The following is a 144,179-nucleotide window of genomic DNA, read 5'->3' as shown; positions in this document are numbered from 1 at the left end:
GCCATTCAGAACAAATAACCCAAGTCAACAACTACGGGCAGAAAGTAGGGCAGCCTGGAAAGAAGCACTATGCCACAGCAGGCAGCAATTCCTAGTTTATTACGCTGCCAGAATCCTTCTATAATAAGCTGTGCAGGCAGTTTAGAGGACATGGGTAAATCCAGGTTTACATGCTCCATGTCATGTCTTTTTTGTATGTCGTGCTTCAGACAGCTGTCAGTTACAGGGTTTCTCTGACCACTGCAGCTTGGAATGGCTATCTCCCCAGTTAGGAGTGTCAGCAATTATTCCTCAAACTGCCGCAGGCTACAGTATATTGGGCAAATTTCACTTCCTGTGTGCCTCATGCTCCTGCTGCTCAGCAGCTCTCTGCTGTTGGTTTTCTTTCTTTCAAATATGAGACCGACATGCTCCAGATGTGTGATGTTTTGCATTATTAAGGCCATGAAGTGTTTTATTTGTGTTAGCGCAAAGATGTTTGCAGTTCTGGCGCCTGTCCAAATGTGGGGAATTATTCTTGTTTGTTTGCTCTCTTGGTTAAAGCAGCATTGTAACTGTTTAACTGCAAATGGGCAGCTTTTCCTTCAAGTGAGTGAGTTAGAAGTGTTGGCCGTTTTACAGCTTGTGCACACATGTGGCACACAGACGTGCTGAACACCAGCTCACTGGGGCGTTTCTGTCTGGCTACAAGCTTCATTTTATAGAGCTACTGAAATGATCAAAGGTTAGGCCTGTGCAAGATGCTTTTACATGCAGTGCATTTTTATTTATTTCCATTTGCAAGAGTTTAGTCTACCTGTTCATTAACTGTCATTCATACTCCTGGATAAAATCTGGATATATATGTGCTGTATTTATCATTAAATATCCTTATTCTACTTATATTTGTCATTATTTTCCATGTTCCTATGTAAATTTCTGACATCCTTGGCTAGATTTTGCCAGATTTGCAGTATTTTTTCTACTGGATCTGTCTTTATGTTGCAGTTTTTGAAGGAATGGTTAGAAGAAAAAAAACATGAAGGGATGCAGGGCATTCAGAGGCAGAAATTGGCACACGAGGTGCACAGATGAAGAAATTGAAAGCAAAATGTTGTATTTAAAGAACTTCTTACAACTTTATTAAAAAATGTAAGCAGAAATGTAAAGTTTTCAATGAAGACAACAAGGTGCAAGCACTGAATAATTCTGCTCATTTGCACGCACACAATCACATTCACATTTTCCACCAGTATATCAGCGCATATACAGTCATGCATACAATACATACACACACTGACACAGGCATGTACACATGAGCACAGTCTGTTTTGCTTGTTCTGTTGTAATCGTCCAATTTAATCGAATGTAAATCAATTTAAGCGAACCGGGACTACAGCTCGCAAATTGGTTTACACATAAATTGCAACATCTGTTGTATTTCCTTTTCCTGTTTAGCCTTGTTTAGCAGCGCTCACAAATAAATAAAATATTATAAGCAAGTCAAGTTGTCTTTACGAAATTTCTCATATAGGGTCCCATGGGTTTTACAGCGTAAGCATGCTTCATGTGACTGCACACATAGAAACTGCCCATATCATCCGTAAATAATTCTATTAGGGCGGAGACTGTTTGGTGTCCAGACGGAAGCTCAATCATTAACATAATTCCAGACTGTGAGGCACACTTCAGTCTGTGGTGAGGCTGCATGGTTCCCCCCTTGCCCCTCCAGTGGTCCATCTCAGGGAACCGTTTTGGCCCCTGTAGCATTTTTCGTGAGTAATCGAGGGGCTTTGGAACTCTCAGTTCCCCATTTACATGTCAAAACCTCCCCAGGCTCTGGATGTAAAAGACCCAATTTAGAATGACAAAGCTCAGCCAGAGACAGCTGATCCACAATGGAAACCTGGTTAAGTTCTTCCTCCCAGTCACCAGCTGCTCCACTGACCCATAGTACTTCTATTCAGCAAAAAGACAGGGGAAGGCTGCCACGCGCACTCACATTTATCTATTGAGAAACTGAGAATGGCGCTTTATTGAATGTCACCAAATACTGCAAATCCTAGTAACATCCCAGTATTCATTAGAAAAAATGCATACCTATCCTATTTGTAGAACAATCTTTATTCTTTTCTGCATTTATACCTTGAACCTAAATCTTTCACACCTTAAAATCTACTTTGTATTTTAACATGCTCTTCTTTTTGCCCCAAGACATGCATTTGTTGCAAAAACAGGTCACACAAATAAATCCTTCAGTGATTGTGTCTTTGGGGTGTTGATGACATTGCTGTTTACTGACGGATTCCAGCACATGCAGACTTTTTGTTTCAGCCACATTATTTATTTGTTTCACTTATTTATTTTTCAGAGAAACAAAGTGAAAAACATTAGGTGAACTGAAATGTCATTGATTTTTTTAAACACCGCCCTGTGTGTGCAGCATCTGTCACATGGAGCGACACTCTATTTGTGTGTGCATCTGACACAAAGTGGCTTAGGGATTTGTCACCTCCCTCCCTGAATTGTGTACTGGAATGACAGGATACTTGCTGGAACTTCTAGGTCACACCCAGCATGTTTTTCTTAGAATGGTGCTCGTCATCCAAATTGGAAACATTACTCCCACTTTCCACCTCATGCACCTGACCTCCAAAAAACTAGAGGAGAAAAAACAGAGGCGTGAGTTGGTGAAGCAGTGATGACAGGAGAAGGCATCTGCAAGATCAGGCCCAGATGGTAAGGTATGGCCAGCTCCTCTTGATGCATGGAGGAGATTACATAAGTCGATTTAAACCAGCGGAAAGAGGGACATGTTTCATTAGCATCACTTGTGCCAGATCTATATTTGGAGCATGAGCCCACAGAAACAGACGTGCAGGGATGAAAATAGCCGTTAATAGCCCAGTTTGGGAGCTTTATTCCATTCCCCTCTCCTGCCACAAGGATAGCGACAGACGGAGCACACTCTGCTGAGAGCAGCTCGGTTCACCCAATCACAGCGCTCCCTCAGGCAGGAAGGGAAGGAGGAGAGTGTGGGAAAAAGGAGAGGGGTGGGGGAATGGGCGATGGAGGTAGACAAGATGTGGAGACAAGAATGAGCTTGGAGCTGTGTGTATTGTTTGAGAGCCATTTAGGAAATACTACAAAAGATCTGAGTACCTCTACAGTCGAGTGCTTTTCCTTCATACCAAACACAAGAGGATGATACTGCTGCAAAAGAAAAACATTTTTGAAATTCAACATAAGTCATCTCTTTTATCAAAGTCTTTCCCAGCTTCCTTTACAACAACAAAAAATGCAACTAATACATTCTTCAGTATATTATTTATTGCAAAGTTCTCTATGTGCTTTATTTGAAATGGCGCAGTCCTTGGCTACATGTACATGCCCAGACTTGAGTGCAACAACAATTTTCTTTTATGTCATGAGAGTTCCAGAAGTGGCCTCAAGAAAGGAAGGATAGACAGTCACAGTCAATGCTGCTACAGATGTGTGGGGGGCAGGGATGGAGTTGGTGGTAGAAACCCAATCTCCTCATATTGGGTACCCATCGTCCCCAGAGAGAAAGCAAGAAACAAGAGGCCCAGCTGTCCTTAACAATGGACCTGCCCCTCACCAGCCAAGACTCAAAAGGCTTCATTCAGTCCACAGGCTCTCCAAAGGCTGCTTCCAGGGAGACGAGCCAGGACATGCTTACATTCACTGCAGACACGTCTGTCTCTGTTTTGGACACTTTTGACTGTTTACGGCATGAATGTACATGTTATTAGTCATATTTTGTTGAATGGTGATGTGTTTTATTCAGACAGTCAGAGGGTGCTTAAGATTGAGGTTTTCAGAGTTGTATACAGTACGCTTCTACAGTCTGATACTCAAAAGATTGATTCACTCAAGTGGAGTCACTTTATAAGCTTCCTCAATTGATGCCACTGACAAATTTAGATTTAAAAGCCTTCATAGTGATTGGGGTTGCAAATTAGCTTCAGGCAGACTCTCTAAATCCCTAATCCAATGTGTTGCTTTGCTTCTTTCATTGTATGGTCCCTGTTAAATAAACAAATAAATGCATATTTTTTTTTCTAGTGTAGCGACTTTTCTTTAACCTGCCTCATCTACACTGACCCAGATATGATTAGTATTATATAATATTTCCCAGAATGTGTTTCTCCTGAGACTGTACCTGGAATCCCAGTTTGGAGTCACATCATATTTCAAATGAGTTGAATAGGGTTCTGTTCTCAAGTACAGTTACACAAATACAAATGTTTTTTAGCAATCTAACATGTTAAACTACACAAATTAACAAATTATAGATACAAAAACAAAAAAATCCAAAGATTCCCTTTGTGCAAGCTCTAGTGATAGTGGAAAGAAAAAGACTCCCTTTTAACAAGAGAAACTCTCAAGTCATATCAGGCCTAGGGAGGGTGGCCGTCTGCCTCAACCATTATGAAAAATGTTTTCAATACTATTGTTATCGAACAAATTTGAAATGATTTGGCTTTGCAATCTGCAACTTCCAATTATGTCAGTGATTAGATTGCTGCTTTTGAAATCTGCATTACAGAAACAAACACTTTTCATGCATACAGTTCTTCTGACTCCATCTATCTCTTCTTTTGTCAATTGCAATTCTTCCCCTAGACTATGGAAACGTTTCTTGGACACTTCCAAAGTGTTTTCTCCATTATACTTTTGGTATCTGTAGCTTACTCCGTCTGTCACCTCTTCAGCTCTGGTAAACCATTGCTGGTTTACATAAAACGTAAAGCAATTGGTGCACCAGCTTGGAAAAGTCACCGCAGAGTCTAGATTTAAAACTCCAGTATATTGCAAAATACAGAGAAATTCACCTGCCGCTGATAGGCTTAATCAGCATTTTTGTTCATGACGGGCTTGTTGTGTGTAACAGAGGTTCATATGTATGTAACAGCCCAGCATTACCTCCAGCTTTTAGCATCACTTCTGAGGCTGTTGTGATTGGTGAGCACACTACGAGTAAAACCAACTTCAATACAACTGCATTCATTCAGACTTGTTTCATGTTCACAGTGATATGGGAATGTTACTGGGTACAACCTAGTAAGACCGCCGTTTTTGATGTGCATTGAAAACTGATACGGGTGATTATTCAAACATGGCTCCAGCATGCCTATTGCCTTCAGATTAATTGAAATGGGCGAGACGTGTAAAAAGGCATATATTCATAGCACACAATACCCCACAAAATCCACAACTTGTCATTTTTACGCCTGTGCTCATCAAATTCTAATTAAAAAGCATATTTTCTAAAATGTGGAACTATTCATGAAGAATTAATAGTCTTCCTGTCCTTGTACATGCATGCCTGTTAAAGAAATACAGTGTTTGCTTAACTAAATATATCTTCAAACACATTCCCCAGAGTGTGTGATGCTATCAGATCATGATACATATGATACGTATCTGCATTATCGCAAGTGACCTGCTTTGCATTAACCCTTATTTCATGTCTTTTTATCATACGGGGACTGCCGAACCTTGTTTGAGGAAATTATAAATACCATTTAAATTACCTCCAGTGCAGTATAAATTTCAATTCTTCTGATCCCTGAAGACTTCATCCTTTTTATGAAATGGAGGAGAGAATATGACCTAACCATCCCGATCCAGAAATCAGTTTTATACGTTTCCTCTCGAGTCACACATGCATCTGTTTGTACCAAAGCATTGTGATCTTTATTCCATCTAAAAGTGTCTGAAGGTCGATCCAGTGACACATATTTCTGTCACTTTAACTGACACCGTTTTCATTGTGACAATATCTAAACCCTACTTCAAGCTTGTTGTGGGAAGTTATTATAGATCACATCTGCTCTCACCCCATGTCACTTTATAGCTAGCTGCTGATTGTTGATGTGAACGATGTGTCAGGGAGAAGTGTGTGCATGAGTGCATGGAGTTTGGGCAAATACGTTTGGGAGACAGACACATGGGTGAGACAAAGAGAGGGCAGCTATGTGTGTGATGGTGTTCTGTGTTAGGTGACGGTCCCATGGGTTTTCACAGAGGGCGACTTCTTTATTCCATGCTGCACAAACACAGCCAACGCTCCGCAGGGGAAAGCTCCAGTCAGTCAGTTGCAGGGCTCAACAGAGGAGGCTTCCCCTCCCCCATCACTAAGATGATCCTCACACACACACACACACACACACACACACACACACACACACACACACACAGACCATGCATGCGAGCTACACATATGCTCAAAGGCATATAGGAGAATGCTTCCATACACACACATGCAGAGTTGGCCTCTTTCTCCTTCACACAGTCAGTTGTCCTCACTGCCCTCCCTCTGTTTATTCATGGCGACCCCAGTGCTGATACCATCTCATTCTATCTCAATTACATCAGCCAACTCCCTATCCTCCTCAGTCAGAACTGTTTTTCTTCTTCCTTTACGCTTGCACTTGTACCCTCTCTTAGCTTTTTCAGCCTCCTTCAGCATGTATTTGAAGTAATGTATTAGTAAGCATCATACCCAAGTAAATTAAAAAAAATAATGAATAAAAATTAATACTGTTCTTGGCACCAGTGTCAGGAGGCTTAGGGTATGAGTTTGAAAGTTTACAACTTAAACAGCGACATTAAAAAAACAATATAGATTAAGGCGAATAAAACGGTGCTACAAAAATGCGCTCCATGGAAAATGATTGAGCTGTTGCATTCAGTTGCATCACCACTGTTGGTTACTCCAAAATAATAAGCTGCACTGGTCACACATTATAAAGTCAAAGATTTGCAAAGCACAGCATGATGTAATTTGTCAAACAGACAAAATGCAATTAAATTACTTGCGAAAAATGATTTATCTTTGTTGCTCCTGTTTTAATGGTTAAGTGCACTTGTAATTACATTTCCCCTTTCTTAGTTTCAGAAATCCTTTCTAAAGCCTGACAAAAATCCCAGTCATTTCTTACCTGCTGAGTTATACCTTCCTCTGTGACAGGAGAGTCATAAAGTGATGGATGAGGGTCTCAATGTGTCACGGATCAATTTTACAGGTTTAATTTTTAAGTCCCCATAGCAGCCATGTTTTTAAGTTAAAGGTGTCATTTTCAGTCACATTTACACGTCACAGGTGTCTTTCTGCAACAAACAGCATTGTAGCATCATCCAAACTGTTCTATTGCTCACCCTTTTTAGTAGTATTTCATCACAATTCCAGGGTAAAGCATCAGACAATTAGCTTGATAATCCAGATAGTTCATATCTCTGCTGTCTTTTATCATATCTCCTTTGTTATTTTCCATGCTCACTGCTCAGGTCCTCCTTTTGTATTTCCTGTATAGCATTATACTTATTCACTGTTTGGGGAAAAAAAAAACACTGACAGAACTTTTGTAAATGTATTATAGTAAAATTAAATGTGAAAATTAAAGCTGCTGTGCTCTGGAGTGTATAATGTTTTTGCTGCACAAATGATTAACCTATTGCTTACTAAGAGTGGTATTTTGGCACATTGCCCCCCCCCCTTCCTGAATGTGTTGGATAATTTGTGCCTATCTGTTACAAATCATGAACACAAACAGATGAAAACTGAAAGTTTGCTATTGAACTTTTGCAATGTAGTGGCCATCCACTTCCTGTGACAGACAATAACAGGAAGTGGTTAACAAGGTCCCAGACAGCCATGATCGGTAATGAAAACGAACACCGTCCCTTCAATAACAAGTGCCAGAGAGCCTACAGGATACCTCTGCAAAATTTACTGAAAAAAGCAGGAAACTGGACAAACTGGAAACAGCAGGAAACGGTGATGTCTTTCGTTTGGCGAAGCTATCCATGTGGCCAACCCCTGTACAACCACACAAATAATTTAGTTCGCTATATAGGTTTTTTTTCTGATCACACAATTGTTAATTAGCACTAAATGCACAGTAAATCTGACCCTCATGGGACTATCATTATTTTTGCAGGCCGTGATCATAAACCTTGACTGGTTGGAAAGAGGAAGAAGAGATCATAAATATTGGGCAAATGAAACGTTGGAGGTGATGGTGACACTACATGGAAAATCAATGAAGTTACTGAGATTCATCATCTCAGTCACTGAATGTTTACAATAATGTCTTTGTACTAATCCCTATGGTATAATTTGAGATATTTTACAGAGTAAATAAAAAACTCTGACGAGGTAGTGAATGTGCAAGAAAAGTCAGTGGATCACCAAAATGAGTAGTATTAATTCTCTGGGAACTATGATTGTCTGTGCAAACCTTTATGGCAATCTGTTTAGTACTTGATAAAATATTTCAGTTAGGAATAAGGTTATGGAGAGACTGAGATAGGCATCATACAGTATGACTGAGATGTCAACAATATGACTGTCAGTTGTACTAGTCATTACATTTATACAAAAACATATTGTGACAGTTACATTTTTGGGTGCCACGTACAAGTCACATGGAGCCAGTTGGTGTTGGTTCACCACGTTTCTCTTACATTATTCCTTGAGTGCCAAAACATCAGTATATTTATCATGTTTTTTTGTTTGTTTGTTTTGCTGTTAGCAGATACTGTATTGCAAGTGCAGATGTCAAGTGAAAAGCTAAATATACTGCTGATATTTATATTTCTTTCCTATAATCCACAGCTGAATGCAACAGATAAGAATATTTTTCGTCACGACGCATTCTAGTAAACAAGGAATTCTTCACCTGGGGTGGAAGCAGATGAAGAAAACTAAAACCTTATCTGTCACCTTACATATGTAGCATTGGTTGTTATGCATTGTAAAAACACACTCACACACACATCTTTATTCTGAACTGCCTATGATAAGTGAACTTTCATACTTATTAAGATTATTTAAGCCATCTGAATCCTATGCGTGATGTAAAATGGTGCAGGAGCAAGTATATTATCCACCATCCTTAATAAGCATTCATATGTACTACTACCAGCTAAGTGAAGCTTCTTCTTTCTCTCTCTCAGTTTGTAATTAATGTTCTTCAGGGGATGTGTAAATATAGTTGCTCAGTCTTTTAGCCAATTACGCAGAACAAAGACGGTGGATGTCAGCAGAATCCTCAGCGCTCTGGGAGCTCCCAGCACACCCAGGACTGACCTTCAGGCTTTCGCTTCTTTGGTGCTCCTTATCAGCACGCATTACTTTGTTATTGTCATCCAGGCTCACAGCAGTCTTCCAAGGACAGTTTGGGATGTGAAACATGCTGGAAAGAGGCTTAATTCTTAAAGTTTTTCCAGCAAACTTACCTCACAAAATAAAGTCTATGAAATATCACATCAACTCATTTTTGTGTCTTCCTGCTTTAGTGTGCATTTGATGGTCATGGTCAGAGATGATGATCATCACGTTACTACCAAGTCAAGCGTACAGCTTTACATCACACACTATAAATTTGCCTTCGAGGGCTTTAAGCTCTGCACAGCATACAACATTATTTAGCCTTTGATCCTTTGGATAGATTATAGAGGATTTCAACTAATAGCTAACTAATACAATTACACTGAATTACATCAAGTAATTACCAGATAAAAGTGGAATTTGTTTCTGTTTCTCTCACCTCATCCTTTAGTCTCTCGCACTCCGCTGAATTTTTTTCATGAATTCAGATGTTGAAAAGTTAGAATAATTGAATATATTTATATTTCCAAAAGCAATAGGTCACCAAAGCAAGGAAGAATCTCTGCTGCATCCAACCCTGGTTGAGAGGAGGATTAAGAAGAAGGGCTCACTAATGCTAGTGGACCCATACGTGTAGACTTACATATAGTTACTGTGTCTGAATAGGGTACAAGTTGTATTTTGTGTGTCTCCTCCAGCTTACTTGTGGTGTGTACAATGCCAAATGAAATGAGCCGAGTCAGTGCATGGGAATATTCATAGTGACAATATAGAGAGGCGTGTCTCCAGCTGATTCTGTGTTCATACTTAGTTTGCCCCTTCTTGGACACCAATTCCAAGCCCCATTGCTTTTATTCAGTGTCTTGGAAGTGAGCATGCTGGGATAGGATGGCTTGAGTTTCTTTTAGAGATGACAATAAATAGCCATTCTCCATCATTTTCAGCTTTTGTATGAATACTGTGACGCTCTCGCAGTAAAAATACCACCGCTGCCACTTAAGCAGGACATATGCTCTGTTTGAACTGCGTGATGGATGGGCAGAAAGTGTCGGAAACCCCCTTCCCCCACCCATTTCATCATCTCATAGGGGGTGAACATTTGCTGTTACTTTCCGTAAACAAGAATACGACATTCACACCTAATTCACGCTGTGATTGACCAGCTGTGCGGAGGTGAAAGAGGAGCGAGACAAGGTACTTATCATCCTAGCTTTATTGTATCATTTGTTACATAACTATTTGTGGCACCTTTCATGCGTACAATCCAGTACAACTCTATCAAGATGTCCCTCAAGAGATTGTTTAATATTGTGGTGCCCATTTTCAAACAAAAATGTGTCTCCCACTTCTCCATGACAGCCAGCTCTTCACTCCTTCTTCTAAAGTGGCCATTTGAAATGACTATGAATATAATAGTTCGGAGAGACAAAGACCTGGCACTTAGGTCAAGCGGCTGAGCAAGAAAAGCGAGTTGCTCTCTTGTTTATTTGCACAAAGTGCCTCTCCTTGCTTAATGCTATTGTTCTGCTGCTTTCAGCTCAGCAGTGTGCAAAGGAGGAAGCCACTTCTTCACTGTCCATCTGGATATGTCTTAAATATCTGCTAAATTTGCTGTTGTAAACTGTGTTATCACTGTGCATTTTTTGCAGAATTGTATATTGCCTTGACTCATGCTACACATTTTCTACATGGAGAGAACCTACAATTTCTGCGTTTACACTCGGAAAATCAACCGACCAGCCATGACATGGGCTCTCACACTGGATGCTGACAAAGAAAATTTCTATTAGTATTGTCCACTGACGTTTCAAATAAAATATATTCATACAAGATGGCCCTCTACTAGACAATGTTGACGAAAAGAGAAAGGCAGCACTATATATTTCTGCAATGAATGGAAAATAAGTAGTAAGACAAAAAGAAAAATCCTGGAGGTGTAGATTTGTTGTAAGATGTAGACTATATCTATTCTGTCTGCTCTGCAGTGCACTTGATACCATATGTTGTGACAGTAACCTGCAAGAAAACAAAACAACATTTCTGTCATGACAACAATACAATTACCATTAGTTCCTCATAGTGGGATCCAAAAGTCTTTGATTAAAGCTTGTGAAGATACTTTTGCTTTGCATGTCATTTTTTTTTTCATTATAACTCATATCAGTTTAACAATTTCAGTAAATAGCTTCATCTCTTAAAAATGTTGAATTTCAGAATATCTTTCTATTTGGTTTTCACTTTTGCTTTAATGACAGTGCACTGAAGCTGCACTTACTCTACAACTTTTTGCAAAACCTTTTGGCAACATACCAAAGCTTCTTGTGATGATGCCAGGAATCTTTGGCTTTCTCAGTCTACAAATGCTCTCTAACATGTTCAGTAAAGCTGGCCTCAGATGACTGTGGAGGATAATCAATGGCAGCCAGCATTCATTGGTATTCTTTTGTTTTGAAATAGTCCTTGCAAAGCTCTGAGGATCATTATCTTGCTGCACTCCTTCTCCACAAAGATGCAAAACAAAAGGTGTAGCAAGTCTCTATGGAACGGAGTGATACTTCTCATTGATCAGGGTGGAGTCAATTTGATGCACATGTCCAAGTCCATGGGGCAAAACAGACCCCCAGACTTCACGATCTCCAGCATTGTGTCTGATTGTGGGTTTTTAGACACTATGGTATTATTCTCCATTGTTGGTATCCATATATACACCATCTGTTACTTCCACAAATCTCAAACTTGGATTTAGCAGTAAAATGGACTTTAGTTTTTTCATTTGTTGTGAAATATTGGCACTTCTTAGCCCAGTCCAAGACTTTCCCTTAGTGAAAACTTGTTAAGAAATCACCACTTTGTCTTTACGATTCACTATCCAATAGCTTTCTTTGACAGAAGTTGATTTTCTCTCAGTGAAGAAAACATGATGCACTGACAGCATGACCCCACTTTTTATATAATAGTGTTACACACTGCCCCTATAGAAACCTTCAGTTTGGCCATGATATGATGCTAAGAAAGTCCTTGTTGCTTATAACAACTTAACTTCTGAAACTTTCACTTTGTTCTTATTCTCTGTTTCTCACTATCACAGTACTGCTTATGAAGAAATGTCCTGCTAGAATCTTGGAGCACAGACATGTTCCACCTGAGTGTCGTTTGAATGTGTGCTTCAATGAAAGGAAACAAATCAACAGAATTTGACCTCATTTGACCTCGAGAGTATGCAGATAGGCTAGTAACAACAATTTTTATATTCTGTTGTAGCATTTCTTCCTGTTGCATCTTTCTTTATGCAAGTCTGTTCTCTATTGGGATGTATTTTGGTATTTGTATTAACATTTCTAGTTTTGAACGTATTTTTCTCTATGCTCATCATAGTCCTTTTGGGCTAGCATAGCATTTGGTGGTGAGGCTAAACCACTTACTGTCACCTAACTGCAACATCTGTGTGCATTTAATTTGGTGTGACATGTTGTTCCCATGTAATTTGCATTATTTATATGGCGTAATTGATTTAATTTGCTTAGTAAGGACAGCTCTACCATTCTTGGACATTTGTTATGGATACCAGTTAGTCTTATGTTCTACTGTGACATACTCCATGTATTATCTGACAATTTAGAATACCTGAGCCACACTGAAAGCACACTCATCAGTTCCAACAATGGTTTCCATAAGAGAAGGACATTGTATTGAAAAGGAAAAGGACATGGGAACCCTCTCTTCTCCCTGTCACTGCTTTACTCTGCATTGATCCATTTCCAATTTATCTTCATGACTAAAGATGATCCTTCCACAATGACAAAGAGTCAATGAGCAGTGGAACAGCTCCACAGGACCCATAAAAAGTGCTGTGGCCTCTGATGAAAAATCAGACAAGGCAGTTGGAGGTGTGGCTCATTGCCTACAGGATGTCTGAAAAATGGGTCACACGTGTGGGAGGACTAATCCTCGTGTCTGAGTTAAAGAAAATAAAAAAAAAAAAGTCATCCTTGCTCCAATATACACAGAGACTGCGACTCACTTACTGCTGATGGGATAGCGATGGGGGCAGGGAGTTCTGGTGGCCTTGTTTAATTAGATTTAGTCTTGGTTGCATCTAACATAAGGGGGGATGAATGGGCTGTGCAAACAAAGTGGACATTCATCAGTGTTGCCAATCACACCGGATGTGATTAAGTTACACACCCTGTGGCCACAGCGCTGGGGCTAGCGTTACACCAGTCGCCAAGGCAAACATAAGCACGCTGCACTCGCAGGCTCAAAGGTCAGGGGGTGTTTTTACATGAATACCCAAAGAGGTCACATTAACATCTAAGTATTACACTCAGGGTAAATTATCATGACCAAGTGTCATGACTAAGTCTATGTTAAGTGGTGAAACCAATAGAGAGAAAACACACAATAGTGAAAAATGTGTTACAGCAGAGTTTCTACTCAGCCTGCTTTGTCCAGCTTAGCAGCAAAAGAGGACAACAAATTGATTCTTTTAAACTGAAATGGAACTGTCGTCATTCAGATAACTAACAAAATAAATGTTCTGTTTGTATAGACACTTAGAATGAACACACACTGAATTAAATAATTAAAATCACATGTTGAAGATTTATGAGAAATTAAATATTCTCTTCAAGAAATGCATTTCCATAAAATGTGATCTTATGTCTACTTTGGATGTGATGATGAAAGCTAATGCGGAATTATAGTCAAATAGAACTTGACTGATCTTACAATTCACTGAAACATAAAAGCTTAATGACTAAAATTGCTACAACTTGCTTAGTAATCAAGAATTCATGTGAGAGAGAAGTGGAAGTGATAAGACTTCACTTCACTGTATTTGTATTATGCTGGTTTCTTGTGGTGTATGTCTTGAGGAAATTTGAGGAGCCAAACCCAAACCAAATAGTCTCCTCTTCTCTTCGTTGTATCAAGAGTAAACAGGAAGCGTGTGGCATGTTGTCTGAGGGGGAAGGGAGGCAGAAGCTTGGAAGGAAAGAAAGAAAGAAAGAAAGAAAGAAAGAAAGAAAGAAAGAAAGAAAGAAAGAAAGAAAGAAAGAAAGAAAGAAAGAAAGAGTACTTTAGCATTACGTTCCATTTGATAGTGTACACTACAAACAACAATAGAGAATAAGGTGGGAAGGATGACAGGAATCAAAATACAATGTCCACAGAGCATTTTCTGACAGAGAGCATGTAGCATCCCTGTGTAATTTCAAAATAATGTTTCAAAGGGGAAAAGAAAAACAATATTTTGTTGTTGATTGCTGTGACACATGACACAGCAGCTCACTTTGAGTTGTGTTCCCAAAACATCAGCAACCCATTGAAGATCAATAGTGAATATAATTGAAAAGATGCATTAAGTAAACTCTGTATGTTTCTTCTGTCAGTATTAGTTGTTGTGTCACAGACCTGTCTGACTTGCCTGATATCTGCATACAACTTGTTGGCAGGCACTTAAATGATCAACAGCACACATTATGCACAAATCCTAAAGAACCCAAGCTGCCAGCCTCTCATCATTTGGCAAAGGCACACCATGCAAATTTCATGACCGCAGCATGTTACTGCTGCCAATTCTTTGCTTTGAGTCGGATTCACTACTACACCCACAAAAGCCTAGGGCATTCATCTTTTAAAGTGCTGGTTTTTGTCTCTATTTGACGTACTCAATAAAAGATTTAGGGAGATGTTTAATCCGATGGGTCTAGTCAGGTAGCTACACACTGCTGCTGCTGCTGTGGTGATGAGACCAGCAGTAGAGGGATGGAGGGAGGCAGGGTGCAGACTGACAGGCAGACAGACAACCACGGCTGCTAATATAGCAGAGAGGGAGGTGCTGATGGCCTGTTGCCAAGGTGACACGGGGCAGCCGGGTTCTGTCTCATTTGCAGATGCAAACGAGACCTTGCAGCTCCTACAGATGCATGCTAAGCCTCCTCTGGAGGCACAAAATGAACCCTCTCCTCCCCGGAGAACAGCTCCTGCCTGCACCTGAGCTGAGCAGAGAGGGGATGCGCAACTATTTATTTGCTTTTCACGTTTGCTTGTGATGTGCCTCCTTTGTGTCTTGTCTGTCTTGGCTCCTTTGGGAAAGAAGGATTGCTTATAGTTTCTAAGTGTCCAACAACCCCCATATTGACATCTTCTTCCCTTGTCTCCTCTCCCATTCCATTGATTCTCTGTGTTGAATTGGCCTTTTCAGTGAGGGGGATGGATAGCAGCATGCACTGTTGAATAACAGCCCTCAGCCGACGCAGCACTCCACCCCAGCGACAACAAAAAGGCAGACTCCTTTGTTTGGCTGGAGGTAAACAGCTGGGAACAGATGATGCTGGCCGAGCTGGTTTACGTGGCCACAGCAACAGTGGTGAAAAGGTTTTGTTGTGATAGGGACAAACAGATGAGAAAGGAGGGAAGGAGGGAGAAGTGAAATGCACAGAGAGACAGAGCAGGAGAAGTCAAAAAGAAAAAAACAAAAACAACACATATTTGGAGACCAGTTAGGGCATTTGTTCATGGGAGCACACCTGAGACACACAAAGAGCCTAATCCAGTGGTATCAGTGTGACGTCACATAGGTTTAAGTACAGACATCCAAGCTGCAGCAGATTACAAGAAAAACAGGAGCAAACAATTAACAAGACAGAAAACACACACAGTCCCTTTTCAACTAGTCATTTTTTTTTCTCTTGGATTACAATAACCAACAATCGGTCAGCAGAACAGAATTATTGTGTGCTGTGATAATTTGAGAGTGCAGCATATAAAACAACTGTAATGAAACTGCCATTAACAAGTGTGGTTGAAACACACTTATGAGAAACACCACATATGCCACGCAGACCGAATCCTGAATGGTTAAATGGTCATGAATAATTAGGGCATTCTCTCACTGAGCAGATGTCTCTTTCTGCCGAGCGCTTCTTCTCACAAGAAAGAACGGCAGGGCAAGATAAGCCTGGTGCAAAAACAGAGCGGGGGTCTCATTGGATGGAAGAGCAGAAGGGAGGAAGATTGGATGCTGTGGCCTGTAATATAATATAACATGTGCACAATCACACACACCTGCATATGCGATGCCAAGTCTCACAATATGTGCTATATAAGCGCTGATCAATGCTTGGAGCCGCCCTGACCCTCCCCCAAAACACACAAGCACACTGAACTAACATTATTTACGAGCATTCCCTCTTGAAGCCCTTAAATCTGGAGAGACTACACCAGCAAGGCTTCCCTCTGCTACATAGTGAGCGTGTCACTGAACCCGTAAATGACTCGCCTTACCCTTCAAATATTGATAGGGTAATCACCATGTCTTCGGAGATATATTTTTTCACTTTATTGTTAGGTACAAAACAAGATTTTATAGGAGATTGCACCTTTCTGTGTAATACTTGTTCTCAAGTACAAAGACGCCTTAGACGACTCATTGGCTCTGTTCGTTTCTCACATGTTAAGGTTGTCGCATCACACTGGTAAAAGTTGTGTGGCCATCTCTCTAAAAGATGGAAAAAAATGTATAATGGACTGAGAGGTAATAACAAACAGGCTGAGGAAAAGTTCAGTCAGTTTTAGTCGTGGCATTCTTATGTTTGCTTTTTTCCCCTCTCATAATCATATTTTATTTTTTGGGACCTCTGTTAACCAGCTGTCGTTCCACTCTAATCTGCTGTCAGTTGTCATTTTATTGCTCATCTAATTCTCCTTCCCTCCATCCCTATCTCCTGTTCATTGGAGTTAGCCCAGGGTGTGATCCATGTCAAATTCTGACCCAAATGACATTCAGTCACCTCTCTAGGTAAACAACACTCACTCAAATTTAGGGAAACATGTTTATTATTTTTTTATTTACGAAAGTGAGATGAGAAAAAAGAAGCCATTAGTGGATAAAGAACATGTGCAAATTAGCAAACTTTACTAATGCTAGATGGCTTTTTTTTTTTTTTTTTTTTTTTACCAGTTTTAATGCTAAGCTAAGCTAAGTGGCTTTATAACCCTATTAATTATGGAGTCTAATCACTAAGGACACATGTATCTAATCAGCTTATATATACTGCATAGTATACAATATTTCATCGTGTATTATACATTATGTATTACACATTGTCCAACCCTCTCTTTCAATTAGTCTTTCAACAGCACTGAAATGAACAACAGTTGCGGAATGCTCATCTGCATTTTTGCAGTCATGGACCAGTGGTTTTATCATGTATAAATGCATTAACTGGATCTAAAGGTCATGCCAAACAGAGGGGAGTGTATTCATTGGTTTGGCACACAGACTTGACTGCTTATGCACAGTTATATCTGTCAACAGCCAGAAACATGACTGCGATGGCCAGTAATGGTGTTTCACGTCTGTTTACAACAAGGTATTTTGCAATCATTCTCTTCTTACACTTCATGCCTACTGATCCATATGTTACCGTCTACTGTTATGTACTAAAACACCAAGTCAAATCTCCTGTATGTAAAACCCTACTAGGCAATAAAATCTCAATTCTTTTTCTGATTCTGATTGTACACAGTTATTGTGTCTATTCAACCTCACACCTGTAAAGGTCTGCTAAGGAAAACAAGTGAGTCATCAATAAATAGATTTGTGTCTTTGGAATCAAATCAAGACTGAGGAGACGCAAACTCTGGGATTTAAAGCAGGGAAACAATAACTGGTTCTTATTAGGCAGATTGAATTACAGAGATGTAGATTCTACACGATCAATTGCTAGAAAACAATTTAGCACTTGAAGCTTATTGATTTCCACAGCTTCCCATATACGCTGCAGGGATTTCAGAAAGCCTTGACGGGTCTAGGTATGGCTGTATTATGACAGGGAACAAAGAAATGAATTAAAAAGGGAACTGACAAAGACTCTCCTATGCTGTGAGGATTTTTTTTCTCCTAAAAGAGCTGCTGCCTCATTGCTGCGAAACCTCTTATAGAAACTGAATCATCTGCCTGTTTTGGAGATGAAATATTTGACAGTGAAACAGCTTAATGTCAAAGGCATTCCTGTTTGTCACACTAGAGCTGTTGTGACTAGATAAAGGATAATTTTTTGCTGTTACAGAGTTTCTGTCAAATGCCGTATGCTACCATCTCAATTGAGTATAACTGTCACTTTATCAGTTACATGAAGCTTGATGTTTAAACAAGAGAATAACTCACAAGCTCCCTCAGTGCTACTGCCAAATAACTTACAGGTAGCTGTAAATCTAGACAGCTATGGGCAGGAGCTGCCATTGTCATGTTCATGACTCATAGATATAACAAGTCAAACATTCATGTGGTCATGACTTGATAACTGGTGGCTGGGGAGTCATGTTTGTTAGCCTGGCTGAAGCAAAACATAATGCAGCAGAGCCCATCAAAAAGGCATGTGTGCACGTGTTGTGTGTGAGGAAGTGTGTTTTTTGTGCATTTTTGGTCACCACAGTGCCAGGAAATCCCAACAGGAGGCAGCTTGTGGCACCTCATCCCACTTCAGTGATAATGCCAATCATTTGGTAAGCGATGGAAATTAGCTGTGCTCTAATGTTTGGCTTGCTGCCATAGTCAAATAAGAATGTCAATTTCCACCCCGGATCACCAAACCTATTGTTGATTTTTTTTTTCTTCATTTTTAATCATGTATGTGTGATGGTTTTTGCTTGGCAGCCTATTTCTGATCTATTAAAAGAGAACAGCAGCAATGCAGTTGAATTTTTCTCACAGCTCAAAACTGCAAACCATTTCAAAACTGTTTTTGAAATTGATCCAACAGTGTTCTTTGGTTAGTGTAGGTGTTTCAGTTCCTCATGGCAAAATGACACATCACAACAGGGAGATCAGTTTCTTTACAAGGAAGCAGAGTTATTGAAGCTGGCTTGGGAACGGATTCTACTTGTAGTCTTCCCCTCGGCAGAAATGGCAAATTCACCTCATCTCAACATTCTTGGAAAAACTTCACATTTCACAAAATGCACGTTAAGGTGTGAAGTTATTTAATCTCCTTCCTCTTTTTTTGTTGCTGAGGCAGCTGGAAGAAAAAAATCAACAGGAACTTTTATGCTTTTACTTTTTAGTTTCTTTTACTTTTTCACTTTCTATTATGTCTGTGTAACTGAAAGTGAGGGATTTTTTTTAAATGAGGAAAAAATGTTCTTCTTCATTTATATTTGTATAGATTTATACTTCAAAACCTGTTTACCAGAATATCTTGCAAAATACAGTACCTCGTCATATTTGACAGTTGGAGAAAGCCTTCAAAGCCTGAGTTGGTTTGGGCAGAAGACCATGGGTTTGAAAGTAGGAAAAACCTGTTGGAGACAAAGAAAGTGGACATACTAGTCCTTATGTCTGCTTGAGACTGGATGCTCAAGTCAACGATTTGATGATAAATCAAGCTGCATTGTGGGTAATATATGTAGGTGCCAGCTTTTGACCAGGGAGAACAATGTGTGGAATAAAGGAGACAATATCTTTGTTCTAGTTGGATCAACTCAAACATTTTCAAACTGCCTATTGTGGGCCCAGTAGTGTTGTAGGGTTGCAATGTTAAATCATCAGAGCACTCTTTAAAGGTGTCAGTGTCATGTAACTGATGTGATCTTCAGACGGTTAAACGCAATTTAAAACAACAACAACCAACAAGCACACCTATTTCTCACACCAGTCAGTTGTGCATAGTTAAGAAAAGAAATTATAAGCTTCTCTTTTAAGTTCTTAGTTTTTGTGCTTTTGTTCCTTTACAAAACTATTTCAGTCACTTTTTAGGAATATAATGTCAATACCCCAGAATATATATAAAAGATGGACATAACCATTGTGTTGTCCACCGCTGGCTTGTGGTGAGTGTTCGTTATTTCAGATCAGACATTTGTACAAGTGCAGTGAATACATTCTCATTCTTTGTCCAGTGCTAACATGGCTAATAGCATCTAATGTTATGAATCCAAAAGGATTTTAACCAGTTTTCTTCTGTTAAACTCAGACATTTAGGTTGGATTCAAAGTAATCAGGTTGGTAAATGGTATCATTACCCAGAGGAAACTTTTGCAAGTTTTTTGTCTCATCGTTCATACATTACCTTCTACACTGAAATTACTCAGTTTTTACATGTTTCTCCTCAGTGTACAATTAATCAAGGAATAAAAGAATAAATCAATCTAAGACAAATTATAGTGTCCAGTTTGAGGGTAATAGAAAAAAAGCATGAGGAAAGCAGGTGCTCTTTTGTTGTACTCCAATGCCTTTCCGAATTTTCCTCTTCACAATGTTATGGAGCAACGAATAGACGAAAATAGAAAAAATCTCATCTGAGAGTAGACAAGAGATTGCAAGCCCATAACTGGGCAAACACGGAGACAAACAATCATTCACACTCACACATACAGACGATATAGAATTACCAACCATACATGTCACACAGGGAGAACATGCAAACTCAACGCCAAAATTCCCTGGATAAATATCAAACTCAGAACCTTCTTGCTGTAAGGCAACAGTGCTAACCACCACACCCCTGTGCTATCCACGAAGTCATCATAATCCCCCAGATCTTTAGTATAGATTCAAAGGGATATGAAAAAAATCCATCCAAACAGACAAGCACTGAAAAGCAAAATATAAAGCATGTGCTGAAGATAGCATCAGTGTTTCTTCTACATTTAGTCAGCTGTGATGCACCATTACATTTAAAACATCTCCATCACAGCAACATAGAAAGCACAAAGTTAGACAGGAAATTAGCAAAAGTAGTGCATTCCTGTGTGACTGTCACTGATATGTTAACATCAGCAAAGGTAGTTGTCACAGTCAGTGATTATACTCTGAAAAAAAGGCCTTAAAAATGGCTGCTGCTCTTTCAAATTACTTGGAAAGAATTCAACACTACAGCTCCTTGGGACCCCGGCAATATGCAGTAAGTGAAGAAGAGAGACTGACACAAATATTGCTTAATTTATTCATGAGATGAGAAACTGAAGCTCATATGTAGATGATCGAAGTGAGACAGTTCTGAGAACTGATAAAATACACAGTTGGGACTTGAGTTTCATCACTGAACCAAATTTTTGATATTGAGCACACTCATTTAAAATCAGATTGTCTCTCAGATCTTACTGTTAGCTCAAGAGCTGATTATTTCAGATAAATAAAGACCAGTGCAGTGAGAGATTATAAGGTTTTAAATTGGGAGAGGACTGAGATGACATGAGTATATATATATATATATATATATATATATATATATATATATATTAGTATAGTAACAAACCAATGAGTGATTGATATGAGTGAGAAAATCCTTAACCCTTTGATCCACAACATGGGTCAAAAAAGATCCATATATATGTATATATATACAAACCAAAGAATAATAGAAGACCATATGATTGACTAAATGCATTATACAGAAGAAGCACTGCTTACAAAACTGAGCTATTATGTAATGTGCTCTTTTTGAACAAATACAAAATGAAAGCTTTATGGACTTTATTTTTCTATGAGAGGAGAGCATTGGAGAATGTTTTCAACAGTGTTCACTTGTGCTTGTTCCAGTCCCATGCTGTTTTCTCCTTTGCCTAACACCATGCAGCAGGGTGGAGGTCAAGACAGAGGCGGCAGATAAGAGGGACAGTGGAGAGGAGGGAGAATGGAGGAGGGAGAGGACGGTGTACTCCCTGACCGCAGAGCACAATGTCTTATCTTGTCCTCTGTCCTCCCTGTCGTTATCTCCTGCACATGGGCGTAGAGACTATACACAGCTGACAGCAGAAATGGAAAGAAGAATGCAATGTTTTATGTGAAGAAAAGTGTTACATCAGTTATACTCACACAGTCTGCAAAATAAATAAATCACATAATCACATTTGTTGAGTGTGCTGCTGCTTGTAAGTGAAAATCAGATGCTTCCAAATATTCCCTCGTACCCTAAAAGTGCAAAATATGTGATCTGGATTTTTTTTTTCCTTCTAAAAGACTGAGCAAATCAAACTTCACAATCTTGTTTGACCAAATGAATCGAGTTTCTCCTGCCAAAATGGGTGAATTTTGTGTAACATAAACACTTTTAAGAAAAGCAAACACTTGTAGCTTCGGTGATACAGTGACTAGACATGCTTTCAGTGGCCAACTGAGCAGTAAGTCAACATAGTTGGAAAGTTGACCATTTGCTAAACCCTGCATAACTTGACCTCACATGTTGAATGACATGCAGCATTCCTCTTTGGAAAAACACTTTGCTGCTGCTGTTAGTGGTTAGAGCAGTGCGTGCTAATGTTTGCAGTTTATGTTAGAGCAGATAAACACTCAGATAAACATGTTTCTTACATTTTCATTTCTGTGTTATTGTTCTTTAAAATGATAATAAAAAAGTCACCACACCTCCAAACATTTTAGATATGGAGCACTGCTGTGGTTAGACCCAGTGCTCATTGGTGCAGCATGCGCAGAAGTCCAAAGACTGACAGCTTCTGCTTGACCTTGTTAGGGTTTAATCGAAGGCGGGATTTAGCAAATGGTCAGTTCAACAAAATGTGTTTGTTCCACCCATTTAAGTGATTGTCAGCCCTACTCTGTATATCTGAGTTTAAACTCAGATATACAGAGTAGGGTTGTACAGTCTTTGCCAATGCTACCATGGTAGTATCCATGATTTTTGTTTCATTCACTTAAAGGTCAGAACTGTCAAGAGGACTTGGCAAGCAGCCAAAATTCAGATTCACCAAAGATAAACTCAGAAGTGCTGTGTGTATTTTAAAAAGCATTGGTCTCAATGGTTCATTAAAATTAAGTTATCTGTTTGTTATTTTTTTCTGCTTCTGACATCCAACATCAATTCTATGTATTAATCGTATTCAATTTAGAACTGCCCTATGTTTACTATAATACTCGTATTAGCAAAATATTTGCCTTGCAGTGGATGGATGTTGTTATGAATATATGACAGCAGTATTTTGGTTTATATTCTTTATCTTCTGTTCTCGATTCATGGCTTCAAACAGCAATATCCAGGGATGAGCCTAGAGTGGATCTTGGATAAGCCTCTAGCCCTTGGCTTAGGTCCCCACCCCCATCTCACTAGTGCTTACTCTCCTTTTTTCCTCTCTCTCTTTCTCTTTCTCCCTCTTTCTCTCTCTATCTCAAACACACACATACAGGGACTCCAAATGCACTACAGATACACTTTGCCAATTTAATAAAGAGAGACTTTGTCATGCGTATCTCTCCCACAGCTTCCTGGCCAGAGTGACAACAGTGTGGGTGAGTGGAAAAACAGGAAGAAGGCAGGCGGACTATAGGCTTTAGTGGGCAGTGGATTGGCCTGTGTGTGTACGTGTTTATGTCTGTGCTGAAGCCTTGTGTGCATGTGTATAAACAGCATATGTGTTAACGCGCTAGGACATGTGCTCACCAGGACATTGCTCAACATTTAGAGGCAATGGTGGTGTAACACAGATAGGCTTCTCGGTCAGGAAAGAGAACTTGTTGTTTCCTGACAGGGACGTCTAGCTGTCAGCGCCTGTGTAGGAGTGGGATATGGCTCTACCATTAACAAACCTCATGATGGGAAGACCAATGGACAAAGGCCACAGGGGAAACTTCATCCAAGCTCATAGCTTTTGGGGGAACTCAATAATGCATGATTTGTGTTTTCTTGTTGGTACAGTATTATTTCTGAATGTGCCTCGGGAGGATGAGCGTCTCTGAAAATGTACAGATCTCTCAGCTATTGTCAAATACACTCTTAGAGGAACAACACTGTGCGTTTTAGAAAGTGGTTGTACTTTTACCACCACCCCAGAGAGCAAGACTAGTCTATTTCACTTTGTTTTTAGCATTTCAAACAATCCACCACTGTAATTCTGCAATATGTTTCCTGTTCACTTTCCCTCTTAATTATTTTTGCTGCTGTCAGAGATGTTGTAACCAACTGCTTGAATACTAACTGTGTCCAAACAGATTTCTGCTGTGATTGAGTCATTTGGTAAATATAGGGAATGACAAGCAGTGACTTTCAATTTGGGCTCAGCTGTTTAGCAGTCTAGTTGGAACACACAAACACAGGAATACGATGACAGGCGCACACACTCACACACACACACACACACAGCTGTCAGTGGTTTCAGAGAAGACATTTGAATTCTGCAGTGCGTCCATGCAGGAGATGAAACTGCAGTGGGCAACCATGGTGTGACATGAAACCTTGGCTTGAAAATAGGTCATTTCGAAGGTTGTACAGTGTTTGGATTGCCTCAAGTGTTATTGCACCAATGTATCAGTAGATGAGACCAGCTTTAGCCTGACAGACAGAGAGGCTGCCCAGATGGTAAAGAGAAAAATGAAATTACGCCCAGAACAGTCCAGATTCTTAGCGTCCACAAAAGGCTGTTAGTTCCTGGTATTTTTGTGAGGCTGAGCTACACTCAAAACCGCCTTAGAGCTTACGGTCATATTTATACCTTGAGATTTATTTTGGAGAAATGAGCAAAACCCACCACCATTTCCCCTGACTGACTGGAGACATATCTGTTTACCGAGGAGGTGTGTGCGAAAGAAACAGATGGTAAGGCCACAGGTATCTGCGCATGCAAGGGTGCATGCATGTGCACAACGTTTCCTTGTGTGCATCTTTGTTCTGGGGAGTTCTGTTTGTTTGTGGAGAGGAAAAGTGTCAATGGGTGCTTTAGCCCCGCCACAGACCCGACTCCTCCTGGCATCTGTGAGTCAATTAGCTGACTGAAGAGAAAACATCCCTGCCCCCTCTCTCCCAAACCCTCCTTCCCTTCCATGCATCCCTTCCTCCACCAAACAACGCCAACCAACCAACCAGCCAGCCAGCTAGGTACCAAAGCAGCTCCTGTCTGCCCTGGCTGGTGTGAGGCACTGGGGGAGGGGTGCTAGTCAGGGCTGGGGGTGGGAGGGTAGTGGGGGTGATGAGGTTGGATGTCAAGAATGTGGCTCATGGTCTGCTCTTTTGTGTGCTTTGTGCAAGATGAATAGGCCCATGGCAGGCTGGGGTGCTAGCTGGCCACAGTTCCCCGTTGACTTGTGTGTTAGAAAACCCTGAAGGCCCTGGCCTGCCCCTCTTGAAATGAGACAGACGGATAATGAAGGCTGCTGGATGAACATCTTAGACGCCCACTATATATAGACATAACTATTTCAATGTGTTACTTCCTAGATGGCTCATTCTTGTCTCAATATTGCATGTAGCTTCATGATCTCTCTCCTCCTCTGTCTAACTCTGTCCCTCTGTCCATGCCTCGCAGAACCCCCTATCAGGATAGTTATTGTTTGCTAAGCTGGTGTGGGGGCTGTTCTTTTTGGTGCCTTGTGCATCCCATATTCCCTTCCTCACTCGTCCCCAATGCCCTCCACGTCCTCAGGCTACTGCTATGGAAATATGCTTCAGTCGCATTGCTAATTATTTAAGAGTCGTCACCTCATTAACAGTGCTGGAAGATAATGAATGATTAATAGGTCATTCTTCACATCATCACTGTGTTCTCTGTCTCCCTCCGTGAAAAACAGAGCTTGTTTGACAGGTTGTGCTGGTTCTTGTTGTCCATTTAGTCTGTGCATCCCCCCCACACTCCTGCACTGTGTGTGCATGTTCTTAAAGGTAACTGGAAGCGTCATCAGTGGCTGTAAGGCAGGAAGTACGGTGAAGGGGACATGATTAGTGTTTGCATCAACAGTGATCCCTCAGGCTAGTAAATGTTGAGGAATGGTGTTGCCTGGAAAAGCAGGCTGTGGGCTTGTGGAGCTGACTGTAAATGAGTGACATAACTTGGTAATGAGCCAAGACTGGATACATGAAACCAGAGAGTTCTCCAGCTATATTTACATTGCTTGCATTAAGACATTACTGAAAAGTGTGATCACCTGCAGGCACTAATACTACAGATAATGTCAGAGTTATCATGATTGGTAGGCTGGGAATTCTCAGCTATAACACACAAGTTCTTTCAGTGGTACTTTACGCATTCTTTCCTATTCTCAACTTATTTGACTTGAAACTTTGACAACTCCTGGTTTTATACCTTGAAACCTCTGTATGTTTCAGCAAAGTCATACAACATGCTGTCTGACCACATCTAAGGGCAAAACTGTTGGTATCTGTTTTGAATAACTAAACTTGGATTTTTAAGTGAAAAGTCTGCTGTTTCAGAGAGAGGTGGGGGTTGGAGAATGGAGAATAATGACAAATGGGAAAAGAACATGTATATCCTTGGACAGATGTAGTGTTGGTTTAGAGCATGTGTAAGTAGTTGAGTGAGGAATGATAAAAGAGGGCTTGAGATTGATGTTCAAACCACATCTTAGTTTCACTCTTCCATGTGCCTGGACATGTGCTATGTCAGTGTGGCATGATTTACCCCTTCCCCCATACCTTTCTGGCATCCCAGTTTAGGCAGGTTACTTCTAACGAAAAATACCAACCTAAACAAGCATCTTTGCTTATTATCTCATAGTCCTTTTCAAGGCTATGGGATACTAACATTAATGGCTTCATCTAATCGTTAAAATGACAACATTCTGTTATTTAGATATTAGTTACTTTCATGTTAATGCTCTTCACAGCTTAATTCAAACATAACTACAAAACTACAACAGTGACAGAGAAGGCACAGCACGGATGGGATATTTGCCATATGCCTAAGATTGGACAGTACATCAAGTGATGCATAATGCATTAAGCATAAACGCATTGTCACCCACCACATGCAGCACACTGCTATATCCTAATCTTTCTCTCCTATCCATTAATGTGACTGCATTCATTTCAGACTTGTGCCATCTTGACTGTGATATGTGTTCTTAGATTGGACCTATTAAAATTGCATCATAGCTGATATAGAAAAGTGACTTGGGTCCATTTCTGGGATAAAACTAATGTGAAATAACAGGCCAATAAGGTGTTACTATCAAAGTGTGACACAGCAAACTTTGTTGAAAGGAAGTCCTCACTGTTCTAAAGGAGGAAACATGTTCATTTCACATGGAGCAAAAACAAAAGTCGTTGGAAAGCTCCTTTAATGTGGTGCATTCTGACCAGCTCCCATTCAGCCAAATCACTACTTTCACCCGAGCCTCACCCCCCACTTGTGGCCTCAGGTTTGTGAATGGCAATCACCAGGTTTCTCCCACTCTCTCCCTTACAAAGCCCCATACCCACTTCTTCTCTACGTTATGTTTGAGTCAGACCCTCCCCCACTCCCTCACCCTTAGCCTTGACTCAGGCTTATTGCCCTCTCTCAGCTGCTCAGCTGAACAGTGACTGTTGATTGGTGGTTGAGACAGAAGGAAGCCTTGGGAGTATTTATAGAGACTCTCTCATTTACCAGAACAATAACAACCCTCCCCCACACCAAGTGAAAGACAAAGAATTGCAAACTGACTTTTGGTTTCACATCTCAAGAGAAATATACATACTGAGACACGATTTGTCCGGATGAATGAGGTCACTGTCCATTTATGTTAGTACTACGGCAAGTGTAACAGTATAGACTGAAATTTACCAAAACTGGCTAGTAGATTATACACCTCATTGATCATTCATGTCTTGAACTTAGCTCTAGAGAGCAAACTTCTAATGTGTTTTGAAGAGTGTGTTATCATTTATGTTTTATGTTTCAAGCATTTATGCCACCCCATATGACTCCAGTGGGTGCAACAACTGAAAAGGCTTGAATTCACCGATCACCACAGTTATAAGCATAAAAAATAAATAGCTCGAAATATTTATATTCCATTAAATGCCTATATGTACTTAAATACTTGCTCAGTTAATTATTAGGTGTAAAAAACAAAGTAAGTGTTCATTTTATCTGAGATGAGCCAAACACATTACTTATTATTAGCAATGGCTGACAAATAATTTTAAAAAAATCCACTGAAACAAGTGAGGCCAATTTATTTCAAAAATGTGGTAGTGCTTCCTGTCACACAGCTTCATCTATGGAAACCCACATATGTGTACCAGACATAAGGCTCTGCAGTGCTAAGATTGCCAGTCATTACGGAAAGAGACACTGCAAGGAAGATTAGTCGGTTTGGCAGGATTGAGTCAGCTGGTCTTAGATCAGTGGCTATTAGTTGATGGTGACAGAGATTAAAGATGACTTGGGCGATTGGTTCAGTCTTCACTGACAGATGATTACAGTAGCTCAGTGTGAATGGTAGCTGCCATCATTCTGCTCATCCAATCTTCATTTTGGAACTGTATTGTGAGTTAGTCATTCCAGATGGCAATACATAGAAAGTGGCATCACTATGCAGAGTAAATATACCCAGTCAACAGCATGCATTTGAATTTCGTATTAATTGGATAGACACACGGTATGTAAGGATAGTAATTAAATAAAGCAATATTATAATTATTATGTACAATTTCTGTGATTAACTTATTCAAATAAGTTCCAAATTAAGATTCTGTGAGGAGGGACATCATATCTTTGGTTTTCCAATCAATCAGACAATATTTCATTTCTGTTGTTTTAACTAACCCCAGTCCTAGCTGCAGGTCATTGGTAGTGGCCCATCTCACTGGCAACACCTATTTTAGAGACTATGTAGCCTACCAAAAGAGCTTACTTACTGCCGAAAGGAACATCTTGTTGCATCTTTCCCTTGTTCTTTGCTTTCTAAGTGCTACGCTTCCCTTTCCCCATTAAACATTCAGAATCTTGGATGTAGTTGGTCGTCAATGAATCACTTAGCAGGCAATTCCTCAGTGTGACTCTTCGTGTCACTGCGCTCCAGTGGATGCCTTTGCTTCAAAAGTGCCAGAGCAAAGACACCTATGGAGGTGAGGGAGCAATGAACACACAGTCTGTAGGTTTCCTTGATGTCGCAGCAGGAAGCCATAGAAGCGACATTTTCTGTCATCTTATTTGCCAGCTTCATTGCAGCTACACAGTTGTAAGGTTGCTGGAAGTGGTGCAGTTACCTTAGACATTAGGAATTACTTGCAGATTGCTGAAGCAGATGGTGCCCCAGAATTGGCAGAGCGGAGCCCTTTTGGACATGAAATACGTAACGTTGTCAGCTCTCTCAAGGCATTTAAGTGACAGTTTTTTCCTATTCAGAAATGTTTGACTTTTACATGAATGCTCTTTACAGCTTCATTCAGACATGGCAGCATATTTACAGAAAGAGCTGTGCGCTGGCAAAATACTTTGCACATGATATACAAGAAGAAGCTGGGAGCAGAAAGTTGAAAAGAGAGAAAGAGCAATGAAGTTAAGAAAAATGCGATGATAAGGAATGAGGAGGGTTTTTGTTATTTCTCACTCTTCATAATGGGTGAAATTTGACACCATCAGCATCAAGTGTCTCATTTGAATAAACCTGAATCTCCCGACTTTGTCCAGAATTTCCCTTTCAAACATGTAACACAAAAGTGACTTTCCATGTTAGATATGTTTCCCCTCTGGAAATACTTTTGCATCTGCCATTACTAACAGACGTTTCTAAATCTCATTGTCTCCAAGAATTTTGCTGCCACCTTTGTGTACATGACCCCTCTTCTTCACCTCTTGGGTGTTTTTCCAGTTTCAAACCAGCCACATGGCTAAAGGGTCATCAGCCATTCCTCACACATTGGCTCAATCGAACATTAAACCACCGTTGTACTAGAGAGCTAGCTTAGTCTAGTTAATGTCCGGTCCACTTCAGACATTTGAGTTCTCACATACAATTTCTAAACCAAATCAGGACTGCAGTGCCTAGCGAAAAAGCAGTAAAATCCATTGATACATGTTGACATCCTTTTCATCATTTCATAATTTGCTAGTGAAGCCTGTTTTATAATGTAAGACTATGCTCAAGCATTGCATAAGAGTATGCTAAATTGAGATTTTTGTATAATTCCTACTTACTCAAACACTGAAAGGTGTTTTTCTGGATATTCACTTAATTCATTCAAGCATTTGAAACACATTCAAAGAATATTAAGGTCAGCTGTTTTTTTTAAAACCTTCTATTGCTGAGCTGTTTATGTCAATCCACTTGCATTTAACGCATATTTTTTTTCCATTTGCAAGCAATGCAAACATGTCATTAGGTCTCAGCTGGTAAAGCTGTGATCATACTCAAAGAGGGATGCAAACAACACACAGACTTGCATATATTTCTATACACACAACAATCAGGCACACAAGAAAACCTCCTGACAGCAAGAAAATGAGCTTCTTTGTTTGCTGTGTGTGGCTGAACATTAAAAAGTGTAGAAAAAAAATCAACTTAGCAAGAATAGTGCAGAGGATGTGGAATATAGCACATTTAACTTGCATACAGTTCTTTGTGAACTGTACCAAGCATCTAGCAAGAATGCACACTTGGCCTGTGGATTGTCCATGCAGTCTCACTTAATAATGGAAAGGCATGCATGTCTGAAAGGGGCTTGGGTTGACTGTTACAACAAAACTTGGGTATGTAAGGTAGAGTTGTGCACAGTCTTCTGACAAAGAAATTAGTGCTTATGTTGTTGTCTGTTGGCAGATTCAATGAGGAACGGTAAGGCCTTTTGTTGGTCAGTTTATCACATGTTGAATAACACACTGCTTTGCTGAGAAGATGTGAACAAAAACACGTGAAGCACTGTGACTAATTCCTTAACCTGTTTAAGAGTGAAACCTGTGTGGAATCAAGTCATCCTGCAACCGCAGCATTTTTATTGCATGTTTTACAATGTGACACCAGGGTGTGTCTAGGCTGTGTCTAAGCACTTACTGCCTATCGCTCTTATAAACACAGTCACATGAACACTCTGGCTTGCTCTTTCTAGCTGAAATTCAGTTACACATGCACACTCACATATAAGCATAGAAATCAATATATGGCTTAAGGCAAGGTGTGTGTGGAGACTCCTCCCCAAAACCACAGCCAGAGATGTATACAGAAATACAGAAAACAACAGTGTAAGCACTGCAGTGGTTCCTCCATCTAATTAAAACAACGTAAGCTGCAATTGATACATAATTACAATGCATATCTTCCACCAGAATCACTGTGATTGGGGTTTCATGCAAATATCTTGGGTTTTAAACAGATGCAGCTATGTGATTGCTTCAGAAGATTTGGACACATTGTCTGTGCTCTTCAATGCAAATTAAGAGCGTTTAGGCCTTGGATGAAAAGGAAGGCTATTTTATTGAATTTCAAAATGCTTGTTTGTTTCATTGTTACATGCTACATTGCACACACTTGCTCCACTAAAAGAATATCTATGACAGCAGAACAGATACTTATGTTGAGTCTGTGTTTTGTTTAGCCTGACTGGCTGGGTGAGTTTCACAGAAAGGACCCACACCTGGGAGTGGCTTATTGCCATTAGCTGAAAGTTGCCGGACAATGTCAAACAATGACAAACGCCTGCAAGTGATTGCCCATTTATAGACAAATTCCTCGCACAACAGATTAACTTGCTCTCCTTAAGTGGCTCCATTCATTTGCAATTGCAAGCAAGAGGTCACTGAAGCGAGCGATCGAGGGACATATGCAGACACTCACGCAGAAACACAAATGCATGCATGTAAACAAATGAAGGAGGTGAACACGACGCGCAACATATCCGTGCACAACACACTGCTGCTGCAGCCCGAGTGGCCTAGAATAGCACACATTCCTCTGCCCTCCCTCCACTGCCTCGCTGAGGCCAACACACAGCAGACTGCTGGGTCACATGGACCAGCAGTGAGCTGAGTGATCTTGGAGATGAAGTGTACATACACATACCAGGGCAACAATCTCACTACACATATGTGGGAGCAAAAGATATAAGTAGGTGCAGACAAGTTGGGAACATACATTTTCTACATTAATGCTGTGCTGTCTGGCACGTTGGCAGATGGCAACAAGACGGTAGTCTTATATACATGTATGAATAGAATCAAACAATTATATAATCTATCTATCTATCTATCTATCTGTCGATCTATCTATCTATCTTATATTGTTCTTTGCACAAACACAACAGCAGCATTTACTTATGAAGACAAACAAGATGTCTAAATAATCTTTTATAAAGGAACAGTGTGGAGGAGGAGGAGGGTATTTAAATTGGCTACTGTGTCACAACTCTCCAACAGCCCCTTTTTTCTACGCCCATGCACAATTATATTAAGTAGGGCCAATAGGAACAAAGAAGAGGCAGGACCGAGGCTCCACCTCTCCCCGACCGCCTTCCTCTGAGCTTTTTAGATGTACATAATCCCTGAGTTGACCCAGAAAATAGGCAGTCGTTTCAAGATCTGATGCGGCAGTCTTTGTGCACACCGTCCCTCGCTTGAGCATGAAGCGTAACCCTGTGGAATACATACTGTAATTCAGAGGAGCTTTTCGCCTTGCGGAGGGAAATTGTTTCTAAAGACGGAAGCTTAAGCAAAGTCGCGCAACTTTGAGAAAACGTAGCGGATACGGGTAAGTGATGTTTTTTTTGTTTTTTTTTAAAATCGGATTTATTTGTTGGGAGAAATTTTGGTCTTGTGCTTGGTCTCAGGGGCTGCTGCTGCTGCTGCTCCATTGTTTGCATTCCCTTGTTTCAAAATCGAAATTAACCAAACGGATATTATTAGGCTACAGCGTGCGGGGGAAATGATCGATTATAAACATTTAGACAAACCAATCGCTGCATTTGGAGGAAACGTGAAGCCCGTGTTTCATTTTTCTGCCTTGTTAGAATTGTGGTGATTCAGCTGTTGGGGAGATGTTGCATGATGTCAGTGTTCTTTGTTGCAACCTTACGTGCGTAAAATGTAACAGATTTTTCTGCCCCAGCTGTCATGCAACCTAGATGGGATTGAAGCAGTGCATTACGTGATGGATGCATTTTTCTTCTGTTTTGTCGATGCCATCGTACATGAATTATCCAGCTGTAAAAAAAAAAGGGGACCTAAACAATGTATGTTAACCTGTAATTTCAACCTGGGCGTTCATTCCTTGGCACAAAGAAGGGGAGGTTTTAGGAACACTAAACACACCAGTAAGGTTTTTCGCCAAGAGGTAAAACAACCTTGCAGCTGTTTTTTTTTTCCTCCGGAAGCGATTTCGGTGTTTTTGTTTTTTTTTTCTGTCGTCACTTGAGGTGGAATTGTATCATAACAAGGAAACTTGTATCTTTGTTTGCATGCCATATCAGCTCCTCCTGCTGCACCTCCTCCTAAATGCTTCTCCAAACACCTCGTGTGGCCCTTCTATTGTCCTAACAGTGTCTCCTCTCTGCCCATAGACAGGAGGCATGGCAGATCATCTGATGATGCCCATGAATCACAGCTCAGCGGGTGCCAGTCTCCACGGTTATAGGATGGGCATGAATGGCGGCCTGCAGGCAGGTCACCAGCAGCATGCCAACCAGCAGGGAATGCGGGCGCTGCCCAATGGCCAGATGATGCACTATGGAGGTGCCCAGGCCAACATGGAGAGCGCCATGAGGCAGCGGCAGGGCATGGTGGGCGGGCCCATGAACGGACAGCTGAATGGAGCCCAGATGGGTCACCACCAGATGACCTCTGGTAACATGATGTATAATGGGCAGCCTCAGCAGCAACAGCATCACCCTCAGCAGCAGCATCACATGCACCCACAACAGCACCAGCAACAAGCGCAGCACCCACAGCAGCAGCAACAGTTCATGAACGGAGGGTTAACATCCCAGCAGCTCATGGCCAGCATGCAGCTGCAGAAACTCAACACCCAGTACCACGGACACCCGCTGGGTCCAATGGGTGGGAACCACATGGGGCCCACGACCCAGTATCGTATGAACCCAGCTCAGTTGGCTAACATGCAGCACATGGCCGGGCCGGCGCTGGCCTTGAACGGCATGGATGCAGATATGATCGACGAGGACGTCTTGACCTCGCTGGTCATGGAACTGGGCTTGGACCGTGTCCAGGAGCTGCCAGAACTCTTCCTGGGCCAGAATGAGTTTGACTTCATCTCAGACTTTGTGAGCAAACAGCAGCCCAGCACTGTTAGTTGCTGAGAGGACGTAACTTGAAATGGGGCACAAATGGAGACAGAAGAGCGAGAATTGTCCAGGATGGACAAGGGGGGGCGCATTTCTTCACTTTCTATTTTGTGAGCACCTCCCTGTACAACTAAACCAGTTGTAGTGCAGGGTGCACACAAGAGAACTCTGGATATCCACAGTGGACGCACAGTGCTTGAGTTTCACATGTGCTAGTGGCCAGAGGGTGGCTGGCTTCAAGGCCTAGGTCAACTTCTTCTCTTTCCTGGACATGAATGTAATAAAGAAATGCTGAAAATTTTAAAAAAAAAAAGCCACTCTGAACAATGCTATGACACTATGTAGCCTCTAAGTCTGGACTCCTTGACAGTTTACCAGTAAAAAAGGTGTATTTATTTATTCCTATCTGAGAAAACTGATATAAAGAACAACCACTTTCTGTGGTTTATGATTTTTTTTGAGAGTAGGTTGGGGGAGGAAAATTGAATTTAAGTTATCTGCTTAAGATTTTTCCCCATTCTATCTGGCGTAGTATTAAAATAAGCTCAGATGACAACTTCATCCAAATAAGCCTGGATTTTCTGTCACAAAAGTACAATGTTGTCTCATTTGAGCAGGAGTGTCATCCAGACTTTAAAAATGGTTCACTTTTGGTAAAGTGTTGCCTTTTTAGATGTGATGTTCTCAAAAATCTACTGCTTGTACTGTATGAAGCTGTATAACTCCAACATGTCCACACTGTTGTGTTCTATTGGAGATGTAGAACCGCCTTAATCGCGCAGATTCTTATTTATTGGTTGTTTATATTGTCCCCTTTTTTGTGGTCAAGATAGGGGGATGGTCTTTGTGAAAGGGGTTTTGAGGATCAATAAAAATGGCCTGGATAGAAGTGTGGCCTGCTTTTCCATTCATTGCATAGCTCTTCCTTCAGGCAGGGGATGGCTAGCTAAGTGGTTAGGTTAACCTGTGGGTGACAGGAAACCTCAGTTTTCTTTCAAGCTTGAGATAGAAATATTAAAACAGATGGAATATTTATGCTTTTTGAGAAGGATATATACTCCAGATCTCCTGGGCCTCCAGTTTTCTTCAGCATACAATTTTCATTGTCAAAAACTCGTAATAAAACCATGATTGACATATGATAATTATTATGTTTCTCTGTTGGTTAGCAAAAGAGGAGCTGTGTTATATGTCACTCAACATTGGATCTGCCATCTCCGGTAGTGGTATCCAAATTGAATTTAGTGTGTAACACTCTTTTCTTGGTGATTATCAAAACAAATGGCCAACAAATGACATTACAAGTGTCAAAAATGTTCATCAGTATGGCAAAATAATCCATCACAGATTTGGGTGTGGACAAAAGCAGCGTAAGACTAACCTTGGTTTCTCTATAGCATGTCGAAAAGTTGTCTAATCGCTGTGTGTAAAGAGTAGTTTGGCTGGGGGAGGTGAAAATGACCCAGGAATGCTTTCCTTGATGGGGTTTTAACTGACTCTCTGCTTGTAAACCCTGATTCAAAGACAGTGCTGCCTTTTCCTGCTCATTCAGAGAATTGTCAAGAAATTGACTGCTGGCTATAAGCAGTAACTGAACAAAATGAGTTACAGAACTTTAAAACAATCCCTGACTAGTCTGAGCTGCAGTCAATTAGAGCAGTAAAACAATTTTCCTAATATAACTGCATTCATTATGAAATGAGGGTAAAGTGATTCACTGCAGTGACTGAGTTTGTTGAATTGTTTTGTGCCTCCAGGCAATGAAAATGTTTGATTGAGGTCATGTTGGGAATGTCATCTGCACAGTTAGCTTTTCACATTGTCAACAAAGGCATCTTTAGCAGCAATGTGAGTAGCAAGGGGGAAATGGGAGCACTGTTGTAAAAATAGTGTTGGCTGATTGCTCAATTTTGAAGTCAGCTCGGCTCTTAAAGCAGCCTCCTCCTTTTCATTTGTCCAATTGTGTTTCAGGCTGATGTGTTAAATTCGAAACACGGCATCATGGATGATCCGAACTGAAATACCTCGGCCTGAATGCAGGGCTTGGTTCGAATAACAAAGACTTGCATAAGTGTGCAAGCGTGTATGTGTAGATTTTCTTGGCTTGACACTGGCAAGAGAATGACTCATAAGTAGGCCAACAGCCCTGGCACTTAGTAACGGTTGCAGGTCCTTTGCCTCGTGCCAGTCTGGTGAGATGGTCTTCTGGTGTGTGGCACATGGGGCAAGCTGGCTCACTGTCAGAACTCTGTCTCCTCGTATATCTCATAATTGTATGCTGCACCGTGAGCTCCTTGTTTAGCCCCAATTAAATGGAGAGGTTTTGTTTCTTGATTGTAACTCCATAGACGAATAATTAACTATTCCAAACAGCCCTGTTTGCGCTCCCAATCTCTTGTTATGATTGTCGCCTGCCTCACAGAGGCTAGTCTAGACGCAGGCTAAGCAGGGCGGGACACTCACAGACGTTTACAGTTACTTCTGTTTTTCATGCTCTCTTTTTTTTTTTTTTTGGCCCACCCACAGCAACTGCTCAACACAACACTGTGTCTTCCTGTAGCAACTTGCTGTTTTCTCAATATAAGTCAGAAACCAAAAGCCACATTCTGATAGAGAAGCAGACAGACAAAGTGAAAGACACAAAAGATAAGATGGGGGAGAGAAAATGTAAGGATCTCTTGAATTCTGAATTAGAAATTAGGTGGAGGGATTTTTCTTCAGTACTTGTTGTTGGGGATTTCTTTGCTGGGTTTTCCCAAAGCGCTTTCATGAGTCCATTGAAAAGCCTTCAATAAACATCACACAAGGCATGCTAAATGCAATCCAGTTAGCATTCCTCTTTTCAGTCCTCGATCGGTATATTAACGGCATATCTGCATTGAATACTGTCTCGTGTTCTGTTTCCAGGCTTTGGTCCAGCTGGTGCCAAGCCTGAGCTCATGTTAATCTCTAGCCCTAGCGCCAGTGACGGATAGGTGGTCATTTGCTGTTGTCACGCATGGACACGTTTTCACATGCACACACACGCACAGCGTTCGCACACAACCTGATCAAACAGGCGGGAGGGGATACCTCGATATCAGTGTGGAGCCAGGGAAAGATAAAGGTTTTATGTCTTGTCTCTGATCATTGTGATCCTTCCACCTGCAGAATGTTGGTAGATTATGACGGATCCATTAGTGGTGTAAATGAGAAAAAACGCTGGTGAAAGAACATTTAGAAAGTGTAAATGGCTGTTGTAATTTACGACAAAACAAAGCAGTAACTTTAATTTCAGGTCACATTGTGGAATTTAAATAAGGTCACAGCAGGTGACTGTTTTCCCACCATAGAGCAGATAACTGTCAAGTAAAAAATGAAATGCACAATGAAAGTTAGAAATGAAATGAGAAGCAGTACTTGAGTTTACCAGATGAGAGGATGAGTAATTTATTGTCATCAAGGGGAATGTTTCTGTGTGTGAGAATATTGTGAAGACTGAAGCAGGCACATGTTTGAACTTGTCTGCTTTTAACAAGAGAGTCAGGAGCTTTTTGGCATGCTTTGTGTTAACCATGTGTCTGTGTGTGTGTGTGTGTGTGTATGTGTGTGTCAGCAGGGGGTAAATAAACAGCGGATCCCTCAGGGCAGGGTTCATACAGTGGACATATTGCTCAAGCCGAACTTCCTGATTTTCTAGCTGAACAGTCACCGTGTTTCTCCACCTGACATGCAATCTTTTTGGACATTGTTCTTCCCTCCCCTTCCTTCGTCTCCCCTCATAAAAAAGCCAGCATGTTATAGATATTGCAATACAACAGACCTCTTTTTGGAAAACATCAATTGTTGAAGAGTAATACTCAGCATCGTATAAGCAGCAAAACCCACACTGGGGAAAAGGAATATAATCACATCACGCTTTATTTCCCAGAGCCACATAGTTTAGCAATGTCTCAGTATGTTTTGCTTTTTTTTTTAGTTTTCCATATGAATCCTGCTGAGGAGGTTTTTAAATGTGTACCTTGTGCATGCAGCCTCCAGAGGTAAGCAGCTGATTCTAGCATGTCAGGGCAGGTGACACGGATGTTGCCTAGTGACTAGCAACTCCTCCTCCGACCGCCACCCCTCCCCAAATCTGGGGTTGAATGGTTTGCCAGCTCTTTGAAGTCGAGGGAGGGGGTGTAAATAATTTATTTTCCTGCACACAGCTGACACTTCTCAGTCGAGCCAGCTCAAACACATCAAGGTGTTCCAACAATGTCTAAAGGTGGTAAATATTTAAGGGTTGTGTGATTTACACAGTTGACCTAAACTGAGCGGAGCTACGGACTCACAATGGTGGCAGAAAGTTAACCTTGGTGTCAGCATGTATCCAGCGGAGCTAAATGTGTAGTCTGGCATGTACATCATTGTTTAGTATGTTTTGTTTTTTTTATTCACTGCATAGATTAGAAGATAGATGGTGTTTTACGTCATGCAGTTCGAACAGTTTCCGCCACAGAAAAATGCTAAAATGACCTCAGAAACTCTACCATTTACTGCTATTTAACAGAGAGCTGACAGAGCTAAAAAAAAAAAAAAAATAGCCATGTGATGTTGTACAATCACAAATAAAAGCTGTGCAAAATGTATTTCCACTTTAGTCAAAACTGAAAGGCTCAGCAGTGTATCATGCAGTAAGCTGTAACAACACGAACAGCTTGGTCTCTCTTAACATTTTAAACTTCCCAAATGTACACAGGTTTCTCAGTGGGTTGCATTTACTGTAAGAAAGTTAAGATTGTTGTGTTCATCTCCTGTACATGCAATTTTACCTGACCTGTTTAATGTCAGCTGTGAAATTTTTTCGGCCAGCATGAGAGAGGTGCAGATTCGTTGGTTTGAATAGAGGTAAACTGTTTTAGCACAGCCCATGTTCTGTACACAGTGTCTTCATGAGCAGGGCTTTAAGCCTGTGTGCTAATCTGGGGACAGTGGCAAGCACATGTTAGCAAAGACCAAGTAACTGGCTATAGGCTGGGGGTGGAATTCCTACAACAGAGCAGTTCTTATCAGGCCTGGCAAGTGTTATTCTGCTGGTGAAATCTAATGCACCTTAAGTATGATATTTATAAGAACAAAGCAGAATGTAGATGGTGATAGTTTATGCCAATCAATATCCCACTGCATCAGTATTTCCAGATTTTTCATGATTTGTGCTGTCTTTGCACTCATGACCAACATTTTCCTTGCAGGAAAATCTTGCCTTTAGTTGACCCACACCATCTGTATGCAGGGTGCTGACAGGGTGATTGCACTGGGGTGAGAGCTGTCAAGACAGAGTTCTGAGCAGATATCTCCCAGTCAAACCCTGCTGGAGACTCAAGAGAATCTAATCACAACTTTTTGAAATATCTGTATGCGGAGATGAATGTCAACAGGCATCATTTTTGGTGTAAGAAATGTTTTGGGAATGCTTCCTATGAGGTGTGAACACATTTTCTTTTCCATCCCTCATAAGCTGGTTATATAAATCCTCATAAATTTTCTAAGACTGACCAATCACACACAGAAGTGTCTAATACAGCAGAACACTGTGTGGAACTCAACATCTGAGGAAAAAAAAAAGTCCTTATCAGTGACCTTTAGCTGGGGCTGATTAACCAGATAACTGCACTGTAGAAAATGCATTACAAATCAGGACAATTTCAAAGCATAATGCAAAGATCAATGTAACAAAGAAATTCAAGTAAATTCTTTTAGAACTGAGATCTTGTGGCTGTGAATGCACACCAGGGCCCTTATGAAAAGTACCTTAAATGACAGCCCAAATGCATGCTGGGAATTCCGCTATCAAATAGAAAAGGTTGTGGATCGAGCACCTCATATTTGTAACGTCTCCCTCCAGCTGTGCCCACAGAGAGGGCAATATGCCAGGCTTTTCTGCAGAAAATATGTCATTTCTATGCCATAACGTGACACCTGAAGCAAAGACTTAAGAAAGTCTTTTTTTTTTCTCACAATCATGACTGATCTGCAAGCCACAAAACTTCCTTTCATACATACTGAAACTGTCTCTCTGCTTCATATGGTGTGTGACTGTTGGGGCTATGATAACAGAGAACTGGGGAGCTCTGCACAGCATTACTGGTAAATATCGAGAAATTTCCCAGACACAACTGTATGTCATCACAAATACCCAGCCAGTGACACTGGAAATTCACCATTATACCTAAAGACGTGCCTGCTGCTCTATCAGCAAAGAACGGTACCTGATAATGAAAAATCCCACTCTAGTGTTAGTTAGGAACTAAAAAATAACTTCACAAACACAACATGCTGCACAAGGAGCTGTTGTTTCTATAAATAGCACTGGCTTCATACACAACACATTGGCTACTATTACACATCAACAAGCACAGGCATCAGCCACGAGCTCTGAACTCATCACATGCGCCTGAGCATAACACACAAACACAGCACAGATTGTGTGTGTCATATGCTCACATACACACAGAAACGCATTCATACTCATCCATTTCAAACACTGTAGTGGGTTTGGTCACTGTTTTCAGCCCAATGTGATACGCTTTCCTGTTTTCACAGGGAGGATGTGGTTGACTTCACTGTGTTGAGCTGAGTTGCTTCTAAGTAATGTTGTGCCCAGTCATATACTGAAAGAAACAATGACAGTAACATTTACCAGAAACAGAGTGAACCATCAGCTCACATTATCATACAACAGAGTCCCCTTCAATCAGAAATGTGCTTTGCATGGTGTGACTTCTCTTGAAAGTTGTTCTCTTGTAAATCCCAAACATATTTGAACAAGCAAACACTTGCTCCTCGTTGGAACAGTGCCTCAGGATACAAAGTGACACACAAACAAATGGCACATAAAACTGATATTTTGCAGTCATTTCTGTAAATTACAATAAAAAAAAAAACAGATCAGTCACATTGGAAAATTAAAAACACAGCTGCAATGTGTTTATCACACACTGAAATCCATAAAATGTTAATCAAATTACTTGAAATAAATCAATCCACTGTCAGAAGAAGCATCTAAAAATGGTGTAGATTTCAAAAGACTGGCTGCCCCACCAAATTCAGTCCAAGAGCAGACTGCTATGGTTGTTATGGTTTGGGGTTTCCGCTCTGCCTTAGGGACTGTGCAGCCTGCAGTCATTGATTCAACTTTGAATTCTGCATCGTATCAAAGAGTGCTTGAAGATAATGTGAGGCCATCTGTTTGAAAGTTGAAATAGAAGTGGAACATTCGACAGGATAATGATCCTAAACACACCAGCAAATCCACAAAGGGATGGCCCAAAAAGGAGGAATAAAGGGAAAGGTCAAATCATAGCCCAGTTTTTATACTGGCATTTGAAACAGGTAAGAAAACAAAACAAACAAAAAAAAAAAACCATACAAAACATCTTGAAACTCGATGAACATTACACCAGGGTGGTCAAAAATTTTAGCAAGCTGGTATCAGAATGGTCAACCAGAATTTTTTCTGGTAAAGGAGGCACTTTCTTCCCCATAGAAGAATACTTAATCTATTGAGATATTTGCTTCATACAAAAAAGAAATTTTTCCTTGTAGTGTTCAAGTATAACCACCCTTATCTGGAAGCACTGTTTCAAAGAGGATCAAATGCTTCTAGGAGGGATAGATAGTTGAGAATTAATAGAAAAAGAAGGAATAGCTACACAGCAATATAGTAGAAATACTGACAATGGAGACAATCATATGAAGTCTTTACATAGTATAAAAATATCACTGAGGTGATCGTGTTGGGTGTACAGATGGAAATATGACCACCCTTGGTAGTACATGTCAATGAGTCCCAAGGAGAAATACTATAGCAAGGGGACATGATTTAAAAAGCTAGACAGGTTTGTACTGCCCTCTGTTGGTGAACTTTGGTTCGTGGAAGAACCCTAAGTACATGGAAACAAGCGTGTTTCTCAAAATGAAAAAAATAATGAATTCATATAAATGTAATATCTGTATGTATAGAATTACAAAGATGACAACTTTGTTACCCTGGTAAAATATTTTTTATAGTCTCAGAGTGCCAGATTCATCACACCTACATTTGCATGTGGCATTTAATCTTAACAGTGTTTGTGAAAAGGTCAAGCAAGTAACAAGGAGAAAATACTTTAATTTAAATGTGTGAACAAAACAGATTTGTGTAACGACAGCCTGTTAACACAGAAAAGTGTAAAGACGACGTAACTGCAAGTTGTGCAGAGCAATAAATAGAGGAAAAAGCTGAATTATATATTTATTGAACAATGTTTAGTATGATAGGGCTCTCCACGTAGGAATTCTAATAATATAGTATAAAAAATTAAAAAAGTACAAATAACAAAGACAAGACAAGGCATTGTAAACAACATCCAGAATAAGAGAAACAAACAGATCTCCTCATGGCAGTATTTTCAGAATAAAGTTTTTTTCCTTTCATAAAACATGTTTTTCTAACCATAATTATTAGTGTAGTTGCAAAATCGTGCCTCAAACAGAGACTAATCAAAAGAATTCCCAACTATTGGGATGAATGTAGTGCTTTTCTTTTCATTTCTTAAGGGTTTTCTTTCTTTCAGCATATCTCAACACAAAGCGTTGAAAATGGCAAAAATACAAGTCCATATATTCAGGAAGTAAAAAATATGAAATGTACAGAATAAATGTTACACAATAAAAGCAGGCCAAAAAGCCTATTACAGTTAAAATGGCCACATATGATTCTTCAAGTTATACTGAAATGCAAAACAGATGCCGGACAAGTGGGTGATCCTACGTATCCCATGCTGCCTTAGGGCTGGATTGTGCTACACAAAGTAAGTCTTCCTCATTCGATGAGGTCAGGACAGGAGTATCTATACCCAACGTTACGGTCTGATGTAAGTTGCTACATGTAAGTGGTCAGTATATGTCCTCTGTGAAGTGCATGATATACTGAACCTAGAACAGGGAGGTGGGGCGGGAGTGAAGTCCTTTGGAAGGCTGCAGCTGGTCGGCTAAACTCCTCAAGCCCGTTTTAGCTTGTCGATATGGAAGGTGAGTTTGAGGGCAGGACCCAGCTTCAAGCCCATGTATTTCATCATCATGTCACTCCGCAGCAACAGGAGCGCTTTACCATCAATCTCCTGTAGCAGATTGGGGAAGGGAAAGTTAAGAACTTTAAAACAAGTTAAGCTGCACAATTGTAATAAACAAAAAGTGATGTCTTGCGCATTTATACATCTAAAAATTCCATTTTCAGTCTACATTCTCCAATGTAGAATATAATGATTATTCTGCCAAGGAACGCGGTGGAATTACGTGATGATTGGCGTTGGCTTGTCTGTCTGTCTGTTCGCAGCATTACACAAAAGCGGACAAACGGATTTGGATGAAATTATCAGGGAAGGTCAGAAATGACACAAGGACCAAGTGAATAGATTTTGGCAGTGATGCAGCTTATAGTCTGGATACGCGCATTTGTTAAATATTTCTGTATCATTGCAAGATAGCGGCACAGCATCACTGTAACCATGGCGACAAGTGAACACTATGTCAGCTGCCTGCTAACGATCACATGATTGCGATCCTACTACAAATCAACTGCTGTAGACTTATCCATCAGAAATGACACAAGGAACATCTGATTAAATTGTGGGGTGTTTCTGAGTCCCATCAATTCCCGACACCCGCTACTTATTTAAGTCATGCGATTCAGGATCCGTACAGAACGTACACATGGATAACACACGCCTGTGCTCAGTGTAAAATCATTTTGTTTGTGGATACATCTATATTAAATGGCCACATTCTACGTTGCCGTGATTTCTGATCATCAATAACTAGTAAACAAATGCTGCATTTCTAAAAAAAAAAAAATGCTGCATTTCTGACAATGGTGTGTGGGGGAATGAACAGCCTTTGCGGAGTACTGTGCTCTTTGAGTGGTTTTCTTGTTTTAGGTATTTTATCTACTGATATGACTGAATACATACATGTTTTCTGAAAAGGTCAGCATGTGGGGCCAGCACTGGGTCAATATCTCTGATATACTGCATGACTTCCTCTACTGTCCACAGGTTGGGGTCCTGACCGCTGGGCCTTGGACTCTGCCGGAAACTACCTGAGAGAACAAAAAGCACAAACTCTGGTCCATAAGCACTGTAATTCAATGGGGTTTTCACATGCTTTTACTGTTCTAAATATAAGCATCCAGTAGTTGACCAAACACTGTAACGCCATCAGAAGAACACTACATGATGATTGAATTACAGTGGTTGAACATGTTCTCACGTATGGCCAATTTCTAGCCTGAAAGAGGAGTCAGTGAGTGCGTACGGCACAGATAGGACAGAGCAGTAAAACCTGATTTATCCTATTTAACAAAACTGCCCAATTATGGCCAAAATGATAATCATGATTATTTTGATCAATGTCATACTCTCATTTACTTATCTCAATTATTCATTAAACATAGGGGCACAATTTTTATTGCACATTATATTTTCAAGAGCACTTAAATGTTGTTCACCATTCCAGCTAATGTACAAATCTTCACATAAAAATGAAGTTGATCCTTTATCACACTGCATCTCATAGAAGCAATGTACCAAAACTAAACCAACAGAGCACTGTTCGTACTTTCAGTTTGTGTGATGTGACATGCACTGTACCACATCGCTATTATAGACAGGGACACAATGGTGTCACATTAGAAGCCTTACTCTTCGCAGCCTTCGTGCAGTCAATGTACTGCAGTCTGAGGTGTTCTTTCAGATGGTTCGATGAGTTATTGTTGTTGCATGAAAGCACAGACAGAAGCCGTATGCACTCTTTATATATGATTTGTTCCTGCTTAACATCATTTTCCCTAAATCTAAAGTACTTCAAAACAACGGATGATCTATTTCTTAAGGACTAGCTGCTCACTTTTTGCTCCAGGAATTTGAATTTGGTTTTGCCTGTCATCGGTCTGCTGTATATTACTAGTCTATACTGCACTGAAATCACAACGTCCAAGAAATTTCTGCACAGGCTGCCGCTGCAAGGTGTGAGCCCAGCAGAATGTTGTTTCACCAAAAGTGAAGTCGAAACATCGCTCTGCAGAGGCTGGCTATTAGTTTAGTGAGTGCTTGATATGCAGTGGAGCTTTCTGTGAGCATGGTATAAACAGAGCGTAAATAGAACTGTTCACTGTTTATGTACCATGACTGCCCCTTTATCCACCACATGAAACTGCAGCAGACTGGCAGGTTTTAAAGCTATTAATACATATTATACGTAATATTTAAATTGTATCCATTCGGTAAAAATACAACTTTTGCAGCAAACACAATTGTTTTATATCTACTATAAACAGACACAACATCAAACGTTACCTTCTTATTTATTTGAATAAGGGATTTCTGGTGAAACAGCGGGGTAAAAGAGGTTAGATAGCTGACAACATAGTGGTCACAAAAATGCCGGGTTAGGGTTGTTATCTGGCAAAGTGCCACAATGAACAAATAAATATATATAAGAACACTTCATGATCCCATTACTTTGTAACATAAACTCCATGCAGTATTTCTGCTGTTAACTTCGCAATCTTCTCCATCTTACAACCCGAGGAATTACAATATGACTGCTGTCGTAATAACCTTTCAGAGCAATAAATTAATTAGTATTGTAAACTGCTGTGCAGCACATTAGTATCTGTTTAAATAACAGATTCTGTTATATAAACCAGCCTTCCTGGATGAGATTTCATTATCTCAGTATTATCAGAAGCAATACACCTACAACACAGCTCCTTGCATTTTTTAATTTAATCTGATCATCCATTTAGGAGCATTCCAATCGCTATACTGACATACTGAAATTTGCAAGTCTCAGTGGCTCTTTCTACCTGTAGAGTTGTTACGATGCAGCAGTTTGGACGGAGACCTCAGGCCAGCGGTCAGTCCCATAGCGTTTGGAGAGAGAGGGCCCTTCTTCAAGTGTTCTGGTGCAGCAACACTGTTCTCAATGAAGGACTCACCTGGGGACAAAGCAGAAGACTTACCAGTGAGGTAAAATAATCTCACAGACTTACAACAAAATCCCAAAATAACAAATGGAGCCAGCAGCCAAAAGTCAAACAATAAAAATAAAATCAGTAAAATGCCGAATGTAATAAATTTTATTACAAAAGGATATTACAAAAGGAGCACAACTGACCGACTTATTCCCTTGATATATTTCACTGCGATATGCCTGTAATACCAAGAGATACACCACAGTGAATTAAGTATGTGTTATGGCCTTCTGTAAAATCGAAAGGCCTTTTAAGGCGGATATTACCTTTTTATATAAATCTCTTCAAATATTCCATTAACTTAATTAAAATCTAAGGAAATTGAAAGGTGATTAAATGATTAACTTCCTGCCCCAGAACTTAACACCACTCACTGCCGAGCCAAGAGGTTCTCTGTTTAACTACTTCTCTTTATATGATTATACAACGTGTTACTGGAGATGTCAGAGAAGTCAATTATTAGAATTAAATGTTTGATTCAAATGTGGTGTGGCATTGGAATTGAGCGGGACTGATTATATAAATAAATACTACACATATGAGTGGAAGTCTTGTGTAATCACTGGCTTGATAATGATTTATGAATATTTCCAGTCATTTTTAACAATACACAAAAACATCCCAAAAATGAAATCCAAAGGGCAGATTGCACACATGCATGAGTTTTGCAGTGCGTATAATGTGTACTACAGAATCTGAGCCCTTTGTCACAACACAGCGTAAATGTGGGGGTGGAAAGAAGAAATAAATTCTTACTGATCAATCATTAAAAATTATTAGGAGCATCAGATGCAGGCTGGCCTCTTTCTGCTCTCTCCATGTTACCGTTCTCAAAATCCACTTCACTATCAGTAACAATAACAGCAACCTCCAGGCTAGGAACCTACCGCACCGAAATTTTCAAGTTTTGCAAAGGATGCAAAAAGGAAAATTTACCATTTAGTTTCAATTAATTTTATGTTGACTAATGTATGCTACTGTATACTGCAGGACAGTATGAAATGTAAATAAAAGCTGAACACATTAAAGTGCAAAACATCAACATGGCAAAAATAAAAAGAGGGCTTACTACCTAAGTCTTGAGTGTGACTCTAAAAGAAACTGCAGTTTTATCAAACTCTTTCATTAAGTGAAAATATTTGGTCTGTGTATTAAAGAAAGTGCAGCATGGACATAGTTAATATTTCACAAGCACAGATACACAGACAAACTAAAGGAACTACTTTTCTCCATAGTAGCTTTGAATTTTAGGAAACTCCATAGCTCTTAACTTCTGTGTATCATGATTGTCAGATAATGGATACGGATACAGAAACAGAAAAATACATAAATGAGTAGCATACCATCAGTGGAGTGCCGAGGGATTTTTGCCAGCTTCTGAGACAAGGGACTGTTGAAGTCTTGAAGGAACCGCTTTGTGCTCCGGCCTGGCGTCAGGCTGTCTCCAAAGCTTCTCCTTTCTAAAACCAGCACACATGGAGGAAGGAACAACAGTTGATACAGCTGGAGGCGACAGTGCCACGTGAAGCAAAATGGAAAAAGCTGCATGTGATAAAATCACAAATAAGAGGACTACATAGTGTACCATTTTTTTGATGTCTAACAAACATTTTCAATGCATCATACTGTGTACACATACTGTACAGAGACTTAGGGAAAACATGGTCGACCAACTTTGAATATTCATAAGATCTGATTCAAACTAATATTGGTCTTAATGCCCAAATTCAAATAAATGTACCTAAGCAATCTGACTGCTATTTGGAAGTGTTGTTGCAGCTTCAGTGCACAGATAACAATATCTAACTACCTATATCTATCTAAATATATATATATATATATATATATATATATATATATATATATATATATATTTTATATATATATATATATATATATATATATATGTATATATATATATATACACACTACCGTTCAAAAGTTTGGTGTCACTTAGAAATGTCCTTATTTTTTAAATAAAATGGTCTCTATTTATATAGTGCTTTACTATAGCTGAAACGATACCCAAAGCGCTTTACATTATACATCACATTCACCCATTCACACACACATTCACACACTGATGGCGGAAGCTGCCACTTTGTGGAATGTAGAACCTGACCTGTAGTGTATGTATGACTGTCGTAGTGTAGACCTCCTCTGGCCACAGGCTGGTTGCCAAAAAGAGGATCGCAGTGAAGGTTGTGGCAAAGTTTTTCTAAGAAGCGAAGGACGTAGGTGACGCTGCTGACAGTAGGCAGAGTGAGGGTATGTTGCTGCTGGTCAAAAAAGGCTGAAAAAGACACACACACACAAAGTATGATGAATCCGATACTCCCCAGTCAACTGTACACTTGATTGCTTTCCTAGAATAAAAGCAACATGCTACTGATCTAAGTGAGATTTACACAATGAAATATTGAAACAATACCTAAAATGACAGAATTTACACTTAACTAGGCAAGATCCTTATCTATTGAAAAGTTTTTGACCATAAACACTCTAAATAAATGATTCATGTGGTTTGATATTTATATTTTGCTGCTTCTGTCTGTTTTGGACAAACAATCATTGCCACAATAAAAAGCAATCAGTAAAACAAAGAGGAGATGGATAGAGAGTGAAATCATATTCACTTAAAAACTGGTACACACCTGAAATGACTTCACCTCCCTGTCCAGACTTGAGGCAAGAGAAGACTGTGCCCTGGTTGCGGGCAGAGTCTACACAAGCCTGGACACACTGCTGAAGAACTGAAGAGGCTCGGCCTGGCCCAAAGTGGTCTGGGAGCTTCTGGATACGCTGTTGGTCCAAATGAGGTCCCACTTTGCCGTACTTGTTTAGGTACACACACACTACAGAACAGAAAAACAAGCTGAGGAAGTTGTCTGACTGTAATCAATTAAAATTATTACTTTAATGTATTTAAATCTTGTTTCCATGAATTAATCTTTGGGGGAAAAATCCTTCTCACTTGCCAAGTTTCTCTGCTTCACAAAGACCATTCAGCGGCCGGGACAGTATTGTTTTTGTTCTACTTTGCCACCAATGTCAAGTGAAACCGAGCTTCAAACTTTGCAATTAAAGTGAGACTGTTTTGCAAATGCAGCACAAAGTGAGTGACGACAATGACAACAACTGTGTGGTGTGAACAATGTCCAGGCCTGTGGCTGTTGTGTACCTGTGGGAGCCTGTAGTGCAGAGTTGGGGATGGTGGCATTGTCCAGTGGCACAGTGCTGGTGTCAGGCTCTGGAGTGCTGCTGGTGGGAGACGTGGGGACTGGATTAGGTACCACTCGTGGTTTTCTCTGTATACAAACACACACATTAAGATTTTCCAGCATTTGTCTCTTTTGTGGTTAATTCCCATCAGTACATTTAATATGTTTACAGTAAAACATTAAAGGTGACTCTTACATTTCCAGTTATTTTTGTAATATTTTAGACTAAATAAGACAAATATAATTAAACATAATATAACAATATCAAAAGGAGGGCACATGATGATCAGTGGTTTTCCCAAGTTTACTCTAAGGACAATGTTCGGACTTGATGAGTGCAGCTACTGCATTTGGCGACATACAAACAGGATGCTGCAAACATTTGTTGTGGTCAACCGCTGTGTTTTTGTAACTTATTGTGCCTTTGAAATGGAAAAGAGCTCAATCTGCCTTACATGAAAAAAAGACATGCTGATACTTGATGACTTTACTCTAAGACACAACTAAAATAATGAAACAAATGCCTTTGCTCAATTTGATAGGAATTTAAATGCATTAGTTGCCATGCTCATTCAGGTGCTGGCAAGGTTTAAGTAATCAAGAAAGTAATGAAACCAGAGATGAGAGTGGAGTATGGCAAACAGCAAACTATCAGTTAGTTTCTGTCCAGTGAACTTAATTCAGTTAAGCAGATGAGAACAGTTAGTAATCAATAATATATTATGTGCTTAAAGAACGATACAGGACAGGTACGTTTTTCACATGGTCATCAGTGCTTCCCATGCAACCAGTTGCTATAATGTGACATTTAGTTGTCTAATGATGGCCATGATTTCATGAATGCTCAGGATGGCTACCTTGCTGCCAGGCTTGGGACCTCTTTTCTTTGGGATCTTGATAGGTTCTGCCTGAGTCTGGTCCTGCTGCAAAGCTATCCTCTGCGCCCAGTTGGCAGGCAGTCTGCCTCTGGTTCGCCCTGCGCCTGTCACTGGCCGTCCAGGTCCAGCCATGGCATCTTCCAGCCAGCCAGCTCTCTTTGCCCAGCCCAGCTGCAAACAAAGAAGAAAGAAGACACAGATGCAAATGGAGCTACCGCTTCACTGATAACGCAATCAAGGCTGCCACTGTGAAACAACTTGAGCAATGCTGTTCCAACAAGTCCAAGAAGAAGTCTGATATGTCATATCTGACAACTAAACAATTGTTTTATGTAAGGGCTACCTCACATCTGGTCTTAATGATTTATTGTTAATCGACTAATTGCTGTTCAAAAGTTAACCAATTAAAAATATTTTAAGTGATAAGCAAAAGATGAGACATAGTTTAACTGGCACTGCAGATTTCCTGTAGTGCCTGATTGCACCATCAGGTGGAGTCCTTTACTGTTTGATGTTTTAAAATAATACGTGTTTGTTGACTGGCTGTAAGGGTTGCATAAAACAAGAGTGCCTAACTATGGCAGTTAAAAAACGGAGTCTGCAGGTTGTCTGGTTTGCTATCTACCTGGAGCTCATGCTTTCACTAACCTATAAAATGTCTGTCTGTCAGCAGAGAAAGTGGCGGCAGCTGCTAATGCTGCTAAAGTTAAGGAGTAACAGGACTCCTCAACATTGAAATTTAACTGATGAAGTGCATCCTCAAAATTCTGCTCTAAGCATAAAGGAGTAAATACTGACATATTTCTTGCACTGATACAGTATTTGTGGACATCTGTTCCAGCTGAGCAGCTGTTTGCAGCAGCTGCACTCATGATAACTAGAGTGAACAAGTCACTCCATCACGTAAACCAGGTATGATATAAAACCTCTGTAAAAAGATAATGCAACGTGTTACTTACTGTGGAACTATCCACATAGCTTTGAACCAGATGTAAAAAGGAAAAATGTTTTTTTTGTAAATTAAACTGGCAATTAAGGGCAACTGTCTGTCCTTGATAGTATCTCTAAGCCACTTCATGCTTACCTTACTGCCAGGCTTGGGTCCGCGTTTCTTGGGGATCTTAATGGGCTCCAATTCTTTGCCTGACTGGATGCTCTGTGGTCCCAACGCTGGGCCTTTCTGACTCCAAGGCCCTGTCGCTTTGGTTTTCCGGCGGCCTGGCTTACGTCCTCTCTGACCTGGAGGTCTGCCCACCGTAGGGGTGGGATGCATGGCTGGACTCTCCACACTTCCGTCTGTCAGTGCCCCGAGGCTCTTAGGCAACACTACTGAATGGGCAAAGATGGACAGAAACACAAGGGTAGCTGTGTAAAAATCTGTTGCATGACAATAAAATAAGATATGAATAAATTAAGAATTAGCTACTTGTTGCCTATTTATGCATATATTTCTTCAACAGCATGCATATTGAATCTAAAATCTTGACTACCTTATGCAGTTGTACCATGCGAACGACAGGAGTAACGGATATCTGTCCGTTCAAAATCCTAAATAAACTTCATCACATACCTGCCATGTAATATGTACTTGACATTCCCACAAGGCAGAATGAGTCACGTACTCGACTCCACACATATTTAAGAAGCCTTTGTGCTGTCAGCTGAAATGCCCTTAACTGACTCCAGTTGCAGTCAACCAAGAAGCAAGGTGAGTCATACACAGACATTAGACATTCACTGGATGTGGCATATCAAATATCACCATCGCTTACTTATTCTAGAGATACATTTCTTCGAGGCTGAACAACAAATAATGTACCACATTTGTACAAGTTGTGGTAACATTTTAAGAAATACTTTTCTTTCTGTTTGCTTAGTGTAAAACTAAATCCAGACTGTTCATTACCATGGACAGTATATACAGACATTTTACATTCATAACACCCAAACTTCTCTCTGCGGCAGAGAAGGTCAAACATTTTCAGCAGTGAAAGTGTGCTCCTCCCTTGAACTCTCTCCTCATTCAGGTTTCAGCCTGAGGACATCTCATTGCGTCTCGCAGACTGCGCAAGTGTGGATCAGTGAGAGGGTGAACAGGTAGAAAGAAAAAACTGGGCAATAGGTTACATCAAGATGTGTATGCTCCCAGTTGCCTCTGTAAGACTGCCCAATTAGTGAATTTAAACCTTTCAGTGAAGCCTAAAGGTTTGATTGCCTTTTTTTCTACATAAAAATGAGGTCACAGTACTCAAACTCCTGAAGAAATGGAATGTTATGTGACTTCTCTACATGGTAGTAAAATGTAGAGGAGAAAGTAATGGATGTATCTATTAATTGTGATATGACATCATCACACCAGTGTGTCTTGAGGCCTGGGTGTGTGCACTTTTTTTTGAGGTGCTCAAGCACTGAAAATTGATATTTTAAAAATTCCACAGCCATAAGAATTTCCAGATTTAGTTCCAATTACTCTGGACAATCCGCAAGACTCCACATCTCTTGGGCTTTTTTTTTTGCATACCGTATTTCCAGTGAAAACTGCTCACTGCCAGGTCTGAGGATATTATTAACAGGGATGTTGCTTCTGTGTAATTGAACAAATCCATCCATCCACCTCTCTTTTACTGGAGTGGTGGAGGCAATCTCAGAGATATCTCAAAACCTGAGCAAAAATAGCCAGATAACACTCAAAGTATGAGGGGAAATTGCGGTGGGTACAATGTACAACAGTGCAGTGTTGTATTGTGAAATCAAACAAGCCTGCATGAACTGTGATCCATAACAACCAACAAAAAAGGGGGGAAACAAGGACTGAAAGTTATAAAGCAAGAAAGGTAAAGGAGGAAAAAAAGTTAAAAAAAAAAAAAAAAAACAACTGGTAATTAAAGATCTTTTTTTTTCCTATCTTTGAAACCCTCCTGGCTTGGATATAGAGAAGGAATGTGGGAATGCTCTAAAAGCCTGAGGATTAAACCTTAATAAAGAAACAGGCTGCTGAAAATTGTTTGAGGGACCAAAATTTTACCTCCCAAAAATGCATCAATAAAACACACACCTTTCTTCTGGATAAGGAGTATTTCAGGACATAAACCATAGGAGAAACCAGCACATGGCAACAGTATTGAGAGACAGCCTAAGTTAAACACATAAGAACAACCAAGCAAACCCTGTGCTTTCCATAAGCCGTCACAGCTGGCAAAACCTCAAGAATGTGTGCATGCAATAACAACTGCACAGAATTAAAAAAACACAATATAGTGTGGATATTTCACCTCAAATGCACCTGCAAGCCTACACTCACTCACACACAACACAACTAAAATACACTGGTATTCATCCTGGATCACCCAAGACAGATTTGAGTGGAGCAGCCACGTTCATTAGCAGAGTCTTGGCCCGTGGGGTTGTATTTATTAAACACACTTTCACACGGCACACCAATCAATGCACAGCTCAGTCTGTAGGCTATTGCTGCTTTTCTTAGGGGAGTCACTGTGAAGCTAAGAAAAAAAACAAGATACATGATTGATCCTGAACAGATTGGATGAATCCAAGATAATATGTTTAAAGGTTTAAGGAGCTTGAGGTTACAATCAATCGCAGTGCCTATAAATGCAGCCAAACAAACGCATAACAAGCAAACCCTTGTTTTTTCCCTCTCCCCTGAGCGCGAGGAGTTCACCGAGTTCACAAATCCACCACAGCCAGTTTCACATTACAGCAACATAACTTCTCGAGAGCTTTCAACGTATCACTCTATGACTGCCTTTCTGTAATTTCATTCATTTTACTCACCCTCTTGCTTAAAAGAAAGTCAAAAAGTGTGTGGTTGTCTGCACAGCTGTCCTCAGATTCACCCTCTCCTCCTGCCCTGTCCTCCTCTCCCACTCTTCCTCTGTATTGCTCCTCCTTGCTTTCTTTTTCCTCCCCTCTCTTCTTCTCTCCTCCCACCCTCTGCCGACAATGTAAACAATCCACCTTTCACAGCATACGCCTGTCTTTTCTCTAAGTTTATATCCCGTCTTTTCACTTAATTCTTTCGAAGGTGTCTAATCAGACTCTGGTAACCAGGGTGCCAGCAAGAGGCCTGTGGAGGGGCACCCAGGCTCGTTTCAACCACGTCATGGCCTGACTCTGCCAACTGGGTGAGTGCCAGGCCTTGATAAACCACTAGCAGGCTACAAAGACATGTCCTGCCTCCCCATTTCCCTCCTTCCTTCCACTAGTTCAGATGCCGTGGATTCAACAGATGAGGACAGTTGACCTTGTGACTGATCCTTGTGTCAACTTCTTCCTTTTATGTTTCTTATTGAACAAATTGCTTACTCTCGTTCTCAGCTCCAGTTTTGACTCTTGCTTTTGGTTCTTGTTGGAATAAAGTTAACACGGCTACTACTTCTTCTAACATGCTACAGCTTTGAGACACAAGTCAGTGAAGGATTGTAAGTTGTTTGCAAAATGGAAAAACGAAGAAACAATATATCACGATGAACTGTTAGCTGTCAGATGCATTGTAAACAGTGCTTTCAAAAAAAAGTAAAACCACAGGAACCGCCTCCTGTAGGATTTTACAAACTGGACTGGATGTTTGTGGATATTCAACACTATTTTTGCAAATACCGTTCTAAAAAACATACTATCTGGAGAGAGATTTCAAACTATAAGGAATTACAAATAACATCACAATGACTTCATCAGCTGTTTCTACTTCAGACAGATGATGTACTGACACGACAGTGAACCAAATAACTTCACAAATACCACATAAAGTGTAAAGCTAAAGCGGTACATGTTGATGAAATCAGCTCATTACCGAACATAAGTACATTTTCTGTAACAAGTCCTTGATTTTAAATGCAAAATTAAATTTTAAAAAATACATTAATTAATTAAAAAAGTAATACTAATAAAAACATCTTGTCATGCAGCGGATTCACTCTGTAAGTGGGCGCCAGATCTATTTAGATGTACAAAATGAAAGTAATATTGCTAGACTGTAATGCAATCTAATACATAAATAAATAATGCCTCAATGAAAGTTATAAAGTGTAATTTCTGTTCAGATTTAGTCGTGGATCTTAATTCAAATCTATATATATGTACACTGTGTGTGTCTAAGATACATTTTTTTGAATTTGGTTGAATAAATTAATTTGCATACATAAATAAATCTAACAAAGTAACCATATGCAATGTGTATGTCCAACGTGTTCTACTTATTCTCAAAGACCAAACCTTTGCTAAAGATCAGGCCTCTGTTAAAGATGACTGGAGCTATGATGTGAATGTTATGAAGTCACCACTCTCACACTGTACTACAGCGGAGTCAGGAATTCCTGCAACCTATAGCACCAAATGTGGGCAAAGCAAAACCAAAATAATCTGCAGCTTTAGCTACGATTGAGGGTCAGACAGTGCATGACACCATACCCATGCAAAACTTTCTGCCTACTGTTGAGGTCCAGACCTTTGGTGCCGGGTGGTTGAAGGTTGTCTCCAGTAAGGGCACACCACCCAACGGGGAAGATGTCTCGTGAGTCGTAGCGACAGTAGTAATCAAAGGCTCCCCGCCACCCATCGAAGGTAACCAGCACCTCGACACCACGCAGCGCACCTACTGTGGCTGGGCAGATAAAGTGGGGATTTTTGCGGTCGACCGCCTCCAGCTTCATGCCCACCTGGAAGGAATTTTGCTCTGGGGCAGGAGGCTCCTGCTGGAAAATATGAAGACAAAGGGTCATCTATTGAAGTCGGCATGCTAGAATATCTGTGCATTCATTTGTACTGGGGAAGCACTGTAAAAATCACATAAATGCTGATGAACTTTGGCAAAGTGATCAGTTCATAACTGTACCATACAAAAGTTTCTTGTAAACTGTAGTATAAATGAGTAATAATAACTACTAAATAAACACGCCTATTTTCTGATACAGGATAGCAACTGCTTTTTCAGATTACTTTGAGCTTGTGAGAATTGCACAGGTACCTTGTGAAAGATGCGAGAGGGAGCCATCTCAGCTCCATTTAGTGTTTTCAGAAGGAACATGGGCCAGGAGGACGCATTGAGACGAAAACCTGAAAAAATTGGGAAATTGTTGTCATAATTACACCAGCTTTGAAATGCAAGGATTAAAAGATAGCCACTGTACTAAAGTATCTATCTATCTATCTATCTATCTATCTATCTATCTATCTATCTATCATGTGAAATTTTTTCTGCAAATATCTGATAATTAATTGTTTTTCTGCTGGTATATGGATGTAAACTAATCTTGCAAAACAAGGCATTTTAAGATATCATCTTTGCTCAGCGCAAATAAGAGGACCATGATTTTCACTATTTTGTGATCCTTCATTAACCAAGCAATGAATCATGAGAATAATCAGCAAGTTTATCTATGCTGAACAGACTAATTCATTTGTTGGAACTAAAACAACATTTTGTGGTAATAGTGTAAATAGTCAGATTAAGAGGTGGCTTTCAAAGATGTTTAACTGGTTTATTTATTACCCTTATTACCCTTATACTGTACATTATCGATATGACACCATCAGTGACTGACATCTAGTGGACAAATTAAAACATTTTCTGTATAAAAAGGACAATGTATTATAAAGTCAGTGAACAAGCAAAAGCAATGTTGTTTTTAAAACACAGCATAAGAAACGACAGTGTTTAAGTGTTCCTGTGTTTGTGCATTTACCTAGTGGTGGCTGCAGCATGCCTCCATTCTTTTCACAATTGCCAATAGGCTGGATTTCTGAGGAATCCACCAGACGCCAGAAGTCATTCTTATTGTCAGATCCATCCAAGCGCAGCCGAAGCCGTGAACCTGTCAGGCCTACCACTGTGGCGATGCAGGTGGACGTGGTGTTCCGCGGGTCCTGGGCCTCTAGCTTCATACCCGCTTTGAACTCATTAACTGGTGGTGTGAGGCTCTAGATGGTTATAATAGACAATTATTAATTATTAGTTAGAGTGGCAGCCAAATAACAGCAGCAGGGCAAGAACTTTATGCTTAAGTGAAGATGGGTAAAAAATGATACACCTCACCTGTTTGAAACATGAAGCAGGTGCAGCAACAGCACCCGTCTCTTTCAAGTATTTCTCCCAACTGAAGTGCCCTGCATAAGAGCAAGAGGAGTTAGAAAAACAGAGTTAAGATGTATTAGATGCATATGGTTTGATAAATGTTCTATATGTGATTTAATACATTGTTTAGTCAAAGAAAAGAGGCATTGGCCTAAAATCTGTTACTAACATTTGTAGCAAACTGTATTCCCTTGATCAAAGAAAACACTGAGGGAAATCTTTGAGCACTATTCCTGTTTGAACAACATGTACTTCATAAATCACTAGGTATCCTGACTTATTTACCTTGATACTGTGAGGGCACACGGGAGGGCCTTCCACTCCGGGCATGCTTGATCCTTCGAACATCTTTCCACTCTATAGCTAGAGAGAGGCAAGAAGGACAGAATAAGCTCTCAGCTATGGGTAATTTTCTCATCAGTCAATACCTTGCAATACCTGCCACTATCACTATTCCAAACAGTGGCCGGGATTACAGGACTATTACAAGATAATACATGAATCTGTCTGAGGAGAAAACAGTAAAAGGATCGGTTAGAATGAATATAAACTAAAATCTGTCACATTTCTAGCCGCGCCTACAAACTATTACGAGTATGTGTTAGGAATATTTGGAGAAAATGAAGTTATCAAACTGAGAAATGTTTACCTTTCTGTGGCACAGGTTTCCTCATGCTCCAACAATACAGACCGACTAACAACACAACAGTGGCCTCCACTGCAAAGACAAGAAAACATGCATAAAAGGTAGTTATGTAACGGCTACGCTAAACCTTAGGACTCTTGATTAGGATTATTATTGGCATTTTAGTCATGATGACAAAATTTCAAAGACATTTAACATAGAAGATCACTGATAAGTTTGGAGAAAGTACAACTGACTGATAACTTTAAAGAATACATTTGAAAGGGCACACAGTCTTAAAAGTCACTGATCTGCTGGTGTGTCAGTTACTACAACCTTATTCCTGTACAGCCTAACATTTTTATTTTTTAAACATTATTTAACTTAATTTAAAATTCTAATGGATGTCCTAAGCATTCAAAAATGCCAAATAATTCAGATTTAATTTGGGAGAGATATGTTTACAAAGGCACAAGACAGGTAGTACACTTCCATTTGAATGAATATTACATTCATTAAAATATTCAGTATAGAGAGACACATATGATATTGCAAGATGATGTGAATGTATCAACATAAACTTATTTATGGGCCAAAAGGAAAACCTAATGATTATGAAGTTAACAAAAGGATAGTGAAGAGTGCAAGAGCTTCTATTAACTCAAACTACTCATTGCAAAAAAATAAAAAATACTAATAAATTTCGGTACAATAATTAGGCCATTACATAGAAATTGTACTCCTATGTTTCTAATGAAAAGCAGATGCCTGTGCTTGTTATCTATTGCAGCTTAGTGGCCATCTCACCTGAGGCAAGCATGGGGTCATCATGGGAAGCCGTCAAACCCAAGATCGTGCCAAAAAGGCACAGATTTCACTTACTTTTTCAAAGTTTCAGTATTCATTTTAAGATCAAAATCTACTAAAGCCCCTTGATGTACTGACTGCACATGTGGACAGCTGTTAATCTAATGGAGGTGCCAAAATCAAAAGGACTTCTCACTATTAAACAGCACACACTAAAATTGACTTCTCACAGCATGATTATTACTGTCATTCCACACAACTTTAATCAAATTATTTCATGCACAATTTAGAATACTGCCTCCTGATTACAGAAAAATGAGTATTCCTCATGTTGCTACAGTTACTGCTCAGAATGTTTACAAGATTTTATACCATCAGTCATTAGACAAGGGTTTAGAGAAGAGGCTCAGTGACCCCTACAACCCAAATCCTTGTTCTCCATTACCAAGCAGACTCCACATGCAGGTCATTGGGTCAAACTGATACAAACAAGTGTTTATATCGGTAGCTGTTTCAACAGTTACACAGTCCCCACAGTCCAATTCGATATTTATGAGACAGAATACACCCAACCAATCAGCAGTACAACACAGTGACTGTAAAATAAAAGAAACCATGCCCAGGCTATAAACAAACCCTTTACTATGAGTGCTGTAATAAACTAGCCAAGCCTGCGTTACAACTCTTCTGTATCGGAGCAATGACAAGAGGAGTGTAGCTCTGAGTAGGTAAGGGGGCTGTTCATATAAACACAGCTTACCTTAAAACTTCATAACCGTTAGCTGCGGCGTTCCTCCTCTCCGGATGACTTCCCTTTCAATAGAAGTGCGCCTTTTTCCTCCGCCAAAGGGGATGGCGTCCAAATTAAAGCGACCCCCTCCCTGTTTTCAAGGCTGGGAAAGTGACAAGGGGACTGGCGTTAGAGCGCTCGGCAGGTACGCATTCCCCCTGTTGCTAGCACACTGTTGACTGTTGAAAACTCTCACTTAGCACCACGTGTCTTGACATCTCCACGGGAGGCTATGTGTCTATTTATAAACAAAACGCCGTGGCTCAAATTGCTCGAAATGTGTTGAGCTCCATTCAAACCACAGTGCCAACACACGGGACCATCTTTCCCCGCTCTCTCTGGCGCTCCATTTGCATTAGCGCTGGATGTTCATTTACGTGACAGCGGCGCTAATTGTGTTATTGCACTGGGTTACGGGCAAATGCTACGGTATAAATCTGACAAAAAAAACCCCAATTAGTGAGTTGAAGTAAAAACGTGCACGTAGCCAGTGCAGCCGCGCAGACATCCCATCCAGCACACTATGCTACGCACGGCTACACACAGACATGCCCACTGCCAATGATGCTAACGTTAGCATGCTAGGCGGCTCGCTAGCTCGTTGACCTGACTATAAATATTAGCATTAGCAAAACGGGAGCACACCAGCACAGCGCAGTTAGCTAGCGGTAATCTGGGCTCTACGCTGTAGCCGAGCGTAAAAGCAGACGTTGCTCGGTGTATCCGAGGATGTTTACCTTGCTTTGTAACGTGTGTATTTGTTTCTGATGTGGATTTTATCGCTTGTCCGCCATGTTTTTTTCTACACGATGAGGAGGGGGTGTTTTGCCAACATTTCTTGTTGGCCAGTCAGTCAGGCAGGCGGGCAAGCTCAGCTGAGTGAAGGGAGGGGACAAAACTACGACCACTGGTGGCCAAAAGGAGATATTGTCAGTACGAACCAAAAGAAGCGATATGAAAATGTAAAAATGTGAAGCCATTTATTATTGTTATTTTTGAAAATACTCTGAGGTAAACAATAAAAACATGCAACTATCTATTATTGTTTCTACTCCAGTAACAACATCTATTGTGCTGACACATATGTAACAACATATATTGTTATTGTTTTTCCCTCTGGGGATTAATAAAGTCTGTCTAAGTCTATATATGGTACACTTTGTTCATTATCATGTACTGCAACAACCTGTATGTACTGCACTTTATAAGAAGTCTGTCTGTCTATCTATCTATCTATCTATCTATCTATCTATCTATCTATCTATCTATCTATCTATCTATCTATCTATCTATCTATCTATCTATCTATCTCTTTATTTGATAGGGACAGTGCACATTAATGAACGTCTGTTTAGACAGCAATAGACGTAAATATGCCAGATTATAGCAACAGTAATTTACATCCGCGTTTCCTAGGCAGGTAAAAAAACAAAACAAAACAGTGAAACACAGGACAATAGGTCACAATAAAAACACATTACAAAAACTACACAAAGAAAACATAACAGTGAAACACAGGGCAATAAGTCACAATAAAAGGTCAACAGGTCACAATAAATGTTATCTTACTGGCCTTCACAGAAGGAGCATCTATCTATCTATCTGTCTGTCTGTATGTATATATATATATATATATATATATATGTGTGTGTGTGTGTGTGTGTGTGTGTGTGTGTGTGCGTGTGTGCGTGTGTACACAAAAGGCAATTACACATACTTTTGAACTTGAAAACATCCAATCAACATTTGTTTGAATTATATATAAAATGAGATGTCTAACGTATTCATTCGCCACTTCATTTCACTAAAGTCATTCCCTACTTCAAGCTAAAGGAAAAAGTACGATACAAGTTTAGGAATATTCTCCTTCAAAAACATCAGTTTCAACAAAGGAGTTTTCTTTTTCTAATCATGTGTTAACAAATGTGTCAGGCAGAAAACATCTGCAGTCCAGTGGGCCTGCAGTGAGTATTCATCGTGTATTTCTTGTTAGTTACTCTCCTCGTTTAGACCCTGATAATATCATATTTTAGAATAAGCTTATGACAAATCAACCATTTATGATAATAGTGTGACATTTCCTTCAACATTTTACACACTCCTACATCCTCTTGCAGAAATTGTAACCCTGTAGGCACAGTTTGCTGATAACTATTACACAGACGTGTATATGAAAAATATGCACAGTTTTCCATTTGTTTGAACAAAGACTAAACTATATAGCATCTACTTGTCTGTACGCAGAGTTGACTATACACGTATGTTTGCTTATCATGACCTCTTGAACAATCACAGTAAATGCTGTTGGTAATCTTTGTGTGGATCTTCATTATATGGGTACACTTTCTAATATTTAAATTTTAATTGAGGATCCAGTGTTCTGCCTTTTTCTGATTACTGCTATTGCTCTTTTTTTAACCTATTCTCCATAAAGCAATATCCTTCAAAATGCTCTGCTTTGATTCTGATGTTGCCGCCTCTCTAAATCTGTAGTCACTTGTGGGTTTAAGCAATGTCTCACCCTCAGCATTATCTGATTGGTTATATGTCATGAATAATAGCATAAAATCACAGAAGGACAAATGTCAAATCGTTTCTTAAAATTAAATACATGCAAAACAGAAATAAACACAGGTATTTAAACATGGTTTGTGTTGGAGTTTGTGTAATTATTAATTTTGAGACCCACATTTCCATTTTTACTGCAACTGTATTAGTTCCAAATGTCAGTTTTTAGTCCTGTAATCAGTCAATCTCTAATATACAGCTATTTTTCATACTTAGTGTAAATGACTTTCTTTGATGACTTATGTAGACTTTTAATATCCTTTTGTAAACCATGAGATATTAATGATGAAACAACAAAAATGTGGAAACATTAACATACTGTCAATCCACGCATTAAACAATTTTCCAGCAAGAAGCTATTTGGCAAGCATTGAGACTTAGACTTAAATCAGATATCACACTTTAACAATAAAGTGCATAGCAACATACTACAGTGTTTACAGACTGTGTTACATTCTAACCAACAAGCAACTGAATATGCTGGCACAAATGCTACAGAAATAGAGAATTTTAGTTCTATGTACTTCTTCTGTTTGAAATGAAATAGCTTATTAATAGTAAGCAGTCAGTTTATTGTACATTGTTAATAACCATGATAATTAATTTATCACAAGAATATTACAATAAGACAAATAAGGGGAATTTTAGCATACGTTGATACTGCAGCAGCACAGAGCACTGCTCTAGTTTCATTTAAACTGTGCTCTAGTTTTGGGTGTTTAACTAAAAATGTGGGATATTTGCCTTGAGCATACCATGAATAAAATTTGATTATCAATGCACACAACATTTAACTTATTTACTATTGTTACAGTTAAGATTATTGTAGCATTTTGAACCAGAATCATTGCAATATCATAATCCATCTATCCATTATCTATACCTGCTTTATACTGTAGAGAGTTGCAGGGGGTTGGGGCTCGTACCGGCTTACACTGGGCAAGAAGCAGGGTACACCCAGGACAGGTTCCCAAGTCCATTGCAGCTAATTTTGAATTGCTAATAAGCCTACCATGTATGTTTTTGGACTCTGGGAGAAAGTCAGAGAACCCAGTTCATGCAGGCATAGACAGGACACACAAACTCCATCTAGAACGGCCCCAGCTGACCAGCAGGTTTGAACCCATAACCGTCTTGATATGAGGCTGCAGTGCTAACCAAAGTATCACCATCCCACTATAAACATCAGAATGCATACAAGTAAAGAAATGTTATTTTTCAAATATGACAAAATTCACACATCCTGGAGAAAATTCAGAAGAAAACATCACTGAGATGTAGCATCCTCGTAGTAGTGAAATAAAGATGGCACAGTGTAATATCTACAAAGATATTCCAGATAAATTGTGAAGGTATGAAAAACTGAAATAGGGGCCATTTGGTAATGCCATGCCAATTAAGTCTGCGTAGCAATTTTCACTATGTGATTTGGAGAAACACCCAGCCGTTCAATTGTGTTTAATGGTCACCTGGCAGCACTGCTAATGCCCATTTCAGCCTACGCTGGGCAGGCCATAGCCTAGTGGCCCTCTGCACCCCAGGCAATTATGTTTGGTTTCACACGGTGAAAAGGGTTAATTGGCAGCGCCCACGTGCCTGATTGGACCTGTTTCACGCTTGTCAGCCTTCATCGCATCAAAGGAAGCCCCAGTCCACCAGCACCGTTATTAGGCCATGCAGTAATACACATGCACACACACCTCATAGACATGCACTGTACACATATTCTGTATTTGAATTTGACACTCTCTTGAATGTACATATGTGGAGGAATAAACATATATGCATACATCCTCCACACATACACCCTACATGCACACAAACGCACACAACACACAGAGAAACACACTCAATATTGTACCACCACATTAGTATTCACCATGCTCATGCAAAAACATGTGTGTTCACACCAGCATGGACTCAGGCGTTATGCAAATCACCGTGGACGATTCTAACTGGTATCACTAGGGGTCAGTGTTGTTTTATACAAAGCAAGGCCAAATAATTCTGATACTCTTGTTGCTTCCTACTTATCACTTCATCATGTATTGGAGCTTTCCTCTGACCACAGCATGGCAACACTTATCTTTGCACCTCACTGTCATTTAAAAACTTCTAGGGCAATGATGATTATGAAACTTTGTCTTTTCAAAACACATTTTTTTCTTTTGTTATTTTAAATTCACTGATATCTTTAAACGTTTCTTTATTAGATGCATTGGACAATTCAGTGTTTGATACATTCTCTGCCTGTGTTTCTGTAATTTTAGGCAAACCAAGTGTTGTCAAGCCATGCCTGTAAACTGCGTCCTTGTCTGTTTGTCAGGGTCTCCATGTGTTTCTAGTTTTTTTTTTTATTAATAAGGCTTCAACCACTGAGCCACTGGCAGTCTATGAAAGCCCATCAGCCATTATACAAGCTAGTTTCACTAGCAAATAACAGTGTCAATGTTTCCCATTCAACAGTCAGCTCTGTATAAATCATACATTCTTAAGGTTTAAAAAAAGTCACTCTTGTTATTTCTGTGAGCAGAGCTTTGTTTGGCTAACTATTTTCTCAAACAAAGTAAAGTGAGTCCTTGAATAGGTAAAATCTGTTTTTAAAAATACAAAGTAACATTTCAAACCAAAATGTTTATTACTGATCCAGTAAAATCAATATGATATATTAGGAGGAAATTAGGAGGAAAGAGAGAAGGCATGTGATTTTGTAACCGCGTGATAAAGACAAGCATTTCATATGAATTTTACCAACAAGATACATAAGACCTGTTATTTTTCATAGTATGCTGTGAGTTGAAAACACTAAAGATGGCAGTCTAAAATCAGATTCTACACACTCAAAACACATAAAAACCAGTTATATAAACTGCACCATTTGATTTACAGATGCAAATGCCTTTGATAGCTGTCATCAGAGAAAATTTCAGAGGTAATTTCCTCTTATCTTGTTAGCATCGTTCCCCAATGACATAATATACAAAGAACTTGTGCAAGTACAATTTCAAGACAGACCTACTGTGTCAATGAATGCGGAAATTCTCACATTAGTCTTTGCTCTTTTCTTTTGGCAGCAATATCAGTTTTTGGTCTGTTTGGAATGTCTCACTTTTGCTCTTTTCATTTTATCGCACTAATTGAATCTGGCTCTCATAGTTGGCAATGTGTTTTTGGATTTCAAAACATGTTGCTGTAGGTGTCCACTAGCCATTGGCTTGGCTCCACCACTGTGGTCTGTTTCTGCACAGACAGTCAGTACAGCAAGGATCTTTTCCCACTGTGCCTCCTTGTCATTTTCAGCACTCTGGCACGCTCCAGCAAAGTCACCCCTCTCACACATAGGAAAATACCCAGACACACACAAACATAAACAGACACACACACACATGTACATGCACATGTACACACAGTCAGAGTCAGATTGCGTGTGTTCCTTCCCAACTGTGCCTCAGAGGACTCTGCACTTTTTCCACAGACGAGGACATGTACGCACACACACACACACGTACACACACACACACACACACAAACACACAGTCCTGATATACACTTCCCATCTCTGCTGGCATCCTGTGAGGGACGTGCAAGCGAGAGAGCAAGAGCATATGTTGGATAGACGTTTGTTGAGGGGGGATATTTCTCTTTGGATGTTGTCTTACAAGCTCTGACGGCGTGGCGCAGAAAGAAGGCATTTTTTCGTCCAATTTATTAATCCTTTTAGGCAATGTTCTCTGTTCAGAAATGCAAATTGAATCAATCTGAGGCTGACTTTAAGACTTTTCAAGTGGGATTTAATTAGAAGCCAGGGCCTGCAGTTTTTAATGAGAGTGGGGGTGGAGAGATGGAGAAAGAGAGAAAGAGAGAGACATGGGGAGGGAGAGTGGGTTGCGGTTTTGATCTGGGGGTCCTGCTGGAGAAAGCATACACAAACACCCACAACATATGCACACACTAACATACACACATGCGCTCACGCACACAAATGCGCCCTGTAGAGCCGAGTATGAGGCGGATACCCGCTGTTTGGTTTTTCTTCACTTCCCTCATCTCAGCCTTGTGAGAGTTCAACTAGAGATCTCGCTACTTTACTATATATCCCAAACCCTCACACAAATCTAGCCTAGATAAGCATCGATGGAGTGATGCTTCATACAGCTACATCCTACATTTTGGAGCTGACCAGTGTAAAAGACCTCAAATTAATACCTGACAGTTTCAAGGTGCAAAGGCATGTAAAAGGGCAAAAAATGTGAAGTTGGTTAGAGCAGAAGAAGCACACATTTATGCTTGGTTCAAGGAAAATGGTTGAGGGATAATCCAGGTTTCAAAACATAGTACATCACAATCATAGGTCACATGCACGAGGCAATATGAACTACTGGTATGTAATATAATACACCTGCTGCTACTCAATATGCATTTAAAAGCTAAGAAACTGCACTATTACTAATGCTACCAAGCCAGGGCTTCTTTATGAAATGATATGATGGTATAATCACATTGGGTCAGTTGTAGTTTCCAACCACCAGAAGCCCTTTAACTCAAACCTGCAAAAATATCACCAAAAAAGACAGAAAACAAAGCTTATTCTTGCCCATTTAATTCTATGTGTACATTTGTGTATATGTGCATGTGCTGGGCATATATGAATTTGTGCCGTCATGCTCGAGTTATTTTTGCTTCTAATGATTTGAGCAGTTACAGAACTTGCAGTCACGCCCTCATAAATGATTCCAACAGACAGCCCTTCCTTCCAGAGTAAAACTTGTCCCTTGATTTATCAGGGATTTCACTGCCATTTGGCTATCACATGCTACATCTGATACATTTTGGGGAAATGCTGTTAAAAAGGGAGAAGTCGGCCTGTGGTGTCGGGATGTGGTTTGAGAGCTCACGCTCTCCTCAGCCTCTGCCTTCTTTCCCTCTCTCCTTCACTGTTTCCTGTCACCCGCTCAGATTGGAGCTGAGGCTGGAGAGCACTGAGTGGTGGTTTTCAGGAACTGCGTGATATCTGCAAGGTCACTATGTCTGATTTTTCTCTTTCTATATTTTCACTTTTGAAGGGGTGGAGGAGGGAGGAGGGGAGGGTTAGTTATTGCCTCTAACTTGGCCATTTCCACTTTGAGAGTTTCGTCTGTGCGGCTGTTGCTCATAAAAGTAGTCGTTTGTCTGCGTGCTGGAAAAACAGCGAAAGATAAATGTCAGGAAGATTATTTCTAGCTTGGAAGTCTTAATATAGGTAGCAATAAACATGAAAAGATATGTACGAAAACAACAATTTCGGATGCCAGCGGAGTTGATGTACAGTATTGAAGGAGCAGTCGAAGGAGGGAAGAGATGGGACGAGATGACTTTTAGGCTGCCACAGTGAGACATTCATTTACCCATTAAAGTGCGAACTCCAGTGCGTGTCTAGCAAAATGTTTGACAACTAGTTGATACTGTCAATGTTTAAATAATACTAATTAATCTCTATTATTGAAACATGTAATTAATCTCTCTCTCACCCTCTCCGGCTGTCTCTCTGTTTCTGTCTCACTCGCATTTAATGGAACTTGAAAGGGAAACCCAAAGAGCAAACGCTGTGTTGTGGTCCTTGCGGGGAGCTCATTGAGGGACTCACATCAGAGGAGATAACAGGCAAAGAGACAGACGGGTGGACATGTTTTGACAAACAGACAGTTGGTCCACAACTCCTCCCTATCTCACTGCTCCGTGCCAGCTCTCCCTCTTTTTCTCACTGTATGTGTCTTTGAACTCAGCCCTTCATTAACAATCTGCTGATTAACAGGCTTGGGAACACAGGGGTGGATGGATGAGCAGCGGAGAAGGATGAGAGAGACACAGAATAACAGAATAAGGGGGGATATGAGTTAGAATATGTCCTTAACAAGTCTGTGTTCAGACCAACACCGTGTAAAAATGGGCAGTCCCTCATTTTATTGAGGTAATTGTGGAACCACGGTGGCTGCAGAGACAAAGGGTTTTGACCATAAAAAAAAAAAAAAAAAAACCTGCAGTGCAACATTATCCAGCAATGTTGTGCATTGGCCAGTAAGTCAAAGCACACAATCCTGTTGCATTATACTGAAACGTAATTCAAGTGTTTACCTTTTAATGAAATGGAGAGTAAAATGATTGTTTTCATGGTGACTTTGAAGTTGTAATATCAATCCTGACAGTATTATAAACAACTGTGAAGTGCACCCCAAAGCCTTAAAATTCATCCATCTTTCAGACTCACCAGCTTTCCTAGATCATATTTCTCACCAGTACCTTAAGCAATAGGACTCATACATACATTATGTATTTAGGTGGGTTTGACCCTTTGTTTTAAGGAGCAAAAATGCACCTTTTGGGGTGGATAACTCTGAAAACTCCAGCGTCAAGTTTTAAAATCCATACTGCGTCTTAATCTTTTAGGTACAACTTGAGATGTCAATCAGACTGCAGCATTTGAAATGTCACTGAAATAAACGTAACAAATTAACAACAAAACATCTATTCTCTTTTCTGGAGGCCACAATTCACAAACACAAAAAAAAAATCACACATTCATACTCTATTTTTTCCAGCTGTGAGAAGCTCCCCTATTGTTCCTTTTTAAATCACCTTTGCAGTAAACATAAAACATACTCAACACTTGCCTAGAATTAGTGTCAGATTTGGGAAATATTAAATGATTAAAGCATTGTGGACGCTATGTAACAGTTTGGAAGAAAACTTTTTGCTAACCAAATAATTGGTGACTGTTCACCAGCTTAACTGGTAGCACTTTTGAGAAATGCAAAATAAATGAGAATAAGTAAATGCTGAGTTCAACAGTGTTATGTAACACAGTAGGTGAGCAAAATAACTGGACTCTGTCTTTCCCACATCTTACCAGACATTGGCTGTGTGATTGTTGACTGAAAGATGACGACCTGAAAATGTTGGCGTTGTATTGCATTGTTTTAGGAAATAACAGCATTTTTATAATTGGTCAACTTAGTGTGAACGCAGCTGCAGAAGAGACAGAATGCAGTGCTGACAATAAGTGATACTGGAAAACACTGGGAAGGAAAGACAGACTGACACAAAGGGAGAGACAGTGGCAGAAAGCTGGAGTGATGGGCAGAGACAGAGAGTGAGAGCCTGTCTGATGGACACAGAGAAAAAGACAGACTGACAGAGAAAGAGAACGAGGGATGGGCCTGTTTTGAATTAATGACTACTCTCATCAGAAGATGAATGTTCTCCCGCTCTCCCCTCGGAACAGAGCTTGCAAATAAAAAGAAAATCAGTCCAACGAATAATGAATACACAAATAAATAAATAAGCCAATAAATGAATGAATAAATGTGAAGCACAGATTATGATTGATGCACACTGTTGTGTGCAACTGTTGTTTGCGTGTAAATACATTTTTGTGTGTGTTATGTATAGCTATGTATCCACGCTGCACGATGTTTGGTGTGTGATAGTTTGGTGATGTAAACATGAATGTTTTTATTGTGTGCTTCCTGCTGTGCACATATCTGAAATGAGTGTGTGTTTATTGGTATGTCTGTATGTGTTGTTTTGTTGATGTTCATGTTTCCGTGTGTGTGATTGTGAGTTTGTGGTTGCGAGTTTTCGTTTGTGTGTGTGTTGGTATTTACTTGCATGTGGGTTTGTCAGTGCGGCTTTGTGATGGTGTGTGCGCGCGTATCCATTTTTATTAGTGTGAGTTTGGGGGTGTGCATGTGTGTCTGTGAGTGGGGGGCTCTCTGGTGAGTCTCCTTAACATCAAACAGCTGGAAGTAATAAAATATTTAGGAAGCACTGGGAGTCTGTGAATATTAATACTGCCTTTTCCTTCTGTCTCTCAAATCTCCCTCTCTTTTTCCCCTTCTTTCTGTTCCTCCAGTTCTTCTCTCCCTCTGCCCAGACTCACTTGGCCTCTGTCTCTCTTCATCCACTGCCACTATTCTCTTGCCCTCTCCTCTTTTCCTCCATTGGTCCAAACCCAAACTCTGACTCCTCCTAACTCTCTGATTCCAGCGTCTTTGACCTTGTTTATCAGGGAATCAGTCATTTAATTGGGGTTCCACACTCGGCCCACTGGCACTCAGTGTGATGGAGGGAGAAGAGAGGAGTTGACCTATGTCATTCGGTCATGCTAGTGGCGTCAGCGTCTCACTGTGTGAGGATAAACGCTGTCACAAGTCCTCTGCGCCACCAGGCAGCAGTTCACCGCACTGTGCCCTGCTATGTCAAACGTGAAAGTGGACCAACAGGATGCACACAGGGTCTTTTGGCCAAACCACAGTGGATATTCAAAGATTTACATGTTAATGGTATTTTTAGAGACAGAAAATCAGTGACTTTGAATCTGCTGAGCAAGATTTAACAGAGTGCAAGAACAGTATTTAAAAGAATCGACTCAGGTGTCTTTTCATCTTTTGCATATCAACTTTTGACCTAATAGTCATAAATATCCTAAGCCCATCCATCTGTTCACTACACATGCTTTATCCTCTAGAGGGCCAGAGCAGGTTGCCAGTCTATCATTGGGCTAACGCAGCGAGACACATGCAACCAAAGTCACCAGTAAACCTACCATGTGTGTCTTTGGACTGTGAGAGGAAGCTGCAGCACCCAGACAGAACTCACACAGGCACAGAGAGAACATGCAAACCCCACAAGGCCACAGCCAACCAGATGATTCCAAATAGCTTCTAGCTGTGGGGCGACAGTGCTAACCGCTGCATCACCACATTGCCCACAAATATCTGAAGTGGTAAACCAAATTAGAAAGGCAATTACCCATCACTTAATAAAATGTGCATTTGATTTACGCTTTGGAAATATTCAGACAAAGATAATTAACTTCAATTAATAATTCAGTTTTCTTCTTTTAAAGTGTTGAATCAAAACTAAATTCTCAAAATATAACAGAATATAAATATAACCCTTTTTAAAAAAAAATATCCAATTTGCTTCCATGTCTGCACTTAAACAATAAGCATTAGGCCTGAAAGTGTCCATCCTAAAGACCTAAAACATTCAATATTAAAGAAAGAAGATTAAACAAACAGCTGAGATATAATCACACTGAAATAGTCGAATTCATTTTTGAAACTCAGCTTCCATTCATATTAACTCACAGTGTTTCCCTTTCCTTTCCAGTACTGCAAGTCATTTTTATTTAGTTTCAGCAGTTTTAAGTTTGTCCTCTTCCCAAACTCAGTTTTGTAATTACATTATCTTTGCAAGTACTAATTTGTGTATTTATTTATTTCATAATACTTGAGTAATCTAATTTTGAACGAACACACACCTTTTGTAATTTATTGCTAACATTTGTTGCAGTACAGTATTATATATGGCGACCTCTACATATCCTGCTAAATGAACGAACAAAAATAAAGATCACATTTGCTGTACAAATCTTAAAGTACTACAGACATGACATAAAAATACTTCCCAACATGCTTTGAATTTGTGTGTATCTTAGCACACAGATCTCTTGTTAATATTTTGCTTTGGCTTTGATTGGGTTGATAATAAACCTTTATAAAGTATTTACATTTAACATTTGTGAAGAACACGGTTTTTACTAATTGTCTCCCTTTGCACTTGCTCTGCCTTTCTGCTGGAGTTCCTGCCATCACACAGACTGTGTAACAGCTGAGCTTGGACCAAGAGGCAGACTGACCAATGTTGGCCAATGGGCAGATGCTATAAAAAGGAAGCTGTACAATGCACAAGGTTGCTGGTTACACCAGACACTACACGCATACAAGGTATGACAAGGACGCAAACTGAGCGACAGCCAGATCAGACCAGGCAGGCAGGAAGGAAGGAGGACAAACAGACTCCAGCAGATGGTTGTGAATTGCATGAAGGTCATGTGTTCTGAGTTGCCATTCCCAGGCTTGTCATCTTTAGCAAAATACATTCCTATATGTGTCAGAGGGAAATGCATAGAAACAAATAATTGCAATGCCCATTTCATTGTAGTAAAAAAGAAACAGCTAAATGAAAATGCTTTCAGTCTGGAAACACATTCAGCCAAACAGGTAGCAGTAAAAGAGGAATGCTGAAAGAGTGAGACATAGTCCAACTGACAGCAAGACGGGCTTTCAGCAAGAGACAAAGAAATATAGTCATACTGCAGGACAGGCAGATAGGAGGGCTGGCTGTTGTCAGCATCAGTGACAACAACAGCAGCAATGTAATTATAGGCTCTCTGATTAAAATCAATCTCATTTCTGCCATTCACAACTCATTTTCCCTGCTGAAATATCTACGCCTCTCTTACACCTCAGCTGCTGAGGAAAAAAAGGAAGTCAAGGTAGATGAATGGGCTGAAACTAGGAACAGCAAACCATAGTAGTACTCTGTGATGAAACTGCATTACTGTAGCGTGGTGCTATTATACCTGACTGAGCCCCCAACTCAAAAAAAAAAAAAAAAAATCCAATTGTAAAAATACATATAACTATAGGTGGCCTACTGTATTTCAGCATGTTGCAGGTTCTACAGGATCGCCTCCGCATGGAACAATTTCTTAATAAAAGCTGGACAAAGTGGTTATAAAGCTGAATCCTCTTAATATACTACAGCATTATTGTGTGGTTTTACAGTCAGGATGTCACTGCAGTATGGAGGGTTTATTTCTTCTTCTACCTCCCCGCGTTAATCCACGCACCCATGTGCAGAAACCTAGGAAGGTTGCAAGTTGGTAATATGACTGACTTGTGGTTTTTAAATATTTCACAAGCAAAACTCCCTTTTCCCAGCTAAGGAGACAAAGACATGCAAAGTGAGGGACTGATAGAACCACATACACAGTGCAAGAGAAAAGACAGAGATAGAGAAAGAGAGACAGAGACGGGGAGAAAAGGCGTCAGTGTGGAGAGGATTTATGAGTGGGGCCTGTCTGTTGGCTAAGGGCCTAGTCCCTCTGTGGTCCACTCCTCTGTAATATTCACCGCTCCTCAGGCTCCCATGTGTCTGCTTGTGGGTGCAATGTACACACATGCACACACACACACTCTTACATGCACACGTATGGCCTACTGTGCAAACACATGTACTGTAGAAGCACACAGTTTACATGTGCAAATAGCCCACTCACTCCAGAAGAATCCAGTCACTGCAGTTACCCATCTACTATGTCACTGGGAAGTTAACGTCGGCTTTGTCTTTACCTCATCCCCACCTTTTTCGATCTGTTTAGCAGCGATGTTATATTATCCCAACTATCCGCTGGACTTGATATCAGACACCTGACAGATGTCTGTGGAAACAAACCGCAAATCAAAGCATTTCATTTAACTTGGATTTACAAAAACAGACCGTTTAGTTTCAATATATGCTGTGATTGGCTAAACACATACTGCAGGAGACAAAAAAGAAAAAGCAGCTCACAGCTCAGTTAGAGGTACATTTGGGGATTGACATTTTATGGTAAATGGTTACGTAGTTTGATGTGGCGGAAAAGACTTTCTCCTTTTGGGAGCTTTCAAGGGCTCTACAAGTTTTCTTCGGTGAGAAAAGCAACTGTTAACAAATACATGTACACATATGGACGAAAGACTTTAATAAAGTCAGCAACTATGAAAAGCGAAATAATTGATAAGGACATTGAGGTGGTGACAGGTGTTGCAGTGTGTTTCTGAATAAAGGCATCACCTGAGTAATCACTATGAATCAATGCATTAGATCTGCTCTATTAAACAAATACTAATCACACACACGATGTAAGCACCTCACAATTAAATGAATATAGTCGTCTGGGATGTTTAAAATGTGTATTGCATTCATAGAAAAATCCACTAGCCCTATCACCTGCACACTGTGGAACTGAATGAGGAGATTAGAGGCTTCACTGTGCACAGTCTCACATAGCCAGGCCATTGTCTGGTGCTGACATAGTGCTGTATAGAATAATCTGGCTGCACCACGTTCTGCAATAGGGGAAAATAAAGCTGTGGTGTGTTTGTATTTGTTTAAACCAATCACATCTATCTTGAGAGGGGCTAAGAACGGGATGCACCAATACTGTTCATTCAAAATTGTGATACTGGAATTGTTTTGGTGGAACAGCTGCATGAAGGGAGGTGAGCACTGCCATATAAATGAATAATCTCACCAAAACGAAATCAAACAAACCCTAAAATTTTTAGCATGTAGGTTACGTCCCAGAGATTATTGTGGCTGTTTTCCACAGTGAGGGGGATTTTTTAAAAGGGTGCCATGTAGATAACAGAAGAGGAGGAGAACACCATGTGAAATGCAATGGCTAGCTTAAACCCACTGCCTGCACCCAGTGAACAACCATTTAGTTAATGTCTACTGTCAGTCTATGTGAGGCATTTTGGGAACATCTGTAAATTGTATTGTCTATTTATGAGCACAAATGGACACAGTTTTATTCATGCCATGTCTCTGGGAGATGCTCTGAATTTAGGTGAAAAAAATACTTATTTTTCAGTCTTATTTTGATAAAAGAAAAATTGTGCATGAGTAGGAATGAAGCACAACTTTGAAGTGCATCCAATTCTTGTTTACTAAAATGTGAAAGTGCAATAAAAATGTTTTTCCCCCAAATCAATGAATAATCATGATTAATGATAGCGATTTCAACACTGATCAAAAATAATCTTGGTTATCATTTTGGCCATAATCACGCAGCCCTATTTTGAATCATCAAGTGGTACCAGAACAGCTCATGTTTGATTCACTGATTGTGAAGTGCTAACAATGACACAACGCCCCATCTCTGTTTTCCAGCCACAAGCATCAACATAAGTCTAAAGAGGGAATTATCATTTAATGCAGATATCTCTATAGGTCCACCTAGATAAGAGTGTTACCAATGACTGTAGGCTATACACCTTTCGAATTACAGGAATGTGTTGTGGAAGACTCTGGTAAGTCACTGGTAAGCTTTCTGGTCGATGTAATTCTTAAAATGCAGAAACAAAAGAACCAGCCATGTGAATGACGCCCATGCATGCTTGCTATCCTGCAGCCGAGAGGAGCATGTTGAGTGGTGGAGCATTGCAAGGCTGAGCTGAAAACGAAACATGATTTGTGTGTTTCAAATGGGAATCAATGATGTTTAAAATTGACATGCATCTAGAGGTGCATTTTACCTGCAAACAGCTTAGATTAGGTGATTGCTGGCTGTCACAGTTGCAAACACATGGTAAAAATATATAGTGCAAAGTTTTTTGAAAGCTTTTCGTATGGAAGGAGAATTTATTATCAAAAAGAAGATGTACAAATCTATCTACACTAAAAAAATACTTGTAGACGCGCACGCATTCGCATCGGCATACACACCGACAAATGTATTCACATACACATTTACACATGTTGAAAAGATAATCAGTGTACTGTATTATGCATACATGTACACACATGTGCTTCAGACATCAACTGCAGCAAAGACCTTGATCTTGTTCTTTGTCTATTTCTTGGATGTATGGATGAAAGGGAGTTTTAGGCTTTTATTGTCAGTGCTAGACATGTCCATGTTGCACTGTGGTGGTAGGGGCTAAATGGGGATTCCACCGCTGTGACCCTGGCCAATAAGCCCTCAGCAGGCTACTAGGCCAGCCAACACAGAGGCCAAAGGGATCAAAGACAGTGAGGGAGGACTTAGCGAGGCAGGAGGCGAAGATATGAGGGAGGAAGAGGAGGACATGAGGCAGGGAAAATAGGCAGAGAGGAAGTGAATGGAACCATGTATGGAGGAATAGAAGCATCTAAGTGGTCATTTTAACAGCAGAGGAGAGGCAATTGTGGATGGAGAGATATTTTACAATAGACAAAGAAAGACAAATTGGTGAAGGAAAGAAAAGGTGGTGAGAAAAGGTCATGAGGGGGTCAGGGAGAGAAGAGTGTATCTGAGTGTTTATGATACGTGCCTGTGAATGTGTGTGTTCAATCACACATTGAACGTGAGTGTGTGAGGGATTTGTCAGTAAGAAAGACAGCCAAAAAGAAGAAGAAAAGGAAAAGAAATATGAAAACATTGGTGGCATCAAAGCAACAAAGGGAAGGAAAAAGACAGTTGGACAAGTGAAGAAAAAACAACAGAGGATGAAGAAAACTTTGGAAAAAGCCTATAAAAAGTGTGTGTGTGTGTGTGTGTGTGTGTGTGTGTGTGTGTGTGTGTGTGTGTGTGTGTGTGTGTGTGTGTGTGTGTGTGTGTGTGTGTGTGCGTGTGTGACACTGTGTGTCCCATACAGCTGCCAAGACTGAACCTCTCTGCACAGGATAATTTTAGAGGACAGTAAAAGACAAACAGATCACTAGCAGATTCCATTGGGGACTGTTTTACACAGGTAATATTCTACATTCAGTGAGAGTTCATTTTTAGACCATCATATGATGAGACAATTCAAAACCTAAGGAAGTCATCTCTCTGAGGAAACTCTGCTGTGATCACGAATATGATCAAAATTCTTTGGATTATATGACGCCAATACACCCTAACCACAGTTTAGGACATCTCTGACCTCACTTCATTCATGGGAGAAAGTATTAACCTTGGTTGTTTTATGTTTGGTAAGTATTATTTCAGATGCATTTCAACCCTGCATAGTAAGAGCAGGAAATTACTGTAAGTTCTTTGCATGAAAATGGTCAAATTTTTAGATACTAGAAGTAAAATGTTGGTGCTACGCATAATCATCACAAAACAGCAAACCTTAGCAGAGATGCTGTGAATGCACATATCAAACCAGAAAAAGAGTAGTCTATGAATGGATACAGGTGTGCAGACATTTACATGTATTTCTATTCCTCATGTTGTGGGGGACATAAATCTGTTCATATAGTCACATTGTGCGAACCCACTTCCTGTTTAGGGACATGAGAGATAATGAGATTTTAGAGAGAGAACTTGGTTTAAGGTGATAGGATAAGGGCTATGCTTCAGCATTAGTAGATATGGTTATGATAAGTTATTGTAATGTCCTCTGAAGTGATGGAAACACAATTTTGTGTGTGTGTGTGTGTGTGTGTGTGTGTGTGTGTGTGTGTGTGTGTGTGTGTGTGAGTGTGTGAGTGTGAGTGTGTGTGAGTGTGCTTGTATGTGATGTAGGGTTCACTTATGTAACATCCACAAGACAAAGACAGTGGGTGGTTGAATTCGAATTACAAATTGAGGAAGAGGGCAAAAATAAGAGAGATGATGAGACAGAGGGAAACCACAGACAGATTTTATACCAAGACAGTCTAAGTAAGGGGGAGCCTCAAGACAGTCCAGCTTTTAAAATCATTCTTACTATAAATAAAAGAAGCGACATTTGGTCCTTGCAAGTACCAAAATAAAAGAAGAAACTGGCGATGTTGCTTCTTATAACAGAGGTGAATTACAAGAGGTAGATACGCATGACAGACAGTAAGACAGACAGAAAGCCCTCCAAGAGAGTCAGTGCTCAGAAGTGGCCTTCTGTGATCCCTGCCACTTCCAAACAGCATCAGGAAGGAGTGTTGCTCTGGCCACCAGCCGGGCTGTCGCCATAGGGACTCAATTCAAAGAACCCCCAGCCAAACCATTTGAAAGATGTGGAAGAGGGGATTGAAGATGCTGAGACCCAGCAGTGTGGAATCAGTGCTTAAACAGTCCATATACTGCCATCATCTGGTCCACTAATCAAAGCCCCCAGTTTCTCTTTACTTTCACTGTGTTTTGTTTCTGTTTCTTCTTCTATTATCTCCAGTTCTTTCCTTCTGTTGCTGACTTTAAAGTTGTTTAAAGTGAGAAGAGGATCCCAAATTTTCTCTCTGTGTTGACATCTGTCTCTGGCTCTCTCTCCTTGTTTCCCCCTTTAGCTCAGAGAGAAGAATTCAAAGTGTACTCTTAATAGCTTACATGTGTTTCGATTAAGAAACTGGCATGCCCTTCCCAATTTAATGGGCTTTCTCTGCTCTTAGTTCGCTGCTGGCCTAGGCTATGTGCTGGGAATTTGGAGGTAACGGCTTTTAATTGCCAGGCTATGGATGGAATGCGGCTATTCAGACAGCAGGAATGTGGCACACAGGTATTGTTCGGACTTTCTGACACGTATGTGGGCACAGATGCTCAAACAATATGGCCACCACATACACACTAAGACAAATGCTTCAAGACAATACGTGAGGTAAGAGGTTAAGTTAGGTAAGAAAGGATACTTCCATACTTTACAGTAGCTGCACTTGTGTACTGAGGTTTAACGTGATTAAAAAGACTCTCCTTTTAAAAATTCTGTCCTTCGTCTTTTGAAGAGAAGGATTTTGAATTAGCAGGATGAGCAGCACCGTTGTTGTCATGCTGACAAGTATTTGTACACAGCCTTGAGACTCTGTAGAGGCAACTTCAGAGAGGAATATAGTCGTTGCAGTGACAAGTGACACCTGTACAGCAAGTGTACCTATTTAGGAGACCTTTTAGATTGCTTGGGTGGATATACATTTTTTTGTTAGTGTTTAAGTAAAGTTGTTCAAACTCAGTGATGTTTAGTGTGTAAAGTGAATAATTAAAAGCTAGATTTACATACAGTATCTCAATTTCTGTATATGCATAGAAAATAGAGCAGTTCCTCTCAAAAGTGAGAAAATTATAATCTGGGGCTAATTTCTGTCCACATAATGCTTTGCAGCTCTTAGTTCAACCGCACCATCAAAATGAATCAAATGAAAAATAGATATGACCCTTTCATTGTCATTTTTTCAAATACTTGACTGTAAGTTATCCCCTTGGTGCAAATGGTACAGTCCAACTAGAACACAGGAACAAATGGAAAATTAGAATACTGAATCATTTTTTTGATTTCTGTTAAAAAAAAATCTGCTTCTGAAACAACTCAGCCACGAACAGTTAAGATTGACAAATTAAACTGAAAGATATTTATTAGTTGCTGAATTCATCAAAGAATGGATAATGAAAGTTTCAAACTCATTTTCATTTGATTTAAAGGTATGAATAAACACAGAACTGCAAAGACCAATTAACTTTTTTTGAATGTAAAATTACATTTTGTGAGACATCCAATCATTTTCCAGTTTCCATGCAGTCACAACATAAAGATTTATGTATAAAACTATTCATAGGATATCTTTTTTTGACATTTTGTGAGCATTCAAATAATTGTAATCCAGGTGTAGGCTATTGGATTCAGTAAGAAATACTGAAAAAGGTGCTTGACAAGTTTTCACTTTTACACTACATACACAGAGGCCGTCTCATTCACTGTTGTTGTTTTTCTGTCTCCTCTGTCCCTTGGTAAAGTGCTTTGTGGGCCCAAACCACCCTGTGGTTAAAGAAAAAACACAGTGGGCGTAAAATATCCCCAGCCCTGTAAAATTAGAAAAAGAGGAAGATGAAAAATGAATGCGCCCAATGTGGCATGTGAACTAATGATGGGTTGGTGGGGTGTTGGTCCGGCCATGCGTGTGATGCAATCATCACCTTTCGTCCAGTGTATGGTTAAAGTGGGCAGTGCCCCGGCAGTTTGCGGTGTGCCCACAAGGTCATGCCGGGGCATGTGTGTTTGGTCGACGGAGGCAGGATGGGGCGGCAACCATGCAAACAGAAGTAAGGCAATGACAAAGTGGAGGAGGACGAGAAATAGGAGGGTTTACGAGCAGGTGAGACGAAGAGCAGTAGAAAAGACAAAGACGGACGATGGAATCAGGGGAGGAAATAGAACCAGTTAATATGCACATAAACACACATGTCCAGACACACACGGGCACACTTACATTCTCACAACCTCTCCGAGTCACCCTATTATTATCATTATGCAAGTGTGACTGCAAATAGTCCCCCTGAGCAACAATAGGACTGAGCAATGAGCCCATAAACAGATATGTAGCAGTGTTGGCATTTTTGATGAGGCAGCAGCCACACACACACACACACACACACACACATACACACATGCACACACATACACTCCTCTTTCCCTTCGACCTCTGCTCTCTAAGGGAAGGCAGTGCGAGCACACAGCCTGCCGTAGGGACTGAGCGACAGTGTGCCCAGCTGCATGCCAACTGCGCCCGCGGGCTGCCCTAACCCATGCACCCAAGGGAGCAAACAGCCTCTACAACTCTCTATATCACCATCTCTCCCTTTCCTTCTCTTGTCCTCCCTCTGAGCCTCACACACTGTCCTTCTCTTTCTCCCAATTGTTAATCTCGCTTCTTTCTCCTGCTGCATGGTCTTTCTCTTCCTTTCTCCACCCCGTCTTTCTCTCCTTCTCACTCTTACTTCCAGTCCTAGAGAGTGAGTGACAGGCTGTGAATTGCTCCGAGGCTATACCCAGATAAAAGGCTAGGAATGCACAAGTACACACACACATGCACACACACACACACACACACGCACTCACACACTTCATTGGGAATCACATCCACTGTCACGAAGATAGACACAAGTCCTGCCATTCCTGTATTGGTAAGAGCAATACACACTCCACACACTGAATGTGGAGTGACAATCTCTTTGTCCAGTCTCTCCCCTGATGGCCGTGTGCTTGGTCACTCACTGCAATGGTACCCAGCATCCATCTGTGTTTGTGTGTGTCTGTGAGAGAGAGCGAGAGAGAGAGGAGGAAAAGCATGGGAGTGAGACCGAGACTGACAGAGACGGGGAGAAAGAGAGGCAGATTGAGAAAGAGAGAGTGTGTGCATGATGTGCATGTGTGTGTGTGTTTGTATGTGTGTGCGAAGGAGAGCTATTGCATCTCACAGTGAGCGGTGTCAGGTCTGGCTGTGTGAGCTGACACTGATTATAGTTTTCACAGCTCACTCCCATCACAGGCAACTATAGCCATGGCCAAAGCCCTATATTTCAAAAAGTTGCAACACTGTGCAGGATCCAGAATTGCTTTTATGCCTCCAGCAGTTCGGTCATTGGCTTCCTGGAACATAAATTTAGAAGCTATACTGTCCTACTGCTTGAAAATAGAGCATTTGAAACTAATATGACCTGTATGAAATAAGTAGTATAATTAAGGGCTAATCTTAACATACAGTGTTGAGGAAAAGACTATTGCAACCTTAATTTCAGTGCTAAATTTTGGAGATGCTTTTGTCTGCCACCTAAGGCTGGATATTGCTACCAAATATTCCTTGTTGCATCAAGAATCTGGTTAGATTCATAAAAAATTCTATTTATTTTTGATCAAATCGTTCCTGGTTTTATTTTTTATACCAATCTTAGACTTTCACATTTTAAAAGCTTCGTGTACAATCAAGCACAAACAATAAACTGTGTAGGAGGGTTTTTTTTGGTCATTTCAGGCAAAGAAATGTATCCGAAAAGTACTGATTTGGAACAGAAACACAGATCCTGCACAGAATTTAAATGATTGTTGTCTCATGTTATATGCTGAGCCATGCTGTGCATATGCTCAGTGTACATCTATAGCTTGAGTGGTATTACAAAAATCCTCCACCCAAACAGTTTCCTGTGTAAAACAGTACTGGCCGGCTCTTGTTGAGACACATGCTCCTGTCTTTTGTGCCAAATGATAGGCCATCCTGCAGAGTGTATAATTATTGTAACAAGCCTTCTGTCTTACCCTGTATACACCAACGACAAGGAAGCATTCAGAAAAACAAACACTGACGCTGACGGCTGATGCCTACTCTTAGATGCTCACATTTAAAGGCTACCAAACCACGAGACTCCTTCCTCTGTATGGACTTTTTTTTTCATGTGCTCTCTCTTTTCAGTGTCATTGCCTGCTTTATGCCAGATATAAAAAGCGATGCATGGCCAACGAAGCGTATAATGGGCCGATTTGACTAACGTGTCGGTGCAAAGGAGTGAAAAAGAGGAGGGAGTGAGGGGGGAGGGAGGGAGAGTGAGGAAAGAGACAGAAAAACTGAGAGAGGTAAAAAAGGGAGAGAAAAACGAGGGGTAGACTCAGACGGGTGGTGACCTATGCCCTACCCTACAACAGAGGTAGCCGCCCTGGCATCTGCAGGCACAGCGGGCATCAGATGACATGCTACTCGACTCGCAAGGCTGTGACTGAAGTAGACTGGACCGGCACGTTCATGCTGAGTCGTGGTGGTGAGGCTCTGCTGTCAGATAAAGTGACTCTCTGTCAAATGAAAACAGATGATAAACCAAGTGGACGTCAAGTCTGAATCAGTCTGAATCACATCTGAAACAACCGAGCCAAATCCAGGCAGGCGCTGTGGTGAATTGGGACCGGCTTTGAGTCAAAACCCGTGCGGGCTCGATGAGGGATCGAACAGAACAAGCATTGAGAGTCCAACCATGCATCACCCTCTCAACCTGACTCACCCAGATTCGATTGAAGCTGACGTGACCGACGCTGCGGACCCCATTGAGAATCCTCGCTCTAAGCCTAATTCTCCACTCTGTCATGTGAATCACGTACACCATGAGCATAGTTGACTCCAGCTGATGTGTGCTGACATGTAAGTGCCCATAGTGTGAATGTTAAATCTGGCACTGTGCTTCTATCATCCATGTGTAAACTCCATGCTGTGTATCTGTAGAGCGCATTAATCCCTACTGTGTGTGATGTAACCGGAATTCAACACAGGTCAAGATTTGTCCATAGCTAACTACTGGCCTCCACATAATGTAATGAATGCATTAGTTACATCACCATGTCAGAGTCTTCATTTTGTCTTTAAAAAGTCAACATACTATTACAGTAAAGTATCAGTGCAGATGAAACTGTACTTATTCTGAAGAACTGATCCATCAAATGTAGTGTCAAAAGGTGTTTTGAAAAAGTTGACCATATTACTCCAAATTGGATATAAAAGCAGAAGTAGTCATGGAATTTTAAAAAAATTGCTAAACAGGAGGTAGAAAATAACACACTGAATTGTCGAGCAAGATACAGGTAGCTTACTTCCAGTGATTTCTATATTATCAAATGCATGAGTTTTATTTTTGAAGCACACACAGAAATCTGTGGAATCACATCTGCCAAAGATGTTGTTTATAACTTGATGCAGCATTCAGTCACTTTCCTCCTCATTTTTTTCGGAAAGTGCAACACCTCCGCTGCTGCCAAAACAGTAAATAAGCTTGGAGCACAGCCTATTTTCACACCTTTCCACAACTGTCCAATTACTCTAGAAAGGTGACTCAATTTTTCTGTTTTTGATATTCAAAAAATGGGGCAAAAGAAATCCCATTGTCAGGTCCTCTACATAATGTGCTTGTTGGTTTTCATTATGTCCAAACTGATGCATAGCCAGCTTTAAATTTATCAGAAAAACCATGGGCAAAGTCTTTTCATACCACACATTCAAAAGAAAACACCTATGTTTATTTAGCCATAATAGTTTTCTGAGAACAATCAATTCAAATCAAGCGATACTATCCTTTAGTTTGTTTTCTTGGTGAATTCAGTGAAACACCAGTAGTGCTGAAATCTTCCTTTTTGTTGGGTCTGTGGATCAGTATTGATGAAACATCACTATCAGCTAGAAAACTGTTGTTGTGCCATCTTAGGCCTTTGCCGTGAAAGTAATGCATCTTAATTTGTGAACTGGCCTTCCCCGTTTACTGCTTATGAACCGTTGGTGGTCTTGATCAGCTCCAGATGTCTGCTTTGTTGTCATGTTTCATCGGTGGCCAGCGCACTGCATGAACATGTAGTGGAAGAACACTGGTTTGTGGGAAGACAGCCATGCAAGGAGCAGGTGTATGCTGTGGTGGTGCAGCAGTCCCCACCCCCAAGTCCTACGCTTTTTAATGACTGTGGTAAAGCCCTCCACTGTGGCTTTGCCCCACCCCTCCTGCCTCAGCAAGCGTTTGAAATGTGCCAGCCAGATGTTCAGGGCTTACACCTGTAGGGGACACAGTCATTGACATGGCCTCTGTGGATCTACGATGAACACACGCACACATACATAACCACATATGCATGGCCGTGGAACTGAATTCGCATGTAAATATGTCTGTGTGCGCAGCAAAGTGCATGCTCACAGGTAGGCCAACAGATGGATCGGCTAACATGAGCCAATGCGTAGACGTACCGGCAGACAGAATCAGTCACACACAAACTGCTCCATCTTTAACCCCTCATTTATCACCGCTCACTCACCCACAGCTTGGCTCCGACAGGAATTTCAGGGCGCTGGTGGGGTGGCGTGGCATCCAGTATGCCACCCTGGTGCTATACACCTCTCTCCCACGCCCTCCTTTTCTCTTTCGATATTGTGTGCCATTACGCTCCAGCATTTTGTAACTGGAGACTGACTGTCTGGCTGGTATAAGCTAATGGAGAGGAGCGAGTGTATGGAGAGACTATAGAAGAGACAGTCTTGCTTCCTCGCATGCTGCTGTCAGAAAGCATACGGGCCTGATTAACGACAACAGCCACAATAGCTCTTTATGCATTCTCTCCCCACTGCTGGCCTGCTGCCAACTCACCCTCAGGGAAGGAGAGGTATACACTGTGAGGAGAGAGTGTGTGTGTGTGTGTGTGTGTGTGTGTGTGTGTGTGTGTGTGTGTGTGTGCGTCAGAGACAGAGCGAGGAAGGTGACGTATATAACATGCTCTGATTTTGTGTGTCTATGAGAGATGTAGGTGCGAGAGGGACCCTTCTAAAAGTGCTAAAGAGAACAATCAGAGAGTGCAAATCCAATTCACAACTCTGGTATCTCCAGTCCTTTCTGTGAAATAAAAGAAAAAATAAAGAGCCACTTACTGTGCCGTCTATAATGTCTATCAACCACTTTCAAAATGACCTAAACGTAACCCTTGTTCGAAGCAGCAGAATGAGCTGGGACTGTTGTACCAAATGTAATTGGGAGTCAGATGAAAAATAGCCCTAAAACTTTATTTCTCTTTTAGGTTGTGTTTTGGGTCTCCAGTCTCCACAAATGCTGGAAACTTGCGGGTGAGTGTTTGCATGGGTGCGTTTGCGTTTGCATGTGTGTGTGTGTGTGTGTGTGTGGCTAGCTAGCAGCTATCTCCCCTCGCTCCTAACACAGAAAGGTTGAGAAGAGCCATCTTTCATCTCCTCTGCATCATCACAGCGTCTGCATTATTAATGGCCCTGATTACTGTAATCAAAAATTCTTATTTATTTGGAGGAGTTGGAGGAGGGGGAGGAGGCAGTGAGGCCTGGGCTTCTCTCTCCAGACAAAAAACCTTTGGTCTCCAGCTTTAATTTTTCAGAAATAGAGATGCTGCAGTGCCCTATCTTCTCCAAGTTTGGAGCTAAGCTAGTTAGGCGCACATAAACATGCAAATACTGAGGCATAGACCTTCAAACTTTTCCTCTCTCAGTCTTTGAGCATTACGTACATTTGCACACACACAGTTGCACTGAGACGCACACACATATACATAGAAGTAGCTGTCGATAATCGCAGCATAACGAAGACAATCATCTGCACTCGGAGACGGTCAGAACGATCAAAAGAAGAATGCACTCATCCGTTCCTTTCATCTGGTTTTGAGCTTCTTTTCCACCTGCTTTACCTCCTTCAGTAAAGTCTGTCTCCTTGCTTTCTTCGTTCTCCTCCTCCTCCCTTGCTTCCTCCACCATCCACTCCACCCTGTCTAATCTTTCCAGGCACTGCCATTTGCATGCAAATAGTCCATTACCCAGTGGCAGGGAGACACAGGCAGGAGCTCACTACTAGGTAATCAAGGACAAAAGAAGTGCAGGAGAGATGCAGGAAAAAAGGGGGGAAAGAGAGAGAGACAGCGGGGAGAGAGTGGTGAAAGATCACAGGTGAATCAACATTAACAAGGGCATCAAGGAACTTGGCAGTGATGAGAAGAAAGAAAGAAAGAAAGAAAGAAGTGGTGAGGCATACAGAGAAGAAACACAGTGCAACTAGCGGAGGGATGACGAGCCTGAAGAGACGATTGGAGGCAAGGATCTTTGTAATGTAAAAGTTACAAGTTAAGTTGAAGAATGAGTGCAGCTTCGAGTGCGAGAAGGATCAAAGACACTTTATTGCAGCTTGTCAGCCTGTCAATCTATTGCAAGTATATGAAATAAAAGACTGCTTCCCTGAAGTAAGCATCCAGAGGAAAGGTTTCTCACTGCCTGTTTTGTCTGCATTTTGAAGAATAGCTTGCAACAAGCAGTTTGTCACTGTGGCAGTGCCCATAAAAGGGCAAATTTGTAGCATTTGAAGAAGGTACATTTCATAGCAATTAAAGGCATACTTTGACATTTTGAATATATTTGGTTATTTTTTTTTCTCAACAGATATTTGTCACATTGAGGGAAAAATTACCATTCTGCAGTTTCTGTAAATAATCTTCATGGTGTTAACATTCCTCCCAAGTCCTGCACTAACAGTATGTTCTCAAAGTCGTCAAGGACAGATGTAGAGACATTTATCCATGTTTTGACAACTGTTGATGAAAATTGCCATCTAAAATCTCAATGCCACAAAATGTCAACGGAAGTGCAAATTTGTCACTTTCGGCATATTAAGTCTCTGATGATTCATATGACAGCAGTGCAGATTATATACCAAAATACGGGATACAGTATGGAGTCCTACATGAGGATAGAAGTATATTGATCCCCTGAACAACAGAAAGTTAACAGATAATAATTTTGACATTTAATCATGTGTTTGCTCATCTGGTCTTACCCATCTTGTCAACCCATAGACATTCAGCCTACTATTATATACAAGGGAAAGCACGATGTTATCACATGTAGGAGAATGGAATCTGCAAATGTTTGCATTTTTGCTTAAAATTATTGTTGATGATCAAAATAGTTGCAGATGGTCATTTTTGTTAATTGACTAATGCATTAATTCAAATGGTACACTTCTGATTTTGTGACATATAGATAAAAGACATTTTAAGCCTGTAGGACTATGAATGTACAGCTCTACGAGCCTGGAGCACAATGCTACAATTAGCATGCTAATATTCTACTGATGACAATGCTATTATGCTGATGTTTAGCAGGTGTATTGCTTACCGTGTTAGTGTAGCCTGTTCATTTTGACTAGTGAGACATTTCAGTCTGTATTAAGGTAACACAATGAGTAGCAAACCAATATAGAACCAATACTCATTGGTTTCAGTGCCTTCAATAGGAGAATTTGCTGCTTTTCACATTTATGTCTTTATAAATTGAGTGTCTTTCAGTGCTAGATTAGTCTGTTTTGTCATTTGCATGAAAAATAAGATTTCCTCCTTATTACGAAAAGACTGCAAACAGATGATGACATCTCTGGGAAATATTTTAAGAAGTTAAAGGTTCTGCTATGGCCCCTTGCATTGTCCATCCTTCTGTCCTTCAAAATACCCTGTCAGCATAACCCACCCAGCCTCTCTACATAACCTCTCACAGTTTTAGTTCTTCTTCCACGTGTTTCCATCACCCAGCACCTTGTCTCGCGTTCAGTGCCTCTCTTTCTCTCAATAGATGCTTGAAGTAGCTAAACTTCTTATGGGAGAAGAAGTAGTGCATGAACGTCAAAGGAAATGAGCCCCCCACTGCCGCCGCCACCTCCGAGCCCCTCCTGTCCCCCCCACACCTCCTCCTCCTCTCTGGGAAGCGCTTGATTGCGGCCCGTTTGATGTCCTAAACGCGGCGTGCTAAGATTTGCTCTCTGTTCTTCACCGAGCCCGTTTGAAGCTCTGCATGAGCGACACACATTTTCGACGTTACACTCTGCTAAAACGGGCAATTATTTTCCCCCCCCCTTTTTTTTATGTTCGGCTTTGGAATCGCAGCACATAAGGAGGTGGTAGAGGAGACAGACGGAGCGATGACTTGCACCCACACATTCCTCTAACTAAGACGTAAATATGCATGGTGCAAAGACCTTTCTTCTAAGACAGGCACTTTACCATTTTGGAAACTTTTTTTTTTTTTGCTTTTTTTCTGTCACAGGCATTACTGAAATTACACCTCCCGCAGATATCACCAGCATGCACCTATTAAGACCCATATATTACTGTCAGTAGTGCTTGGTTGAACCTGCCTCAACCACTTCTCAGCATCTCTAAGCACTTTCATAAGCTTCCTGTGTCAGTTGTGGGAATATAAAAGAATCTTCCGTGATACAAGTTGTTATAAAGGGGTTTATTCAATGTATGAAACACTACAGAAGCCGCCCCAGGCTTACTTCTTTCTACACCCACTACAGCAGCTCCAAGACAGTGACTTGGAAAAAAAAAGCTCTAGCCTTGGACCTGCTCCTCACCCACCCACTCATCTCTATGAGAAGCAAGGTTACCACTTATGTAGGTTCATCATTTTACAGACTCGCATTTAACACGTAGCTGATCCGGAGTGCTCTCAGACTGTGAGATCTACTTGGCTGCAGGTTCAGCTTCATGTGCTGTGGCACACTGGTGACTTATGCCAACACAAACATGCTAGCATGCACACAAACACATGCACACACACACCCAAGCATGCGTGCACTGAGACACACAATTCTCTCAGCGCTTGGCCTGTGCCCAGCATTGCACTCCTCTTTTATGACCCTTGCTTTATGGTTTATTTAAAAAGTAACAGTCCCTTTATAGGTCATTAAAGCAGAAATAAAAGACAGCAGACGGCCTGCAGTGGATAGAGGAGTGAGCAGACGCCAGCCAGATTGGCTTGAAACACACACACACACACACACACACATAAACACACACACGAAAACAAGTGTGTGCAAAAGAGCATCCAAGGCCAAACGTTGTGACCCTCCTGTTGAGACCGAGTGGTTGCAGATCATCGCTTTTACACATCGTTATGTTGGTCATATAATGTGTCATGATAAAGTGTAAGGACAAACAAACACATGTACAGCAGAAGAGGAAGAGGGCTGTGGATATGCAGCAATACATAGATTACATACACATATTTAAATGGATACATAAAGGTAATAATATACTAAAATAAAGCGTCAATGCAAACACGCAAGCACACACATGCAGTCAAGAGCCTACTCACAGCAGACATCCTGACAGGCGAGCATGATTCATATGTAATTTCATCCTTTTAAGTTCTCTCTCTCGCTCCCTCTCTCTCTTTCATACTTACCCTCTTCTCATTCACACACACTTTGACCTGTGCGTGATGGCAAAATGGGCATGATTAACTGTACAGAAATGTCAGCCGAGAATAATGGCTGAAATGTAATTACTGAGCGAATGTGGTCCACGGAGCGATGAGTAAGACAGAGAGCAAAGCAGAGACAGAGACCGAGAGAAATACTGGGGAAAAAATAATACAATTGCATTCGTTGAGTATATTGGTTTGGTGCGTGTGCCTCTTTGTTAGACAAAGTTATTAATATGCGGTGAAACACAGCTGTGTGCTAATTTTTGTATCAGTCAGACTTCGTGTGCTAGCTTCGTTATATAAATAAGAGCAGTAAAACACATTTCTGCACATATACTCTAGTGATTTGTGTGCTCCCGAACACGCATGAACACGTACAGTATGTTGAAATGACTTACAGAGATGTGAACAGCTATATCCAATCAACAACATGATTGATTGTGACTCTAAAGTGCCATTAAAATTGCTTGTGTCTCTTTCTGGCGTCGTTAATCTTAATGCATGTGCTCAGTGAAATACATATATAATAGAAAGATTTGCTACTTAGAATATGGACAGCAGTGCATTTGTGACAATAAGTAGTGAGCATAATTGAGTGTTAGTTTGTATACTGAATGTTAGTTCTGCCTCAGATATCTGTGTGGCTATAAATAAATCTCCGTCTCATTTAGTGTAATGTCCTTGGACTGAAGTGTGAAGAACGGTGCTGAGCATACATGTGTGTACGTTTAATATTGTAAGATGGCGCACAGTAATGTTTATATGTATGACGAAGAAGGAGAAAGGAGGACAGAAAGGTGCACAAATGATTCATTAAAAAACAAGTATCTGTACATTAGAATCAAATACAGCGCTCCAGGTTGGGACCATTTTTTTGTCTACTCTTGTAGCATTTTTAGTGACAGTGCACCTACTGGAAGATGCTAGTCTGAAGTGCTGCCCTGCTATTGGTGTGTAAGACGTGTTATTTGTACGTGTTGTATCAATGTGTGTCATCACGTGTGAACCATTTTGAAATCGTTTGCTTTCAGGAGCAGAGTTGCAGCAACCCTCCTCTCTCTCGCTCTTTCTATCTGCTCATCTCTCTCTCTCTCTCTCTCTCTCTCTCTCATCTAACCGACTACGGGGGGGGGGAGAGAGAGAGAGAGAGAGAGAGAGAGAGAGAGGCAGCAAAGAGCAAGGCCATAGTCTTATTAGTGATAATGAGAGAGAGCCACTCTGCCAATTTACATCCGTAATCTGATATTAGCTCCTGCCACCCGCACTAAGGGAGCACATACACACATATACACACAGATGTAGACAGGCGCACACGCATGTGGAGGCAGATGCGGAAGCGCACACACTCACACGTTTGAAATTAGTTACTCATATTCATGAAAAAGAGCAGAAAACTGCTTTTGGGTGAAAACTAACAGTGCCCCCTGAGGGCAAAGGAAATATGTTCCAAATTCAGAAAAACCCAAAACCACACAAGACAGAGGAGCATGAGTAATGTTCGTAAATTCAACTAGCAAACAAGCTATCGTCACCTTTCATAGCCATACGAGTGCATTTTTTTAATTGATACTTAGAATTTAACTCTTGTTTGTATTCTAGAATTTGCAGCAGAATAGGAATACATTTCAAAAAATGTTAGCGTATGCATTTTTGCAAGCATTTTGCCCTTTTGCACAACTCAAAGATGCATCGATGCTGTCAAATTTCCAATAAAAAACAAAAGTGCAATATAGCATTGCATATATGATGCTTAACAACGGATTTTTACTCTGACGTTTTGCTTTAAAACAGAAGCAACATGTAGTTACCTGACTGAAAACAAAAAAGATCAATAAAATTAGGGCATGTGTGCAGGCCAGTTACAGCCAAGTACATGTCCACATACAGCAACACACACACAAACGCTCCTGCAGATAAATATTCATGACAAACTACAGACATATACTTATACTGAGGATGGGCATTGATGCAAGTCTAACGCTGTAACATATGAGCTCACACACGCACAAACTCAGCATGCTATATGGCATTTAGATACACAGAAATATAGCCTTTATTTCTATATCGGACAAGTTAAACGGATCCAGGAAACCAATGGATGCAGCAGATTCTCTTGGGCGAACACTGAAGAATTTTGTTGAACACGATGAGTCCTGGCAACATGTTAATGAATATTCCATCTACGCTGGAGAGGCAGACCTTTCAATCGCTCTCAGTCCCTTGTGTTTCAATTAGATCCAAACCACCCAGAATCCGCTAATTGTCGTAAGCACTTAAGCATGTATGGCAGGATCCCCACCGTCTATCCGCGGGCTAGAGTGTGGGTTTCAACTATGAGGGTGACAGAACATTATGCAAGCCAGAGGGAGAACCTTTTAGTTGTAATATCACACACTTTAACATACTGTCATCGCTTTCAGTACAGGCTGTGGTTACACTGCTCAATATCCGCATCATTTCAATAGAAATTTCATCATCCAGTCATGCTTGCAGTCTGGTTTAAGTAGCATATGGATCCTGAAAGCGGCACTGCACAGCATGATCAAATAACATCACATCTTGCCCTAATCTAATCTACTCTGTTCCCCAGCCTTAAAAGCACATTTTTTCTTAATGCAAATGAAAGCGAATGATTGTCATGTAAGTGTGCAGGTTTCTGCAATATGTTATTCAGCACACTGTCACCTGTTTGCAGACCTTCAACAAGGTGCAAGTGAGGTGACAGCGATACAATTCAAATATGATTGAGTGTACATTTAATGACTTATATTGACGATGGGCATTGATGCAAGTCCAAAGCTTTTAAATGTAATTAGAAATTAATTAACAGTCTGTGTGGGTAATGTGTGCAAGAGCTGCTTGCCATTTGTGCTTGGTATACTTTATATCTTCTTAATGCTGTGCATTTCTATATTTGAATCTAAAATTTTATGTAGTCACTTTGCTATAGAAAATATCTGTCTGGTCTGCTTATTGCTGGGCTGATCTTTCTCACCAGTCAGTATGGGGTGCCATTTTTAAAGTTTGTAAATTAAACCCATTTCTGTTTAAACGTGTAAATTGTTCCTACTGAATTTTAGTTGATACGTAGGTCTTTAGTCTCTGAATATGTTGCTGCTTGCCACCTGTGAGAAAAAGCCTGTTGCCTTTTCAATTATACCTTGACTCTCAGGTGTGAAAAAGTGTTGATTGCAAAGACACTGATGTGAAAATATAAAGTAGGAAAGCTGAGGTTTTACACACTCCTAGATTGCATCAAACAATTACTCAAATCATTAACTCTTTCCACCACGGAGGTTCCTGTACCAGGATGTATAATGTGCCACATTAAGTATAGAGGCTGCCTAGTACTACCACAACTTAAACGGGTGTGTCATTGTTGTGTTTCATTTTTGTTGCATCAAATCGGGGCAAGATACATTTTAGAATATTAACAGCAGGTTTGTTTGCATCAGTGTTTACTAAGTCATTGTTTCAGGTGTATTATTTTCTTGCTAAATTAAAGTTTTAATAAACAGAAGTAGAAATTTCAGTCTTACTGTATTTCAAAAATCTCACAGATGTCTTTATACACTCTATGCTTGTTCATTTGGGCCCACCAATTGCAGAGCTTCTACTGACTGAATTTGGGGCTGTTTTTCGCCCAGGGTTTAGGAGTCAGTCAGTTTTCAGGTAAAAAATGACGACACTTTAGCTGCTAAAATGTGAGATTTGGCTTATTTTTTTCTGTCTGATATGGGAGAATGTTCATTATCTTTTGGCTATGAGTGGACAAAACAAGCAATTTGCAGTCATATTCAGTTCAGGAAGAGGCACTTCGCTTATTTTTTTTTTTTAACATTTTAGAAATTTGTCGAAAAAAAATACAAGATTTTTTCCCCATGCCAGAAAGCAAGTTACTCAGTGCTTTGGTTTCTTGTTCATATATTAATAAGATCAACTCCCTGCCAAATTAGTATTCTCTTGATAATTTTGAGAAAGTAAAGAAAAATAAAACTAACAAATTCTTATTCATTACAATTAAAGAAGCTATATAAATGTTAAAAGAAGGACAAATCTCGGAGGTGTTCCAGTTTCCTGTCAGCTTTCATCTCGCTGCATTTATTTTCGACCATATGTAAATATGATATATGTGAATAAAGATGTCTAGTCATCTGTCAGTATGCTGAGTCAGAGTCTGGCTCCAGATAGTGAGATCCATCATGTAAGAGAGGGAAAACACATTAATTGAATTTAAAACAAATGGCATAGTTTGAAGGATAGCACATAACTTATAGGCTCTTGAACAAAAGTCAACAACCAGATTAATTTGGAGTACATTCGAGCAAGATTTTCCCTCTCACGTCGGTACACCATTTTTGCAAAAATCCCAGCGGCCTTTAAGCCCTTGCGGTTTTATTTCTTATTGGTAATAAAGTACACCTATGGCCTAAAAACCTAACATAGCACTCTTCATTCTACACTTTCCTTTTTAGCAGTGACTCCAACTGCATTAACATTACTTAGTGCCTTAAACCCTCTTACCTTTGAGTGTGGAGAAAAAATACAGCCAGCCTGAGCATTGTGCCTGTGTGTGCAATGCGTTTTCTGTTTGACTGAGAGTGACTTCGACTTCTCCCTTTCAATATTGTGTATGCTGTCTCCCCTGCACACTGCCAGTGTACTGTACCACACACTCTTTCTCACCAATTACCTGTCTGTATCTCTCTGTCTGTGCTGCGTGATTGAGAGAGGGTTTGAGAGGAAGAAAAAGTGAGAATGCGCCTATGTGTGTGTGTGTGTGTGTGTGTGTGTGTGTGTGTGTGTAAGAATGTGTGTCCGTGTCTCATTCTTCTGCCTCTGTTTCCCCTCCGGATCTCATGTATAATTTATGGCACCTCTCATGAATATGCTAATTGGCCGACGTGCAGGGAGAGGTGAGAGGGCTTCCCCTGTTCTATTCTTACATTCGTCTGATGAGAGAGGGAAAAAGAGAGGGATGGAAAAAAAAAGAGGGGGAGAGGGAGTGACTGGGAGAGTGTGTGTTGCTGCTGTACCGAAAGCAGAAAAAAGTAAAAGAGGGGAAAAGACGAAGGGCAGAGAAGGAAAATGCTGGAAGGGGAGAGTGTGTGGAAATACATTTATGAAATCCCAGGCGTTCAACAAATAAGTATTGTGGCAATATGGACGGTGGCGAGCCCATGTTGTGCTATATTGTGTTGGAGACAAATGAATCACCCATGCTGAGGGGACGTTGAGAGGCGAGATTGGAAGAGGTAGTGAGAGGAACGGGGAGATGAGAGGGAAAAAAGAGAGAAATAGTTGTCATTGTTCCATCAGCATTTCAGTCGTGTTTTTGAAAGGCTAGACAGGCAGGCAAATAGGACCGTTATTCCAGTTTCAATTGCTTCTCCCATAAATAGATGATAGGTGCCAAGTTTCTGAAGAGACACTGAAAAACACCCTTTTGAGTATTGTTCTAGACAAAGGCAAAAAAGCGGGTGATGCAAGCTCCTGGCGCTAATCAGATAAATTGCAGAGAAAGGGAGGTAGAAGGTAGAGAGATTAATCCAATAGCTAACAAACTAGCAAACTAAACATCAAACGCTTCATCTTCAAAGTTGCGTAACACCAAAAACCTTTTAAACTACATCAAAACTCTCACAGACAGCTGAGGGAAGATCTCACTCTCCTTTCTTCTCTCTCTTTCTCTTGAACTCTCTGTCAGTCTATCTGTGAACCTCTCTCTCTCTCTCTTTGTCTCATACTCAGCCTCTCTCACTCTCTCTCACCCTTGTGTTTCCTTTTCTCTCTCTCCCTCTCTGTCTCTCTCTTCTACTATCTCCCCTCTGGAGTTCAATCATGAGGACCGAGTCTCATGTGAAATAGTGCATGACACACAATGTGTGTGTTCGTACATGCATGCCGGTGAGTGCGTAGTGTTTGCATGAATGCGTACAGTTAGCTCTGTGTGTGTGTGTGTGTGTGTGTGTGTGTGTGTGTGTGTGTGTGTGTGTGTGTGTGTGTGTGTGTTTGAGGGAGTTCATGAGTGTGCTGCTTTCCCTCCTGGCACCCTCTGGGTAGAGAGAGCATTCCAGCGGGCAGCTGATGATTCAGCATCTGTCGCCCTGCTTATGTAAGACGGCAGACACGGCCCGGATGGCTGACTGGCTGAGTTAACTGACTGAATGGATGAATGGCTCAGTTACTGACTGACTGACCAACTGACTCACATGACTGATTTACTGACTGACAGACTGACTTAGAGGGGAAAAAAAAGGTCTGGTTTAGAATGGGAAAAAGTTTTAAGATTACAGAAAATTAATAATAAAATAAAAGGTGTTGCACATAACCATTCCCATCAACAGTCAGAAAGAAACACATACCAAACAACCATAGAAGGTACACTTGCTGTGTTTAGGCAGAACACGAAGCTGAGTTTAGTGGCAGCACAATTACATATAAACAATTAGGCGCTAATTTGCCCAGGGGTGTCCAAGTGAGGTGAAAATGTTTTACCTTGACTGAAAAATTTGTGCTTATCCTAGTGTGAAAAGGAGAGACTGGGGGGAAATAACAGAAAGACATCAGAGGCTGAGTGGTGCAAAAACACACAAACACAATCAAAGCGCTTGTTGCTAGCTAGCATACAGCTAATATGCTTTGGCTGAATTGAGCAAAACAATACAAGTGGTCAAGTGATCAATTCATGCAAATGACGTGAGGAAAAACTTGCTTGACTTTCTGTCTGAGCTCACCTTTAGAGTAGCATTTGCTGTTGCATTTGCCTGATCAGCAGTCCAGAATCTAAAGATACTGTTATGAGTGACAAAGATGAGCATCAAATCATCACATTTGACAAAATAGAAAGAGTAAATATTTAACATTTTTGCTTAAGAAATTACAAAAATAAAGAAAATTCTTCAGCAACTATTTGAAATAGTTGCTCTCTAAATGAAAGAGCTGCTGCTAAATTCGATTGACTAATTAATCAACTAATTGATTTAATTGCAGCTCTATTTAAAAACACAACACCCATGTTGCAAGTTTAGCGGGGACTGTTGTTGCATGTGAATGCCCTCTACTTTTTGTTGTTTTTCTTAACTGTAATTACTCTATGAGCCATGAAATACAGTAAGTATTAACAATTCACAGGTTAAAGAACCTTAAAAATCTTGTATCCATTAAAAATAATGACTCCATGAATTTGCCTGTTTTTCTGTACTAAAAAATATAGACTTCTATTTCTAAAAAAAATTGTCTTGGAAATTTATCCTAGCATTTGCAAACAAAGGGAAGGAAATTAGGGGAAACTCTGTAGAGAGACCTGCACAAGAGAGTTTTTTTTCAAAGTCGATACAGATTACCTTCATGATGGTGCTGCAATGAAATCCCCCTAAAAAAAAATATCCTCTCCTTACTGACAGACAACAACATTTATACACAAATGTACAGCACCTATAAATAAGTATTTACTCCCTTTGGAAGTTTTACCTATTGTTTATTTTTCAACACTGAATCATGGTCACTATAATTTGGCTTTTCTAACAAGAACTTAGAAAGAAAAACATCCTTTCATGTGAATGGGAAAATAGATTTCTACGTCTAAGTATTATCAGCTAATCAAAAACATATGAATTAAATGATTGCATATTTGTCACCCCCTTTAAAGTGGCTCACCTAGTTCAATACAGGTGCTAGAAGTGACACAATTAGTGAAATGGAGACCATCTTAGTGCAGTGAATGTGTCTCGTGTGATAACTAAAAAGACATCTCTACCTGGCAGTCCAGTCACTGGTAAATCAGTACTCCTGGTTATAACTACCCCATGAAGACAAATAAAGACTCCAAGCGACCACGTGAAAAGGTTATGGAAAAGCATTAATCAGGGGATGAATACAAGAAATTCCAAGTCACTGAAAATCGCTTAGAGTACAGTAAAATCCATCATTAAGAAAAGAAAGGAATATAGCACGTGTCTATCTGCCAAGAGCCAGCTGTCCTCAAAAAAATGACAATGTGCAACAAACAGACTATTGAAGAGGGCCACCAAGACACCTATGACTTCTCTGAAGCATCCCGTGGCTGAGATGGAAAATGGGACAGACTATGCATTTAACAACTGTTGCCTGTTCCTCACCAGTCAAAACTTTATAGAAAAGGGGCAAAGAAAGCCACTTTTTAAAAAAGCTAGTATTAATTCTTGACTATAGTTTGCCACAAGGACTGTTGGAGACTTTGAAGTCAACTGGATGAAGTTTCTTTGGTTTGATGAGACTGAAACGCAGTTTTTTAGTCATCAGACTAGGCACTATGTTTGGCGTCCACCAAACACTTCACATCATCAAAGACGTGCCATCCCTACAGTGAAGCATGGTGGTGGCAGCATCACGATGCTGGGATGCTTCTCGGCCTTGAATGCCCTGTTAAGGTCGAGGGTAAAATGAATGCAGCAAAGTAATCAGAAATACTGGAGGATAATCTGATGCAGTTTGAAGGAGAACTGGGAGAGCATTTGTTTTCCACCAAGACAATGACCCGAAGCATAGTGTCAGAGCTGCACATAGATGGTTTAAAGACAACGAGGTGAATGGAGTGGTCGAGACAGACACCAGCCCTCAATCCAACTGAGGATTTGTGGCTGGAATTGAAAAGGGTTGCTCATTCAGGATCCCCGTGCAACCTGACAGAGATTGAACAGTGTTGCAAAGAAGAATGGGGTAAAAGTGCAGTGTCCTAATGTGCAAGGCTGACTGAGACCTATCCACACAGACTCAGTGTTGTCGTGTATCTACTGAATGCTGACTCAATGCCTAATTTATGATTTGTATTTTTAATTAAAGTAACTTGCATTGCTTTGTACACATTTGTTTTCACTTTGTCATGATTTTTTTCCGTAAATTCTCTTCAAAAACAGTCAAACTAAATTGACCATGATTCGATATTGAAAAGCAATGAAAGGGGGTAAATAGTTTTTACAGGCGCTGTATATTTGAAATTCCATGTGTAAAGTTAACTCAATGAGGAGTATTTATTATAGACTCCTCTGTAACGATCATACATTTTCATATTTTATTCTCACAGTCGACTCCAAGTCCAAGACTGTAACTTAGTCTTAGATGACTAATCAGCCTGGTGATGCTGACTAACTAGTCATTCTCTTGGTGTGACATCTAGATAACTGACTCACTGGATAACTGGCTGACTGGTGCTAAATAGATACGCTGGTTCCCTTGGAGTCTGACTAGACATCCGATTGGCTGGCTGCCTGGCTGGCTGGAGTCAGGCAAGAAGTAAGAGAGAGAGAGAGAGAGAAGGAGAGAAGAAGGCGAAGCACAGAGGCAAACCTGAGTTCATTACAGTAAACTTGGAGAGGCAGTGGTGACAGGCTGAGAGAGAGAGAGTGCAGAGACGAGAAGAAATTGAGAGTGACACGAATACTCTGAGCCACCATGCAAATAGGCGCAGTTACCTAGATGGCCTGCTCCTTATACAGAAGCAGAATTACACACACACAAGCGTACACTGCACACACACGCACGCACGGAAAGCAAACAAAACACTGAGGGAAAACAAGCCCACATGTATACCACATGTAAGGCTTGTATTTCAGGTTGAAGGTTTATAGCACCCATGGGCACAGACAATAGCTTGGACAGAGGTGGAGGGCATGGCGGTGTATGTGTTAAAGGAAGACAAGAAAAAAAGAAAGGTCAACAAGAAATGGAGATAGGGAAGGAAAATGAAAAGAGGAGATGCAGTTCAGTAACATGACCTTCAATGTTGGGCTGTGAGGAGGATCAACCTCTGGGAGACATGGGCTGCTTGGCAAAGTCACTCCTACACAGGGCTCACTGGCAGACGGGGTCAGGCCAAACGAACACACACACAATCTCACTGAAGCACCTCACACCCAGAGCCAGCCAGTAGCAGACACTCAGCCAATAGATATGAGGTGTAATAACACCCAAAGTGAGTGGGTTCCTCTCATCACTTTAAAAAAGAAGACACCTCCAACAACACATGCGCACATGTACACAGTGCGCTCTCCAATTCACACATCTCACTTTAGTGGCCACAGACAGAGGGAGGAGGAGGACTAAAAGTAGAGGAGGAGGAGGGGGGTGACAGTGGGAGCGAGGGAGAGGAAAAGCAAGAGAGGTGTCGCCTCTCCTCACTGATCCCTTATGCTAAGAGGGATTTGCATACATTTTTAATCAAAGCAAATTAGATCATAACCAAATTAAATCACGCTTTCCAGCCACCCCCTTCTCTGTCTGCCTCCTGTTCCATCCACCCACCTATTCCTCATCATTTAATTATAGTCACTAATAGGTATGGTTAGACTAAAAAAAAAAAAAAAAAGAATAAAAAAAAAATCACACACATATGGAGCTAATTGACGAAGAAATATACATGGAATGCGTCTTTGCGGCTGTTAAACTGAATAACATAGAGGCTGGATTTTCACATACAGCAGGCAAATTAATTTTACATTCACTGCAGGTTTATCTCTGTCCTGGCAACATTCGGGGGCTTTGCTACTGTAACTGTCAAACATGAACAGGCGAATACACAGCAATAAATCAAGCGAAAATGCACACAAAGCAAGCATGCGTGTTGGCTAACAAAACAGTCACCCACCACAGAAACTAAACACCTCCTCCCACATTCCTCTCTACACCCTATGCTGCTAAACAGATTGGTATCGGCCCCCATTGCTAGCTATTGCCCATTACACAATGACTTCCTACAGTTGTCCGATAACTCAATCACGATCCTATTAAAGGCAATCATCATGAGGTCCACCTCTTCACTGGCCAAGACATACTGTGCCACAAACACAATTTGTCACGATTTCATCTGAAAAAAAAAAATCATTGCTCACATGTAATTATACATGCATGTCCCAAAACATACCTACATGTACACACAAGTGCACTCACATAGACGGGTAAACATTCATGTGCATGTTGAAGTGCATTTTGTTTCTTTCTCTGTCACACACAAATGCATGCAGCCACACAAAGGTGCCTGTAGGCCTATTTGAGATGCAGACTTCCATGTCCCAGTAAATGATATTAAAAGTCATATCATGAATAAATCAGCAGGCCGGGCCCTAACGTCTCCACATTCACATAGAGTAGACACACAGGGAGAGGAAGATAGAGAGCGAGGGACTAGCATGCCACCCCATACAGAACAAACTGTAGAAACACTCAGATAAGTATACACCGCATATTCTCGTAATGTAAATTAGGGCTGCAAGAAAAGTTAGCATGTATTCCCATTTCAGTTATTCTTTAAATGCTGTGTTTAATGTTCGAATACCACAATACCCATGAGCTTTGGGTGCAGCTACTATGGAGGGAAAAGACAGACAGAGGCAGGAATCAGTGCAGTTGTTCACAAAAGGTGACACCATAGCTGCTGAGTTTTATCAAAACTGACACCACAATTTAAAAGTGAATGAATTAAAAGTGCACATTATTTTTTTGACTTTTGTCAGTGTTGTGATCTTTAGATCTTGTCTGCTGTTAGTGGTGCACGTGGCAGAATTTTAAAGAGCCCATATGCTCATTTACAAGTTTGTAATTTTGGGGGGGTTGGAGCAAGTTAACATATTTTCATGCTGGGAAAGAGAACATTATTTTTCTCATATTGTACATTTCCTCTTTACATCGTCTCTCTGGAACACTCCGCTTAGCGCTTGTCTTTTTAAAAAGCCCAATCTGCTCTGACTGATCAGCTGACCCAGCAAAAATGAGGCTAAAAAATTGGCTATTTACTGTTACTCAGGACTACAGACTATTTGTATAGGCAAATCCTTCTAAGAGCTCTTGGCTGGTAGAATTCAAGAGTTTAATGATACACACTTGAACCACAATTGAACCCTGAACAAGGGCAGACTCTGTAGCAGAAAAAAGGCCAAATAGAAACACAGTAACCAACACTTTAGTGCTTGTTGTTTGGTTTCCAATTGGTCCTAAAGTTTCCACAATTTTTCCTCAGCTTTACAGTTTCAGGATAGCGCTAGCCTGTGGGTATGCAATCAAAGTTTCTGCTAATGTTAGCCATACAACTTGCTCACACCTAGATTTTCTTCTTCTAATGCAGGAGTTATGTCTGAACAAAAAAAATTAAAACTTCCGCATTATGCAAATATGTTTTACAGTGATATAGATAAGTAACAGAAGAGTTGCTGGGACTGAAAAAAGCATCTCAGACAGTTCAGGAGCAATATTTTCTGTAGGCTTTGATGTGAACTTGGGGCTTAGACTTTTTGCATGCACTTGAAAAGCTAAAGGGGAAACCCCCCAAAAACACAATATGACTACTTGGTGATTAAATTTTTCTTACCAAAATACATCTTGGTGGTAATTACCTTCTCCAAATATTTGTTGTTCATCATTTGAACTGATGATTGAAATAGGAGTGTGTGTGTTCCAACTGTGAGTCATGCAACACTGCCTCAGAAAAAAACAATATGATATTTACATTCGGAACCAGAATGCCCAAAGTTGCTCATCCCAGTTTTAAATGTATTACTTAAAAAAATAAAATAATAGCAATTTTATTTATTATTTGAGACTAATAATGATGATCCAGCCATAAAACAGCACCTAAACAAAATAATAACAGGCAAATACACCATCATACAACATCTTATACTACATAAAACTAGTAAAGCAACATTTTGTATGTCCATGTTTACTGGCAGCAACCCAATATTAAATACACAAGCCTTTTTATGCCCTAACTGAACAAAGCAAGGGCAGTTCTGTTTAGTGTTTGGATTTGGATCCTTCATTTAACAGGTTAAACTCACCTGGAGAGCAGCTCCTGCGGCTTTAAGCCATTTGAGTTCCATTAAGATGAAGCACGGTTGATGGAGGCACTGTAGGCCCATTTCAATTCTGACCTAAGGGAGAAATACGAGACACAATCCTCAGGCTATAAACTGTGATTTCCGGTATTCAAAAGCAAGCACAAACACATTACATTACATTTTTTGATGCTTAAATCTAGCCATTTTAGATATGAGCACATAACTGCTGACATTACTGCTTAAAAATGTGTTTAGCAAAAATGTTTTCCCTTCTGTTTAGCAGCAGTTGTAGGATACTGACAGCATATAAAAGACTAAGTAGCGACTGTGATGTCACCCATTGGTTTGTGAAGGTATTTAGCCAAAAAAAATTTTTTAAATTACGTCCGCATTGCCTGCAGGCCCTATTATCACACTTGAGCTTGTTCCATGGCTCTCATCCAGGTTGCTTTCTCCTGATGAGATCCTTGCTTGTGTTGTATCTGCTGTCAGATGTACGTCGCTTTGGATTAAAGCATCTTCTACATGAAATTGTAGAATTGTAGAATCTTCATCTTCCTGTGTTGAAACAGCTCGAGGACATTAGACATGCCAATATGTTAGTGCCCTGTCAATCACAAGGTGTCCCCGCTGTAAAACATACCCTGCTTTTTTGTCTGTTTTACTCTAATTGCGTCACTAATTTACAAAATGAACACCATGCTGTATTTAAGTTGATGTGAAACTAGCAATTAAGACTTTAAACTCACTAAGAAAATGTTTGTTGAGGTGACAAATGAAGTGAGAATTTCAGTCATTTCTTCACAGACTTATACAATCAGACTTCTTTTTGCAAGTGGTGGAGTCGCCCCCTCTTAGCTGAGAAGAAGAACACAGAGTCTCAAAAGTAAAGCCTGAAACCTGCGTTCTTTTCAGCCAACAGGCCTCACTTTTTAGACCCTGACGCTACCTCCATCTTTTTAATACTGTGTATAGGCTTAACACAGACATGACTGACAATCCACACAGACATACAGCATACTGGCAGTGTCAAGTCCACCTCTCTTTCCCTCCAAAGGACGCGAGGACAACTCAATTCAAATTTCAAACTCAAACTTTATTTTCCTTTTAGTTGGTCGGTCATGATATTTCAATAGGTTGTAAACCTTTAAAGACAGAGAAACAAAGTTCACACCATCAAACACAGAGCCAAAAAGTTGACATATTAATCACTTAACCATTTAAATGAATCAATCACCTAAATTTTTTTAAACCAAATAAAGAATAACCAACATTTTATTAAAGTTTTAACATTTAACAGAAAATATATATTTTCTATATTTTTACTTTACTTAAACTCAAAATTAAACATCTTAATTCAAACTCTGACATAAAAATGGAGTAAATGCTGCAGGCTTGCATTAACCAATCACACAGTGAGCAGTTAACATAAACTTGGCCATATCAAGAAACATTTCAAACCACCAAGAAAGCAAATAAACATTTCACCAACCATTGGTGTCTTTGGACTGAATCCATGAGTGAACTTGGATCTTCTTTGTTCTTTCCTCGTGTCTTTCCCTTCTGAGGATTGACTGACTGAGCTTCCCCCAGTCCTTCCCAGGTGCTCGAAATCAGTGATCACTGATCAGGTGTCAAGCACCAGGTGTCAGGTACCTCCTTGCTGCTACCAGTGCATTCTGGGAAATGTAGTATTTAGGTCCCATGTCCTGAGATTCAGCTCAACAGGCAGTTTTTCAAATTTTAGGTTGACACTTTATTACAATCTAAGTTCCATTGCAACAATCAGCAATAGGTCAATTTGCAAACATGTTTGAGGCAGGCTTGCATATCTCTCAGTGAAGTTCTGGATATATTTCAGTGTTGAAAGGCAACTGATGATGCACAATGTTTGAGATGTTTAATATTTCAATGAATTTGATGTTGTTGGGTCAATAATTTAAATTGGGCAAATACACAAAGTCGAGTCCACTCTTCTTGTTTGTTCAGCTTTTAGTCTGTGATAGAGCTGTATCAACAAATTTAATTATTAGCCATTTTCTTTTATTTTCCACACAAAAATACAGAGCAAAATTGCAAACATTTTAAATTCCACAGCATCTCGGACAAGCTGCTTTTCTTTGTCTTTAATGCTTTATAAACTGAATCTTTGGGTTCTGGACTACTGGCTGGATAAAAGAAGTAATTTCAAGAAGTCAAATTTCATGATTTTCTCCATTTTATAGACCAGGCAACTAACTAATTAATCAACAAAATTATCAGCAAAATAATCAAAAAATTAAAATAACCATTATTTGCAGCTGTAGTCTCCAGCTACTGATGTAACATACAAGTGACTAGCATTGATTAGCAACACCTCAAAACCCTAATATTCTGTGTTTTGGTTACTTTTGTCACAAAGGTAGGACAAAAATTGATCTTTGAAATATGTAATCTCAGATGCTTTGCAGTTAATATACATCGATGTTATATGCTCTGTTCATAGTATGAACACATTCAGAGTTTAAGCATGTTCATGTACATATAATAATGTACTTGTCTTTAAAAACTTGGCAATCACGTTATTTTTAACTGCAAAAGAAAACCTGGCTGGTCCCTAAATATAGTTCTGTTTTCATCTTTACTGAATGTGAGAAGAAAAGAGAAAGGCCTTCTTCTTTTAAAACTACTAAATGCTGTAAGATTCAGCAGATGCAGGTTGTCCTCTGCTGTAACAATAACTTAACTAATTTTTGGTTGTAGGTGGTTATGTTGACTGTGAGGAAAATTTTCAGCAGGAGGCGTAGGGTTTTTTAAGGTAATTCAGGAGGCGTTGCGGGCCTAGTTCAAGAAGACATCTGTTGAGAAAAGAGCTTAAATCCAATGTGTACCCACATAATAAAAAATTTAAACCAGTTTTATTTCAAACATTCAGTTTTTACTGACATTAGTCCTGTTTATAAAGCTGTTAGTGACCTCTGTAGTTTTGCAGTAGCACAATTTCTTCTGAGGTATTGTAGCTGTCAAGGACAACTGTATTGTTGAGATATGGTGATAACGGGACCACTTCAAGCCAATCTTATGAAGGCAATATTTAAACAGGACTTTTTCTGGTCAGTTCTTACAGGCGAGAGCAGTTCTTTAGGTTATAAATCAAGTGAAAGAACACACAAAAAGCTCCAGTGCAGCACTTCTTATTCACTTTGCATGCTATAATATGCGTCATATTTTATGTTAACAGGCTCTGCTTATATTACACTCCATACATTCCATGTGCATATTGTGTGTAGCAGACATCTGAGGGATTCTGGTTGCGCTCCAAAGGTGTTCTACTGAATTCAAACCAGGCAACATCGTTGGCAAGATCATAGATTTGACTTTTTGCTTTTTCATATACTGCTATGCAATTTTGGCAGCGTGCTTTGGATTGTTGCTGGAATATTCCTCTTTTGCAAAGCTTCTGGAGACCGAGAATCACCTTGTCAGCCAATATGCTGACATGTCCACAGGCATTCATCGTCCCATCTGTACATGTTACGTCAGAAACACCTTTTGCACTGACACAGCCTCATATCATTACACTCCCACCTCTGTTCTTCATTGTCGGAACTATGCATTCACTGCAGTAGTCCTGGTTGTCTGAACTGTCACAGAAACTCCAATTTCCATTAATAATTCCTGTACCAAGTCTGACATACTTGCGCATTTGTTTTTTAGAGCTAGATTGTGCAATTAGCACAATATCTGTGGTGTAATTTGGGAGGACGACCACTGTGGCTCTGATAATGTCCTGATTGCTGCTGTAACTGTGTTTTGACTGAATTTTATTTGGTCACAGATGTTCCTGTATCCTTTTCCATCTTTGCAAATTCTTAGAATCAGTTTTTAAATTCCTCTGGCAATTCTTGTCCATATGGAGCCATGATGCCGACATGCAGAGAGACGCGACCCATAGGTCCAAAACACACCTGATGTTTACAGGTCACTTTATAACTATGTTCATGCAATTAGACAGAATGGAAATTACAAGTATTCTCTATTTTGTTTCAGTAATCACAGTTTTTTGTATGTTTTTTTTAACTTGGGTGTCAGTGATCAAGAGAATTCACTTTTGTTGCACTGAATTTCATGAAAGGAAATACTCTCCTTGTCAACTCAGAAATAATGCAATTATTGAGAGATGATGCCATTTTGAATCATTTGAGAATTAAGCGATATTGCACAGAGGTGTACTCACTTCTGCTGTTGCACCATATCAGTGCTATAAAGGTGATACGCCAAGTATTGATAAAAGTACAACACAATCTGGGGCCGTTTTTATATGTAACAGTTACAGAAGCTTGCAGAAAATATCTGAGAGGCTTTACAATGAGTTTGAGGGAAGAAATAGAGGAATCCATTGGGAGATATGTGTACTGTATCCTGAAGTGCATGCGTGTGTGCATATGTGTCTATGTGTGCGTGTGTGTGCGTGTGTGTGTGTGTGTGTGTGTGTGTGTGTGTGTGTGTGCGTGCGTGTGTGTGTGTGTGTGTGTGTGTGTGTGTGTGTGTGTGTGTGTGTGTGTGTTCATGTGTGTAAAAGGGAGAAGTGTGTTGAGTGGCGTAGAGAGCAGGGAGTTGGCTGATGGGCAAAGGCATTCTGCCTGCAGGTTCAATCTGCCCGCAAGTCAGGCATCAAACTTTCACATCCACATATCAATTATTCAGCGGCCTGCATTGTCAGAGTGTTAGCATGCCACAGTGGCAGACGACAAACCCGGATGAGGAGAAGGGAGGAAATCGGAGGGAGGGAGAGAGATGGGAAGATCGGTGAAGAAAGAAACTTAAAAGTTGAGAGATGGAGGGATAGACTGTGGCCCGTATGGCAGAAGACACAAAATAAGTGGAAGGAGCCAAGGTTTAGAAAAGAATTTAGAAAAATAGAGAAAAGTGGAGAAAAGTGGCTTTTAGAAGTACTTATGTAGTTTTATGTTGAGAAATTACAGCTGCATCTCAGTCTAGCATAAGTTTACAGAACTGAAAATTATCCCAATAGGGTTCAAATATTTTTATCTCTATTCATTCATTATTTTTGTATTTTCAGCGTCACCTTTTATTCCACTGACATTGTTGATGCGTCTTTAATTATCAGACACTTGTCTTTCCAACATAAGGGCTTAATTTATCCAATATGCTCTGTGTGATAGCTGTGTTATAGCACAAGAGATCACGAGGGACTGTGTCTCGGCAATCTCAGCCAATTTAAAATTTCCCTCACGGTCACGGTTGATCATTAGAGTCAAATACAGTGTGCTGCAAAGTCTTGCGATTTGTTCATGGTTAGCTCAAGCAGCAATAATTAATTGAGAGCAGAGCTGTCAAGGTAGCACAGCGCCAAACTGCTCTTGCAACACAGGAGCTAGTTAACAGAAGATGTATATGTGACGTTGATGTGTGTTCGCTGAGGAAATGCCAGCAAAAGGTGTGAATCTGTCAGGAGGAGACAATGATCCGTCATCTGCTCGACTTCCTAACGGTGTTACTAATAATCAAGCTTATTAGTGACACATGTGCTTCTGCAATGCGCAAAAAAAAAGCCTTATTGGAGACTAAGAAAACATGAAAAAATGAATGAATAAAAAAATGTTTTCTTCGTGCATGTGTTTAGTATGTACCAAAGTTTTTGTTAAAACTTTAACACCTGTACGAATGAAGTGCTTCACATGAGTGAATTTAATCAGACAATATTATCAACATGCAAACCAACACCCCAACATACCTACACCACATAATGTGCCAGTTTACCCACTGGTTGTGTTTTATATATAGATCTAAAGACAAGTAGATGAATATTATGTTTAAAGAGTATTGAGTTACTGAAATATAGCAAGTAGGCAGGTATATACATGTACATATATATATATATATAAAAACAGATTTAATCATTTACAAGATGTTTAGCCGATTTCATTAGGTAAAATCACAGTTCTTTCTTGACTCCTGTATGTAATTAGACCTGTGTAGTGCGTTCTTTATATATACAAACTGACCTTGATTTGCATATTCCTCGTTTTTCTATTAGTTTTAAAGTAACTGTTGGGTTGGAACAATTACACTCTTATCATTCCCATTGGTTCATATAGTTATTTCACATAAAGTTTTTCTCAGTACAAATCTATTCGAATGGAAAGCACCTGAGTGGGTGTGCAAGGCCTTTAAAGCAAATGTACTTTTCTTTCTACACATTGTTCTCTATGTACTTTCCTCCCTGAGCATCTTCAGGTTCTAAATGATTGTGGGCCAGAAGCTAATGAGATATTAACCTATAAAAGATTAAATAGCATTTACTTTCTCGTAATGCATGTAAAAAGAGAAAAGGGAAAGAGAAATAAAGGACACAGTCGTCTACTGTTAATACGTTTACACGAGGCATTCAGATATCTAAGTCAGATGAAAGGATCCAAGAAGTTTTTTTTTCGTGTTTTGCTGTCAGTCTCCTTTTCACCATACCCTGAAATTCTCCTGTAACTCATTGATTCTCCCACATCACCCGAACAGAAAAGTATAGCTGATTTGGACTCTTACAAATTCTAATGTGACATTTAGTGGAAAATATATTGCAGATGCCGATGAGTGAGATTATGAGATTTAAATCTCTTAACACTGCTGGAGTGGGCCCGAATTCCTTTCCACAGCTTCTCAATTGACTATATGGCTGACCCCAGTGTCAGCTTCTGTCACGTATCATCTGTAAAAGGGCAAAACTGATGCACGGTTATTACATCGAAAGTAAGATTTCTTATTTGCAGACAGAGTGAGCTCCTTCTCAGAGCTGCGCTGAGCGGTCTTGAGAGCGATGCTCGTCTTTTCAGCTGATCATGCACAAACACACATGCGCTCCAACAGTCAAGTACATCTGCACATGAGAGCACAGAAACACACAACACGCACTCGCACAGACTCACACGCAGGCATGATTTCCCACTTGTGTGTGAGCCAGCCATTGGAGAGGGAAGGGAGACGACTGACAGCCAAGGCAAAGTGCTGATGGTAAGCAACATTCTCCTGGAATTCTCGAAAGCTGGGACGGAAGGTTGTGTGTGTGTGTGTGTGTGTGTGTGTGTGTGTGTGTGTGTGTGTGTGTGTGTGTGTGTGTGTGTGTGTGTGTGTGTGTGTGCCAGAGATATACACACAGAGCAGAGCAGAGCCTTACAACTCTAATACCTAATCTTAATTTTTATTCCTTTGTAAGATATTTCTTTTAAAATGTTAATACAAAATTGATCAAAATAGTTTCAGTTGATTTAAATTAATTGAATAGAAGTTATTTGAACTGAATTTAATTTAACTGATAGAAAGTGGAGGCAGGGAAATAAAATGCAATTGAAACCACAACTTGAACAATTAGCTAATGTTAGAAAAATAAAACCTGAAATGAGAGAAGCTGATGGAGTGAAGCAGAAGAGGACCAAAGAGTTTAGATATAAGGTTATATTGTAATTCCTCAGAAAGTGTGGTCTCGGTGTGCTTGATATGGACCCCTAAAAATAACTACAGTGGCAGTGGGCCTCCATCCGTCTTCTACCCTTGGCCTTTAAACATCTCCTCTGAAGCTGCAGGGCAAGTTAGTGACCTCTTCATCCTTGTGCTCCTTCAAAAGACAAACAAACACACACACACACATGAAAGCATGTTTGTATAATTACACTTGTGAAGACCTTCACAGACTCACCTTTAACCCTAACCTCCACCCACGACACCGCACACACAACTGTAAGACCTAGCGCCCACCAGATGACTGACTCAACGCACGTTTTCTGAATCTATACTTAAGCAGAGTCACTTTTTTGCCTCCTTTCTCACCTTAGAGGATCTGTGTAAGGTAAGATCTCTGCTTCTGACTCTGACTGGATGGTGTGATCTTCATCAGACATGCTCCATGTTTCCCAACTGCGATGACGTTTAATTCAAGCCAAAGTCAAAAGATAACAAAATGACCGCTTTTAGTGAAAACGAAGCTACAGCAAGGAGCTCTTCTGTTTGACTTATAGCGCAAAGAACGAGAACTAGAAGCTGGAAATCATTCAGAATGTCCGAAATACAGGTAACAACATCTACTGTGCATGCACTTTTAGAGCTCATTAACAAACATATTATTGCTCAATATGTGCAAAGACCAAAGGCGAAAAAAGGCACACTGCAGTGTCACTGAGGGTTGTGCACTAAACTAGGAACAGCATCTACATTTGGTCTAAGACATACACCCTTTAACTCCATATGAAGCATCCAGAGCTCTCAGGTCATCAGGGACAGGTTCACTGTGTGTTCCCAGAATCAGAACTAAAAATAGTGAAGCAGCATTCAGCTATGATGCTCTTCACCTGTGAAACAAACTTCCTGAACACCTGAGGTCTGCTCAAACTTAGAGCTCAAACTTAGCTTAATTAAGTTTCATTTTTATGATTTTAATGTGTTTTGACTTTTAATGCACTTTTGTTGCTTGAATATGTTTCCTTTATATGATTTTAATGCATGATATTCATGTTGTCAATTGCCTTGTGTATGAATTGTGCTATACAAATAAACTTGCCTTGCCTTAACAATGCAATGTACCAATTTTACACTGTTTCCCTCAGTCTTCATATTTCGTGATAAGCTACACTTCACATAAAGCTCTCAACAACAAAGTAATGGAGGACATTTCCAAAATATGCAACTCTTTGTTAAAGAAGGACAGAGGAATCATGTCTGATACATTACATGCTCAACACTAAACTGACCTAACCACGCTTTCTATGCACTTTTTTAGATACCAGGCACAACTGCTTTCTGTTCTGGCAGTGACATTTCTAATTGGACATGAATTTCAAGCTGCACATTTATTTAGTATGAACATGCAAGATGCCAAATTTAAAAAAAAAAAAACATACAAAAAACAAAAACAATGTGGTGGATTTGAGTTCAACCGAGTCTGGCAGACAGAGCTTGTCGACATTTTCCCACAGACTTGTTTGCCACCCACGAGTACAGTGTCACCTAAATTTGCCAACAACATTGTGAGAATTGTGGGTGCTTCCTTTGTGTCATATGTTTCCGGTTTAGTTCTTCTCCTCCCTCCACATTCTTGCCCACCAGAACTCCTGGCCACCAAGATGTCCCTTCTGATGTGGCCAATGTTAAACAAGGAAACTAAGAAAACCTTACCACAAGCTAAACTTAGCACTCAAAATAGTGCCCAAGTTAGGGGAATTCTGATTTTATTTTTTTCTCATGTTTCCCTTCTTGTCCCCAGGGAGGATGTTTTGAAATTACAGGAATATAGACACAGAAAAGTGACAAAGAACACACGTACACCACCATACACCGAACAGTCACAACATTATGACCACTGACAGGTGAAGTGAATAACACTGATCATATTGATTCTATGTGGTGTTCTACTGGAAAGACTTGAATTTTGGCATCTGTGTTGATGAGACATTGCAAAAACATCAAACAATTAGGAACATCTTGGGGACCATGATAATCGCCGAAGATGTTGATTTGACTGCCAAACTTCCTAGACCCCATTCTGATCAAGAATCACCAGGATGCAGTAGAACAAATTTGGTTCACAGAGGCCTCACTGCACAACCCAGAGAACCCAAAGGATCCATTGCCAACATCCTGATGTCAGACCCCACAGGATACCTGAGAGGTGCTCTTGTCTAGGCCCAATGGTTCAGAGCGTTTTTGACGACATAAGGGGAACCAACACTATATCAGGCAGGTGATCATAATGTTATGCCTGATTGGCATTAATCAACAATTAATCTCTCTTATTCTTTATCACTGATTATTACAATCCTACACATGCACTTTTACCTCCTACCTCTTTCTCTCTCACACATACTTGGCTGGCCGATCATGTCCGTGGGACCATCCCTGATATACCAGGTGTGCACTGGGGCATGTACATGCCAACACGGCGTCTGCATGCAATCTTGATCTCAAGTCACTCAAGCAGCCAGACAGAGGACATAAGGAGCAGTGGAGAGAGAGAGAAGGAGAGAGTGAGGAGAGGCCACCGCCGAGATCATCTATATTTTATAGACCTCTCAATTAGTGTCAGTGTTCATGGGTGGGAGGTTGGGCAGCAGTCCCTGTCTACTTGGCCTGCTCATGCTTGGCCTGTACCATCGACCCCCTTACGTTTTCACTCCCCCACTCCTTCCCCTGTACAAAATAGGATGTTTGATTTAGCGTCACCTCAGGGCTTTTCAAATCCTAATGAACGTAATGCCATGGAGGATTCCTGACAGCAGTTTCATCTCATGTAATATCTTAAATGTGAAAATGGTGTCATTCTAAATGTGAGAACAAGGAGAATAAATAAAGATCCCACGGGAGGCCAGATTCAAATCAGATGTTTGCATTTATAGTATTTATGATGTACAGATGGTGATGTGGAATTGTCATAAAACATAAAACAGTAGCAAATATGTTTAAAGAAAACAGTACCAATAGTTTTTAAACACATTAACTCCTTTACATTTTTTAAAATGTTATTACTAATTATCAACATCATTACCTTGAAACAGAAGTGATGTATAAATCAAAGCTATTAGAGCACCCCCACCTCAACTTTCTAAGTATACCTCTAGTGTCACCCTACCATCCCACAGGATGAGAATATTTATATATTTTACCTTCAGAGTCAAACTGCTTGACTCATTCATTGGTTCAAACCTTCATGATCCTGTGAGACTTTATGAATCATATTATTTCTGCTCATTGTTTGATTTTCACTAACAGGCAAGGAATTACAATGAGATACAGGCAAGTGTTATCATGCTGAAGTTAACAGCTATTTGCAATTTCAAATCCAGCCCTTCCTTCCACAGATGTCTTTTAAAGCTACAAAAATAACCTGTGACTTTAGGAATAACTTTGGCTTGATCCGACGTCATTAGGTCACCTTTCTTTCCATTATATTCGGAGACATAAGAAACAGCTAAATGAAAATAAAAGTGGCCTGATATTCCATCATGCTGTTTGGCCCAACAGTAGAGTAAGGACCTTGATGTGATACTTGTTTGTCAAGTGATGTTCATCATATTAGCCACGCCTTGATGGTAGTGGTCTGTTTCCTTCATGTTTGGGTAGTTCCAGTTTGCCGTTTCCAGGGTAGAGAGGCGGTAAACGAGCACGACGTGGGATAGCAAACAGGAGACGATGGGAGAAGATGTTGGAAAATGGTTCTGGGAATACAGAGCAAGCTAATTATTTGTTTATCTGTATACATTCCTAGTGTATTTCACAATGCTTGTTTGTGTCTGTAGTCAGTTAAGAAGTATCTTCAACACAAGACAAACACTGCAGTTTCTAGTCTTATTGATACTTCTGCATTTACTCTGTCTGCTGGATTCAGCTTCTCTATGTTATTCCCAGTAACAGAAGATGATAGCAACAAGTAAGGTCCAACTTATCCTCCATGCTTTTAGTGTCAGGCTTTCCTTTTGCTATCCCCACCCCCCTCATCTCCACTTTCACCCAGTTGGTTGAGCCTGGTTCTGTTGAAGGTTTTTTTTTCCCCCTCCCTATTCTAGGATTTTTTTTTCGTTCCTTGCCACTGTCACTCATATGGAATCCAAAGGTTACTTTGGATTGTTGGCTTTTCTGTTCTCTGTTTATAATTTGTAAGGTCTGTACCATATTATGTCATGCACTTTGGGATGGCATACGTTGTGAATCTCTATATAAATAAAATTGCATTGAATAATCATCTATAAGACTGACATATGATTATAGCTGTGCAGACAGCAAATATGTATCACAAACCCGAACATTGTGTTTGCATTTTCTCAGTATCATTATCCAGTTTGAATATTTGAGTTCTCTCAAACTAGGGTTTGTAATATACATTCATGAAACCATGACACACATAACCAGGATTCTCCAAAATCTGACATACGACCATGTGAATATGTACAAAAAACAGAAATTACAGAGGAATTAAAAGAAAGATATGAGGAGTAAAAGCAGAGAACTCAAAAAGAGTACATACCATACATATGTGTCATAAAACGGTTGCTCACACAGCACACATTTGACTTTAAGAATAAAGATGTATCCTTGTAAACTCTGCTTTGCCCTATCTCCAGAAGGAGAAGATGTGCTGTCTCTCTTTCCTTCTCTCTCCTTCTAACCCAGCTGGAAGCTCCAGCTGCTAGGTTAAGTCTCGTCTGATGTTCCCCTGTGGCTCATTTAACCAAGGAAGGAAGCAGAGGAGAAGAGAGGAGAGGAGAAGACAGGAGAAGAAAGGAAAGGAGGGGAGATGAGAATATTGAAACTGAAGTGATAGACAAATAATGAAAGTGAGAGTGAAATATAAAAAAAAAGCCAACCAAAGCACAATAGTCAGAAGTGAACAAAACAAAGCAAAGAATGCCGGTTATTTGGTGAAATCTGTTATTTTTCCCATTAGCCTGGATATTACAGTTTATTGTTCAGCAATGGTAAGATACATATTTCAAGTTTTTAATTTTATTCAGATTTTGGGTCCAAGGGCACATAGCTGTGAGTAATGATGTTTCCTTTCCTTCTAATCGTACTTCTGCATAGTGATACTCTCTCTGTCTGAGGTCTTTGCCATACACATGCACAAAGCCAACAAGCCTAGTTAAAATCCAGTCTTACACAGATTGATCCACGGTCTAGAAAATAAGACTCTCCGGTTGAAATCTAGCTGTGTTAATCATCTTTGTCATTATCCTTTACCCCGACTTAGCAAGCAGGTTTCTTGTGACATGGCATTTAAAAATAATCAGGTACTGCACGAAGCTGAGAATATCCCTGCAACTAAAGTGCACTGACTGAGAGAGAGAGGCCAAGTGGTCTCTAAAGGGAGAGATAAACATTGTAAGTGTGGAGTACCATATAGGATTTACTCTGTGGCCCAATTGGTGGCCACGCAGGTTAAAGGTCAAATCTAAAGGCCAATAGTGATTAGTTCTCCTGGGAAGGGCACAATACACATCTGGCCTTGAGCTCATCCATGCATTTTTCCCCCTCTGTCTCTCCTTTACCCACACTGCAGAGCAACCTTGACAATATCTGCTGAATTTCTTGCTTTTTCTCTTTTTTTTGTCCGGCCATGCTTCCTTAAACTCACTGAACAATTACTGTTATAGGAAGTACAGAAATAACAGAATCTCAATTTCTGCTAAGGGAAGAGATACGGTTCTCAGGGGCATAAAAGAGTGTGAGTGAGTGTGAGAGTGTGGGTGGATGATGGTAAACCTTGGGTCAAGGCCCCTTCCTCTTTTCTTGATGCATTAGGTATCAGAAATAGCTTCAGTGAGCACTTTAGGGTCTGCCCTGAGCTAGGATTACCATGGGCTGGGAATTAAGGAGGAAGGCAAAGGTCAGAGGGCTAAGTGTGTGTATGGGTGTGTACATGTTTGTGTTTAGGTGTTGATTTTGTCCAAAGAGTGGAACTGGTCCTACTCACTTATTTTCATAGCTTTGGCCATCATCTTTATTGGCCATGATCCGAGTTCGGAACTAAAATCTTTCAACAAGAAACATGAACAGATCAACAGGCTGTACACAAACCAACAGTTTAGTTGGTAAAACTGAAAATAAGGACATCCAAAATGCAAACAGCATTTCCTAATTACACAGAAAATCTGAATGCGTGCACAATTAGTACTGTATAGTGAATCAAAATCGATTATGGAACTCATTGTAAGCTGTGATGGACATGTATGGAAAGCTCCTAATGATGAAGTTCAGGCATCACAATATACAAGGGTGAAAAAAGGGGGGGAAAGCACGTAGATTATCATATTTAGCACTTCTCAACCTTGGTAAAGTTGTAGTAGTAGTACTTTCTAATTTGCCTCTCATTCAGACACACTATGATCACAGCTCAGGTGGTGCCTGGACATCAGGAGCACTTTGTGGTGGTTCAAACAACATGCTTGCATCTTACAAACAATGGGTTAACTTTTGCTCTGTTTATCTCCACTTTTCACTTTTTTTTGTGGAATAGTGGATGTTTTCACCTCTTTAGGGCCCCTAAAGTCATCCAAATGTGAAACAATCTAAAAAGGAAAAATCACTGTTCACCAACCATGTACACATTAGGAATATAGCCTGCAATTACATAGTCCCAAGGAACCACTGATGTGTACAATGTACAGTCAGGGCAATATTTTTGCAGTTTGCCTTAGTTTTTCTCAAGTTTTCTTTAAATGGAGGTGCGTTTATTTGATCTAAGTACTAATGTGACTTAATTTTCACATTGTCTCTGAAGTCACAAGTTTTTATAGATGAACTTGTTCAGTTGAATGATGCTTTTACTGATAGGAAAGATGGTCAGGCTAAAATAATAAGATCCAAATTATGATAAACCAGACTTATTCCTTAATATCTGTCAAGATTCTGTTGCTTTCGTTTGTTCCTGAGTCACTTCAAAAGGGATTTTGTCAAAGGTTGCTTTTTGAGCAATTTGTTTTCTTTTCTTTGCGCCTACACAGGCGGGCAGATGGTAGGGGTAGTTCATAAAAGTTGCACAGTGCTTTACGGGTATGAAGGGAAACAATCCCATTTGAGTACATGCCATTTGACTTTGCCACACACCAAAGAGAACATCAGCTGACCTCCGTAAAGCCAGAGCTGATAGCCTAACAGTGACTTGTGCAGTTGAAACTGATCTAAGTGTTTATCTACACCTTGTGGCAATGTCATGGTGTAGGCCTACCTTCAGCACTGATTTGACGCCAAATGCAGTACAAGCAGAGATGAGCTGCTGTAGCTGTGAGGCAGTGGGAGCGCTGATCTGAGAGCAGTCTCGGAGGCCGGCTGAGGAGAGCTGCAGCTCTAGGCTCTGGTGAATAGTGAGAAATTAATTAAGAGTGAAACAGCAGCAGGAGGGAAGATAGGAGGGAGGGCAGCAGTGTGACTGAAGGAGAGAAAGAGCATGAGAGAGAGAGAGAGAAGGAGCCTCTGGGGGTGGGCCTCCTGGAGGATCAAGCCTATTATTGCTATTATCATTGTCTAATTTTCCCTCCTCTGCTCCCTCCTCCCATCTACCTCATTTCATCTCCCTCTTCTTTCCCCCTCAGATTCTTTCTCCTTCTCCCTTCCTGTCGCACCTTTCCTCTCCACCATCATCCTTCTCCATCTTTCTCTCTGCTTTCCTCTCTATTGTGGCCTTCAGAGTGAGGACAGGCTGCTAGCCAGCGGGTGCTGTAGAGGAGGGAGAGCAAGCAAGAGCCTAATGAGATGTCTATCGCCTCCGTCTAGACTGGACTGTTCCTCTCAGCAAAGACTCACCACCACCACACCACACTGCACTGTGCTACACACTGTATCCTGTCTGCCTGCATACTGCTGCTGCTGCTGCTGCTGCTGCTGCTGCTGCTGCTGCTCAGGGAATGGCGAAAGGCAAGGTTTGTGTATGTGCAGAGAGTGTGCGACTGAAGGGTGTGTATAAAGCTGTGTGTCTAGGAGGTGTGTAGAACCAGTATATGAAAGCACTGGCATTGCCGTGTGTGTGTGTGTGTGTGTGTGTGTGTGTGTGTGTGTGTGTGTGTGTGTGTGTGTTTCTTTGGGGGAACACTAGTAGAGCTGGGGAAAGACTGTGTGTTTGTCTTGCTTGTGTATACTGTGCACAGACATTTGTGAGTGACAGTGTGTGCTATGTCAGTGTGCTATCTCTATAATTCGAGTGTGTGAGAAACTGGCCCTTGGGTAGACAATATTATGATGGATGCCCTCACACACTCCCTCCTCCACTGCCTGTTAGGGCTCTAATCTCACAGGATGACAAAAAAAAAAAAAAAAAAAAATCTGCCCTCCAAATCCACCATCATACTCCAGCTTGCTGATGCCCCCTTTTGTTTCCTGATAGGCAAGCCCATGGCAGAGCTCCACCATGAGGACCTCTACTAACACCAGGGGGACCTCTGTTGTTCTGGAGAGACCTCTCCACTGGCAAAGTCACCAGAAATACTCATTTACACATGTTTCCTAGTATCCATCTCAACTATGTTGCAGTAAGCCCACCAGGCTGCTTCAGTATTTTACAAATAGAAAACATACTGCCACTAAATCCACCTTAGACACATGTTAGATACATCTGTCTGATCACTTGTGTTGACACAATGCAAAATTCTTCTTAATTATTCCGTGCCTCTGTTTCTTGGAATAGGAAACATCAGGGCAGTGTAGAGCAGAGTAAAGCACATTTACTTGCGTGATTTTTCCACTACATTTAAACGTTTGGCCTTTAGAAAAACAATTATTTTTTTTTGAGAGTAAGGTATGGAGGTTGACTGAAACCATTCTCACATTTTCAGCTTAAGTGTAGAGCTTTAGATTTTATATTTAGCTTTGTTTAGCTCAGCTGAAAGACTAGAAACTGTTCAAAAATATGGTATGTATACCAACACCTCTGCACTTACTAAGTAATACAATGTACACTGATTGTTTAGCAATGCACTATAAAAATAATATTTTACGGAATTATGAGTCAGAGCTTTCTCTTGAAGAACAGTTTTTCAAGCACTTCCAGTATCCAGTCTATTGCTTTTATGCAGATTCTCTGGCTATTACTGCAGTCAGCTGGCACAGGTATTTATTTTTTGCCAAAGTACAGGTGGTCCAAGAAGTTGTGCACAGTTTGCATCCAGCTGCTGTTTGCCAAAAAATAATTCCAGCATGAACATCACCTAAAACCAAGAATTGTCAACATCACTTTTCTGCTTCAAAATGGAATGAAAAAAAGAAGATGCATTGAGTCAACATGACAGTTTCAGAGGTGGATTGAGTCAGTCTTGCTGGTAGGCTATAGGTGAAAACATGAACCGTCCCCAAGATATGATATTGTTTCATAAACTCAGGTGAAAAAAAATCTCTTGATTAAAGGGACTTTTTTTCCTAGCGTAGCTTTGTTGTCATAATGAACTTGTTCAAAAAAATGGCGATTAAGGAGCCACTGAAGGGGCAGCTGTTAGCAGCTAGCATGCTGCTATGAAAGCAATGGACTTCATATCGCCTGTCAGCTCAGTTCCCCATGGGGTTGAGCTGTGAAAAGCTGGAGCTTGTCTCACCAGAGGCCTTCCTCTTTCTCTGTCTTTGTCTCTTTACATGGGTTTTATAATAAGAGGCTCTTGTGAGGCATCTCTTATGGTAACCTGGCCACATTCTGTTCATTAAAGTACCACTTTGGAAAGGGCAAAGAAACGAAGGGGTAACGAGAAAGACAGAAATGAAAGGAAGCGGAGGGTGAGAAAGAGAGAGAGTGAAAGAGAGACAGAGAGCTTGTTAGCAGCCATGCTGAAAGTCTGCTCCAGTTATTCACTTGAGTGAGAGGCGCCGCCTTTTTTAAAAAAAAAAAAAAAGAAAAAACTCTTCCTCACTGTCTCTGTTTCATCCCCAACCCTCCCTCCTGCTCGCTCTTCTCTGAGGCCTGTTGGTTCCAGGTGACAGGCTGACTGAGGGTCAAGCAAGACTGCACACTGGGTAACTCACCTCGCTCACATGAAAACACACACATTTACTGTCTCTCTATCTCTCCCCGAGACACACACACAACATGCTCACTCACTGGGCTTTCGACTGCAGGCCTCATTAACCACACTACAGCTGGCCCTGTTTTAGAGACACTCCTCAGCATGCTGTCTCTCTCTCTCCATCCCTCTCTCTCACTACCTCACACACATTTAAGCTTCCTCTCTCTTTGTCTCCTGCAGCCGAACACACACAGTCACAAGTACACTTATTGTCCTTCAAGCTTTGTGTTTTCATTTGCCCACTTCTGTCTTTTAGCATCACTACGTCTCTTTATCTACCTCTGGACAAGATGCAGGCACAAGATCTCTGCACAGCAAAGCTCATCACTTTAGTACAGATTTACAAATGGTCAGGTTTTGCCAAAGCAGAAATATGGTCCAAAGAATATCACAAATTTTCCTGCATAACTGGAAAAGTAGTCACCAAACTTTATAGTCTTCAAATCACTTGATGGAGACAAATTAAAAGTGACCCAGTCTTAGTTTATTTTTTGCTCCTGAAGCTACTTATTATGCATGTTTAAAATGTCTTCGCACATCTGGTAAGTATTGCGTGTCTTGTTTTAATTCCCAAACCAGAACTATTACAAAAAGTTATTTTTAACTTAAAATTGAAATTAAATTATGTGACTTTTTCTAAGTTCAAGACTCTTGTTGACAGACTGAGGTGTCCTCTGTATTTGGGGAAATTTGCTGATTCCAGGTTGGTGCATTCAATAATAGTGAGTATTCTGAAAGTTGAGTTTAGTGCAAAATACTTTGAACATTTAGCCTCATGCCAAGAGTACAATTTTATGGTGATTCAGCTGATACTGAATAGATTATGTGAAATTCTAATATATACATACAGTATGTACACTATTAATCAAAAGTTTGGACACAAATTCTCATTCAATGCTTTTTATTTATTGTTATTATTTTCTACATTGTAGATTAATGCTGAAGATTAACACTTTTTTGTTTACAACATAATTCCATATGTATTCTTTTATAGTTTTAATGTCTTCAGTATTAATCTACAATGTAGAAAATAAATAAATATAAACCATTGGATGAGAAGGTGTGTCCAAACTTTTGACTGGTAGTGTATATCCAAATTGGTTTTTCAATTCTGGGTGTCTTTGGGTGTCTCTAAAACCTTAGAAATGATTTGTACCATATTACTACTATATAAACTGGAAACTGGGTTGTGCATAGATTTTTGCATGTTTGTGTATATAGCTCAGACTAAGTATTAAACTGCATTTTTTGTTCTTCTGTACATTCATTTTGAATAAATATAATGGATCCTGGATTAAAGTGCAAGTCCCAGCTTTCATTTAAGCTGCTTTATGTCAGTATCGAAGACGTATGTGTGCTAACAAAAAGTAGCCAGGGTTTTAAAAAAAAAAGTCCAAAAACGTATGATTTGGACTATATATGATTTAACAGTGACAGTCAATGTGTGCAAAGACTGCTGCAAGAGTACACAACTGCACAATATACATTATTGAAATGAAAGCTACCAATACAAACTGAAACGAAATAATAACACTCACTGAAAGGTATAACTATAGAGTTACATATTGTATACATAAGACAACTTTTCCAGACATATGAAGCTGTAGTGATGATGTTTTTACACACTAGAAAAGTCTTCAAACGTTTGGTCTAATGCCTAATAAACTGAATGTTTCTTGTGAAGCACAACCTACATTTGTGAAGGAAACCTTTAAAACCAGCATTATCTTCCTCGCCTCCTTTTTAATTGGTTCAGGAAAGGAAATCAAAGGTTACATTATTTTACCTGAGTTAAACTCAGCAGTACATATCATGAAAAGAGTAACTGTGTGTATGGGTAGAGCGAGCGTCTTTGTGCTTGTATGTACGCCTGTCCCTCGGGATCTTGCATGGTCTCGGCAGACACGGCTCTTATCTCCTGCGATCGAGTCTGACGCTCCAAAGCTGCTGCCATCAGCCACAAACTCATTAATTACTCTTTAGTATCAAGCCGTAATTACAGACACCAATCAGGCCCCCGCTCAGCTCCCCTCCTCCACCTACCCCACAGCCCCTATTAGCACTCCACGCCATACTGTGTGCTAGTGAGCTAAGCTAGTCTCTGCGCAGTAGCACAACGCCAAGATGAGCTCCCCCATGTGTGAGATTAGGCCACGTGCGGTTAGACAGGAGAGGAGGGAGCGATGGATGGATGGATGGATGGATGGATGGATGGATGGATGGATGGATGGATGGATGGATGGATGGATGGCTGAGGCAGGATGTGTGTTGGGAGGAAGTAAAAGAAGGGAGAGAGGAGGGAAAGATGTGGGTAGTGAAGTGAAGGAGAGAAGAAATACAAGAGGGAGGTGAGTTGATGTCGACGCTCAGGTGAAGCATTAATTTCCTATTAATTATGTCATCACTGCTTTAGGTCACCCCCCTCCCCTGCACACACACACACACACACACACACCTCTCCCCGTCTCCCACTCCTGATGAGTGGATCGTGGCAGAGGGGAAGAGAAAACATCTGATTAGATCTGTCTTGTCTGTCTACACTGGGAGAGGGTGAAACGGGGACAAGAGGGAAGAGGTGGGAGGGGTGGGGTTTGGAGTCATTAAGGACAGTGATTGGTTTAATAACGCGCAAAGGAGATCGACAGGAGGATTTCCTGGTAGGTCATTTTCTTTTAATCAGGAAAAAAGTCTGTAGCCATGGACACACACGGGATGTTTGATGTGTTAGGTAATCAGTTTTATTTTTTAAGCACTATGAGATAAAGTGAATGTATAGAGACTATTAATCTGAATGTACACTGACAGCTGTTATTTAGCCAGTTGCACCTACTCAGTTACATTGTAAAACTGCTGCCCTTTCTATGCACATAAGCTATAAGTGAACAGCTATGCAACAAACCAAACTTATTTCCATTGAAGGTAATGATCAGAAATCAGAAATTCTGAAAAACCTGTTAAAGCAATTTGACCTTTTCAAAGCAGATATTGTGACTTGACATAGTGAGGAAAGAACAGGTGTATTAATGATGGCTGCCTCCCGCTCTGGGGAGGTCCTGCTTTCGTGTGTGCAACTATCATTGCTTACTGGGACATTCAATGCAACTGAGCCATCATTAATTCCACATAGGGTTTCCCTAGTGTGATAAGTCAAAATGACTGCTGTGAAAATAGCCTATTAGTGCAGTAACAAGGAAATAGGATTCACAAAAGCATAGACTAGTTTTCATATTAGTTACACTCTGCTTTATGCCAAGAAAAAGTCAATAAATCTCCAAAAGAAGTACAAAAATGTATTTAATGAACATAGACATTGGTTCTAAAAGTGTAAAGGCAAAAGGTTGAAATACATGACAGGTAGCCCAACAGTAATTAAAATAAATATCTACTTAGGATATTGTATTAGCACCACATTAGTAAGGATATAATTTGAATGTACCAGTAGTGCCTACTACTTGCAGCAGAACACCCCGCTGAAACTAACTGGTGGTGGCACAACATACAGTCTTTTTTGTAAATGCTTTAGATTGCAGCCTGCAACATGCGATACAATGAATCCACATACATATGGATTGATATGTGGTTTGTACATACAAACCACATACCAATCATAGTAGTTACATATCAGCAATTATCATTGCACATATCAGCAAGTGTCTATCTATTATAATATTTGTGCAAAAACACACATTGTAGATTCAGATGAACTACAATGCTCGTTGCAGACTGTAACGTACAGCACTACCCTTGGGATCATTTACATTGCTAAAGTTTAAGCTACATTTTTGAATATTTTTGAGTGGGCGGTACTATAGATTTGTCCTAGCAACTGAACCTAAAATGATACAATCTGATTTAGAAAGTCACTATTTTAAAACTGACTAGTAGTAGTTAGTATGCACCTAATACACATAAATAGGCATGGATATATGAATACCAGTTGCAAGGCTATGCTAAAGCAAAGTTCATGAGGTAATGTTGCTTTATAGAATACCTAGGGTGGTATGCAACTAAGCAGCAACCTCTGGGTCTGAAAAATGAAACCACTGCATAAGTGCCAAAAATTGCATTTTCTCAAATGACCACTCAAGGCTGGCACCAAAAGCGAGTCTATCCCTAAAGATCCACATGTTAAACTACCCAGTTTTTCAGCAGAAATGGACATCTTTATTGCCTGGTACAAAAAAGTGTTGTGGTCTCTATAGTTAATTTACTCATTCATGAAAACTATGCAGGGGTGAATATTGATATAACTCATTCATATAGATTGTATAAAGGCTTGTAATTACACATAATTAGAGAGCAATGGCTGGGATTTGGCTGTTTTGAGTGACTGGTGGTTGTCATCACAAAACAATCCATGACCCAGAGATTTTTGCATGGCTCTCAGCTCCATTCACACGCCACCTCTTTGCTCATGTTTGAATTAGCCAGGAGTCTGGCACCGACAAAACGGTGACAGCTGAAGTCACCACACTGAGCTTCAAATCCTTGTTCAGAAAACTTATGGGTGATGTAACAAAGTTTGTTTTCTCGTGTCTTCTTCTGGGACAGTTTAGCTAGGAAAGGCTTGGATGTTGAACACATGCCTTTTAGTTTAATGCTGGTTCCAATCTCTAGCCACACATTACACTTTTATTTAAAAGCTTAAAAGCATTTTTCGATCCTTCCACTGCAATGCTTCACTTGCTTTGCGGTTAAATTGAATCCAAACTGCAGTAGACTTCTTATGCAAGATTTTAAGCAAGTCAATGCCAGAATGAATTTAGGAAAAACAATATCCTATTTAAGAATGATTAGGTGTCATTTGTTTCTTATTAAAGGTAAATACTGTTTTCAAGCACCATATTCACCAGATCATTAGACTTCTCACAAGATAATTGGTCTTGAGATATCTAAGTAAGCTATTCCATCTATTTTTCAGCTCAAGCTAGTTGATTGCATGGTTGATGAACTGATATCCCAAAACATCTATCATGAGGCTCATTTTAAGAATAAGTCCATTGACTGTACCAGTTCATTTTTCTTTGTGGTTAGGGCATAAACAGAAAGAAAAGGGAAGCTTTGCAACGAAAAGAAGAAGAGTGAAAACAGCTATTATTCCCATACTGATTGGCAGGTCTTTTAATACAGGGACTAACATTAGATAACAACTGAATCCAAGTTATTAATGTTTGCCGGTGCTGTTAAGGTTTGTTTACATCAGTGTGAGGAAAATTAAAGCCATCTGAAGTAATGCAAAGACTCCTTTGTGATGCTGTTTATAGAGCCTTGAAACTAAATGGTGCATTCTTTTATGGTTTCTCCCACTCTGCCATTGCATTAGTTTATATCAGTGCTTTTAATTTATTTAAGTCTTGTGAACTAGTACATAGTATTAGTTGTCATTTGTTGCATTCCAGGATCTGTTTTTATCTGTCCATCGTGGCAGTTTTAACACCTCATTGTCCTACTATTGTTCAGGTCTCTGCAGGCCCACAGCTTTTAACTCTGCTTTCAACAGAAAATTCTCAAAGGCCTTTCTGACAACCTCTTTTAACACTACCACTGTGTCTTGGCTCAACCCCAAGGAGGTTGTTTGATATTTTAACACCTCTTTTTTTCACTGTATTCTTGATCCTGTTGCTACTTTTAAGAGAAAAAAATAAACGCAGAAAAAAAAACGTACCACAATGGATTGTTTATCCAGCAGAGAAGATGCTTCTTATCACAAAAGATGAAATTTGAGAAGACATGGTTATGATGTTTGGGGAATTCTTGCATATGTCATGATCTCTAGATCCTAATCTTTAAATTGTGTGACTGGTAGTTGAACTTTTAATGGGTCCTCCACTCATCAAGAAGTCTAGCCTTGAGGCATTCTGTGGCTTAATGGTTAGGGTGTGTGCCACATAACTTGCTGAATGTCATAACACTGCATCGCTGCCCTTATTCCCTGTCTCTCTCTAGACTATCAACCATCTTTTAAAATCCAAAAAAATATTTCAAAAAAAGAAAGAAGTCTCAGACTTCTCAAACCGCTCATCCCGTGAATGGCGACTGTCTCTAAAATGTGTTTATCATACCTAAACTTCAAGAAAAATGGTTGCTTTCAAAGGGATCTTAGAAATACAGAGCATAAACACTGTTTATTGCCATAGTAGATTCAAGCAAAGTGACTCTATTTTAAGTCTTTTAAATCACACTGTGGCTTTCAATTGTCTTCATTGTTCACTTAAATCTGATGTAGAGCATGATGCGGCTGAAACTTGTCGGTTTTGTGTTCAAAAAAACATGTCATCCCCACATTCAACAGCTCAGCCAGCAGCAACACTCCCCTGGTGGTCTTTTGGTGTCCTGTCTCAGCTCTTTCCCCATATGGAGTCCATTTTGTGGACAGTCTTTGGCATCCTCAGGACAACACCACAACATGTTACAGAAAAGCAATGTGCAGCCTGGTTTTCTTCTCATCTTCTAATCTGGAAAAAGTTATCAGTGTTTTAATCCCATCTTGTTTAGATTACCATAACTGTGGTGTTCCTTCATCATCAAAATACGCAACCTGCATGCATTTACATTGGTTTAGCTTTAGCTTTAGAACTGATTTTCAGACTTTCTTCTTTTGCCATTCAGCAATTTTGAAAATGTGATGATTGTAAATAAATGATTTGACCTTTGGTGGTCACTTTGAAGATTTGAAAAAAATAAAGGTTGATACTTGTTAATATAGTATTTTTCTAGCAAAGGAAGTAGCTAAGAATAAGTCTGATTCTGGAGACATCACATCAGACCTCACAGTTTTTGTGAATTAATTCTTCCTTCCGAACAATTGAATTTTGGAGATATAGCAGTTTTTCACTTTACAGCTCGGCCGGAAAGTGAGAAGTGCTGAATCCTCACAAGCACTCAAGGACATCTGTACCCTGGAGCCTTGCCTGGGTGGGTCTGTCTGTTAGCAGTTAGCAGCGTCCCCAGCCAGCCTTTAGCTCCAAGGGCGGTCTCTACAACAACATCACTATGCCAACTAAGGAAGGACCTGCTCCCAGATGCTTGAGTGGATGAATAATGACACTGTAACACAGCTTCCCTCTCTCTCTCTCTCTGATAATGAGGAACAGAAGAGCAGAACCTCCCCGAGGCACCACACCTGGACAGGACTGCCTTCCTGTCTGCCCCAACCTCTATCTCTCGCAGGAGATAGGCAGAGAAGAGTGAGACTTTGGCTTTGCGCCAGGTTCTCGGTCTTAGTTACACTCAATCACACTTAGTTTAGTCTAATTGTGAAATTATGAAACATCTTATAAAGTTGCCGAACCATATTTGAGCACATCAGACCCCTAACCCTGGCAACAGAAACATTATTTGTATGTTGTTTTTTTCTTGTCAATCATCTTTACCTTTAAATATAAGAGCTTGGCTTCCTTCTTTTCTCATGTACATTTTTTTTCTTTCTTTCTACTTCTCACTTTTTCCTACAGAGACGCTTTGCCAAGTGGAGTCAATTAAAACTGTACATCTAAGTGAGAAATGTCTGTTTGAGCGTGTATGTCTGTGTATGGTTTCATAACTGCGCTGTGCACTTCTTTGTGTAAATGTGTGAATTTGTGGTATTTTCGAATGTTTGCGTTTGAGTGCGCGTGTGTGCCTACTTGTGTGTGTGTGTGTGTGTGCATGCAAAAGTCTGAGTATGTGTAGAGGCGGGGGCTCCCCTGGGGCCTGGCAGTATGGCGCTGTAGCGCTGCACACTCCTCCTGTGAAAACGCCTCCAATGGGACCAGGACAGCTGTGGCCAACCTATACTGTTTCGTGGGCCATAACAAGCCTTATGACACACATACACGCGCACACGCGCACACGCGCGCACACACACACACACACACACACACACACACACACACACACACACACACACACACACACACACACACACACACACACACACACACACACACATGCACACACACACATGCACACATTCACCCCATCTCTGTTATTCTCTAGCATAAGCAATACTCCCCTACATATGTGACGGTCTGTTGTTTTTTGTTTCTTCTTTTTTTTCTCCGTTTCCTTCTCATACATACATTTATACTCCTTCTGTCTCCCACACAGCAATTGGTCAAACATGACTTCCAACAGGGCTTGTCACCGCTTTGTGGAGTGAGTTATGTATTAAAAATGAAACAAACTACATAATGAAGAAATAAATTAACTAGCAACTTACTCACATTCATCTTGCCAGCTATGTACACAAGCATTTGAGAGCAATAGCATCTGACAAGCGTAAGTAAGCTCAGGAAAATCCACTTCAGACTGTCAATCGTAAGGAAGAGGTCACTTTGTTCTGTTTTTGTAAAAAAAAAAAAAAAAAAAAAAAAAAACACAAAAAAACAAAAATGATTCATCTACTTCCGTGGTCATATTCACAAATGTGACAACCAAGACATTATCTTCTTTTAACTTCATTTATTTAACAGTCACCAGATGATGAGATACATTCTCTTAAAAAAAGAAATAGACAACAAAACTGATATTCTTTTGAGATTTTAAAAACTATTATACAATATTTTTAATATATAGATTTTGTACAAAATAAAAGTCAGTAAAAGGGCAAAAGGAGAGTGATATTTTAAAAAACAGAAAAAAAGAGGAAGGGACAGGAGTTGACTCAAACAACTACCACATTTAAGAGTGACAAAGACCAAGCTCTTTCATAAATAAATATAGGAAAATTAGACATCATATATAGCTCTCTTTCCAATAGCAGGGCATCGCTAAACGTCTGTAGCATAGGTTATAACATAACTGCTTTGTGAGGCCCAGTTGCTTATAAAACTCCCCATTTTTTCCACACGGAGATTAACTAAAACCAGCGCATCTAAAAGCCCTGAAATAAAGGTATTTACCTCGATAATGGGTCTGATAGTCTGTGCCGTGCTGGACCTTTGGCTGCAACAATAACCCCCACCCCACCCTTACCCCCCAGCTTTTCCTTTGTGTGTTGTACTTGATACAGACCAAGTCCAGAGAGTCTCCTTGAAGGAACTAGAGAATAGGTACGTCCTCTTTTTTGTCTCTCAAAGCCAGTGAGAAACAAGCTGCAGACTCCCGCACTCACAAACAACTGATCAGAGAACATGTGGGAGGGGTGTACAGCATTGGAGCTTAGGAAGGTCATACTGCACTACCAACATCGTTTCACCAATGGATTTCATCCTTAAACCATAGCTTTTCAGTGCTGTCCTCATTGGCCTTTAGAAATTCAACAATACAACAACAACTACAAGACAACAGAACAAACACACAAAAAGTGGATGTGGATGGCTGAGGGGCATTACAACCCTGTTTGATGTAGACTCATGCCACTCAGATTGGCTGATTGTTTCTCTCTAAATCTCTCCCTTTGCAACTATTTAAGTATTTGAAGCTCTGGGTATGAGCACTGAAAACACGGGAACAAGGGAATAAAATACAGATAATGGAAATGATTTACAATATGGATACACTATCTGTTTTCAGACACACACATCCAAAGAGCATGGAAACTGAGGCTGATGATTGATCCCACTGCAACAACAGGCTTTTGTTCTATCCTTGTCTCCATCTTTTCCTTTTTTTTACCCTCTTTGAGCAGGCAAGCGGACAGTGACATTGGCCCCTTCTCAGAGTAGCACGGCAGGCAGAATGACTTGGCGTTAATCACCATTTTGTCTCACTTTCTTGGCGCATTAAGTTGGAGAGGCAAGCGGTGGCCCGGACAGCCGGGGTGAGAGATGGGAGGACAACACGTTAGATTCTCAATAATGACACATCGCTGCCGCATCACTTTGGAGATTAAAAGCAAGATGCTGAATTTCAATCAAGCTACATTAATAGCCTGGTGTGAGGAATGGTCACTTTGTCTCCACTGGCAGGCAGAGAGAGCAAGAGAGGGAGCGAAAGAGAGAGCGAAAAAGAGAGAGAGAAGTCCAGGTAATACAAGGTGATATGACATTTTAATTCACCAAATTGCGTGCTAGCCACTAATGATAGAATTCTTTTAATGACACGGTGACAATATTCTCTAACCAATGGCAAAAGGGCATTAACAAAACATTACATCCAAGAGATAACTCAAAGTACCAAGGACTAAATGCGTGAAAGTATAACAGGGTTGCTGTTGTAAGATAATTATCTGGAACTTATGAATATGTAAATATATTGTGTCAAATAAGAAACACTGTATTAATTCAGATTTTTAATTTGGTAAGACTTTGAAGAATAGGTGATGTCTAAGGATCTCTGCTGAATACTGAATTTTAAAAACCAATGATCAATTAGAATTATGGATTTGTTGAACAAAAAATTGTGGAAACAAGAAAAAAAATCAAAATTTATTTCAGTGCCTAAATCTGACATTTTTATCAACAGAGTTTGTGATTTCCTCATTTGCTCCTGTCAAATGCTGCAGCCATCTTATAAAACATGCCAAGCTCTGCCTGAGCTGCTCTGTGAAGGCATTGCACCGCGAGATGTGACCCACTTGCAATAAAGTGCATTCAGAGTTCAGTTCTCATGGTAGATGAGAAGCGATGTTGGGCAAGCACAGTTGAGAGATTGTCATCACAGTATAGATGATATGAGGAAAAACTTATTGTGACATGAACTAGATCTCTCAGGGAGAGGGAGATCAAAAGAAGAGGGGTGACAGAGGAATTGTCAAGACAACAAAGAGACATGGGAGTGTTGGTCCTATAGTCTTTGTGTCAAGTCAGGAATGTCACAGTTGAGCACAGTGCTTCATGGGTAGTGTAGTTCTTTCTGAGGGTAGGATGTGCTGTCCTTGACCTCAGCCAGGCACCCAACTCTGGTTGCTGTGGGCTTGCTGAGGACAAGCCAATCCGCTCATTCCCATCCCCATGCCCATGGTCACACCCATGCCCATTCCCATGCCGATCCCCACCCCCTGGGCTAGGGAGCAGTCAAAGTTGAAGTCCATTTCCTCTCCAGAGTCCATAATGTCATGAAGTAGGATGGACTCCACATCACAGTCCAAGCTACCATGGAACATGTCAATGTCTAGGTCAGCTGGTAGTCTCTCATGAGTGTGAGGTTGGTGATAGCCATGGAAGTTGCTACCACTGCTACCATTGCCCATTCCCTGGCCATGGTGGTATGATCCATTTGTCATGCCTAAGTGTTGTAGATCTGGGTAATGGTTGTGACGTGGGTGTGGAGCGGTGGCAACATGACAGGAGTCTTGTGGCATGCCAAGCATGCCTGCAGGGTTTGGGGGGAGAGTGGTAGAAGCGGGAAGGTGGGCATGTGATGGAGGACTGTACAAATAGGGAGCTTTGTGGTTGTAGGTCTGCAACTGATTGCTGCTGCCACGTGGAGCCAGGGCTGCAGCCCTGGGTGGTGTATGGCTATGGCTCTGGTTGAGGCTGTGACCATTGTGAGCGAGGCTGTGAGGTGAGTTGTGGTTGTGGTTGGTTACATTGCTGTGGTTATGACTAGAAGTATGGCTGTGAGTTCTGTTATGGCTATGAGCTGAGCTGTGACTATGAGATCCATTGTGACTGTGGCCATTGTGGTGCCCAGGGTGGTGGCTGTGATGACTGGATCCTACACCATTAGTAGCTTGGCCCATCATAGAATGGCTTTCCCTTTCCTGTCCTAGTATCATGTCCTTAGAACAGTATTGCTGCCCAGCTGGACCCCCTGTTAGAAGACTCTGCAGAGCATTGGTGCTGGAGTATGCCCGCATGGTTCCAGAGAAACTGGCTGGCTTGTTCTCCTGAATGGTCTGCATGGGTGAATGATGGCGCAGCATCCCAATGCCTGTCGTCCCATAGACGCCTGCACCATAGGAGCTCTGCCCTTTCACTCCAGAGCTGTAGTGATAGACAGGGGTTTGGTGCTTATGTCTGCCAACAGAAGGATGCTGCTGGTGTTGCTGCTGCTGTGGACGATGATGATGGTAACCATCCTCAATCATCTGCTCATCTAGACTGATGGCACCTGTCAGGCTCGCCAGCTGAGGCAGCTGCTCAAGGGGAGGACAGTGATTCCCAGCCCCCATGGATGGAGAGCGGGCACTAGTTGGTGAGGGGTACAGGTGAGGGGAGGTGGAGCAGGACAGACCACCCTCCTCTGGTTCCTCTGGTTCTTCCTCAGCAAGGATGGGTGACAGACGCCCACTCAGGGTGGAGGCTGACGAACTAGCCCTGGAATGGAGGTCTGTCCAAGCATCAAATTCTCCATCTGTTCCAGTTGCACCTCCCACTTGTGGGAGGCCTTTGCGTGGTGGACTGCCATGGTCTGGGGAACTCTGAAGCCCCACCACAGCAGACCCCGCTCCAATCCCAGGACGACCAACCCTCTTGCCTCTAATGCGGCCTTTGCTTTTTAGGTATTTGGTGCTGTTGTCCATGGAGACTGCTCGTCGTCGGGGGGCCTTGCCCATCTTCCCTCCATCAGGGTTCAGCATCCACCACGAACTCTTTCCAGTCCCCTCATTCTGCACCCGGATAAAGCGTGTGTGAAGAGATAAGTTGTGTCGAATAGAGTTCTGCAGAGAAACAAAAGAGATTGATGTGTGAGAGACATCAAATAAAACTATAATACAAGTCACACTTTTTATGGTTTGTATAGAAGCTGCTTCCCTGAAATAAACACTTTAAATGAGTGAAATTTTGGCAAGATTTAGATTTTTTAAAAATTCCATGGGAGAAAAATAATTTTTTTTAACATCAAACGTAAAAAATCAGCAATGAATCAGTCTATACATGCTGAGTCACAGAAAATTGGGCTAAATTATCATGTTGCTTCCATGTCCATTATTAAAAATACAAAACACGCAGAAGTAGATTCTCATTTCCATGTGCAATCAATGTTGACCAAAGTCAGAAAACTGAGAGCCCACTGAAAAGCTCAAACATGCTCAAAGGACAGCTACAGCTGGCACAAAGCAAGACCCTGGCAGCCTGAGCCAACCTGAAACAACCTAAGACTCAGCCTTTATACACTTGCCTTATGTACGTCAATCCTCCCACTTTCATTTCCATCAATCCATCTGTCCTCCTCTACTTCTCCTTTTAGTTGCACTGATGTAAGCCGCTAAGGTTGGGCGTAGTGTATGTTTGAAGTTGGTGCCAGTCTGGCTTAGTGCCAGCCCCGTCTCTTTCACTCTCATAGCTTGAATGGGGGTATGTATCGCAAGATTGAGCCGGGAGCAAGGAAGGCTAATGGATGTATCCCACCCTCTGACATCTACCTTCACTGCATATCTCCTTTCCCCTTGCTTGTTCTGTCTTTATCACGATCCAGCTTTCTGTTTTGTCACTAAGTGCTACATATTTCAAATTGTCTAGATTTTCCTTTTTTTCCTATTTTACACACTTCTTTGAACATAAGTCATTTTCCACTTCTGCTTTCAATCTTCATGCCTTCAATTATACAGTGTGTCACCAATTACTTTCCCATTATCCTCTACACTGGCATGTAGAGTTACTCACTCTGTAATTCACAAGATATTGTTTTTTTTTATCATCATTTACATCTCAAGGGTTGCTGAAATCTGAAGGCTCATGATGTGCAACAGAGTCTGTCAATGCAATTCTGCTCTTTGTTGTGCGTCAGGCATTTTGACGCTCAAGCAGGAAAATATCAAATCAAAAGCACCTCCTGCGGTTTGGAAATATACTGGTACAATAGATTGTTTCAGATTGAAGGGTACTCACACTTCCACCATCTCCATTATGTTGTGGATTATTTGTATTCACACTGAATTGCACGGCAGGGAAACAAATAAATCAAATTGCGGTGGAGAACACATAACTGGGAGGCGAGCAGAATTCAGGTGATCTGTGAATGCCTCCTTGGGTTATCTTGCTGTGACACCTCTGGCATTGGGTAACCATGGCAACGGGGTAAACGTGCAAAGATAGAACTATATCATATTGTGGTGAGAGTCAAGAGAGTCAGAGAGAGAGAAATGGAGGGAGAGTGGGGGATGGGGGAAAAGGATGCAAGAGGAGGCGGCTGTTTGATGCTGCTGCTCCAACACTAAACAGCCTTTCATCTTGGCAGTGCAGGTCCGCAGGGGATGCCCGCTCCCTGCTTCTGACGGCTTCTCTACGTGCCGCGCCAACTCCCTGTCTCACCCTGGCTGGATCATCTACCTATCATACCGCTCCAAATCATCCCCCATCAAGTCCTGTGCATGCCTGAATTAAAACATATGTAAGCTTTCATGCTATTCTGCCACGGCTGGTTGTAAATGGGGCATCTTTCAGAGAGCTGAACCACTTCATGCTGCAACTCTGTGTGACCTGTCTGATTCAAATCTCGATTTATCCCCGTATGAGGGAAGAGCAGCCCCATTGAACTTGGAGGGATTTGTCATCATCCCAAACCCTCTTTATCTGATGAATCCACCTGCTACAGAGATTTGAGAGATTTCAGATGGTGGCCAGCAATGGCATCATCATCATCATCGTCATCATCTCATCGCAGGCTGCTGGTTTCTGACATATAGTTTCTCACCACATGCTTTTCACTGTCATTGTGTGTGTATGGATGTGTGTGCATATGTGTGTATGTGTGTGTGTGTTTTTGTTGTTTTTTAGAATCTAAGAATAGTTCAGGTCGCAGGTGGTTCCACTGTGGGTGTGGGTGTGGTTCTGTTCGCCTCCTGTTCTCTGAGTCAGGGGCAATTTGGCCAGCCTATGGCCCTCACGCCCCCGAAACAGGCAGTCACTGCTAATCCCCCTCCATCCCCGAGTAATCCCAGACAATCCTGGGCTAATCCCAAGTTGATTCAGGGGCACTCCCAGCTGGGTGTCTCACACAGAGCCATGCCAGGTCACCACAGACGCGGCGGGCAGCCTGGAAATGCTATGATCCTATAGTAATACACTGTGAGGGGAGTGTGCAGTATGGGAAATAAGGGCACTATAAAGCCCTTATAGATGTAATGCTAAACTACTCCTTATGTTTTTGTGTGTACTTTAGTAGAGGATTTTTGAGGCAGTGAGCTGATGTTAACTATATTTTTGATGCCTCCATCAAATCAACTACCTTTACCCTGTGCTCTGTCCTTGAGGGGTGGCTTTGGCACATTTTTACCCCTACGGGTTGAATAGAATAAAATTGAAAACTTTATTATGTATTAAATATTCATAAAATGGAAATTTTCTTTCAGCCCGCTGGGTTGCTGAGGCAGACAGATGAAGCCCACAGAAACATACAATGACAGAGGAACACACACATCACACGCCTAGGTCCAGGAAACTACTTCCTATTCAAATCATACCCCTTTAATACAATGGGTCTAGTGGAGGGGGTTCTAAATAATGAATGAACTAGTGGCTGAGCTTATGCAGAAAGATCCACTGCCTGGTCCCATAATAGTGGAAAGAACAGATGGTGTCATAAGTAGTAGTGTGACTTCTTTGTTTTGTTATCAGGGACATCCACCCTCATCCATCTAAAATGCAACTAAATCAGACTGTAAGGAGTTAATTTACCCATAAAGTAAAACAGGTTAAGGAAAGCAGTTTATGGACCAGTCAAAGCCAATTAAGATGAACGCTCTTTGTTGCAAGTGAATAATCAGCCTGGGTTCAACTCTCATTAAGGCCTAAAAATCCTGATAGCTGATTTAGATATTTAGACAATAGATAGAAAGCCACAGGATAGGACTCTTTGTCCACAGATTAAAAGCTTAGGCTCTTCACAAACAAATCTGACATGTTGACTCTTTCTCCACGAAACAGGTGGAATAAGCATTAGGAGGAATTTTCATTTACTAAAATAAAGAATTGTGTTCAAACAAAAGAGACACAGAAATCCATGCATCTAGTGTATCAGATTACTGTTCAATGTTTGTTGAGCAGCAGAAACAGGTTTCTTATATCCATCCATAATAGCCTCTTTAAGAACCATTCATTTGGCTCTTGGAAATCTTATAATACCAATCAATTGCTCTACTGTTCTCCCTCCCTTCTTCCCCATGCAAACTCAGTTTGATTCAGGAGCATGAGGCCTATTTAGTGCTGAGAATCAATGAAGTTTAATGGCTATCAGTGCAGAGGCTTACTAAACATCAAGAATTGAGTAACTACACAATCCACCTGCATTATGAGGCCAATATGGGTGCTCAATATACTATGTCCTCACTGTTCACACCACAATGTCTAACTGCCACAGGCTTGTGAGTTAAGTGACTGCCCACTTGCCCAGACTGGCTTAATGCCCAACACACCACTCTGTTGTCACTCCCAAGATGTCAATCAATGGGTAATACTGGGAATAGGTGAATTATGGGGGCAGGGACTGGATAACCTGATTGACTGGCATGGGTTCAGCTGTGCTGGGGGTACAGCAGGAAGGTGGAGGGTCCTGGTCGTAAGGGGTGGGAATACAGAAGTACCACAAGGGGCTCCTCCAACCCACACAAAGGGGTGCCCTAAAAATGCCCCCCACTTTCCCCATCCCCCTCCAATAGGCCCCCATCAGAATCCACTCAGGGTTTTTCCCGCTCACACACAGAGGAGCAAGGAAACAGGTCAAACGGTTTATAGGACCCATCTTGTGGCGAATGTGCACTCATTCAAACAGAACTTAGTGAGAAACTAAGGACTGTGAATGGGGTCTGGGAACCGGCAAAAAGAAACCACTCACCCGATTCAAACAACCTCAAGGGTGAAGCAGTGTGGTGCGCTTGCCCAGCTAAGAACACAGCAGCTGTTCTTGTAGTGGCACCGGGTAAAGCCGTTTGCCACACTCGACTGGTATTACCAAACCATTTCATGCAGAATGGAGCCATTATGTATTGTCAAAGGGTATCCCTCTATGGTGCACATTCATTTGATAAGCCTAAATCAAGGGGGAGTAACAGAAGCGCTAACTGTGTTTATTGTGATGCTGTTTTTGCCTGAGCAGAAGGCAGGAGGGATCAGGGGGAGGGGAGGTTTCAACACAAGCAGTTTTGTTCAGTGCAGGAATGAGTTTTGTCAGCTAAGCCTGTCTCCAGGCTATTGGTGGAAATTAGCGCCAGCTAAATATTCGCTTTCTGTGATTGATGTCACGGCTCGCGTTGTCCCTTTGAAGGGAAATAAAGAATTTAGAGCCATGTGGATTAATAGGGACAGGGTTGGGGGAATTTTATGTGTCTGAGGGGGACTTGAAGAGCGACTGAAGGGCCTAATGGCTGCACAGATATGCCACAATGAAGCTGTGACGATATGGTGTATCAGAGAGAGAGAAGAGGCAAGTGAGACTATGACAGTGAGTACAGGAAAGAAATTTGGAAATTGTTTATGTGTTTGTGTGTGTGTAAGGGTGAGTGTGTGCGAGAGAGAGAGAGAGAGAGAGAGAGATGTAGCTATTTGCTTGAGAGGCCCAGAGTCAGATGATTAAAATCCCTTTAGGAGGCTTCTTTAAGAGAGACAGATGGGCAGACAGGCCTGTTTTGGAATGCAATCAAATTGAAAAGATTAAAAAGGAGTCTCTTTTATTAGGAGGTGAGAAACAGTTACTTCTCTGCCACATGCCATCATCGCCTCCACAACAGTGGTCACGACTGCATTGGCATGCAAGCCTCATTGCAGCCCTTGTTGAAGAAGAATAAACCTGGGATTAAGAATTGCATTTATCTCAGTGTATCACTGTGGGGTCTCTGAGGATTGGCAACAATTGTAATTTCTTGTTAAACAAATGTGAGCAACAGAAAAAAGTCAAAATTTCAAGCTGTCATTTGTTATAGGATCATTACAGAAAAGGCTAAAGGCTAACTCAAGGACTCGCCAATAGCCACGTTTTTACAGACAAAACTTTCCCTTAATCTCAACACCAAATCTGAACAGGTACAATTCAAATGTGCATTCCCCTGCCATTGTACTTGAATAGACTGAGTTTGCACAGTAGAGTGATTCAAGCACCATGAAAGGTGCTCTGTATCCGACCCCATTATTCCACAACACTGCAGGAGTGCCATTTATAAAAAGGCTTAAAATGGAAAGCAAGTGTGTGGTAGTGTGTCTGGTAGCCTCAGATCAGGAAGTGGCTGTGGAGAGGGGTGCAATGGAGTTGGTAGGGGATTCCTGCCTGACTGTGCACTAATTGCAGCCAATGGCTGGCGACTCATCAGCTGTGCCCACCCCGGTGCCAAGGAAAGGGTTGGCATCGGGGTGGCAGGGTGTGGGATAAAGAAGGGCTGCCGCAGCTTTGGTGGGTAAAAATAGATGCTGACAGATTAGTAGAGCATCTGAGACCCGGATAGGGGATCGGAAAATCCGCTCGCCTGTTGCCAGGGACAGCTGAGTGTTTCCGGTGGGCACAAAGGGGACACAATCTGGGCATCATGTCTGATGCCCACGCAAAACTGGGGAGCCTCAGAGTGGGTGTGGGCACATGAATGACCACGTGCCATGGTATAATATGGGTGTGGTTTTTCCACTGGGACCTGCAAGGTAGGCAGAGCTCACACCCACCCACAGAGGATTCACACAACAGGTGTTTGGGCTGGGCCACCTGTGGGGCCGGCCGCCTGCTCGCACTTCACACCTCGTCTAGGGAGCAAACTAACATTTTCCACTGGGCTTGCCATCCTTTTGTTAAAGACCAACACGTTTCTGGAGAGGCTTTTACAGCTCTTTTTACAAGATCTGCAAGATATGCGTGCGTGCAAGTGTGCGCAAGTCAATCTGCATTTATTTGAGTGCCTGTGTGTCTATATTTGTGTATCAGTCCATTTAATAGCCAACAGGCACAGTGTGGATTTGATTATATTGAAACCTCCCTCTGCTATATACAAAGAAACTGTCAGCCAACAATGGAATCAATGCAGACCCAGGCTTTTTCACACTCAGCCTCCACATAATCTCATTCATAACAATGAGAATCTCATTTCCTACATTCTAAAGGTCAGTGCACACCTCTGATCACACTTTAATAAAAATCATTCTCAGCGTTTAATTTAATTTCAGTAGAGCAGGAAACTCATAGGCAGCCATGCACATGGCATGCAAAATTCATCAGATCGTCCCTTTAATTGCTTCAATTTCACAGCATAGAGAAGAATGACCGCAATCACAGAGAAGAAGAAAAAAACAAAAAATGCACAAATACAGACTACAGGCACACATCTGCAGAAGGACCAAAGGCACACACCAAGACAGTGAACAGACAAGTAGAGTCATGTCAAGTTAGGTGCCAGGTTTGGTCACATTTTCATAAAATAGGACTCACAATTTTATTGGACCAACACCAAGAACTGCCTCCATATCTTTTTGTCATCACACATTTTAACTCTCACCTAAATTGGCAAACTGTACCCAGCAGCCACACACTGATGCTCAAACACACACATACACACAGGCACGCACGCACACACACACGCACACACACCCGTGAGCAGATTCACTCACTCTCTCACACACGTACATTGCACACACATGGCAACATGACACAAAGCCTGGCACACCGGGCACACTCATTACCGCAATGCCAAGCTACCAGTTGCTAAGGAGACCTGTGGGAGGGGGAGGGTTCCTTGTTGTTGCCATAGCAGCCGGCTCAGTCCCTGCCAACTCTCTCCCTCAGGGAGAAACAAGGCAAGAGGTGGGGGGTGAAGTGGGTAGAGGTAGGGGGCAGCGGTTTAATAGGGCTATGAGGTGCAGAGGAACTTCATTAGCCATCAGTGCGCAGCACACCAACCACTGCTCCCCATGAATGCCTACTCACATGCTACACTTAGGCCTGCACATTTCTATTCACGCACACCCCATACAACCCCACTTATTCGTATACCTCTACGGAGAAGAAGATGGAGAATGGCATGCTTAGAATGAAAAGTGGACTTTATCTGTATGGGGGATGGGTGGAAGGGGCAGAGGTGATCGAGGCACAAAAGACGGGTCTTGAATATGGGGCTTTGCTTGGAGAAGATGAGTGGTAGGGATCTAAATCACAGAAGCTCGGGTAGTTAAAGGCTTTGTGGATACAATTCTCTGTGTAAGTGTGTCTCCTCTGAACCAACCTTGACCTTCACAGACCGCCTTTATCATTCATACAGTATAATAGCACTGCACAGTCAAACATATAGTATGTCTGTATGAATTAGACAATATAAAATACATTCAATTCACATACTTTGTCTGCACACAATGCAACTGGGCAATTGTACTACGATTCCTCTGTATAGCCTGCAAGATTATTCTACAATATATTACAATTTGTTTATCATTTCATCACTTGTGTACATTTTTTTACATTATGCCATGTCCATGGTTATTCATACAAATTTAAACATGCTGTAGTTTTCACCAATTCGTATTTTCAGATTCTTCCCTAGTTTGCCATGCACATTAAAATGCCAACCAGAAAGAGCTACTGAACACTCTGTTCAGCCACATCTGACTGTGATACCTTATTTTGTGTCCTGTATGCTATAAGAAAGTGATTTGATCATGAATGATGGCTGTAAATACTACCTGCAAACTAAACTGTCAAAAACGTCATGCATGAATGGCAATGATTGACAAAACATTTTCAACTTGTCCAAAGCACCCTCTCTTACCCAACAAATGTCTTTATGAAGGCATTCATTCTGTAAGTTTTATATAATGAATATATGTGACATTTAATTGTTCAAGCATGACAGTTTTGAGATATATTTACTTAATGGAAAAGCGTCATTTCCAGGTGATGAGAATCTCACTTCGATATGGATGGAAGGAACAAACACAGAAAACGGACTTTTAAATTGATTCATATTAGCAAACATGGGCTTGGATATGAAGGTAAAATCAAGAAAAGAAGCGTTTTCAATTGGCACCAAAACCCCATGAATGTCTTCAAAACTTGTGCCACAAGTTTTAATTCTCAGTGGAATTTGGAAACTATTCATACAGGTCTGCAGGCTAAATCGACCTACTATAAAGTTATAAAAATGCATAAATATGTATTTTTTGACATGCATAGTACGTTTTTTCAACAACTGCCAAGTGTTTGCTGTTTAGGAGCTGAAGTGAAGAACAGAGTACCGCTGTGTGTGCGGGGTGTGTGTGTGTGTGTGTGTGTGTGTGTGTGTGTGTGTGTATGTGTGTGTGTATGTGGGGGGGGGGAATCCCCACCCTACCCATCTCTCTGTTTCCTGAAACAAAAAGAGCCCAATTAAGTCAGTTTGAGTTAGGGCCTTATGTGCCTATGTGTATGTGTGTGGGAAAAAATGTGTATCCAAATCATGAGTGTGTATGCAATAAAGGGAAATAGGGGGGCAACGTACTGTAAGTTGCGGAGACTGTCTGAGAGGAGGAGGAAAGAGGAAGGAGGAGGGTTTGTTGGGCTTTGGGGGAGGGGGCTCTCTCTCTCTCTCTCTCTCTCTCTCGTTCTAGCCTAAGAGGGCCAAACTTGCTCTCAGCTCCTCGACGGGAGACGCTGAAATATTAATCGCCACGCTCCAGCCGCAGACTAGTGAACACAATCGCTTCAAACTCCCACCCTAATGAGTGTGTTCATGAATGGCTAATGTGCACAGATGGGGGGCTGATGACTGGATAGATCGCAACAGGGAGGTGAGGGAGGGAGATGGGGGGGAGTAAAGTGAAATTTCGGCGGGGCGTGGTGGTGATGGTGGTGGTGAGGGGGTGCAGAGGCATGCCATGACCTTTTAAGAGCCTCCTGAAAACTTAATTAAGACTAGCCCCGCACAACTCCTTCTTTTCTTTTACTCCCTCTCCCACACACATACTCTTGCTCATGCTCACATGCCTGCACACACACACACACACACACACACACACACACACACACACAATTTTCTCAGATCACATATTCTTATTCTCTCTCCTCCAAGTACATACTGATTGTTTACCCCTTTGCTCCTTGCACATACATCTCTTTTAGCTGATGCGCAAAAGATGTCAAGGGGTAAAATCTCCAAATGATTCACACATTTTCACACACAAACCTCAGTTTCTTGATCACGTTAACACACATACATATCCGGAAATAAACAAAAACACAAGTCGACATCAATACTGCAGAAGCAGGCATGTTCTTCCTCACCCCCTACATGGATACATCTCAGAAAGAGGACGGAACAAATCCACAGGGCTTGGAGGAGCAAGGTGAAGAGCTCCTTCACCTTAAATACCATTCACTTCAAAAGAAAATTTACATCTCACTGATGGGTTGAATCCTAACCGAATCTTAACCTGCTTGCAACATGCAGCGCATTGCCAAAGTGCCATCTCAATTGGAGCTTGTTGCATGTTGAAAGCTAATGCTTGACATGCAACTTTTATGGCTGAATTTGGCCTTTTCCTTCTCCCTAGGGAGAATTTCTACCTCGGTATCCCTCCATCTTCATCACTGACTACTCTCCTTACCATCATTTCAAGTAATGACGTCAGAAACATCTTGATAACATGTGGAAAAATAACAGAAATGTGGGTTAGCGCGTCTTCCCAGGACTCTCAATTACCACAGGGGGCACATAGGGATTAAGAGCACACAGCGTGTGGACGCATATACAGATACACATCCATGCATTAACATGCATACACTAACAGCATCTAATTAGAGGAGTAAGATGCTGTGACCTAATTCCAAACCTCTCCATGGCAGTCAGGATTGGATTAGGGCGGGAAAATGTAAGGTGCCTCCAACAAAGAAGTATGGGAATGGAAAGGAACTCAACCGGGTGTATAGACAGGGATGGGATTTGTATGAAAACTTATGAATCTACATATTGACAACATACCGAAATCTCACAAATGCTGCCTCAGGATGGGCTGATGTAGCAGACGTTACATATTACATGATGGTCAACTACCATCATGTAACTGCCGTGTCATGTAATAAATTCCATACCATAAGTGTAAATTTAATGTATGATTTTAATCCAAAATAAAGCGAACATTGTGAAACTATGCAGCCAAAATTTGTTCGTTTGTGAAAAAGATGTCATGTCAGTTTTACAGTTCCATTAGAAAATTGTACCTCAGTAGAATGCCCCCATGCATTTGGGTGACACATAGAGATTCTAACTTTAAAACTAGCAGCACCACAACCACTTCATGCTTCCTGTATTTTAAGGGGTTGAGTTCAAGTGAGATCCACAATTTCACTTTGCTGTCAACAGAATACTTCAATGCAGTTATCACTATTTATCTAATTTTGTCATCTAAATTTGCAAGATAAAGTGGATTGCACATACAGTCTAGCAACTATTCTGTAACTCTGAAGCAGTACCTCAGAAACAAGCTGAACAGCCTAAGCAGTCTCATCTAGCATTTCTGGGCACATGCTTCTATATCTATGGTGAGCAATTCTTCATTTCAAACTCTGTTAGCAATTATGCCTTCACAGTGTATCGTCATTTTTACTATGTTTGCTTTTACAAATGCATTTGCCATCGAGCTCACAGGCCCAAAGAAATGCCGGTAGCGTCATTAACCAGCTAGCTGTACCCTGTGATTACCTTGACATCTCATGTCTATCCATCACATAAAAATTCCTGAACACAGATGCATCTGGAGGGAGGCATATTCATGATAAGTGCATGACTGTGAGCACCATTGGGGGGGGTTCTGCTTCTGTGCAGAGACAGCGATGGTCACACATTCACACACATACACACAAATACACATCTGTCAGCAGTTTTGCATGAGCCGACACATGCATGTGAGAAAGTGCTACACCTCTATATGTTCGCTGTGTGTATATGTCACAGCACTCCTGGAACGGGGCTGGAGAGTTTCCGCCTGAGCGCGACTGTCAGTGGGCATCACTCAGCCCTGCAGTGTGGCAGGACGCGTGGATCATTAGTGGAGACGGAGGGAGCGAGAGAGGGAGCAGAGTAAAGGGGAAAAGGGGAGAGAGGGGCAGTGACTGTGTGAGTCGGGCAGTGTGTCTTAATATCCGTCTTGAGAGCATTACGCACACGGCAGTGCACTTTCCTCTCAGTCACGCAATCACCCCACCGCAAAGACCCCAGCCCCCTCCTGTCATTTTCTCCCCTCTGTCACTCTACTTCCCCTCCACCCATCTTACCCCCCTTTTCACCCTGCGTTTCTGATTGACCCTCTCTGTCCCTCCCCATATCTCTCAAGCCATGCTCTCACTTAAGCATGGTGTGTTGCAGCTTTTCATTTCCCCAGCTCCAGATTTATCCATCCTACTTCCCTTCTTCGCTTACATCTTTCCATTTCAGCCCATTGCTCCCATTTTCACCCACTCTGCATCACACGGCTGATCTCCTTGCACTAACCATCATTGCTACTTGACCTACTCTTAACTGCAGCAAGGTGAAACAACTGTTCTACACATGTAAAACATAAGCTCTTTTCACTTCTTTTCTATAGTCCCTCGCTGCATCCATCCTTTCACTCCTTCAGCTACCTCTTTTTCACTTTTATATTTAACCATCAGTCCATCTATTCATCTGACACTTTGTGTCAGTTTGTGTCATGTCCACATGTACCACTTCACCATCAGCCTCTTCCTTTATCATTTCCTTTGTGCACTCTCTTTGGTTAGAACGATCCCTCTGATCTCCTTCGATCCCTCCAGGCCTGTGACCTGTGCTACAGTGCCCTATGCTGAGTACTAGAATCAACATGCCTGACATTTAAACAAACAGAACAGCTTCTACAAAGCTAGCTGTGTTAGCACAAATGCTAAGTCTCCCCATAGTTTGCTTACACAGTAGGTTTCCAGGTTGAGGGATCCATCTGTTTGCTTCAGTGTTGTAGCATTTATCACACACA

General features: G+C 40.8%; 3 protein-coding genes across 7 annotated transcripts in view; 1 reads left to right on the top strand and 2 right to left on the bottom strand.

The window, feature by feature from the left end:
• Window positions 1-32,332: 32,332 nt before the first annotated feature.
• cited4b (Cbp/p300-interacting transactivator, with Glu/Asp-rich carboxy-terminal domain, 4b) lies at window positions 32,333-34,969 on the top strand. The gene is made up of 2 exons (XM_023262442.3): window positions 32,333-32,531; window positions 33,340-34,969. Exon 2 carries the CDS (start codon window positions 33,349-33,351, stop codon window positions 34,093-34,095), a length of 747 nt encoding a protein of 248 aa, XP_023118210.1. The 5' UTR covers window positions 32,333-32,531; window positions 33,340-33,348; the 3' UTR covers window positions 34,096-34,969.
• Window positions 34,970-42,321: 7,352 nt separating this feature from the next.
• LOC111563379 (polycomb protein SCMH1) lies at window positions 42,322-101,945 on the bottom strand. Of its 4 annotated transcripts, none has more exons than XM_035944542.2 (17): window positions 101,927-101,945; window positions 59,499-59,631; window positions 57,956-58,024; window positions 57,592-57,669; window positions 57,268-57,338; window positions 56,918-57,152; window positions 56,200-56,288; window positions 55,681-55,927; window positions 51,298-51,542; window positions 50,193-50,384; window positions 49,296-49,422; window positions 48,769-48,969; window positions 48,237-48,407; window positions 47,458-47,574; window positions 45,947-46,078; window positions 44,052-44,179; window positions 42,322-43,202 (listed from the first exon to the last, which is right to left on the bottom strand). In XM_035944542.2, the coding sequence occupies exons 3-17, from the start codon at window positions 57,978-57,980 to the stop codon at window positions 43,083-43,085; spliced, it is 2,178 nt and encodes a 725-aa protein (XP_035800435.2). In that variant the 5' UTR covers window positions 57,981-58,024; window positions 59,499-59,631; window positions 101,927-101,945; the 3' UTR covers window positions 42,322-43,082. The 4 variants fall into 4 exon arrangements, with proteins under 4 accessions (XP_035800435.2, XP_023118195.2, XP_023118200.2 ...); XM_023262427.3 differs by lacking the exon at window positions 101,927-101,945 and adding an exon at window positions 60,266-60,418; XM_023262432.3 differs by lacking the exon at window positions 101,927-101,945 and adding an exon at window positions 60,266-60,418 and having other exon boundaries at window positions 51,298-51,539.
• Window positions 101,946-127,867: 25,922 nt separating this feature from the next.
• LOC111563389 (forkhead box protein O6-like) overlaps window positions 127,868-144,179 on the bottom strand; it is a 29,946-nt gene continuing 13,634 nt past the window's right edge. For both annotated transcript variants that reach the window (XM_023262447.3, XM_055013763.1), the window contains exon 2: window positions 127,868-131,971. In XM_023262447.3, the coding sequence (XP_023118215.2) occupies window positions 130,250-131,971 (1,722 nt within the window). In that variant the 3' untranslated portion in view covers window positions 127,868-130,249. The remainder of the gene's footprint in view (window positions 131,972-144,179) is intronic.

Source organism: Amphiprion ocellaris, chromosome 9, assembly GCF_022539595.1.
Source record: "Amphiprion ocellaris isolate individual 3 ecotype Okinawa chromosome 9, ASM2253959v1, whole genome shotgun sequence".
In the NCBI taxonomy this organism is placed as follows: Eukaryota; Metazoa; Chordata; class Actinopteri; family Pomacentridae; genus Amphiprion; species Amphiprion ocellaris.
Note: the sequence above shows the minus strand (reverse complement) of the source record. Positions and strands in the feature narration are given on the sequence as shown.

Coding starts and splice junctions, on each gene's coding strand:
- cited4b (XM_023262442.3), top strand. CDS start 33,349: ATGGCAGATCATCTGATGATGCCCATGAATCACAGCTCAGCGGGTGCC.
- LOC111563379 (XM_035944542.2), bottom strand. CDS start 57,980: ATGAGGAAACCTGTGCCACAGAAAG. Junction 50,385..51,297: donor GACCCAAGCCTGGCAGTAAG/GTAAGCATGAAG, acceptor CTTTGTTTGCAG/CTGGGCTGGGCAAAGAGAGC. Junction 47,575..48,236: donor CAGTCATACATACACTACAG/GTCAGGTTCTAC, acceptor TGCTGGTTTTAG/AAAGGAGAAGCTTTGGAGAC.